General features: G+C 43.5%; 1 protein-coding gene across 4 annotated transcripts; it reads right to left on the bottom strand.

Annotated features, from left to right (window-relative positions):
- Window positions 1-17,647: 17,647 nt before the first annotated feature.
- On the bottom strand, window positions 17,648-61,556 carry LOC148533768 (cytochrome P450 2C5-like). Of its 4 annotated transcripts, none has more exons than XM_088467352.1 (10): window positions 61,365-61,544; window positions 49,737-49,899; window positions 38,675-38,824; window positions 30,140-30,300; window positions 29,235-29,411; window positions 27,447-27,461; window positions 26,882-27,008; window positions 26,544-26,728; window positions 25,007-25,148; window positions 17,648-17,826 (listed from the first exon to the last, which is right to left on the bottom strand). In XM_088467352.1, the coding sequence occupies exons 1-10, from the start codon at window positions 61,542-61,544 to the stop codon at window positions 17,648-17,650; spliced, it is 1,479 nt and encodes a 492-aa protein (XP_088323478.1). The 4 variants fall into 4 exon arrangements, with proteins under 4 accessions (XP_088323478.1, XP_088323476.1, XP_088323480.1 ...); XM_088467350.1 differs by lacking the exon at window positions 27,447-27,461 and adding an exon at window positions 40,579-40,593 and having other exon boundaries at window positions 26,882-27,023; window positions 38,675-38,878; window positions 49,725-49,899; XM_088467354.1 differs by lacking the exon at window positions 27,447-27,461 and having other exon boundaries at window positions 26,882-27,023; window positions 61,365-61,556.
- Between the last annotated feature and the right edge of the window lie 52,056 nt (window positions 61,557-113,612).

The raw sequence follows: 113,612 nt of genomic DNA on the forward strand, positions 1-113,612 counted from the left end.
CTGCTCTGGTGCTGTATTTTTAAACTCTAATTTTAATCGAGTATAGGTCCATTTTAAAAGATTTGAATCAGTTTAAAATCAATGAAAATTGACAGAAATCGAACAACATTGTTTTTTAGATTTTAAGTATTAGTGAAGTGTGAAAATGATATTTTGCCTTGTTTTGATAACAAAACTTGTATCCCCTAAGTTCAGGTGTGTTTGGTTTTCTCTGAACCAAACACGAATATCTCTAATTTAAATGCACAAAATATAAAATGTATGTGTTGGATGGTTGTATATTTCTTTGTGCATTTCATTTGCAAATACTACTGCTTTGCAATATACTTTTATGTATAAATCATAAAATTGATACTTCTGAGATTGCTTATAGAAACTATAATACAATAGTGACTTTAAATAACACCAGCTGGACTTTCTGTACTTATAGTAAGGACTTACCTTAGATTCTGCAGAGGACACAGTTGGTACCTTTTAGTAACAGAAATCTCACCAACTGTATGTTGAACACTCAGCAAATCAGTTACAGCTGTATCACGTTTATAGGGAAGCTCTATCTTATGATATCAAAGGTATTAGGGCAAGGTTCTCTAACACAGTGTAAACAGTTTTGCAATAAAGTTTTGGTAAACTGGCCAAGAAAAACTCAAAGGTACACTCCACTCAAAAGAACAATGGAGATAATGATTAAGTGTAACTGTAGGTTACAGCCATGACCCACATAGCAACTGCATGGCTTCTCGTCAGTAGTTGTGCTATGGTCTATTATAAAAGCCCTATCAGCAAATGACAAATACATCAATACCCAATGCAGCTTTAAAGCTTAACATTGACTTACTGAAATAAATATATGGACACAGATGTGGCATTAAAAACTAGTCGGTCTGACTTCCGGTTCAGGCTCTGTGGAGTGAGGCAGCCCTAGCTGGAGCTCCGTGACAAGCAAGCCGGGACGAACCTTTTACAGACTCATATCAGCCTCCAGACAGCTCCCACTCACCTCTGCAGCCCGTGTCCAACATGATGGACCGTTTCATTACCTCTACCCCTCAGCCCGGTGCTCAGGCGGCGAGGCAGGAGAAACGCTGAGCGGCAGGTAATATGGCGGTGGAAGAGAGACCAGACCCCGTGTCCCCGGCATCCAAAAAAGTAGCTGCTGTTGTGGACACTGCACACTCAAGTCAGGTATGCCATTCTCAGATGCTCCTGTTACATATGGGGAGGTAGTAGAGACCATTAAAGCCACCATGACCCCTCTCCTCTCCCAGGCAGTCACTGACATCACTCTACAGATACAGAAACTCAGACAGTAACACAGGCTGAGAATCAGATAGGAGCTGCCACACATGATATAGATGGGCTGAAACAGTCTGCTAAGGATTTGACTACATACAACTATTATATCTGGGACAAATTGGACGACCTCGAGAATAGATCTCGAAGGAATAACATCAGATTAGTGGATCTTCCTGAATCAGTTAAAGGCATGTCACTCGCTCATTTTGCGCATAACACTCTCCCTTCCTTGCTGGGGATTGAGCAAGAGTGCCGAGATAATGTAAGGAGGCATAGGGTGGGCCCTTCAGCCTCCCCAAACAAACCTCGTCTTCGTGTAACCCTATTTCAATGCTTGAACTATCTGCACAAAGTTGTGTTTTGGTCAGCAGAAGAATTTATCCTGGGAAGGTCACAAGCTCTTTATTTTCCAGGACTACTCTGCGGGACTGACTAGGGCTCGTAAAGCCTTCTCACATATCTGTTCCCAGGTACAGTAGTTACAGAGGGCCGTATGTTTGGCTTTTTATATCCAGCATGTTTACGCATTTTTGATGGATCTTCCCACAAGGATTTTACATCTCCCGCAAATGCCACTGCATATTTGAAGGACCTTTCCCAGGTTGTGTCAGCTGATATCAGTGACCCATCACCTGCAGGTGTATTATTTTCCGTTGATCATTTTCAGGTCATATTAAAATTTCCAATGTGTTGGAAATTTTTCTGATCAGTCAGAGCCTGGTTACTATTCTAAGCTACAGTTAACACTCCAAGTATAGTAAATGCCTTCACTGCTCTTTTATTTGTTTGTTATGCCTGTCTGTATGTCGGGTAATAGGTTTAACATACTCCTCATCTGATTCTTTAACCGAAATTCTATAGGAATTCTATTATTTGTTCTAAGGTACTACTACTGATTCTTGTTATTATTATAGTATATTGTCCTTAGGGACTGGTCAAGAATGTATATTAGGTCCTATGTCCTGATTGCTCAAATGGTGCTCATCCCCATAGTTACCGGTTGGCTTTTCTTTGTCAGTATAGTTAATAATATATCTCTCACAATGTCACCTGGAAGTGTGGCATTCTTACCGTTTATATTTGTACCTCTTATATCATATATTCGTATATCAGAAATGCCCAATTTTACCTACTGCTTTTGTCTTGTCTGTTCCCCCCTCTCTGTACCTACTCTTTCCCCCACTTCCCAGTTCCATTTTTTCTTTTTGGTTTGTAAGCCTTTTGGCTATGATTTATATGCATTGGTATTATCAATTATTGTTAACTCTTTTCTTGAAATATGCCTGATCTGAGAATAGGTTTGTGGAAAGTGGGAGGTTTCAACTTTCCAGCAAAGAGAAAGAATGTTCTTCATTATCTTAAAAAGCAAAAATTGGACTTAGCTTTTCCACAGGAAACCCATCTGGTTCCAGAGGAGGTATCAAAGCTTAATATTTTCAATTGCTTAGATGTGGGTTATAGTTCTTTTAACTCCAAAGCTCAGGGGTGGTTATTTTAATCAAACGTCATATACCTTTAGAGATGATTTCTACTCATACTGACTCCGAGGGCCGTTATGTGCAGATATCTGCTTAAGATTAAAGGCAAATTATATCTCTTATGCAATATTTATCCTCCTAATGTTTACTCAAAATCTTTTTTTCAAAATTCATTACGACTCTCAGCCCTTTACTTGCATACCCCCTCATTTTATGCGGTGATTTCAACCTGATTTCTTCAGGACTTCTGGATATGTCACAATAGACCTCTCACAACCTCTCCCTCCCCAAGTTGTGAATTCCCATTATAGCTAAGCAATTCCAATTTGTCAATTTCTGGAGAGCCTTGCAATCCATTGATAGGGAATATACATGATTATCAGCAGCACATCATACCCTCTCTAGAATTGATTATATCCTGGTTTCACAGGCATTATTTCCTCATGAAGCCCAGATTGAAGCCCAGTTTAAGTCAATATCCACATCCCTTCACATCCCTGAGGACTCTGGGGTCCTTAAATTGTGGAAATTTCCTTATCCAAGTCCATTAAATTCAGAAATAGGTTGGAAGCTGCTTGGGAAGAATATAAGAATAATAATCTTTCTTATCTAGGGTCTGTTCCACTCTTATAGTGGATGGTGGCAAAATCGGTATTTAGAGGAGATATTACTTCATTTGTTTCAGCCTCCAATAAAAAATATGCCGCTCATTATTTAGATTTCCAGTCATCCTTGACAGCAGCCTTTCAACTATACAAATTAAACCCCACTGCTCAAACCAAACAGCTTTATCTTACTGCTAGAACTCACTTTGATTAATCAATACAAAGTAAGGGTGACCGTTATCTATTTTCTGTTCATTTTCGATTCCATCGGTTTGGTAATAAAACAGGAAAACTTCTCACAAACCTCCTAAATGGATCTCGTCCACCTATGGTGACTTATTTATTGAAAACACCTCATGGCACCTTTTCTATGGCTAATGAGGAAATAGCTGAAGTGATGAGATCCTTCTATGCTGATCTCTAGTCCACTTCCTCTCCTTTCCCTTCCTCTTTTTCTTTCTCTCACTCTGCTTTTCCTTCTTCAATAACCCCTGACTCCCCAAACTCCTCACTCCCCTCTGACTTGGGACACCTTGACATGCCAGAAAATGACCTCTGAGATGGCCCAGTCCATTATTGCTCCGATAACTTTGGAGGAGGTTCAACACGCTGTGATATCAAGAAAGATAAAGCCCCAGGTTTGGATGGATTTACTGGAGATTTTTTTAAGATTCTATTACCTAGATTGGGTGATACCCTAGCCTTGATTTTCAACTCCTTACTCTCATCGACATCTTTACCTCTGCATTTCAATTCGCTATATTGAAGGTGCTGCCAAAACCTGGGAGAGACATATCCTTTCCTGGATCTTATCGACCTACAGTGCCTTGCAAAAGTATTCACCCCCTTTGCAGTTTTCATGTTTTGTTGCCTCACAACCTGGAATTAAAATGGATTGTTTGAAGGTGTGCATCATTTCATTCACAGAACATGCCTACAACTGTGAAGTTGTGGTTTTTTATATATTGTGAATCAAACAACATTTAGTACTACATAACAGAAAACTTCAGCGTGCATAACTATTCACCCCCCTAAAGTCAGTACTTTCTCGAGCCACCTTTTGCGGCAATTACAGCTGCAAGTCGCTTTGGATAAGTCTCTATGAGCTTGCCACATCTTGCCCCTGGGATTTTTGCATATTTCTCAAGGCAAAACTGCTCCAGCTCCTTCATGTTGGATGGTTTCCGCTTGTGAACAGCAATCTTCAAGTCTGACCACAGATTCTCAATTGGATTGAGATCTAGGCTTTGATTAGGCCATTCCAACACATTTAAATGTTTCCTCTTAAACCACTCGAGTGTTGCTTTACCAGTATGCTTCGGGTCATTGTCCTGCTGGAAGGTGAACCTCCGTCCCAGTCTCTAATTCCAGGCAGACTGAACCAGGCTTTGCTCAAGAATATCCCTGCATTTAGCACCATCCATCTTTCCCTCGACTCAAATTAATTTCCCAGTCCATGCTGCTGAAAAACATCCCCACAGCATGATGCTGCCACCACCATGTTTCACTGTGGGGATGGTGTTCTTGGGGTGATGGGATGTGTTGGGTTTGCATCAAACATAGCGTTTTCCTTGGTGGTTGAAAAGTTAAACTTTAGTCTCATATGACCAGAGCTCCTTCCTCCATACATTTGGGGGGTTTCCCACAAGCCTTTTGGCAAACTCAAATCGTGTCTTCTTATTTTTATCACCAAGTAATGGCTTTTTTCTGGCCACTCTTCCATAAGCCCAGCTCTATGGAGTGTACGGCTTATTGTGGTCACATGCACAGATACACCAGTCTCTGCCGTGGAACTCTGCAGCTCCTTCAGGGAGACCTTTGGTCTCTGTGCTGCCTTTCTGATTAATGCCCTCCTTGCCTGGTCTGTGAGTTTTGGTGGGCAGCCCTCTCTTGGCAGGTTTGTTGTGGTACCATGTTCTTTCCATTTGTTGATGATGGATTTGATGGTGCTCCGGGGAATCATCAAAGATTTGGATATTTCTTTATAACCTAACCCAGAATTGTACTTCTCAACAACTTTATCCCTGGCTTGTTTGGAGAGCTCCTTGGTCTTCATGGTGTGATGTCTCTTGCTTAGTGGTGTTGCAGCCTCTGGGGCCTTTCAGAAAAGGTGTGTTTATACTGACAGATCATGTGACACTTAGATTTCATACAGGTGAACTTCATTTCACTAATTATGTGACTTCTGAAGGTAATTTGTTACACCAGAACTTTTGAGGGGCTTCATAGCAAAGGGAGTGATTACATATGCACATGCCAATTTTCAGAATTTTATTTATAAAGATTCTTTTTTATATATATTTTTCTCATTTCACTTCACCAAATTAGACTATTTTGTGCAGATCCATCACATAAAATTCAGATTAAAAAAATAAATAAATTACAGGTTGTAATGTAACAAAAAAGGTAAAAAGCCAAGGGGGATGAATACTTTTGCAAGGCACTGTATATCTTTGCTAAATTTAGATTATAAATTATTTACAAAGATAGTAGCTGACTGTATGAAAGTCCCCCCCCCCCATATATAACCTATCTGGACCAAAAGGGATTTATTTGGGGTCATCATTCGGAAGTTAATGTGCGACGGGTTATCTCAGCGGTACATACTTCTTCCTCTTCTTCCTCATCTTCACCGAATGTGATTATCCCACTCGATGCCAAAAAGGCCTTCACTTTAGTCGAATAGGATCACTTATTCTCCTACTCTTTGGATTTCCAGAATCTTTTGTTAATCTTTCAAAGCTACTATATACCTCTCCTCAGACTCAAGTTTCCTGTAATGGTCTCCTATTCTCCCCAATAACCATATGCAAAGGGACTAGGCAGGGTTGTTCCGTATCTCCTCCCTATTTGCAGTGGCTCTGGAACCTTTAGCAATCGTGTTACAAGCCTTTCCAGGCTTTAAAAGTGTCAGGTTTGGTAATGTTGTATTGATTCAAGCCCTCTTTGTGGATGATATGTTGTTATTCATATCGGACCCAAATGAGTCTATTCCTGATATTCTATGTCTAATCACTGCCTTTGGAGCATGAGCGGGTTACGGGATCAACATCACCAAATCTGAATTGCTGTATCTTCATAATCCTCAGTCATCTCATTTCACAATTCTTTCTCCCTCTTACTCTGCCCATGTCAAAATTCCTTATTTAGGTATTCAAATCATGGCAGATCATTCCAGACTGTATGAGGAAAATTTTACCCCTGCAATTGCTAAAGCAGCTTTAATGCTAGATAACTGGAGGTTTCTTCCACTGTCTATTTTGGGAATGGGTTGCAATCCTCATATGTATAGTTTTTCCAAAGATTTACTATCTCATGAAATGTTACCAATCGCCATGACCAAACCTGATATTATTTATTTCCTTAAAATTATGACCAGGTTTATATGGTGAGGTAGAAAACCTTCCATTGCTTTCACAAAACATGACCCCTAGACTGTCTGGAGGGATTGGAGTTCCTGATTTTGCCTCATATTCACTTTTAGTAGCTTTCCGATGTGTAGTGATTGGCTGTTGGATAGGTATGTCTATACTGTTGCTAGGATGGACAAGGCTCTATTACACCTGTTCTCCCCAGGTGTACTTCTTCATTCAAAATCCTCAGATTTCCCATCCCATATACTTCAACGCCCTTTGTTCCATGATATCTACTACTCATGGATTTCCCTAAATAGAAAACTCAGTAGAAGTTCATTTAAATCTACTTGAATACCTCTATGGGGAAATCCCTCTTTCCCCCCATCCTTCTCCAACTAAAATTTTCTTCAGTGGCGTGAAAAAGGGCTCTCTGACATTTCCAAATTATTTGACCCTGGGGGTATTTTATATCAATTCCCAGAACAACAAAAGAAGTTTCATCTCCCACATTCCCACTTTTACATGTTTTTGCAAGCGAGACATTATATCACTTCACCACCAGGGGCGGATTGGGCCACCAGGACTGAGGGGAAGTTCCCGCTGGGCTGGTCCGCTCTCCCCCCTGCTGGCCATCTTTACACAGCCGGTGGCTTTAATGCCCGCTACCGCGTTCGGAGCTCTGCTCCGTACAGGCAGCCGTTATGAATGAGCTTTTGCGCATGCGCAGAAGCTCATTCACAAGTGAAATGGCAGAGGGAGGGCTGCTGTGCATGCCAAGCCACAGCAGCTCCTCCCAGGGGCATTGCGGAGCATGTGAGTGACACCTCACAGCTCCGCCTCTAGCAGCCACCAGTCCAGCGCAGGATCCGGGAACTGGAAGGGGAGATATCGCAGGGCTGTTTCAGGACTGGAGCGAGTGGCCGCTACTGGCATTGAGTGAGTGAGTCACAACTTATCCACATGATGTGACATATGACTCTATATATATAATCACATCCTACAAGTTGTGCAAGTTTTGTCGTGATAGTTAGGTGATGCCTAGGATGTGATGTGATGTGATTATAATATTATGATCACATCTCATCTCAGGCATCACCTAAATAACTATCACAACTTGTGGGATGGCATGTAAAAAAAAAATATATATATACATATATATATATATATATATATATATACATATTTCGTAGATCGGCACTCCATTTATGACGTCCAATAACTGGGGTGCACTGATCCAATCAGCCCAAGCATAAGCAGAGACCGCATAGACAAATTCAAAAAAAACAGGCAGCACTCCACAGATTTCAAAAAATGAGACTGAGAAAAGTTAAATACCTTACAAGTTATTTAACTTTCCTCAGTCTCATTTTTTGAAATCCGTGGAGTGCTGCCTGTTTCTTTTGAATATATATATATATATATATATATATATATATGTATATATGTATATATATATATATATATGTAATACTCCAACTAAAATTTTCTTCAGTCATGCATGCACACATACACTCTTTCAGCTCCACAGTCTGTTGTATTCTTATGAAGCCTTGACAAAGATTCCGGAGTGGAACCGAAACGTTGGCAACTATGGATTAAGTGCATGCTAATAAAGCCTAAAGTATGTTTTGACTTCAAAAGTCTGGCTAGTGCCTTTATCTCTACGTATAGTAGATGTGATATCCTTTATCGTTGGGTTACCCACAGTTCAGTGGAAACTCTAAAGAAGCACCCCAGCAAATTACAAGATATAAGGTGTGAGTCCTGTACCACAGATACCATATATATATTCCATAGACAAAAAACCTTACGGTTTCACATGTCCCATTAAGGCTGCTTAGACATGATCTGAAAATTCATAAAACCTATTGATTTTCTGCCACTCAAACTTCAAAAATGGACATGTTCCTTGCACAATACAGATATGGTATGTCATCACACCCTGTGGTTAACTGCAGATTCTGCACTCTCACAGAATGAGATTGCTGTCACTTACAAAATAGTGGAGCTACTAATTCACAGAATTGTGTGCTCATTGGAATACACACATGCAGTCTATGCAACTGAGGTTTAAGCAGATATGTGGCTCCCAAATCCCACTCAGTGCCCACAATCCTCCCATTTGATCACCAAAACAATCTCACTGGCTTCCCACATCCTTCTCACTGCATACATTTATCTCATTTAGAATACACCTTCAGCTGCCTTATTTTTAAAAATATCATACTCAGTCTATGCATGTACACTTTCTTCCCCTATATGCCTCCATGCTGTTTTTCCCCAGCCGCACCGCCCTGCATCCGTGCCTTCTCCACAGCCACGTTGCTGTCTTTCTCTCATCTGTGGCACTCTTTCTTCCTCCATCTCCACTACTCTGGTCCCCCAACCATGCAACTCTGTCTCCCCCCACCACCCGCACCACTCTATCTTCCTCCCCATCCACACTAATCTGTCTTCCCCAATCCCTAATGCTGTGTGGTCTCCGAACTATGGTAGTCTGTGTTCTCTCATCTGCACCAATCTGTCTTCTCCATCTGCACCGCCCTGCATCCATGCCACTCTGTTTCCTTCTGCACCACTACCTTCCCCTAAGCCACGCCGCTGTCTTCCTTTCCTCTGTGGCACTCTTTCTTCCTTCATCTGCACCACTCGGTCCCCCCCAACTGTGAAACTCTGTCTCCTCCCCCCACTCACACTACTCTGTCTTCCTACCCATCCACATTAATCTGTCTTCCCTAATCCCTACTGTTGTGTGTTCTCCTATTTGTGCTAGTCTGTATTCCCTTATCCGCACCAATCTGTCTTTACCCATCTGCACTGCTCTGTCTTCCCATGTCCATGCCACTCTCTAACCCCATCCACGTCGCTGTCCCCCCAAACCGTGCCACTCTGTTTCCCCCATCTGCACCACTGTTTTCCACCCATCTGCATTACTTTGGCTACCCCCACCTCTGTACTGCTTAACCTTCCCTCCTCTACACGCCTTTGTGTCTCACCTATACATGCTGCTGTGTCTCCTCCCCCCATCAATGGTGAGAACCGCTCATTGGCTGATAGGCAGAAGGTTCGCCTCTCTCAGCCAATGAGCGCTCCGCACTAGGATTTCTGGACTGAAATCCCGCAACGGAGCTGTCATTCGGGTAGTAGTGTCCTTAGAGGACACTACTAATGTCCCTGGGCTCGGGTAATTCGTGTTTTTTTTTCTCCAAGATCCAGGATTTGCCAACTTTGGAATGAAGAGGACAGATCTATGCATAGGAGGAGGTGAGTATGACATTTTTTATTACAGGTACACCATTGGATTACCTACTGGAGAAGAGGACAGATTGGCTTCAGAGATACATAGGTGAGTATGTGAGATAGCGTGTATGCATGTGTGAGTACATGTGTGTGTGCATGTATGTTTTAATAAAATTATACTTTTCTATGGTGTGTGTTGTGTGTTTTCTTAATATTGCTTTTGTTGTGGAACTACAGCTACCAGCACGCTTATAATGCCCCACATGCTGATACTTGTGGTTCTACAAGTACCAGCATGTGGGGGAGGCTTGCTGGGAACTGTAGTTCCACAGCAAAAGAAAATATTTTAAATTTAATTGCACCACACTTTACATAATCAACCCGGCACCCACCGCCCAGGGGTGCCGGGGATAGCCCCGGGCTATTAGTCTGGGCCTGTGGTGCCCTGGAGAGGGGGACCCCTTTATTGGGGGGGTTCCCAACTCCCAAGGGATCCCTGGCCTGGGCTGACTAGCGGTCAGGGGTGATGCTGCGGCTGGGGGGCCCGGTGAAATGGCTCCCCTGGCTGTGGCATCACTCCGCTAGAAAGAGTCCAGTGCTGGTTCTGGGAAACACAGGGGGGCCGTATGCATTTTTTGTCCCTGTATTTCCAGAACCAGGACCGGCTTTTTACACGTTGTCGTTATGGTATTGTGTGTAGAATTTTGAGGACAAAAATTAATTTATTCCATTTTGGAATAAGGTTGTAACATAACAAAATGTGGAAAAAGTGAAGCGCTGTGAATACTTTCCGGATGCACTGTATGTATCTATCTATCTATCACTGCTCCAAACATGACTTGACATTGTGACGTTGCAGTGATGACCCTATGACGTGTTTGCCCAGAGAAGCCTGATGTATTGCTGGTGGTATCTCTGATTGCCTATCCCTGACCCCTAACACTCCCACTAACCCACCTTTTCCAAAGCCTAAACCTAACCCCTTCCCCCGCAGCCTAACCCTAACCTTCTCCCCCGCAGTCTAAAGCTGGGTACACATTTGGCAATGTGTACCCAGCACAATCTCGTGAGCAATGGGACCTGGCAGCGGTTCCGGCATCGGTGAGTGCATACACACTTGCCAATGCCGGCAGCGACAGAGCAACGACGGGGGGTAGCGGAGGAAAGGCTGCATTCAGCAGCATCCTCAGATCTTTCTGCATGTACAAAAGATTTGAGGATGCGATGGACAACTGGCATCGTGCGTGCACACTGGACAATATGAATGATTTGTTGTTTCGATGCGTCTGAATCTGCCAAATCTCTCAAGATATCGTTGTCACAGTGCGCCGGACACCGGCTACCACTTACCAGATCCGGCAGCACTGGAATTTGCGGTGGGCAGCAGGCGGGGAGTCCCCGGCGCCTGCTGCCGTGACTTCCGCTCCAAGTCCCCCTCATGCCGGCTGGAAATGCAGGCGGCAGCGGCTCTCCTAGGAGCACATGCGCCATCCTGCAAAGAAATTTAAAGAGACAGCTGCGCCAAACGTGAAGTCATGTTTGGCGCAAGATTTAAACCTCCTCTATAAGAGGAAGTCTCTGGCACCAGACAGGTGCCAGAGTATAGGCTCCATTCCATACTCCAGCGTTCATTGCACTTACCTGTTATCCTGATCCTGACCTTGGCTTGTTGTGACTCCAAATTCGTCTGACCCCTTGTACTGCTCCTGATATCTGGTTCTGACCTCGGCTGATTTCTGTGACCCGTTTACGTCTGCTCCCTGGTACCGTCTCGTCTGTTTGGTTTTGACCCAGCCTGTCAACTACATTTATTCTTCTGCACCTCATCCAGTGTCCACCAGTACCTGTATAGGGGAACCTAACCTGAGGGCCGCGACCTGTTTGTCAGGCGCAGACAAGTCCATACCTTCTTGCGAGGGTCCCTGGTGAATACCGCCGGCACATTAGACTCCGCGCCTCAGACATAGGTCTAGCCAATTCCCTAAATACGGGCCGCATCCACAATGCATGCGTGAGTTGTGACAATCATCTAGTGTGTACCCAGCTTAACCCCAACCTCCCCCTCACAGCCTAACTCGAATCCTCCCCCTAGTGCCTAACCCCTAACCTTAAATCTAACCCCTAAACCTAATACTTACTGTCTGGATTGTGGCGCTGGTATTATGAGCGACGGCATCCTGACCCCTGGGATGATGACTACATCTGTATGAATCTAGTATACTAGTTGGTAAGCATGCCGTTTTTCAGTGTTTTATGCCATTTTTCAGTGTTTTATGCCGTTTTTCAGTGTTTTATGCCATTTTTCAGTGATTTATGATTGCAATAAATTATTTTACTATTTGATGCACAATGTGGCGCCCCCTTCCTGTGGTTTGATTTTAGAATATATAATAGTTGCGTCCAACTCAGAATCAGGCCCTATGTGGAGGAATCCCGCCCCCCTTGATAGTACCCACCCCCTCATAAGACCACACCCCAATCAGGACTGCAGAATTTTCCCGGGCTGGTTTTCCATCCCAATCTACCCCTGCATTTCACTATCATCATCGAGACCTTTTACCCTCCAGTATAATTCGAAACCTGACCCTCTGCTTTCAGTCTTGAATTTATGTGGTTGAACCAATTTCCGCATTCGATATATTTATTCATTGCTCACTGATACCTTCTCTAAAGCTAACTGGAACAAGTTACTGTTACAATGGCAGAAGGACATTCCTTCTCTTTCCACCCCATCTCAACTGTGTCACTATTTTGATTCCACAATGAAATACCTTAGTTCCTCTTACCTTCAGGAGGTTTATTACGCACCTTACATAGGGCATATATTTCCCCTGCACTCCATGCACGTTTAGATTCTAACACATCTGGGGAATGCCCTAAATGTCATTAATGTCCCGCCAATTTTATCACTGTATCTGGGAATGTGCTCACATCAATGGCATATTTTCTACTAGATTTTGACCTGATCCATTGGCGTGTCTCTGTGCAGATTTTCAGGATGGAATTTGAGGCCTTCCCAGAAATTGGTGGTTCCTATCCTCACTATATCACGATATATTTAGTCACGATATCCAAGAAATGAATCGTGATACACTAGATTTTGAAAACAACCCATTTGCTTTCAGAGGTTAAAAGGAGAATGCTCCAACTTTTATATTTTGATAGGAAATCTGCACAACCAGATATACAGGAATTGGGCATTATACATAGGGAAACTGCACATTAATTTAAAGATTCCTCAAAATTACATTGACATGGTCATTACGCTTAGTTTGTTTATTTGTCCACTCTTTCCACACCCTCCCCACTCTTTCCTCATGTGTATTCCTTCCTCCCCCCCCACACACACTTTATTTGTTTGTTATCTTCTTTCTTTCTTTTTAAGATTGTACCTGTTCAGATTCTGAACTATATATGGTGGCGAACAAATGAGACAAGCAGCCATCAGGGCCAAGATCTCCGATAAGATAACAAAAATAGCTGCTGGTGTGGCACCTCCTGACCCCGGCACGCGTACACAAGGCCACGCCAGCTGAGTAGTCCATCGCATACACCCGGTATCCTCCATCGTAATAAATGCCCTATCGGAAGGGCAATGTTCTCTAACACAATGTAGTCAGTTTTACAATAAAGTTTTGATAAACTGGGCAGAATAACTCCACTCAAAAGAAAAATGGAGATGATTAAGTATAACTGTAGTGTACGGCCATGACCCACATAGCAACTGCATGGCTTCTTGTCAGTAGTTGTGCTATGGTCTATTATAAACACCCTATCAGCAAATGACAAATACATCAATACCCAATGCAGCTTTAAAGCTTAACATTGACTTATCTGAAATAAATATATGGACACAGATGTGGCATTAAAACTGGTCATCTTTTTCATTTAAAATATCAATAATAAACTCTCTCTCTCTCTCTCTCTCTCTATATATATATATATATATATATACACAATAATGTGCAAAAGTTTTAGGCAGGTGTGGAAAAAAACTCCTGTATAGTAAGAATGCTTCCAAAAAGTAGAAGTGTGAATAGTTTATATTTTATTAATTAACAAAATGCAAAGTGAATGAACAGAAGATCAGGGCTCTGTGGGAGCCATATCATCACTTCCAAGACTCCTTGTTCTTACGCTGAAGATAGTTCTTAATGACATTGGCTGTATGTTTGTGGTTGTTAGTATTGCGAATTCAGGCATTATCACAGGGATCTATTAAAAATCCCTTGCAGGGATAAAGCTCGCGATAAAGCTCTGTTCCTGCGAATCCCCTCCACAGCCTTATCACTGTATTTTTCCGAAAAAATACAGTGACAAGGTTCTGCGCATGCGTCGACTAGCTGCTGCTACCCGCCACCGCAACCATCCCCCCCTTCCTGTGAGCCCCGTGACCCCCCCTCCGGTCAGGTCATCGGTGCTGTGCAGCAGCTGACCAGGTCACAGTGCAGGATGGGAAACCAGCTGACCGGAGCCACGGAGGACATCACTGGAGCACCGATTTCCTGTCCCTGGATGCAGCAGAGCAGGAGTAATTATCACAGGGTTTCCCCCTGTATTTTTTCACAATTTATTTTTAGTAAATCCCAGGCAGATCGCATTTCCCATCACAATTATGGTAAATGTGATCTGCTTATAGAAATATGTGATAATTAGGCCTTGGAGTAGAATCTTACAAATTCTATTCCAATTTCCCTTTAGTAAATTTAGGTGAAACTAAAATAATGTGAAAACTGTGTGAAAACACCTTTTTTCACTTTATTTTAATAAAAATAATGTTAATAAATAGAGCCCTAAAAGAGATACATTTGATATATTTATCAATGTTCGTTTTTACTTTCAATTTGATGTTCGATATAGCTCACCTCAAATCGAATCAAATTGAATGTACAAATCCCTCTTCTAATCCCACATTTACTAAAATTCGATTTTAGAAGCCTTTTCTAAATCGAATTCGATTTAGTTCGATTTTGAGCAGTGATTTGATGTTCAATTTTGCATGTTCATGTAAAAATCGAACACCAAATCCCACTTCAAAATGAACTTCAAAGCCCCAAATGAATAGAACTGCTTCATGCTTTCAGTTTCAGCATGAGCAGTTCGTTTTGACACAGATACATGCACACATCAGTGAGATGCATGCATGTTTCTTACTGTAACAAGCTTAAGTGTTAATTTAATTTAATAAAATGACGTGGGGTCCCCCCTAAATACACAACCAACCCTGGACTTTTCATAGCCAGTCCTGGTTGTGTAAGTACAGAGAAAAAATTGCGTAGGGTTCCGAATTACTTAGCACAACCAGCACCAGGCTCAGATCCAGGTCTGGTTTTGGAGTTAAATGGGAAAAAATTTGTAGGGTTCCCTATTAATATCCAGTGAAATTCGGTTTTATGTTCGATTTGACATTCGATTTTGCCTCTCCAAATGCAAATTCGAATGAAAATCGAATGTGAAATCACACTAAAATCAAAATCGAACCTTTGTAAATATACCCCATAGTTTCAGAGACTCATATTGTGCTTTAGGCAATACATTTTAGCAGTTATGTTTAATGGTGATCCGGTGCTATGTCTTCAGACACAGCACACAGATTAGCAATGCTGTCAGGAAGTGTATTTTCATCTCAGGTGCTCCTGCTGCATCAGTATATTTTCACACTGCTTCTGTGTCCAAAGATGCAGGAGCAATGTGAACTATGTACATCTCTAAAGAGTGTTGAGTACAGTTAGGAACCTTCAGAGCAAACGGCTTAGGAAACTACTTCCACAATATGTAGAAAAACTGATGTTTATCAAAATGAGCTACAAATTTTATGAGGAAGACCTTTTCTGCCAATCACAGACACTCCTGTAATTGTGGATTCTAGTGGAGATGAGCTAATATTGTGTGATGATTTCATTAACAGTGATGGGGGTGATGATGAGAATGATCATGTCATCTTCCAACTGTGAGGATGATTTCCAATACAGTTAGCCAACTTAAGTCCATTGGTAGCTTGGCTTAACAAAACTACCAAGATGTTTTATTTTTTGGGTATGCAAACAAACTAAGCACTTCAGCCACAAAAGTGGCAGTTCCGGTCACTGGAGTGCTTGGTTTGTTAACCTGTGCATATCCTTTTTAATATACAATATAAGGGTTGATGGAAGAGCCTAAGGCAATTCCATTGTTCACCACTTTCCATTAGGGGGCTTTACTAAGATTGTATGCGTTTGACAGGAAGAGTATATATTTTTGTACTTTATAGGGCAATGAATTTCTTCTGTATCTTGCAATGCCATCCATTACCAGCTTCTCATCATTAAATTATATTGTCTTCATATAATCTTTAAATCATATAATTATGGACTGTGATTTGGCTGTGACTGTGCCTCGAATCGCCTGTATTGGCCTGGGTCCTTTGGTTTCATGTTTGGAATGGATTCAGTTTCCTTCCAATTTCAAAAACTCATTGGGACTTTAAAAGCTTGTTTCCTAATAATTTCTACCTTGTCTCTGATTTACTTTTCCTGACAGTTATTACTGTTAGTAATCAATCATTGATTTACCTGGCTTCCTCTACATAAATACTCCACCTCATTTACTTGTACTGGACACAGGCATCTGAGCTAGTTCTTGATTAATGAAAAGATTCTATAGCAGTGATTCCCAACCTCGGTCCTCAAGGCACACTAACAGTCCTGGTTTTAGTGATATCCATGATTGCGCACAGATGGTTAAATCAATATAACTGAGGTACTAATTAAGTCACTTGTGCTCAAGTATGGCTATCCCTAAAATCTGGACTGTTAGTGTGCCTTGAGGACCATGGTTGGGAACCTCTGTTCTATAGGATCACATCATTTATTAAACTGCATTCCTGTCTGGCCTTTTAGTGCCACTGTGTTTCATAGATACTGTATATTCTTTTGAACTGCCATGTGTTTCTGCCGCAGCTCTGTCACTTAATTTAGCCAGTCAGCTCGCTGCAGCCTTTGGCCAATATTGGTGAAAACAATATTGTGAGCTTTGAAGTGGTCATAATTGACTATAAATGACTATAAATGAATGTTACTTATGTTAATTATACAATAGAAACAAAACAAGCCCAAGTGACATCATTTTACCTGTAGTGCTATATTGGAAGTTCCTGGGGTGCTTCCAGGTGAGTTAGCTCTCAGTTTAGAAATATATAAATGTATGTTTTATTATCATGTAACATAAGACAATGCTTAAATATATGACCAAAAGTGGGTGCTCATAATTAGCTCAATGGCCTGTATACAACTATTGTGCTAACAATGAAATCAGATTCTTTAAAACAATAGTCTCTTATACCTTATGACAGGCACCTGTTCCTTGGAAAAGATAATTGATTGTAGAATAATCACCTCTTCCCTCCCTTACTAGGTCACATTTTGCTTATTTACTGTCAAATGTTGCTGATTTATTATTACAAGTTATGGAATTGAGAGTTGGGGCAGTTTTGTCATACGATCATGTTCTAAGGGTTTTAATTGGATGAACGCAGCGTTACACGGGGCTGTGGTCCATTGAATCAGTGGAGATTGAAAGGGGATAATAATTCCATCTCCCAGCACAGACATAGAAAGTGACTTTCATCATAAATAGAAGGTATATTCTTTATTTTGTCTCCATAAAACCAGCTATGGCATTTTGCAATCCTACTTTATGTACGAGGGAAGGCACAAATCATATGTTTCATAGGAATACAGGTGAAAGCAACTGCAGGGGTCAGGTCCAGTGTGGCCCCCGGCGGAGCCTGGAAAGTGAATTTTTGCAGCATCTTGGTGAAGAACATGAAGAGCTCCATTTTGGCCAAGTTCTCACCGGCACAACTTCTCTTACCTAGAACAAAGGAACATGTGTCAGAGCGTATATAATATTACTAAATAACAGAGAAGAGCTGATCTCATATTGAAGAGAAAAATCCTTTATTTTTCGATCTTCCTTTACACAATATGAAAACGATTCACCCAATGTAAACAGAAAACTAATAGAGATCTAGTGCAGACAATTCTTAAATATGTCACACAATATGCATAAACATAAAACACCTTCTAGGATTCAATATTCCAGTTTTTTTTTCCTTAGGAAAGAAAAACTTACAGCAGATGCTTGTAAGTGAGTCAATTCATGTTCCAAATAAAAATAGTACAAAGCAATATTGTATTCAAGTTGCATTCAATGCAGAACACAGACAGTATCCACAACAGTTGAAGAAGGCTTCATACCAGATTTAGGAAACACCTGAGGTACTAAACTTCAATATTTCTCCATCTGTAACGGACACGTTTCGACCCGATTGGTCTTCAGCAAGGCAGTGGGTGTACTGGGGAACTAAAGCTATTTTATACCATATAGATAATGACCTCCCAGGAGGGAGGAGCCATCTCCAAAACAGACATTAAAATACATATAAACTAGGGGTGTGCACCGGACACTTTTCGTGTTTTGTGTTTTGGTTTTGGATCTGGATCTTTCTTCGTGTTTTGGATCTGGATTGGTTTTGCCAAAACCACCCTTCCGTGTTTTGGGTTCTGGGTTTTGTGTTTTGGATCTGGATTTTTTCTTAAAAAATAAAAAAAACCCGCTAAAATCACATAAATGGGCCTTTTTTTGTTCCTACGCTATTAATAACCCCAATAACATTAATTTCCACTCATTTCCACTCTATTCTGAACACCTCACACCTCACAATATTGTTTTTAGGCCAAAAGGTTGTACCGAGGAAGCTGGATGACTATGCTAAGCGACACAAGGGGGCGGCACAAACACGTGGCCCATCTAGGAGTGGCACTGCAGTGGCAGACAGGAAGCCAATCAGCGTTATGGTGCCCATTTGCATGTAGCACGAACCCGGGAGATCCGTGCTACATGCATCTGTGTGATTGGCACAGAGCAATGACAGGTCCGTGAGACCCGTCTGTGCTGCTGTGGTAAAAAAAAAAAAAAAAACCTGTGTAAAAAAAGAAAAAAATGGCGTGCACCCCCCCAAAAAAGAGCAACCAGCCCCGGGCATTAGTAACCCAGTGCTGGGTGTGCTTAAATACAGGGGACAAACGACGTAGGGGTCCCCTGTACTTAAGCACAACCAGCACCGGGCTAGTCAGAACCAGCGCTGGTTGCCAAAATACGGGGGACAAACGACGTAGGGGTCCCCTGTATTCTGCGCAACCAGCTCTGGGCTCTGATCCGGTCCTGGTTCTGGAAATATAGGGGACAAAAAATGAGTAGGGTTCCCCTGTATGTTCCAGAACCAGCACTGGACTTTTTCTAGCGGGGGGCTGATGCCACAGCCAGGGGAGCCCTTTCACCGGGCCCCCCAGCCGCAGCATCAACCCTGACCGCTAGTCAGCCCAGGCCGGGGATCCCTGGAGAGCTGGGGACCCCCCCAATAAAGGGGTCACCCTCTCCAGGGCACCCCAGGCCCAGGCTGATAGCCCGGGGCTATCCCCGCCACCCCTGGTGGCGGTGGGTGGCGGGTTGATTGTGTGGTGTGGTGTAAATAAAGAATATCAAACATTGTCTTTACAAGTAGAACTGCAAGTCCCAGCTAGCCTGCCCCGCATGCTGGTACTTGGAGAACCACAAGTACCAGCATGCAGGGCATTAAGGGCCCACTAGTACCTGTAGTTCACCTGTAAAAAAAATGTTTAAAAAAACACAGGACACACACACCGTGACAGTATAAGTTTATTAAACATACACACACACACACACATGTACACATACTCACCTATGTAACCTGTAGCATCGGTCCACTTGTCCGGTAAAGTATCCCTAGGGGACCTGTGAAAAAAAACATACTCACCATCTCCTATGCGAGGTTCTGTCCTCTTCGTTCCAAAGTAGGCATCCCCGGACTTGGCAAAAAAAAAAAACGAAAACGCGATCCACGAACTTAGTACCGTTCTATAGAACGGTACTTCCCGAATGAGAGCTTAGCGGCGGGGTATCACCATGGAAACCCCGCTGCTAAGCGTTCATTGGCTGAGAGAGGTCATCTCCCGTCTCTCAGCCAATGAACGGCTCCCTCCATTGTAGTCAATGGTGGGAACCGCAGGGTAAACTTTAATAACCTTGCGGCTCCCAGCATTGACTACAATGGAGGGAGCCGTTCATTGGCTGAGAGAGACGGGAGATGGCCTCTCTCAGCCAATGAACGCTTAGCAGCGGGGTTTCCATGGTGATACCCCGCCGCTAAGCTCTCATTCGGGAAGTACCGTTCTATAGAACGGTACTAAGTTCGTGGATCGCGTTTTCGTTTTTTTTTTTTGCCAAGTCCGGGGATGCCTACTTTGGAACGAAGAGGACAGAACCTCGCATAGGAGATGGTGAGTATGTTTTTTTTCACAGGTCCCCTAGGGATACTTTACCGGACAAGTGGACCGATGCTACAGGTTACATAGGTGAGTATGTGTACATGTGTGTGTGTGTATGTATGTTTAATAAACTTATACTGTCACGGTGTGTGTGTCCTGTGTTTTTTTTAAACATTTTTTTACAGGTGAACTACAGGTACTAGTGGGCCCTTAATGCCCTGCATGCTGGTACTTGTGGTTCTCCAAGTACCAGCATGCGGGGCAAGCTTGCTGGGACTTGCAGTTCTACTTGTAAAGACAATGTTTGATATTCTTTATTTACACCACACCACACAATCAACCCGCCACCCACCGCCACCAGGGGTGGCGGGGATAGCCCCGGGCTATCAGCCTGGGCCTGGGGTGCCCTGGAGAGGGTGACCCCTTTATTGGGGGGGTCCCCAGCTCTCCAGGGATCCCCGGCCTGGGCTGACTAGCGGTCAGGGCTGATGCTGCGGCTGGGGGGCCCGGTGAAAGGGCTCCCCTGGCTGTGGCATCAGCCCCCCGCTAGAAAAAGTCCAGTGCTGGTTCTGGAACATACAGGGGAACCCTACTCATTTTTTTCCCCTGTATTTCCAGAACCAGGACCGGATCAGAGCCCAGAGCTGGTTGCGCAGAATACGGGGGACCCCTACGTCGTTTGTCCCCCGTATTTTGGCAACCAGCTCTGGTTCTGACTAGCCCGGTGCTGGTTGTGTTTAAGTACAGGGGACCCCTATGTCGTTTGTCCCCTGTATTTAAGCACACCCAGCACTGGGTCACTAATGCCCGGGGCTGGTTGCTCTTTTTTTGGGGGGGGGGGCACGCCATTTTTTTCTCTTTTTACACAGGTTTTTTTTATTTTATTTACCACAGCAGCACAGACGGGTCTCACGGACCCGTTAGTGCTCTGTGTCAATGACACAGATGCAAGTAGCACGGATCTCCTGGTACGTGCGTGCATCTGTGTCATTGAAATACACAGCAGCACAGACGGGTCTCACTGACCCATCTGTGCTCTGTGTCACTGTCAATCACACAGATGCATGTAGCACGGATCTCACGAGTCCGTGCTACATGCAAATGAGCACCATAATGCTGATTGGCTGAGAGCCGTGACAGACGGCTCTGTCAGCCAATCAGCACTTTGCCCATTAAAGGCAAAGGCATTTTTTTTTAAATGGCCGCTCGAGGCAAAACCTCGAGATCCGACAGCAGATCTCGAGGTTTTGCCTCGGGAGAGGGATCCGGGGCAGACAGGGAGATCCGAGCTTGGGCTCGGATCGCCCCGGATCCCCGAAGTTCGGGTGGGTTCGGTTCTCAGGGAACCGAACCCGCTCATCCCTAATATAAACCATCATATACACTCTATGTACTGTACCTAATACATCTCATATCCACTCTATAAAAATTATAAAGAAAATTAATTGGAAACATCCATAACAAATTTGTAAGATTTATATATTTAATTTTTTTTCTATTAACTGAAGCTGAAAGTGGAAGCAACTTCCGGTTTCACGGGTGGACTTCCTGTTGTTAAGCCTGCTTTTTCAAAACATGCAATTATTTGTATTTCTGCAAATAAAGTTATAAACTTTTGAACTGAATAGCTTCAAATGCATGGGCGTAACTAACATAGGTGCTAGGGGTGCAGCTGCTAGGGGGATTTTTCATCATAGGGGCAGTTACAAAGTTTTGAACCGGTTTGGTAAGCAATGTGCCGTCTCTGTGCTTAATGTCAGTGCGCTACGAGCTCAATCTGTCAGAAGCCAGTACATCTTCCTGCCACAGAATGTTAGAAAGCCAGCGGGGAACAGACTCGCTGTTAGCCCACAGCGGTGAATCGTCTTGTGGTCACAGTGTCTTTGAAGTACCCGGGGTGCTAGGATCAACACAACGGTCACCAATCGGGGTGTTCTGATGTGTTTCGCCTCTACTACCAGAGCGTTTCTCAAAGAGTGAAGATACACCTGATCAGATTGTATTTAAATCCTCCAGATCTAAAAATCCCATTGGATAATCCTTTCCTTTGTCATTAGTGATGTCAAGTGTGCTGGTCGCAAACCTGGGATCCATTTTCAGCTGCTGAAATTGTCTCATACCAGGATTTATTTGTGTTTTACAATTCAAGCTTTGATAACCTTGAATTAGTCACTATAATTTTAAAGGTATTGCAAGAACACAGATAATGATACAATAAAGAAATACACATTTATAGTTCCGGTCAGATACTTAAAAATATATAGATGAATGTATCCACCATATTATGAATTCTTAAGACCAATATATATAGCAAAAAAAGTTTTTATTTTATATAATATAGGTTTTCCCCATCGGGGACTGAACTCTAGACACTATGGCCCTCATTCAGAGCCGTACGCTCTGAGCAGAGCGCACGCTCTGAATGAGGGCCGGCCTCCATGAAAATGGAGCGTCCTCCTGGACGCTTGTATAGCTGTGGGTCACCACCCACAGGCTATACGAGCGTGCTGTTTGATGGCCGCGATGGTCTTGACCATCGCGACCATCGAAACTGCGAGCCGGAGCCTGCGGTTGAGGTTTTCAACCGCAAGCTCTGGAGTGATTTTGGCTCTATCAGAGCCAAAATCACTCCCACTGACATCACTAGTGATGTCAGTGGGTCGGCTTCTGACGGGAGGCGTTCCCGTGGGAACGCCCCCGTCAGGGAGGCACGCCCCCGGCACGCCTACCAAAGGGGGCGTGCTGTCAATCAACATCGACAGCACGCCCCCTTTGATCAGACACAACGAGCGAAGGACTTTCCTTCGCTCGTCGCGTCTGGCGCATGCGCACGACGGAGCTCCCTCCGTCGTGCGCATGCTCAGTCCAGAACATCGACCCACTTGCGAGTGGACAGCCGCTCGCGAGTGGGTCTGAATCAGGCCCAATGTTCACTAGTCCTTAGGGTATATTTACTAAAGTGAGACTTTTTAGAAGTGGAGATGTTGCACATAGCAACCAATCAGATTCTTGTTATTATCTTCTAGAAGGTGCCAGTAAAATGTTAAGTAGACTCTGACTGGTTGCTATTGGCAACATCTCCGTTTCTAAAAACTCTCACTTTAGTAAATATACCACTTCCGCTATAACCACTACTCTATCCATATCTTTCTGTTTCTCAGAGCTTTCAGAAGATATAGTAAACCATTAAGCCTTAGTAACTCCATATATGTATATTTTGGACATAAATAAATTATTACCTGATATACAAAATAATTCCGGGCATCATGTATCCAACTGAAGGTAATCCCAAACTTATATACAGCATTCCATTGAAGGTGGTTGGATCAACTATCACTGGAAACAGAGTTCCCGGCCGGAAGTCCGCCACTGCCCTCATCCGGAAGTGCTGCTGCCGCCATCTTTGTTATTGGATGTCTGGCAGTTTCAACATTCAGCACATCCGGTTTGACTGTTAAGAGGCACTTGCAGTACAGATCCTGCTCATGTGCAGATCGAAAACCACTGGAGATGTACGCAAACCATTGTGGTTGCTTTTGGCATATATTTCTCGCCAATGCTTTATACATCTCCCCTTCAGTCTTCTCAGGGCTATAGATCCTGGACTAATAACGGCCAGGAGATATACTGTATGATCCCTCAAGATCTTAAAATGATGACAAAACTTGTGAGCACCCTGAGTGTGTTAGATGAATATTGGTTTTGATGTTATAGTGCCAAACATCAGTCCAGGCTGAGATACTGCTGGGTTATTTGCCTGACTGGATGGTGCTTTGTAAGGGAATGTAGATTTCTGATTACAAAGGGTCAGAATTTTTGATGCTGAGATGACTTATTAATTGTGCTTTATCTCTACCTGTGCCGTACATGTTTTAGTCTGGTCTAGCAGAGAATACTAGATCATGGCCATAATATACTGTAGTCATTTTGAATAGTGTAGGAAAATGTAGCTGGGATTGTGGCAGAATTTAAAAGAGAAAGTCCCCTCTGAGCTTCTATTCCACTGTATGGGACTGATACCCCTAACTACTTTAATTGCTAGAAGAGCACTCGAAAAACTTTTTCACTCTGTAGTATATGCCCACCATCAGGCAATTCAGAACTTTTTTGGGTATTCAGAAATCTTTTTTCAGGGATTTAATCTGGCAGTACCCCAGTACTACATGGGGAAAAATCTTTCAACTCTGAGTGGAGGTCATATACAAGGTCTGCATTCTGCTCTGACAGTAGGACATGCATTCTTAATGTAAAGTAACACATATATTTTATGTAATGTCTGTCTCTCTCTTTATCACCGCCCCCTAACTTTCCACTGTGCATCTCTGACAAAAGTGGGAGGGATCACAGTACAGAGCAACTGTCATTACATTCCAACCTGATTACATAATTATTTTTATCAGCAGTCAATTTTATTATATACATATGTTCCTATTTATCTCAAATAGAATGTGGGAGTTCCCTCCTCTGGAGTGATCCCCATCCTTGAGGCCAATGAGACAATTTGGCTATGAATCAATTTCAGCTCAGACAATATCTCTTATACAGTACATTGATCTCCCTAATTTTATTGCTCTGGTAATCTCAAATCTGAAGACAACCCTGACCATCCAAATGATACTGATTTTGCTACTTATATTTGTCATTTTGTTTTTTTCTGATTAATATACATAAGGATCTAAGGTAGAATATCGGAACTAACTCACCAGCTGAGAAAGGCATGAATGCGTCATTCTTCACAAACTTGCCGCTGGCATCCAGAAAATGTTCCGGGTAAAACTCTTTTGGTTTTTTAAAGTGATCCTTGTCATACAGCACTGATGTCAGCAATGGGATTATTTGTGTCCCCTGAAGAAGTAATAACATATGTATATGGAACACTTATGTACAGAATAATTAAAGTGTGTGGCATTGAGTGTTAATATTGTTAACAACATTGTATGTATTTCCCCATAGCTCATGGTACAAACATTTCAAAATTTCACATAGAAACAGGTTTTAATGGCTGATCCTATGGTATCTGCATAATATCCCGACAATTGAGATGTCAGCTGTCAATAGACTGACAGCAGCATCAGGATGCCTACAATCCCAACAGGGGAACAGTAAGTATTGTTCCCCTGCTCTATTCACCCCCTAACCCTCCTAACACTAACCCTCTTTACCCCGCACCCTAACCCTTCTGGTTAGTGCCTAATCCTAACTTCCCCCCATAAGTGCCTAACCCTAACGCTCCCCCCCCTTAGTGCCAAACCCTAACCTCCCCCCGGGGGTGCTTAACCCTAACCCACCCTGTCCGGATCCTCGTATATCTGAGTTTGACGGAGTCTGTATATGATGCACAACGCAACTTGGAATTAAAAACGCTGCTACCGCTATATTTTAGCACATCGTATACAGACTCAGAGACTGAGTCGCACACAGATATACAAGTGTCACATATCGCATTAATCAGCACAGTCTGTTGGCGCATCCTAGTTGCATTACATTCCGACTAAAATATGTTTTCAGCAAAAAAGACACCCGGCGCTAGTAGAGTAGACAAATACAAATGTCACACATCAATTTAATGGGAAGCAGCCGGGAAGCCGACGGACGTAATCCCGACCGCCGGTTTCCTGACTGTGTAATCCCGGCAAGGTACTAATGACAGGCATCCAAATCCCAACACGCCGGGAGCCCAACACCCGGCATACCAAATGAAGGTAAGCCAGGCGTGGACAGCCACAGGGGGGGTTAGGTTTTAGGGCTCCCGGAGGGACGTAGGGATAGGCACTCCCCCCCGAGAGGGTTAGGTTTAGGCTAGGGGAAGGGGGGGTTATGGTTCTGCACCCCCGGGGGGAGGTTAGGGTTAGGCACCCCCCCCAAGGGTTAGGTTTAGGCAGCGGGGAAGAGGGGGTTAGGTTAAGGCACTTAGAGGGGAGGTTGGGTTAGGCACTGGGGGGGAGGTTAGGTTTAGGCACCCCTAAGGGAGGGTTAGGGGGGGGATTAGGGTTACTCACCTTTTTACCCAGTCAGGATCTTCACCCCTGCCGGGCTAGCATTGTCAGTATTTGATCCGCGAACCATGCGTCCGGCAGTATTACATACCGATTCCCAATTTAACCAGTGCACACTAGCCATGTAGATTTGTTGCTCCCAGTTGTTGCATTTACAGTAGTATGAGAATAAGACTCACATTTTCAGAGAGACTGAGGACACCTCTGTACAATAATGGGAAACACAATAAAATTAGCTTCTTACCTTTGGGATAAAATACCCTCTGAATGTGACATCCCGAGTAGTAGCATGAGGGAGATTAGTTGGAACTATATTTCCAAATCTTTGAACCTCGTGAATAACAGCGTCAGTGTAGGGCATGTCCTTACGATGACCTGTCTGAGGCTCCGATGAACCAATAACTTTATCAATCTCATCTTGGACTTTTCCTGTTTCCAAAATGACAATTGAAGCACATTAAACACAAAAACACCTGTGGTGTCCTCACACTTTCAGATAACTTATAATGCTGACACTTAATTTACCACCAAAATGTATCAAATAACTGTTATATTAACAATATATACAAAACATTCTCTTACTTTGTATTTTGGGGTATTTCATCATCAACAGAAGACTCCATCTCAGAGTGGTGGAGGTCGTCTCCATGCCAGCGGCAAACAGGTCGTTCACAAGCATTGTTAGATTTTTATTGGTGAAAAATAATTCCTGACATTGTTTTTCCTAAAAAGCATAAATTTAATTACCATACAAGTAACATTCAGTATTTGCAGATGATGTACTATTGTTTATTACAAACACCGAGACCCAGATTGAGTCACTGGTTAAAATACTTAATACCTTGATGAGCCTCATTCCTCCATTTTAAAGCTATTCTTTTTCTGTACCATGATTTGTATTCAACTCGTAGTGTAATAAACCAGAATAACCAAAGGAATATGGTCACTCACAGAGAGGTGGTTTGCTCTATTCTTCTTTCCGAACAATAGACAGGAAGGTGATCTCTTCAACCCAACCAATATCTTTGGACAATGGATCGCCTCTGCGCGCTGGATCTTTGTGGGTGGTTTGGGTAGTGCTGCAGTAAGCTACAGGTCACCCTGACCTGGGGGTATAGTATAGGTAATAAGTAACCATAAGGTTTACTGACTGCTCTCTTCCCTTGGTGGATTGGTTTTCTAGAACACCAGTGGGTCCTATGCGATGAGCTTAAGTCTTATACAGTGTAAGCAAATGGTCAATGTTACAGTCACTGAAATGCTGATTGTGTTGTGAAACGTAGCCTAGTGTCTTAGCGTATAATCGGTGTCGTGGGTGGGAGGGGGTTTGCTTCAACACCTGTGAGGTGTCAATGTCTCTTCCTGCATGCAGTAAATTAAAGACAGCACTTTAAGTTCTGGTTGGAGAGTGGCGTCCCATCTCTCTTGGAGTTGTAGGTGTGTAGGTGTAGTGTCTTAGCGTATAATCGGTGTCGTGGGTGGGGGGGGTTTGCTTCAACACCTGTGAGGTGTCAATGTCTCTTCCTGCATGCAGTAAATTAAAGACAGCACTTTAAGTTCTGGTTGGAGAGTGGCGTCCCATCTCTCTTGGAGTTGTAGGTGCACTTCTTTGTCCTGGTGCTGGGGACCTTTGGGTTGATCGGGTTGCTGTGGCTTAAATGGCTGTCTTTGGGACACCTCCTCCGGTGTGCCGCCTTCTGGTTTTCCGTGGAGTTTTCCACCTGGAGAGGTGCCTGGCTCTGGAAGTCGTAGCTCCCTTTGAACCGTTTGGTGGGTTTGCTGTGAGTCTTCTTCCTCCGGCCTGAGTGCTGCTGCCACCCGTCCTCCTTTTGTTCACTTCCGGGTCTCATTCACATGACTGCGGCTGCTGGGAGGTCATGTTCACGTGACCGCGGCTAATCGCTATCCGTGCTTGATTTGCTGGATGTATTGGTTGGGGGATAGGGGTGCGTGGGTCGTGTCCCAACGCGTTTTGGCTGTTCAGCCTTCCTCTGGGGATGTAATATTATATATTGTTTTAGGAAAAGACACCTCAGCAAGAGGTTGATGCGGCCCATGTACCAATGGATCAATTGCTGTACTTCGTATGATACTCCAATGCAGGTAAGTACAGTATTTATGGGAAGTAGTTACAGTGTATATTACTACATTCAATATAAATATAAATTTTGGTAGTTAGCATAAATCTAACTCTAATGACTACAGGATGGGAAAGTATTATTTTAATCTCTATAAACTAATGTCATGCAGCTGCAAAATTAGAACACTACTACTGGGGGGCATAACTACTGGGGGCATTGCATAGGGGGCACTGCATAAGGGGCAGCACTCCTGGGGGCACTGCATAAAGGGCACCACTACTGTGGGCTCTGCATACGGGGTACTGCCACAGTGGGCACTGACACTACTGGGGTCCCCATTGTGCATACCCCCAGTTCGTCACATTTAATAGGGGCCCCCACATGTTTGTTGCCTAGGGGCCCCCACAGACCTTAAACCGGCCCTAATTGAAATGCCCACCAGCTGTGTCATGTTTCCACCAATGTGCTTACAAAGGTGCACTATCGGCGCACCATCAGTCGTCCATCTGACTTTGCACCTGCCTATGCCAGACACGGAATGTCCGTCTGACCCTGATTGACGGTGTCAGTGCAACTGCGTCTGCAGACTCCGACTGACACCGACACAGCAGCGACCGGTAGCCACCTCCCAGTTACCACCCACCAGAAATTCCAATCGAAAATTGCATGGATCTCCCCGCAATTTCCATCGGCATCTCTGTGCCGTAACCATCGCAGCACATGCACAGTGCAGTTAAGCTGCAGGCACAGAGGAAAGCCATCAGACACCTGCATCCGAAGGTTTCCCTGCGTCCACCACCCCCTGCGAGTCCTATTTTTAAAAATTCATCACAAAACAGTGAGTGCCGCATTACCTCCTGTTGTTTCACCAGGAACGTGTCGATAAGGTTCCTTTGGTCATTAGCATCCAATTCTTTCTTCTGGGCGGTGAAAGTCTCTGTAACAAATTTGTGCATCTCATCTCTATTTTTCAGCAGATTTTTTTGAATTCCAGGAAACCAGTTCATCACAGAGGGAAATGCGTTGTACAGCTTACAGAGAAAGAAGATATATATATATTATTTATATACAGTAGGTATACAGATACATGGCAGCTAGTATGGTTTCAAAAAGCACTTTATTTAGTTGTTTTTTAATTTAAAAAAAAAAAACTTTGTATAAAATCAAAAATTTAAAGCATCTACAAAACAAGGCCACATGCCACACCAAGATATCACCAGCGACTTTGTTGGCAGTAACGTTTCACACTGTGAGTCTGTCGGGGAAGGTGGCCCCCTAAGAGTGGGGAGCCTGGGGGTACTAGCCCCCTGTGCCCCCCACTTAATCTGGCTCAGTCTGCAGGGTGACATTTAATGCTGGGAGATCAACTGCTGGGACTGCAGGTCTAGGAAAATCAACACTTTTAAATAATGAGTTTGTTATTGGGGGACCAATATGAAATGGAAACTTGGTGGAACTATAGGTACCTGGACTTGATAAATTAATTATATTACGGAAATGATGTGAGGGAGTGGGGACAACAGTACTACGCAGAGCTGGAGCCAGCACTGCAAATGGGGCAATACTGCATTATGCAAAGTACATGTCATTTATAACAATCATTTCTATGGTGCTGATATTTACCAGTTGTTATGCTGTATACAGCACAAAGAAGTAGCACCAGTATTCCGATTTTTGGTGACACTATCTGAATATAGGCTGTCTATACTGTAATGGAGCTGGGCTTCATTATAGCTCAATATGAAGTGTAATTGCTTACCATGGCCATCGGGGTACCAAATAATCGGGTGTTTTCATTGATTACTTTCAAAAGATTCAGGAGTGTTGGATCCTCATAATCAAATCGATGGCTCAGTAATATGGAAACAATTATATTGGCAGCAGCAGCATTTATAAGCAAGGTATTATCAAAGGGTTTGCCTGGAATTACAAAGAAAAGGACATTTATATAGAATAAATGACAACAATCTTAATGTTAATTAATATTGGATGCTCAAGAAGAGCGGAGAGATATTAGCTTGATGGAAATGGCAGATAGCCATCAATATCCTGAAGAGAAGTTTAAGTATCAGTGGAATAAACATTCAAGCATGTTATGTGGGCAAGAGAATGGCAGTGAGCGGTAGTACCAGTACATCTTCTGACATAAAGCCAAGGATGGAAGATTATGATGCTGGTGGCACTCAGGATATGAATTACTCTGTGAAAGAAGTGGAGTTGCCAGCGAAGTATGCCAATAGCCAATACAGTACAGAAATGATGTGACAAGCAGAAGTCGGCTAACGGGTGTGCCTTTAAGAAGTGGCAGCTAGAGAAAAAAGAGCAACAGCCATTCTTTGAACCAGAAGATTCTGAGGAAAATTTTTTTTGGGATTTTGATGAAGTTGACGAAGTAGGGCACTTTGGGAAAAAGTACATGAAATCCTTAAAGCCTGACATATTCTAGAATGAATCTCAATTGCTTCATATAGAAAGCAAGAAGTACTATTGGTACCACAAATTGAGGAAAACAGGAGGAAAATAAACTCAGGAACTTGGAGGATGAGACCCCCAGGGATTAAAAGAATCTGGATGAATTTGGATGCAGTGGATGGCCCTCATGAGAAGAGTGAAAAGGGACATCACCATAAGAATGCCTCGTCCCATGTCGCTCAGCCCAGGTGTTTTGAGCTGGGGAGGGGGGATGTGTGGCAGTTTCACCAGAGATGACGCTGGTGAGCAGCTGAGTCAGTGTGGGGCTGGAGGGATCCACCCACACACAGAACAAAAAGGGTGTGTGATCGAGACTAATGGCTGCACTATACCCATATCCCAGGTGAGGCAGCTTGTGGACACAGTTAGACAGTCCAGGTGGGGCTGCAGTCAGAGTGAAGCAGGCTAGGTGGTCAGGATTCATACCTGCAAGGAAACAGGCCGATCGTTATACCTCTGACACTATCCTTGTGAAACTGCGGTAGCCAAGAAGCTGACAAAGTTATACCAGGAAAATTAAAGAAAAAGAACTCTGTTTGGTGAGCACTCATTAAATATAGATAAATAGTTCAAAATATAACTTTTATTATAACATTAATAAAAAAAATAAATCATAATGATCTCTCATGTGTAGAAAGCAATGTAAAATATTTATTAAGTATTCAAACAAAATATATTACAAGCATCAATTCCTAAATGTAAGAAAATATATAAAGAGTAGTGTCTAGTAACATACAGTATTCACACATACGAATGCCTCCTAATGCGTAAATCTAGGCGAAATATAATTTAAAAATAATACTACTGAAATATCAGCTACAAATAGCTTCATTGATATGCATCAGTAAGTACCTGCTGTACGAGCACCTGTGTGTTATGAAAAAAGGAAGGTCAAGGTAAAGACACTGCTATTCCAAATTCTGCTGCTTCTCACTTAGCCTAGGCCATCTGTGAGAAGTGAGAGATTTGCAGGAAAACAGGTTGCCCTTAGAAACAACAGTGTGAAGGAGATGTTGCTCAAATTTTCATTTCTGCTGTTAAGGGTCTTACTCTAGGCATTGGACCCCTAATGAGAGACTTACTCTGTTTGAGATAATCTTCAATCAATAGAGCAATAGAAAAAATGTAAATCACAAGATAAGTCACTAAGGATTGCTAATGTTATGTTAGCACTCAGTAATTGAACATAGGACCTCATTCAGAGCCGCTCGCAAAAAGCAAGCACTCGCTCTGAATGAGGTCGGACGCTTTTTTTTTTTTAAGCTGGCCTCCTGGCCTGCTCGCTAAGCTATGGGTGACCACCCACAGCTTTTGCAAGCGGCCAGGTGATGGTCACGATGGTCGCGACCATCGGGCTTGCGACGAGACCCTTGTGGTAGGGTCTCGTCTGCCGCAAGCCCCAGTGAGCTGGAAGCTCACTACTGACATCACTCGTGATGTCAATAGGGCCGCCCACAAACGGCAGGCGTTCCTTCAGGAATGCCTCTGTTTGTCCAGCCACCCCCCCCCACCCCGCCTACAAAAAGGGGTGAGCAGTCAATCAACATCGACAGCCGCCCCGTTTGTAGCGAGCCCCGGAGCGAGTGAATTTCTCACTCGCTACGGAGCTTGCACACGTGCATTGCGCATGCCGCGCGTGTGCAATGCACAACCATCGACCTTGCGAGCGGGTCTGAATGAGGTCCATAGTGCTAAATATACTGCATTGTTTGACAAAAATAGCAGTATTCAAACCTGTGTCATCATCAGAAAAGCATTTCTTCAAAAACAAGTATACCATGCAAAACTTGGGTTGTAAGTAATCATTAAATAATCCCAACAAAAAAGGGAGAGAATTCATAAGTTATGAATAAGTTGCGAAAGGATCGTACATTCATTATCCTTTTCGTACACTTAAAACTGTTAAGTAGATTGTCATATATTTAATTTGAGCTCACAGAAGCAAGCTCAGTGACTAAATATATGTCTCTGAAGAACAGGTATTGCGAGAGTCTGAAAAAGAGACTGCCCAATTGCACAATCCCGTTCAAACTATGAAATGTCAAGCATACATATGCAAAGTATAGGTACTGCTGTAAAGTGGTAACATTTGAACAGAGTATTTAGCACTTGTAATCAAATATGTCAATCTAATAATTCAATGAAGTGCAAATTACTAACCGTGGGTGGACATATATTGAAGTAACAACAAAAATTCATGAGCCTTATAAGTTGCAAATGCTAAGTTTAGACACCATATAATAATAAATATAATGTAAAAAATGAGTTTCATACGATAAACATAAATTGGAAAGGCTATAGAAACTTTGTGGACAAAAAAGCGAACAACAATCAGTCCAGTGTCACCTAGCTGCTCCCTTTTATCTGGATCCAAGCTCCTGCAATCTCCACCACCAACACCTGCATCATCATCAACATCCTCATTCATGATCGGAAGTAGTCCTGCATCCAATATCATAAGGACTGAGGACCTCATTCAGAGTCGGTCGTTGTGGCCGCACGGTCGTGCGCCACCGATGTTCGCTAAACTGCGCATGCGTAAAGTTCGCAATGCGCGTGAGCAAACTAGCCGCTAGGATCAGAAATTTCTCTCTCCTTGAACACAGCCAGGTCGGTAGTTTGAGTGACAGGATGAAGCGTTTGTGGGTGGTAACAGGGGAAGGTGCTTGAAAACGGGGGTGTGGAGATCCGAATGCAGGCGTGCCTAATTATGCGAACAGCGTTTTATGGGAGTGCATAATTAACAAAGTAGTGTCATGGCACACGTGACATGGGAGGTTTTACACTGACATGATCGTAGAGCTTAAGAGAGGGTATGGTCAACCTTTAGCTCTACGACCAGTTCCGATGGTTTCCGATGCTCGCGATTAATCCTTATATGGCCGGAGATGACGTGTAATGCGTACGAGAAGGGGGCGTTTTTTTAGCGATCTGACCGCATCCTCCCCTTGGTCGGCCAGCTAACGATCCGACCTTAGGGACGCAACATGCGTGTGCATCATTTGCATATCCGGACCCTTTTCCAGTACGACCGTGCGGCCGCAACAACCGACTCTGAATGAGGTCCTGACTCCTCTCCTATCCATTGTTCCTCAGAAGGATCTGTGAGTGTTACGCCTGCTGCTGCTGTTGCTATAAGTGGCTCTTCATCCCAGAAGGGGAACCAGGAAGAAGACTACTTTTAGTAGTTCAAGTTCAACCAAACAATTGACTGTAACACAGTCCTTTGCTTTGGCGAACAAGTATGAATTGGTAAAATGTACAACAACAATTTTACCAATTTAAATAATCCAAAACATTTTTATAATTTTATATATATAATTTCAAATTTTATTTTAACATAATTTTATATCTTTTTTTTTATATATTCTTATTTTCTTTTATAATTGTATTTATTTAATTTTTCTTATTGTACATCTTTAACCTTCCTTAACTCATCTTTAACCTTCCTTAACTCTCCCTTTCTCAAGCACAAATACAGTATTATAAAGGAACATGTGATTCCCACCAAATGAAGGACACTTCCTGCCTTGGAAGTTCCATTTTTAACTAAAACAATAAAGTTTATTGAAGGAAAAAAAGTACACTTCCTGCCTTGAAAGTTCTGTTTTTAACAAAAACAATAAAGTTGTTCATAAACTGCTTGTTTTTTATTGAAGAAAATAATATTTAATATATAATAAATAAATATATAAATCCATCCACAATATAAATGGCTCCCGGGAGTACATGTGATAGTACATTACATTATTATTATTATTATTATTATTATTATTATTATTATTATTATTATTATTATTATTATCATCATCACTGTTGTTATTATTATAACTATAACATCCATTTCTATTTTTATCTTTATTTAATTTTTAATTTTTATTTTTATATTGATTTTATATATCGGTATATATATATATATATATATGTGTGTGTATACGTGTATATATATCTATACACATGTATACTTTTAGTATGGTTTGAATTTATAGTTAAACATCTGCACAAAGTTTTTATGGATACAGTTTTTTATATCATTGCTGTATGTGATGATTGTGTTTTAAAATTCTTATAAGTTTGTCATCACTGAATTTCTTTTTATGCAATGAGCACTATAGAACAGCCTTTTCAATGAAGAATGGTAATCATATAAATGCCAAACATCTGTCGAATAAATAGCGAATAAATAGAGATCATTAGCCCTATATCTGGATGCACCTGCTTCTTGAGAAAGCCGTGCTATATGGAGAAACGCGTTGAAGGTACAGGTTCTGTTTCTGCTGCACTGTGCTATACTTCCCCCCACTGCCCTCTGGATCATAGTTTCTGGATGACACGCCTAAGCTTGGCCCAATTCATTTACTCTGCTGCCACATGTCAGCCGGAACACTTTGATTCTGTGCAGGTCTACCAGCTACTGCACGATCGACCAACCCATGAGCGAGGCTCCCTTTCACAGTGACATAGACAAGTTTTGGAGCGGCACGCTACCTGTCCAACAACTGAGTGTGAGTTTCCACTTTCCCAGCAAGACCTTTTCGGCAGTTCAAGTCACCTGGAGCAGCTCCCGCTTGCCGTCGGTTTGTACACTGCACATTTTCATCCAAGGACAGTAATCAAGAGGGGATATTGGATATTTATATCCTACATCTGTGAGTATACTATCTCAGCATCTAATTCAAGCCAACAAGAGTCCAGAGACTTATTAGAGTGTACTAACACAAGCAATATTGTGTCCTTTAGGTGTGTTCAGCATCTATGGAACAGAAAAGGCTGACCTTTTAGATTTGTGTTTCTGGACTGATACTAGTAACTCTGCTACTTTGTTTATCTTGAGCTCCCTTACATAGTATCATTATAACCATTGCTAAACAGTGCAACTCTAGTATCTGTAAAGGATCTGATTGCTCTCTATATCTATGTTTTTGGTTGTATTTTTATTTGTATTTTGAAATGCGCATTGTTTATTTTTACTTTCATCTATCACATGTACTCCTGGGAGCCATTTATATTGTGGATGAATTTATAAATATATTATATATTAAATATATTTTCTTCTGGAATATGTACTTCTTGTATTTTTGAGCGCCACTAAGTACTACACATTTTCTGGTTCAATTTTCTTGTGTGTGGAGATTGGCATTTTCCACGTGTTTTGTGCTGGTGGCTGCTAGAGATCCAGGTGCCTCCTATAGCGCAAGGTATTTTGTTATATTCTTATAGTTGTTTTTCTAGAGCTGCTTTTAAGCGCACAAATTTAGCGCAGATAACCTCCTCTATCTGATCCAGATCCATGTGTACCTTCATGTTTTATTACATGTATAATTTATGTGTGTGTGACTCTATGACATCATTAGGAGCAGAGATAGGAATGGCGCATTTGCACAGATCATGGCTCTCAGCGATGCCAATGTAGTATTTGTGCTGCAGAACTTCAACCTAGAGTACGCAATTAAGGCCCGTATTCAATTTGAAGCAGCATTTTCGCCTCTGCCGGCGAAATCCCGTTTTCACCTACATTGCCAGTTTCACAACTTTTCGCGCACGTGCCTGCTATATCCCCGTATTCAATTTGAAAGTAGGTGAAATCGGGAAAAGGCGAAACTTGTGATCGGCAAAAAAAAACAGGATTTTTCTGGAAATAATTGTAGGACCCTCCCAAAGATGTCCAGACCAGGGGGATCACTATGGGTACCCCCATTTTTGCCTGCAAAAGAAAGTCAGGTTTTTAAATAGCCGCGGCAGGTTTTTTTTCCCGACTTTGAAGAAGTGATGCAGAAGAGCACTTAGCTTTTTTTTTTTAATTTAAAGTGGTTCCATCAAATTTGGGGTACATGAAAATGGGTACTAGCATATTTTTAAGTCCCTAAACGCATTTTTTTAAAATTCTGCAAAAATGCACCTGCTGCCGGTATGTTGCCACACATACAGATCAGATCCCACCCGAATGCCAGCTGACGGGACTGCACGGTGCTTGCATGTCCAAACAGCCAATCAGCAGCCGCGCTGACTGTAAAGCGGCTGCTGATTGGCTCCGGCTACTGACAGTTCCCACGTGGGAACTGTCAGTAGTTGGAGCCAATCAGCGGCCGCTCTACAGTCAGCGCAGCTGCTGATTGGCTGTCGGGACGTGCAAGCCCCGTGCAGTCCCGTCAGCTGGCATTCGGGAGGGATCTGTATGTGTGGCAAGCAACACACATACAGATCCTGGGTACGTGGATCGTGAACTTGTTTTTTTGATTTGCCAAGTTCATGGATTACTGCGGAGACCAGCGCCAGGATATAGGTGAGTATGTTTTGTTTTTTTTGCAGGGCCAGTCATTAAGAATTTTCTACTGGACAAGGGGACAGAAACATCTGGTATAGGTAAGTATGTGTGAATGGGTAGGTGTGTGTAATAAAGTTATACTAATCACGGTGTGTGTGTGTTTTGTCTTTATTTAACTATTTATTTTACAATGAAGTTACTAGTGCTGCATGTCTGCTGGCACTTGTAGTTCCACAAGTTCAAAATGGCAGACATGCTGGCTCTTGTAGTTCCACTGTAAAATAGAATAGTTTTACATTATTTGGCCCCCCATTACCCCCATACCCACCGCTCCAGGGGTATGGGGAAGAGCCCCAGGCTTCAGCGTAAGCCTGTGATGCTTGGGAGGGGGGGACCCCTCTATGGGGGGTCCCCGACTCCCCCGAGCTCACCGGCTTGCGCTGACCGACTTGGGGTGTTAATGTTTTGGACCTGGAGCCCCGGTGATTGGGTCTCTGGGCTGTGGCATTACACCCCAGTCAGTTGGGTATGGTGCTGGTCTTAAATATAGGGGGATCCCCACGTCTTTTTTCCCCCTATGTTTAAAACCAGGACTGGTCCCTGCAGCCTGGTGTTGGTTTCTAAATTACGGTGGAACCCTACACATTTTGTTCCCCGTATTTTTAGAAACCAGGACTGGCTGGCAAGCCTGCGGCTGGTTTGGCTTTTGGGGGGGGACCCTATGTCATTTTTAAAAAAAACTTTTAACCTATTTTTTTACAGGTTAAACACAACGGGAATTTTCGGGAACTATTCCAGGGACCCCCCTAAAGATGTGTAGCCATAGGGGATGACAAAGGGTACCCCCATTTTTATCTCCTGAAGGAAGTCGGGGTTTCAAATAACCACGGCAGGTGCATAAATGCGGCTTTGAATAAGGTGATGCAGAAGAGCATTTAGAAGTTTTTTTAGGGAAAAATAACTATGCCCAGCAAATTTGGGGTACTTGAAAATGGGGTTCAGCATATTTTAAAGTTGCTAAAGTGAGTTGAAAGAATCGTGAAAAACCCACCTTCCGCAAGCAGCTGTAATGAAAAAAACGCCTGGGGCATACTTGGGGACCCCCGAAGAGTCAAGTTTGCTAGTTTTTAACAAATTTTTTTTTTTGCCCCCAAATACAAAGTGATATTTTCGGGTTGTCCCTAAGTGTTTTTTTTATTTTTTTGTACACAGTTTACCTTTTGGGGACTGCCTGAAGGCTGCACAGGGGTTCCCGCAACGTTGCACCCCAAAACCCCAATTCTGCACTTTTTTCCGCTTTCTATTCATAGGCGATACTTTTTCGCCTATTACATTGCATTGACTTCCCGCCTAGGTGGAAAGTCTTCCAAATTGAATACGGAATAAAAGCCAAACAGGCGAAAATGACGTGTTCGCTAAAAACAGGCGAAAACGACTTTTCGCCGCAAATTGAATACGGGCCTAAACCTTATACATTAGATTGCTCTAGAACAATCAAGTTTTAGGTGCATTCAAGAACTGAATAGGGTGGAAAAGTAAAATAAAGCAGTCACTCACCTTTGTAAGAGTTTATCTTTTCCACTAAATAAGCACCTTCTTCTGCAATCCTGTTTTCTATTGCTCCCTTCCCCATCCCAAAATCTCGTAACGTTGTAAGAGTGAACCGTCTCATCACTTTCCAGTTTTCATCATGAGCAAATATAATTCCTGGGTGGAAGGAACAAATATTTTTCAATATTCAATGTTCATAGCAAGAAAACACTGATACACGGCGTTACAAGCGGATTATTCAGAGAGACATTGCCCCTCCCTCCCCAGAGAAAAACCAGAAACGATGTTATGCAAACACCATTAACAACACTTGGACAAATGAACAGATCAGATATCCCAGAGAGGTCAGATATTTATGATCTGGAACTTTGGGCCTGATTAAGCAAAGAACGCACGCTAGCAGGCGCACGCACCCAGCTGCTGCGAAAATATGCTAATCAATGCATACGCATGGTACCCGCAGCACAAGATTCAAACATCCAGCAATACATAATTCTGCCCCCTTACCCTCCGCTAATGTGCGTACCGTACGCAAGTCTGAGTAAACATCAGGAACATCGAGTGCCATCAAGCCGCACGCAGGATAAAGGTAAACCAGACCCTGCCACAGGAATTGAGAGATTCCTGCATGCAGAGAGATGCCCAGCTGCGTGCGGCACCACAGTGGCTAATTTATGCACGCCTTAACGGCGTGCGATCGCTGGCGTCCGGCCCGACCACTCCCAGTCACCACACACAAATGGCGTCTTCGTACTCACTGCTCTCGCAGTCGCCACCGCAGTGAATGGTTCGCACACACACACTGCGACTTTGATGCATACACGGATTGCAAACATCAGTGTTCCTTGCTGAATCAGGCCCTTTGTGAGTAACTTCTCAAAAAACTTGCATAGTGCACAGCTTATCTGGAAAGTGATTATTTATTTTAATGATGAGGTTGTTGTTCATAGCAGTTGCTTATACTGTACCATGATATACCATCCCGTGAATTAAAAAAAAAAGATATATACCAAACTTATGCATATTTTTTAATTCACTTACTGTGACAATTTTACTGAGAATCAATGGAGCGCACAATATTTTATTTATCTCTTTACATATCTAAGAGGGTTTTTAAGGGCTGTCAGAATTCCAATGCTGGCATCCCGACAAGGTGACAATATCGATAGAAGGAGGTAAGTGTACTCTCCTTCCCTACCCCTAACTCTTCCTCCCGGCAGCCTAAACCTCCTCCCCTAGGGGTAAATTTACTAAAGTGAGAGTTTTTTTAAGTGAGTTTTAGAAGAGATGTTACCCATAGCAACCAATCAGATTCTACCTAACATTTAACTAGCACCTTATAGAAGATAAAAGCTAGCATCTGATTGGTTGCTATGGGCAACCTCTCTTCTAAAACTCACTTCTAAAACCTCTCACTTTAGTAAATTTACCCCTAGCGGAGGAGGTGGCACTGTGTTTGAAATACTGGCCAGGGGGGTGCGCTTGGCAGGGACCTCCCCACAACACTCTGGTCTCCGGTGAGACCGCCCAGGACCGAGATCGCCCTTTAAGAGGGTGCTGGTGTATAGTGCGGCACTGGATGGCTCCCACAATTAGTCCACGATTAGTCGCCTCCCGCGATTAGTCCACACCCCCTGTCACCTGGGCCCAGCGCGGATCTTGGTGGCCCTTCTCATATGCAACAGGAGGAGCACGCACGCGACAGGCTGCCTGTGTCGGTCGGGCTGGACCAGAGTTTTCCCTCACAATGGGAAGTCTGTGTCAGGAACAGTGGAGAATGGAGGAGTCGGAGCTTCCAGGGCTGCACTCCCCCTCTAGCAGTGGTACAGTCTCCGGACACAGATGCTACATTACCCTGCACTGCACATAACTACATGCCTCCTCTCCCCTGCAGCTTCGGTTTTGATGACAGTTGGTCTCCTGGACTTTTCTTATTGTATTAGCTGTCTATGTAACCTATATAAGCTGCCTATATAAAACTGTTTTTGTTGTCTTTGCTACATATGTACAACTGTCTTAATTCTGCCAGTAAATGGGGGTTCAGTGCAGCCTGGTGTTATGAAACACGATGAACCAGGTAGAGATTTGGCTGTATTATGCAACCTTTAGCATTTAGGGCATTGTCACATGTGCACAGGGTACCCTACTGTTGCCCTTGGAGAGCGGTTGTGTATGGAGAGACGCATAGGCATTAGTAGGTTGTGTCACCCCTGGTTAAACCTGTGGGAGCTCAGAATCTTTGCTGGTCGGTGTTCATCCTGGTATAGCTGTTTGTGACTCATGAGGAGATCAAGATCAAGCTTGGAAGGTTCCCTTCTAGCTGGAGCAGGCATCTTTCACCTCTATAGAGCGAGGTTTTCAGCCACAGCATGTTCTACCCTGATTTCGTACCTGGCACTGTGCGGCAGTAGGGTTTGCAACAGTTCTGTCTCATTAGACATGCATTATCAGTTGCGCAGACAGCGGGGGGCCTTGTAGGGTCTCCATTAGCAGTTTTGAAAGCACTGGACTTACGTAGATGGGCATCGTCCCGAAGGGTGTTTGCTTTGGCAGCACATATACTAAAATAGGGAATGATATAGAGGTAATCTCCGTGTTCCGTTCGCAAGGATGGTGTGCAGGTTTGTGAGGGTTCCATACACTATGTGGAAGCCCTCATTGGTGAGGTCCGCCACTCTCTAGGCAGTTTCGACTGGGATTACCAAGCTGTGGGTCCGTTCAAGTGTTGGCACCGGAAAGTTATTACTTTCCTTTCTTCGGTTCTCTCTGGTCTCATCAGGAAGGAATAGGAGACATCGAATAACGAGGTGTCGGTTTCCTGCAAATTTTGCTTGCAATGGCTTTTGTGTCCATGTGGAACTACCTGGTCACTGTCCTTCAAGGCTCCACCAGTTAACATCTGACTGGTTGTTTGTTTTCATAGGCTTTGGGGTTTTTTACTGACCGTTTTGAGTCTCGTCAGGGTAACTTCAGCTGTGGAAGCTTCAGCCGACAAATTCGTCATGGGGCTTCTGAGTCTTGCACCCAGGGATTCCCTTTTGGAATCGGAGAGACAGTTTTGCAAGCTGAACCTGTGTGGGAGGCCATGTGAGACAGTGCTCAGGTGGCTTTTCAACTTTTGGCTATGGCCGTGTTGGCTTTATGGGCCCTTTGACATTCAAAGCCCAGTCGTTCTTTCAATTTCTGTTTTGTGAGGACGTTCTTTTTTGACCAGTCCTGGATCGGGGGCCAAGGCTCTAAACACACCTACAGTAGTACCTACCAGAGTATCTCCTTTTCTACCCAGTTCACGGGCAAGTTTTAGGGCTGTTACTACAGTTTTGAGACCATTGAGTGAAGTCTTCAGACACCAGGGTGCTGGGCATCATTCGCAATGGTTCCATTTTGAACCTCAGAGGTCTGCCACAGAGGCATTGTTTTTTGTTTCAATATCACTCTTCCCCGGGAGGTAGTGAATATGGTGGTATTGGCCCAGGCTGTCATTCCGCTGCTCTCAGCCGGCATTTTTTGCTCCAGTTCCAGGACGGACACTGGGTTTTATCTCTTTACTTGTTCGAAGGCTGAGTGGCTCCTTCTGGTCGGTCTTGAATCTTTGTGCCTTGAACACCAGGGGGTGAGTAGTTCAGTTTGAATAAACTCTCTATGGTCAGGATGCCACTCGGAGCCAACAAACCCTCGCTAAGTGCCTGGGAAGCCTCACAGGCTTCATCAGGATTGCAGAGTAATTGATCCTCCACTCCTTTCCATCATTTTATAGCAGCTGTGGATCTATGTAGTGTAATTTCCACCCTTTTGATGCTGATAAGGTGTTACTATACACCCTTCCTTCTCATAAAGTAGGCATGATTACTGGCGGTGTTTTGTAGGTGGCATTTAGCACTACATCTGAGGATATACTGGGTGGCAACCAACAAAAACATATTTAAAAGGCAAAGGACTAAGCAAAGGAATACTTAAATTGATGTATGAAAACTATCTTAATACAATATATATGTAAAATAAAATATAGTGGATTTTATTTTTTATAAAAATTTATATATATAGTATATACACATATATACACATACACATATTTATATATATATATATATATATATATATATATAGGAATTCACCGGGGTGCTGCACTCATGGGCAAAAAAACAGATACTGCAGGCGGTGATCGTTATATTAACGTTTCAGGCCCTCATTCAGAGCCGCTCGCAATTAGCGCTCGCTCGTTCAGAAAAAGGGGGTGGCTATTCAAATGAACCGTACGCTCTTTGCGGTCTGTTGCCGCCTCCATGTCTGAACGAGCGAGCAAAACATACGCACGTTTATTTGATAAAAACGCCCCCTGGCCACTCGCATCATACGTAATGTCCGCTATATATTAGATTAATCGAGTACATCGAACAGCGTATGAACTGTTCGCTATTCTTGTGGTTGGTTTTTTCAACCGCTATTTTGCGAGCAGTTCTGAGTTCAAAAAAACCAAGTGACGTGGTCAATGACGCTCCAGGTTTAAATATGCACACCCATAAAACGCCCGTTTTGACCTTTAAGCACGCCTGCGTTCTGAATTCCACTCCCCGTTTTCAAGCACCTTCCCCTGTTTCCACCCACATACGCCTCCTCCTGTCACTCAAATTAGCAGGCACTCGCTATTTAGCGAGCACACGATTTTCGGCCGCACTGACTGGTTCGCGCATGCGTATTGCAATCCGTACGCATGCGCAGATGTGCGAACATCGGTCACAATGAACGAGCGGCCGCTTACGAGCGGCTCTGAATGAGGGCCTCAGTTTTATAACTGTCTACAGAATATAAAGCATGTTACAAGAAATCGTACCTTATATACCCCATCACCAAACACCATGTGTGCAATCAGCGGCATAACGAAATTGAGCAAATATCAGCTATATAAAAATATATGTAATAATAAAGGATACTTCATATGCTTTATTATTACATATATTTTTATATAGCTGATATTTGTCCAATTGATTGCGCTCTAAGGCCCTGATTCAGACCCGGACACTCTTTCAGAGCGCTCGCTCAGAATCAGGGCTTTTTTTTTTTCTTGTTGTGGCCTCCCGGCCGCTCGCTAAGCTGTGGGTGACTACCCACAGCTTTTGCGAGCGGCCAGGTGATGGTCGCGATGGTCATGACCATCGCGACCATCGGGGCTTGCGATGAGACCCTTGTGGTAGGGTTTCGTCTGTCGCAAGCCCCAGAGAGTTTCCTGCTCTAACAGAGCAGGAAGCTCTCCACTGACATCACTGGTGATGTCAGTGGTGCCTCCCACAAATGGCAGGGAACGCCTCCGTTTGTGTAGCCACTCCCCTCCCATCCTACAAAACGGGGCGAGCTGTCAATCAACATCGACAGTCGCCTCTTTTGTAGTGAGTCCCGGAGCGAGAGAATTTCTCTCTCGCTCCGGGGCTTACACATGCGCGCGGCGCATGCTGTACGTGCGCAGTACCCCACCATCGACCCGCTTGCGAGCACTATGCGCTCGTGAGTGGGTCTGAATCAGGCCCTAAGTCCACAATGTGAACATGCTGTTTGATTGAATATTATCAGTGATTTATTGATATTTGTATTGCTATTAATGTGAGTATGCTATGCATTTATTAATGCATTTTTTTCTCAATTTCGTTATGATCTTGTTAGTATCCGTATAGTCGTACTGAGATTGTGTATTGTTGCTTAGTAACGGGTTTGGATGTTCACGTGGTGTGCGCCGTCTGGAGGAACTGGATGATGTCATCAATACCAGTCGAGTATGGATGACATGATTGACAAGCGTCCCACTGGAACATTCCGCTGATTGCACACATGGTGTTCGGTGATGGGGTATATAAGGGACGATTTCTTGTAACATGCTTTATATTCTGAAGACAGTTATAAAACTGAAACGTTAATATAACGATCACCGCCTGCAGTATCTGTTTTTTTGTCCATGAGTGCCGCACACCTGCAAAGTCTGTTTATGATAATCTGTGGAGGAACTCGGTAAAGCTGTTTGTTTTGCATTTGAGTGCCGGCCCTATGCATTACTATATATATAGGAGTATACAATGTATGAAATTATATCTAAAAATATTTATAGGAAAAATTTGCAACGAGAATTTCACAAGGAAAAATGTATAGATAGGATTTATAAAATGTATGGATAAAGGGATCTGTGGTTGTGGGAGATATAGTAGTATTGACACCTGTGTATAGCGATTTCTAGGACCGTTTTCACTGTTATACATCCCATGTTTGTGATATACATGTATATACATACCTGAACGTAATAAGTTCTATAAAACTTGGTCTCGATGGTACTGTTGGTGCCCCGACCACCACTCTTGTAGAAGATGAGGTTGTTTGGCATGATGATCTCTACCTTAGAGACAGGTTTTGTAAGCCAGGTTCCACTCAGGGGAGTTCCACTGGGTATTTCTTCGAATTTGGAAGGGTGGCTCGGCATCCCTCTCATCTCAGTTTCTCATTCGGTCCGACAGCACTCGTCACTCTCCATTGGTGGTTGGTTTATGTTCTTTCCCTCCAAGTCCGATCCTTGGTCCCTCCGGATTTGCTTCTTGTGACCAGGGACTTGAGTCTCCTAGACTGAAGAGCCATGAATTTGCTTTTTCGACTCCGGGGCTTTTGGTCTCCATCCACAACGACACGGCTGATCGATGGGCTTGAACTATAACACACCTTTCTAGCTCTCTTGGGGCCATGTCCATCCTCACCGGCCGGCCGATTTGCAGTCAGTTGGACAAATGCACTACGACAGCATATGTACATCATCCAGGAGGCTCAAGTATGTGGCAATGATGGCGGAGGCAGTCCAAAATCTTTTCCGGGGCGGAGACCTTCATTCCAGCTCTCTAGGCAGTGGTGATACTGGTAATGGGAAATTGGACTGTGGGCTTCCACAGTAGAACCACTTTTCTTATGGGGCTGCAGTCTCTCCATCCAGTGGTCTTCCTACAGTTCATTCAGACGTGTGCCCTTCTGCGGGTGGATCTCATGGCCTTTCGACCCAATTCGAGGTTCCACAATTTTGTGTGAGATCCAAGTATCCGCTGGCTTTCACAGTGGATGCCCAGATGGTTACGTAGGATTTTCATCTAGCGCATCTGTTACTGCTGACTCCAAGGTTTCCTCAAGTCCCCAGATGCATCATGGCTTACCAAGTGAGGGTAATCCTTGTTGTTCCAGGCTGGCTATGCTGGTCAGGGTATGCAGACATTCTCTACAGGTCAGTAAGTCTCGTGTGGTGTTTTTCACTTTGACCAGACCTGCTGCAACAAGGTTTGTTTCCTACACGAGGACCTTCCTTGGTGGGGTTTTCACTACCTGGGTTTTTTTGTGACCAAGCGGGAGAGAGTTGAAGGTTTTTCTTTCTCTTTGGTCTATACTATCCTGTGAGCCTGGACACCGTTTCCATCTCGCCCTTACCACCAGGGTTGTTAGCTTTACCTCTGCTGATGGGCACATTACAGGGTTCGTGCCTCCACATTTTCACCTCTCCTATTCTTAGCCTTCCTTCTGGAGGGTATGGAGGCCAGTTGGCGACTTCATTTTGTGATTATACTGGCTTCAGCCCTGACACTTTATTCCCAGCGGCGTTTGGCTTTTCTTTCAAAGGTCCAAACCCTTTTGACTCGGTGTGCAATGTATTCAGCCACTGAAGGAGCCATGGAATCTTAATATAGTCCTCTCAGTTCTCACACAGGCTTCATTGGAGTCACTGCATTGTGTGGACCTTCAGTTTGTTGATTGGAAGTGGGTCTTCCTTGTGGCAGTTGCCATCCCTCAGCATAGTTCCATGTTTAAGGTTTGCAAGCCACCTTTTGTTGCCTTCCATGAAGATTGTGCGGTTCTCCATACAGGTTTTACATTCCAACTGACACTTGTTTCGGCCTTGTTCTTACGCCAGGTTCTGGTCCTTCTGGTTTTTCCTCCTTTGGTGAATTAAAGCTACAGTTTACAATAAGTACCAGCTCCAGCCCCAACCTATGGTCCAGTGTTCCCCAGCCTGCTTATGAGAAAATAATTCAATGGTAGTTTGACCAAAAATCCTATCCTAGGGTGCCCTGAAGAGGGGCAGCCCCTTTATTGGGGGGTGCCCACCTCCCCAGGGATCTGCCTAGGCTGACTAACATGGTGTGATGAATGCTTTGGCTGGGGTACCACGTTAAGAACATCCCACGGCTGTGACATTACACCTCCGCTAGAAAGAGTCAGATGCTGTTTGTGGTAAAATGAGGTCCCCTACCCATTTTATCCCCAATATTTCCACAACAAGGACTGGCTCACTGAGTGATCGTTATATTAACGTTTCAGTTTTATAACTGTCTTCAGAATATAAAGCATGTTACAAGAAATCGTCCCTTATATACCCCATCACCGAACACCATGTGTGCAATCAGCGGAATGTTCCAGTGGGACGCTCGTCAATCATGTCATCCATACTCGACTGGTATTGATGACATCACCCAGTTCCTCCAGACGGCGCACACCACGTGAACATCCAAACCCGTTACTAAGCAACAATACACAATCTCAGTACGACTATACGGATACTAACAAGATCATAACGAAATTGAGAAAAAAATGCATTAATAAATGCATAGCATACTCACATTAATAGCAATACAAATATCAATAAATCACTGATAATATTCAATCAAACAGCATGTTCACATTGTGGACTTAGGGCCTGATTCAGCCTTGAAAATACAGGTGACCCCTATGTTTTTTTTTCCTGTATTTTTACAACCAGGACTGGTTGAGTTTCTAGGGGGAGACCCCACGTCATTTTTGTAGTATTTAAGAATAATTTTACTATTTTATTATTATGAGATTTTAATAAAAAGTTATATAGTGAAACTGATGCTCATTGTGTAATGGTTATCCTCATATATTATGAGTCCTGGATACAAATCTCTGTGCTACTCTTGTGTTTTGTACTACTTAAAATGTAAAAAAAAAAATGACTGGAGCAGTAGCCTGACAAGCATAGCACGTGGACAAACTTCGTGGAAGCTCTTGGAGCTTGACCACTGACCAGCCAGCATCAGGGATTCCCCAAGCAACCTATCACAGCTGCATTAGTAATCTGGTATTCAGCCTGGTCATTTTGAGTTCTTTATTTTCAGGCTGGTTCCACACTGGAACTTGCTGGCAACAAAAATGAAATGCCAGAACTGGACTTGGCAGGCCCCTCGTCTATGTAACTGCTGAATGACTGGTAATAATCTTGCAGTCACCCGGAGAGAGAAGTCATTGGAGTCAATGCTTTCCCCCAATACCTTTCTCATCTTTAAATCCTGATCTTTACCATCTGAAATTGGGAATCCAGCTAATGCCCTATGAGTAGCAGCAGAAGCTACCTTCACAGCTCTGAAGATTTTGGTCACCCTCTAGTGGCCATTTATGACATAGCTCTGTACTCATAAGTAATCTTAAATGTAAAAAAAAAACATGACAAGACCACTTTGGCTGGTGCTCCACAGCTGGCTCTTGTACTCAGAGCATGAACTCTACCTGCTCCGCACACACTATGCCCCTGCAGACCATTGAGTACTTTCTTCATTAACTGACAGTGCTGCAACATACATTGTGAAAAGAGACTTCCAGGTTTATATGTAATCTATCAAGATATGGTAGCCAGGTCACAACGTGCATAAAATCCCTCTTGTAACCTTGGTTACCTACAACTTTCTAGGTTTGTATAGAATTATAAGTGGACGCTATTCACCGCAATAAGAAATTAAGGGGTTGATGTACTGAGCCTGAGCGAGATAAAGTGGTGAGGGATAGAGTACCAACCAATCAGCTCCTAACTGCCATTTTACAGACAAGTACTGCCAGGGCATTAGTGTCCACTTTACTTTCATTTTCCGGGGGCATTCACACTACTCCACATGTGTGAGTGGCGAGTGCCGGGGAGGAATCCTACAAATCCCTCTCCCTGGGTTTTTTTTGTGTGATTTGCTCCCATTGGGAGGTGGAGCTAACTAGCGACAGTATCCCATTAGCTCTGATAATTTTTCTCATGAAAAAAGATGCTATTATCGCGATTTGTGCCCAATGGTCATTATCGGGGAATCCAATTAAGAAGAATTGACCTGTGTTCATGAGAATACACACAGGGCCGTAAAACGTATGTGTTTTCGCGATCGCGAACATGAAAACAGGGCTATTTTCGGGGATTTTGTTTCACCTGCCTGAGGCATGTGAAACTCAATCCACCAATAAGTTCCGGCTTTTGGGGCTAATTGGATAGCCCCAATGGGATCCATTAGCACCCAAATAATGTTTATGGCTAATTGCATACTGGCCCAGGAGGGCGGTATGGTGTTTTGGTATAAAAGATCTACAAGAAAAAGATAGACAATGTCTAGATAGACAACAGATGTTAGATAGACAATATGTAGGAACAACCGGCCAATACACAAAAAGTCGACATGGTCAAAATGTTGACACCCAAATGGTTGACACAAATATGGTAAACACTTTTATTTGTATAATCCTAATCTTCTAACCCTCCCTTCTGGTGCTTAACCCTAACTGCCCCTCCTAGTGCCTAAACCTAACCCTCTGGTAAGTGCCTAACTCTAACCATCCCTGAAAGAGCCTAATCCTAACAATCCAGTAAGTACCTAACTATAACCCTAAAAAAAATTATTCATTTTTGTGCTGACCATTTTTGTGTCGACTTTTTCGCTCTGTCAACCTTCATCCATGTCGGCATTTTGTATGTCGCCATTTTGTCCCTGTCGACATTGTGCCCATGTCAACCTATTGCCTGTCTAACATCTGTTGTCTATCCAGACAGAGTCGTCCTTTTTCATGTAAAGTTATTAACGGGAACTCCGTAGAAGTTGCTAATTAAAGATAATAATAATAATAATATTAAAATAATAATATAAAATATATCTATGGATTGATCTATCTATCTATCTATCTATCTATCTATCTATCTATCTATCTATATATCTATCTATCCAAATATACAGTATGAAAAAGCAAACCAAAACTACACTTATAATAACAGTACCAACAATACAATAGAGATTACCATGTCCTTCAAAAGTCTTCTCGAAAAGTGCCACTTTTGCTCTTGCAGAAAACTCATCTGCGCGGGTCACAAGAGCATCTTTTACTGTTTCATATCCGGCCAGGACGACTATTTTCTCCTCTCCTAACTGTAGAGAGTACACTGGGCCATACTTCTCAGAAAGCTGCAAATCAACATAACAGCGTTTATTGTTATATGTTCCATCTGGTGACTAAGCATTGCTTATGTATATCATGATCACATTATTATTATTATTATTATTTATTTATATGGCGCCACAAGTGTTCCGCAGCGCCTTACAAAGTACAAAAACAAATTGTATACAAGTGACTTACAGAACAATACAATACAGGACATGGATAATATATATTGCTACATTAGCGACCATATCACCCAGATAAGCAACAGAGCATAAGCAACCAAGTGTTAGGTGCCCTAGTGGTGAGTAAGAAGTAAATGACACTATAGTAAGGAGAAGCACAAGAGGGTAGATGGCCCTGCTCATGAGAGCTTACATTCTAAAAAGGTGGGGGAAGACAAACTGGGTTGACACAGATGGGGTAGATGGGGACGAAGGAGCATGTAGCAAGGAGTTAGAATGATAGCTGGATGGCTTTGATGAAGTAGTGGGTCTTGAGAACCCGTTTGAAGGATTGCAAACAGGTGGAGAGTCTGATGGGGAGTGGGAGACAGTTCCAGAGGTGGGGAGCAGTGCAGGCAAAATCTTGGAGGCGGGAGTGGGAGGAAGTAATCAGCTGGCATGAAAGGCGGCGTGCATTAGTTGAGCGAAGAGGGCGGAGAGGAGCGTGAAGGGAGATGAGATCAGAGATGTATATGGGAGAAGATTGGGTGAGGGCTTTGTGAGTGAGCGTGAGAACCTTAAATTGGGTTCTAAAAGGGAAGGGGAGCCAGTGGAGAGCTTGTAGGAGAGGGGAGGCAGATGTAGAGTGCTTGGAGAGGAAGATAAGCCATGCAGCAGCATTAAGGATAGACTGGAGAGGAGAGAGATGGGATTTGGGGAGGCCAGATAGGAGGAGGTTACAATAGTCCAATCTGGAGATGACCATTGAGTGTATGAGGGTTTTAGTAGCATCCTGGGTGAGATAGGGTCTGATTTTAGAAATATTTTTGAGATGGAAACGACAGGACTGTGAAAGGTTCTGGATATGTGGTTTGAAGGAGAGGGATGAGTCCAGGATAACTCCAAGACAGCGCACCTTGGGACTAGATGAGATAGTTATTCCATCAATTGATAAAGAAATAGTGGGAAGTGAGGTGATGTGGGAGGGTGGGAAGATGATCAGCTCTGTCTTAGACATATTAAGTTTAAGAAATCGCTGGGACATCCAGGAAGAGACAGCAGAGAGACAGTTGGAGATACGAGTCAGAAGAGAGGGGGAGAGATCAGGGGAGGAAAGGTAGATTTGAGTATCATCAGCATAGAGATGATAATGGAGGTCAAAAGAGCTGATGAGTTCACCTAGAGAGGAAGTATAGAGGGAGAATAGGAGAGGACCAAGAACAGAACCTTGGGGAACACCTACTGTAAGAGGCTGTGGGGGGGAAGAGGAGTCATGAGAGGAAACTGAGAAAGATCGGTCAGAGAGGTAGGACGACAGCCAAGAGAGGGCAGTTTCATGTAGACCAAGGGAGTGAAGGATATTCAGCAGGAGAGGGTGGTCCACAGTGTCAAAAGCAGCAGAGAGATCAAGGAGAATGAGAAGAGAGTAGTGGCCTTGGGATTTGGCAGCAAGGAGGTCATTGCTGACTTTTGTGAGGGCAGTTTCAGTGCAGTGGAGAGAACGGAAGCCAGACTGAAAAGGGTCAAGGAGGGAGTGGGAGGAAAGAAAAGTGGTAAGGCAGTTGTAGACAATCCGCTCAAGCCCCCATCATGGCCGAGCACGCCCCCCGCTGTTAGCCGACAATCAATGTTTGTTTTATCTCCACCAACTTCCTGGCTACAACCAATCCCCTGCCACCTGATGGTATAAACAGTAAGGCTGGAAAACCACAGCACTAGGCTGTGATGATTGTGCCTGCACTGCAGTCTTTCTCTTCCTGGTCTTCTGGCTCTGCTGTGTTGACTGTCTGGACTTTGACCCTTGGCTTCATCTGACTTCCATTCTGGCTTTGATTTTCCTGTCTCTTTTCATTAACTTGGATGACCCCTTGATACCCAGCAACATATTCCTGAGCTCCCACCTGTATACTAAAGTTCTGAATTTGGCTCTGATTCTGGCTCTCTTTAATCCCATGGCAACCAGCAACCGGGACCCAATCCTGAATTTCTACAATAGCCTGTAAGCTGTGCTTTCTGTGACATTATACCTCTTTAGGCCATACTTGCCGACAATCAGTTCCCTCCTTCCGGGAGGGAGCTGATTGTCGGCTAACAGCGGGGGGCATGCCCGGCCATGATGTTACATTTGTGGGTGGAGCTGCATGATCGCATCATCGTAGCCCCGCCCCCTCTTCACAATGCCATTATTTTTGGCATTGTGAAGCAGGGGGTGGGGCCACAATGACGCGATTCAGTGCAAATCGCCTCACCCCCCCCCGCTGCGGGGGTTTTTAGTGTATTCTGGGGGGTGGTCGGGAGGGTTGCCGGCTGCCGGGAGGCTTGCCTGCCTTTCCCGGGGGCCGGGAGCGGCACCCGAAAATCGGGAGGCTCCCGGCCAAATCGGGAGGGTAGGCAAGCCTGCTTTAGGCTTCAGCAAAAACATAAAATATATCAAACAGATTCCCTTCCTAATACCATGAAAGCAGAAGTGGTTATATACTGCATACAAACCATTTTTGCTCCAATATGTCCATACCTCCCAACTGTCCCGCTTCTTGAATATCAGATTCAGGTACTGTGCCGCTGTCCCTCCCACGGGCCACAGTGTCCCACGGTGGGGGGAAGTTGGGGGAAAGCAGAGCAGTGGGTAAATAGATGTCGCGCACAAACAGCATCTCCTTAATGGTCAGGGAGAGTCCTGAGGGCAGCCCAGCATCTCCGTGGTTGCTGGTCTTGCCCCCGATGTGAAGAAAGGAGCGCGGCAGTCCCGATTCTAAACCATACAAAGTTGGGAGGTATGTATGTCTCCCAGGATTGCAAATTTATTCCTTATTGTAAAGTTTGTGCACATGTATAGTATGGATGCAGTCACATACTTGTATAGTGCATCATGATAGCAGCTCTCACACATAAGTAGAGATGTGCGTGGACCCCCATGTTTTAGTTTTGGGTTTGGTTCTAATTCATCATCGTGTTTTGTTTTGGATTCGGTTCTAGTTCAGTTTTGGATTCCTTGAATTAAAGAATTACTGTAGTTACAAACAGCTAAATTCATGTAATTTTAGACCTGTTTCTGTGCAAACCAAATCCCGAGTTTGGTTTTTAAATCTGAGTTCCGAACTGACAGCAAACCCCAAATTGATTTCAAAATGGGGCTCGACTCGACTCGGATCACCTAAGTATGTGTGTGTTCGTATTTTAGGAAAACTGAACTGCACATCTCTATATGTAAGTACTAGAGATGTGCGCCGACCCCCGTGTTTTGGTTTTGGATTCGGATAAATTTTAGTGCTTTGGTTTTGAAAAACCACCCTCAGGTGTTTTGGTTTTGGATCTGTTTTAAAAAAAAAAATACACAGCTAAAATCATGAAGTAGTCCATTGCTTTATCATAATTAACCCTTGTAACACAACCTTAAGCTAACTTATATACTAATAATAAACACACAGACACCAGTGCATTGGATTAAGGTCACAGCTTTATTAATTGGATGACCAGATTTTAATTCCTAAAGGGTGGCAAAGAAGGTGCTACCAAACTCAGCCCTAGCCAATTAAAACCATTAAAATGGGGGGGGCGACTAACACAGTCCCCCCTGTATATAGGTGTAACCCGCGCTGCAAAGGTCTCACCACCCTTTAATATGGCACAGTCCGGACGCTCCCGCAAGGAAGCGCCCATTGTCCCGCCCGCATGGGTGGGACATACCTGCCGTGAAGCAGTCGAGAAGCCGACGGACAAAATCCCGACCGCCGTATTCCTGACTGTCTAATCCCTGCAAGGCAATAATGACAGGCGTCGAAATCCCGATGCCTGTCATTAGACCTACGCTGGGAGCCCGACACTCGGCTTACCGATCGAAGGTAAGCCGGGTGCCGGGCATAGACAGCCACGGGGGGAAGGGTTAGGTACCCCCCGGGAGGGTTTGGGTTAGGTTAGGGGAAGGGAGGGTTAGGGATAGGCACCCCCGAAGGGAGGTTAGGGTTAGGCACCCCCCCAGGGGATTTAGGATTAGGCTGCGGGGAAGGTGGGGTTACAGTTAGGCACTTAGAGCAGGGTTAGGGTTAGGCACTTGGGGGGAGGTTAGGGTTAGGCACCCCTAAGGGAGGGTTAGGGTTAGGGGGTAGAATAGGGTTAGTTAATACTTACCTTTTTACATTCGGGATCTTCACCCCTGCCAGGCATCCGCTGTTGGGATTTGAACCACCGGCAAATCATACCGATTCCATACCCGCCATCCTTCAAAATGGCAAGTGCCCCACAATGACCACTTACACCATATGTGGCCACTGGTTAGCAGCGCCTTCCCGCCTACCTGTGCCTATTGTTATTAATAATTAATAAAAGACAAACAAAACATATATAGTGAGGCTTTGGGTAGGGGGGTGGGTCTTGCAACTGAAAAGAGGCTGGACTAAATTCAAACTGGCCCTTAAATACCCCTGCAAAGTATACGCCCCCTGACTATCCTCTAATTGGCTACTCAGAACCCATGCAAAACTACTAACTCTGCCTAGCAACAGGTTACTGACACATCAATTACCAAAAATGAGTACTCTTAAATAGCCTCGTGCCTAAATAGCAATCAGCTAGTCATAATTTGGACTGAAAAACCTGAGTCCAGTTTTTAAATCCAAGTTCAGAACTGACTGCAGAACCAAACAGAGACTCAGTTTGACTCGGAATTCTAAAGTGATTCCGAACTTGGGCTCAATTCGACTCATAAACCCTAAATTCAGTTGTTGTCGGTTCTTCGGGAAACCGGATCTGCACATCTCTAATAAGTACAGTGTTTACTGTATGTTTCATTTATTATAATTATTGAAGAAATGTACTTATATCCTTAACATTGGCAAATAGGCAGCTTTCCATTGACTCCATCACGTAATGAGCACAACAAAGTGTGGTGCCCAACTTGGGCTGGATGGAGCATTTTCTTCTAGAGAATCCTGATTCAGAGTCTAACTCTGCTTTAATCTCTTTAGCCTCTTTTGCTGTAGTTGTTAATTCTAGTATCAACCCTCCCCTTGGTGGACGAGCAAGCTTCGGAATGTGCAGGGACTGATGCGCCCACTTTGGGTGTCTTTAGGCGCTACCGTCGGACACACCATAGGAACTTGCACCTGTCCCATGCAACAATAGGTGCAGATTCTCCATCATGGCCTCCAATGTGAATGCTGAAGCATCTGAGTATGCAAATACTTCTGCGACATGACCACAACACCCCCATAACATGCCCATACGATGGTCAATCTCCATGCGACCGCCTAATCTCCTCCCAGTCACCGTCCAAGAACGCCCAATACATTTCTGAGAACGTGCATCTGAGTCAGTACCACGGTCTGTACGTAATGTACAGACCGTGGGACGTATGCCCCATGAAACTTTTTTTAGTCATTTAGATTAGGGGTGAGCGGGTTCGGATTTCTGAAATCCGAACCCCCCCGAGCCTCCCCTATCCGAGGCGGATCCAAGTCAGCCTCGACTTTTCCTGCCTGACTCGGATCTGAAATGGAGCAAAACGTCATCATCACGCTGTCGGATCTAGCGGGTTTTGGATTCTATATAAGGTACCCGCGTCGGCGCCATTTTCTCACTCAGTTGTGGACAGTGAAGAGAAAGGGTGGGAGTTAGGGCTGGCTGGGCTGTGTAAAGTAGTGTAGTGTAGTGTTGTGCTGTGCTGTGCTGTGCTGCGCTGTGCTGCTGTTGTCCATAGGGGCAGTGTCCACTCCTCCAAAGTCCATAGGGGCTGGCTGTGTTGTGCTGTGCAGCTGTTGTCCATAGGGGCTGTGTCCACTCCTCCAAAGTCCATAGGGGCTGGCTGGGCTGTGTTGTGCAGTCAGTTGTCCATAGGGGCTGTGTCCACTCCAAAGTCCTGTGCAGTGTCCCAGTCCTAAAGTGGTGCTGTAGTGTTGTCCAGAGGGTGCTCTGTCCATCAGGGGTGCTCCCCCCAAGTGCAAAAAATATATATTTTTTTCTGTGTTTGTGAATTGTGTACGCACGTGCATCAACAAAGTAGCGCCGAGCGTGCGCCTGTGTCATAAGTAAAGGGCCGGCTGGCTTGTCCGTTAGCCTGTAACCCCCAAAGTGCACTCCCCCCCCAAAAAAAAATTTTTTCTGTGTTTGTGAATTGTGTGCGCAGTAGCCGCACGTGCATCAACAAAGTAGCGCCAAGCGTGCGCCTGTGTCATAAGTAAAGGGCCGGCTGGCTCATCCGTTAAAGGGTGCTGTAACCCCCAAAGTGCACTCCAAATAATATTTTTTTTTTCTGTGTTTGTGAATTGTGTGCACTGTACGTGCATCATCAAAGCAGCAGCGCCAAGCTTGCGTCTGTCTGTTAAAGGGTGGTGTAACCCCCAAAGTGCACTCCAACAAAAATAAAACATTTCTTCTGTGTTTGCGAATTGTGTGCACTGTACGTGCATCTTCAAAGCAGCAGCATCAAGCGTGCATCTGTCTGTTAAAGGGTGGTGTAACCCCCAAAGTGCGCTCCAACAAAAATAAAATTATCTTTTTTTCTGTGTTTGTGTGTGAAATGTATGCGCAGTAGCCGCACGTGCATCAACAAAGGAGTAGCGCCAAGCGTGCGCCTGTGTCCCATAAGTCTGTTAAAGGGTGGTGTAACCCCTAAAGTGCGCTCCACAAAAAATAAACAATTCTTTTTTTTCTGTGTTTGTGTGCGAAATGTATGCACAGTAGCCGCACGTGCATCAACAAAGGAGCAGCGCCAAGGGTGCGCCTGTGTCCCATAAGTCTGTTAAAGGGTGGTGTAACCTCCAAAGTGTGCTCCACAAAAAATAAACAATTCTTCTTTTTTTTCTGTTTGTGTGCGAAATGTATGCGCAGTAGCCGCACGTGCATCAATACAGTAGCAGCGCCAAGCGTGCGCCTGTGTCATAAGTCAAGGGCCATGTGGAGAATGTGGAGAAGATGATGTTCATAAAAATTAATTATCAACTCTTCCAGGGAGACCAGCCTCCAGAACGTACAGAGGGACCTGTGGTGGTGGATTCCAGCGGGGACGAATTAATACTCTGTGAGGATGAGGATGTACACAACACTGAAGAGGGTGAAGAATCGGTGGATGAGGAGGATGAGGATGACATCTTGCCTCCGTAGAGCCAGTTTGTGCAGGGACAGATTAATTGCCAGCTTGTTTTGTTGGGGCCCAAACGAACCAATCATTTCAGCCACAGTTGTGTGGCAGACCCTGGTGCTGAAATGATTGGTTTGTTAAAGTGTGCATGTCCTGTTTATACAACATAAGGGTGGGTGGGAGGGCCCAAGGACAATTCCATCTTGCACCTCTTTTTTTTCTTTGCATTATGTACTGTTTGGGGCCTAGTTTTTCAAACTGCCATCCTGTCTGCCACTGCAGTGCCACTCCTAGATGGGCCACGTGTTTGTGCCGCCCACTTGTGTCGCTTAGCATAGTCATCCAGCTACCTTGGTGCAACCTTTTGGACTAAAAACAATATTGTGAGGTGTGAGGTGTTCAGAATAGACTGGAAATTAGTGGAAATTAAGGTTATTGAGGTTAATAATAGCATAGGAGCAGAAAAACCCACAAATTCTGTGATTTTAGCTGTTTTTATACTTTTTTTAAAAAAACTACAGATCCAAAACCCAGAACCCAAAACACAGAAGGGTGGTTTTGGCAAAACCAATCCAGATCCAAAACATGAAGAAAGATCCTGATCCAAAACCAAAACACAAAACACGAAAAGTGGCAGGTGCACACCCCTAATTTAGATGCACAAGTAGTTGAAAGACCATTTGCAGGAATATCGGCATTGCATGTGACACAGAATCAGCCCCTTGATTTAAAGGGGATATGACAAACCTGGATTATGTTCCCACATTGAAGAGTATTGGATAAAGCCACCTGAAGATTATCTATTAGATGCTTGATAATAGAACAAGAATTACACTCCCCATAGCAGGCTATAGGGACACTTTAACAAATTAAAATAGAGGGAGCACAAAAAAAATCAGTGATTTGTATGTGGTATCCCTTTTTGTGGCAACAATGACAGAGAAGTGGGTAAATAGACCCCTAAATGTTTATGTGAAACTTGCTGATAGTCGTAGATTAGGAATTATCCAATTACCTCTCACTTGTGTAGTGTTCCCTATTTCATTCTAACTTCCCACCAGGCCAGAGCAGGCAGACCACTGCTTCCCCTCACAGCTATTAGACTGCACCTCATATCAGTCATACTGTCCCAAAATCAGTTGCATACTGGAGGGGCTAGCAAAAACATGGTCAAACACTGAGATACATAGTGTGATCAGATTTCTGCATCTAAAGGACAGCTGAAATTCATTGCCAACTTGGCGAGGTGTATGGTGATAACGGCATGTCACGGAAACAGGTTAGATACACTGCCTTGGTAATGGCAGGACAGACCTTCAAGATGAGCGGCTATCTGACCAGCATAGCACATCCACCACAGCTGACAATATGTGCTGTATTGAAGGTCTGATGTAGGAGGACAGATGCATTTGAGTTAGTAGTAGTGTTGCTGACGAGCTGAACATCTCAGTGGGTACTATGCCCAAGATCGTTCATGAGCAACAACTCAATGTTTGACCATGTTTCTGCCAGCCCCGCCATCTAACTAATGTTGGGTCAGTATGAATGGTATGGGGCGCAGTCTAATGGCTGTGAGGGGAAGAAGTGGTCTATCTGCTCTGGCCTGGTGGGAAATTAGAATGAGAAAGAGAACATTACAAATACAACATGTGATTTTTTTTTTCTGTTACTACTCTCTTTGCAGCACTGAACACACCTTCAGACAATACAGTAGATTAAGGGCAGAAAAGCATTTTCATAATTCTTACACTCACACATATTGTACTTTCTCCCACCTATTTGATTTGTTTGAATACTTTAACTGTAGCGTTTGGCAATACACAAGCATTGTCAACCATCCAGGTGCTGCTAACAATGTTCTACTTGTAGCATTTAAAAACATACTGTATGCCAGTTTATATTACTATAAATTGACTGTGTATTCACACAAAAAAAAACTAAAACATCTTTAAAGGTGGTAAATTTTACTATAAAATGTATTATAGAGCAATTATTTTAGTGAAGTTATGCAAACAATACTGTACATACAGTAAGAATTGGTTTGTTAAAAGAGTAAAACCTGAACATTTTACTAATATACTTTACTGTACATAAAAATACAGTAACTCACAACTGGTTTGACATATTTTTGGTTGTAATATAGGCGACATAAAGTTATTTTGTATTTTTTGGAGTTGTGGGAATTTCCACATTTTATCCTATCTCCACTATAGAATTTACAAAATTTGCAGTGGTTGTATGAATAGAAACCTTTTATTTTGAGATGCAATTTATAGCGGATTTAGATATGGGAAGAAGCCTGAGAGCTGTTTTTAAAGATCTAGCCTTTTAAAAATAACTAATGGTTCTGTAGGTAATACTTTGCCTAGCACAGGGTCTAAAATTAGTATATCTCAATTTTTTTCAAACTGGTTTTAATTTGTTTTTCTTTACTATTACTGTATTAAGGTGGTAGTGAACGGGACAAAAAAATTTATATTTTTTTAAACGGCAGCAGCTGCTGTCTTGGAATCAATTTAGCCCTTTCTCATTTTGTTTTTCAGGATAACTTTTTTCCAGAAAACATGCCTGTTTCTCAAAGTTATTTTCATTAAAGCAATTATACAGTATCTCAGTTTAATGAACTGAGAACAGAGAATGTTTGACTTCTTCCTTTGAAGATGGCAGCTATTGTAAGGTATGTAGCTGTTACTATCAACCTGTTCAATGTAGCTGTAAGTCTTCATTTTCTCACCTATTTTCCAACCAGAAGTATCCAGAAACAAATCCAGAAATTACATTTTCCTATTTTGAAAATTATGAGTAAACTTTAAATTATACTTGTTTATTTCAAATATGACATGAATTCCAAAAAGTCTTATGGATGCCTTCCCATACAGTAAGGACATTATCAATACTATATAATACTTAAACAATTTAATGTGGGCAAAAAACAGGGTTTTAGAACTGTAATCTTGGATTGACTTACTTTTCCATTTTCCGAGATATAAATTTGCAAAGCTGGGTGCAAATGTAGTATCCATTGCAGTCCCATACAGCTGTATTAAAATAAAGTCTCCTCAAATTAAAAAAAAAAATAGTAATACATAATACTGTATATACAATTTAAAATAAACTTCCTTTTAATTTCTGGAATTTCAATATCCCTTTTTAAATATTCATTCACTGCATCTATCTATTTACAGTGTGGTATATTTGTATACAGTGCCTCTATATCAATTGTGCACCATTTATAATTGTCAGACCAGAGAAATTTATCAATAATTTGCAATACCTTGGTTGAGTCCGTAATATAAGAACTTAATCTGGTGATATATTTTTTGATGCACAGATCAATTCTCAAAGATGGGATGTGGCTGAAATTATACCTTATATGATTGGATGACCAGTAGAGTCAGTCAATATTTTATGAATTTTTGGAAGATAGTAGAATATGGATATTCATAGATGTTGAACCATAAGGTACCCTTCCTTCAATCAGGCATTTATATATTTTTTTATCCTTTTGGCATGTATGCTTCCCCTCCAAAGGGTAAGTACAACTCTCATTTGAGTGGAACCACAAGTCTCAGCCAGTCTGCTTGTTGCAGTCTCTCCCTCTCAGCTGCTTTTCTCATCTCTCCACAGCACCAACGTTCACCCCTCCTACTGCTCTTTGTTTTTTTTCATTTGTAAATGAACTTTGTTTAAAATGCCTCTGTCCTCTTTGCACTTTTCCAAAATGACCTAATTTGAGTTGGATCTCACTGGCCACGAAATGTCGGTCATCATAGTCGCCTGTAAAGTAAAGGCCCCCATACATGGTGCGATTCAAAGTTGGTAAGATGTGTTGTACATTTGCCCTTGAAATTCTTCCCTTGAAATTCTTCATACGATGTGGTCAAATGGTGTACGATTGATCGTTACGATCATAGGATAAGATGCATAGAAGTGTATCACATTGTACTCAAAAGATCATAGATCTCTCTGCAAAACCATCTGATCTGCGATCCAACTAGAGGATGGCGGGGATGCGCATCGGGGTCGCAGAACACACAAATAACACCTGTTTTCATACGATTGGTCTGTACAACCCATCGAAACTATCCACATCGGGTAAAAAATCATACCGTGTATTGGCACCATAATAGTTTGTGATGGCAACATATTATCTGTGGGTGGGACAGGTCTTTAAGTGATACCTCACAATTGCATGGTATCACAATTTAACCCCTTCATCACAGTAGGTTTATTATAGTAAATGTATTATTACCTGGTGAAATGATTCATAAGGTTTCTTCAAATCCAGGAGGTGCAGGTTTCCGATGATTGGTAAAGGTTTAGGACCAGGAGGAAGATTGTGATAAACGTTTCTTTTGCGTCCATAGAAAAGTATTGCCACAAAAATACATAGAATAATGGACAGTATTGTGACTGGATCAGTGATAGTCATGGTGTCAACAAAGCTTTCTCCTATCAAATGAGAAAATACACGTCAGCGATATAAGTATATATAAGACACTAGGGTAAATGTATACATAGGAACAATAACCTGAATGTCAGTTTGAGGTCTGATGCCATAATGACAGCTTCATGGGGATAATACCTAAACAGAGAGCTAAAAAGTGTATTATCATTAAATAAGACCCTTTAACAATATACAGGATTGCAATATGGTCCATTGTACGTCTGTCCTCTGAAGTTCTATTTCTTTTTACTTTTATTTTAAAATGTTCCGTCATATTACATTTTCATGGATTTTGCAGCAATGTTTTTTCCCTGTACCGATAAAATAGTTATCTCATTGTTTTATATTTTATTTGTATTCTTATTTTTTTTCCTTATTATATTTGTAAACATTTTAATTTCATCAAAGTATTATAACTCCTCTCTACAGTATCTGGCGCATGAATAGTTAATCAAGCCTGTGCAATTGCTAGACGGCTAACTATCTCAGAGCTGTCTATTTGTTTCTGGAATAATATGATTAAACGGCTGCTAATAAACTTTAGCTACCAGTTGCAATATATAACATAAGACTGACATATGTAATAGCTACACCAGTTTACAATGCATTGACGATATTTGAGGATATTTGAGGAAAAGATACATTTGTGAGACAAGATACGTTTTCTTGCTATTCACCACTTGGTGACCACCCACCGGTGTACAATGGGAGAGCACTGAGCTCCTGACTCTGCATTACCCATGTATAACAGCAGACAGACATTGCCTGATGCAGAGAGATACACAAGCTGGCCGCATGTGTGGCTGCATTGCGTGCTCAGATATAAATGCAGATCACTGCCTGTATTCAGAGTGGGCTGCATCCATCCATCTGCCTGTTACAGGAGGCATCATCACTATCAGCACACATTGGTGTCAGTCATCAGAGATTCTGCAGAAATCAGATGGATCTCTGCGTACGTTCACCTCTAATTAGCCTGCAATTCCGTCTACACGCCTATGACACGCCCTCAGAGCACTTATCCTGTGTTTGAATGCTCACTCGGAAGCTAGTAGAGATGCGGCTGAGCTATGTGTGACTCTGAGCCTCCTGTAGCTGCTCAAATATGAGTATTCCTGGCAGTGGGGTAAGCACAGTGCTACAAATTGCAAGATCAGTCCTCAAAATGGACTTGCGTGCAATAAAATTAGGTCTGTGCTCTTCTGAGAATGGCGATCTATTATATTAATTTTACTTTATATACTACATCCTAATGCATCCAATGGTAGAGAAGGAGCAGGAATCTGGACATGGTCAAACCAGCAGACAATCAGAAAGGTGATGGACAGCACTATCCCAGGAACTAGAGACTAATCACCTAGCAAAGAGCACCAGGTGCAGATCCCATTTATAGCATCAGAGAGTGAAACTCTGAGTTGGGAACACTACTGTACCAGGACAATAAATACACTGTGATTAAAACCTTAGCAGTTATTATCTTTAAACACATAGGGGTATATTTACTAAAGTTAGGGATTTTAGAAGTGGAGATGTTGCCCATAGCAACCAGTCAGATTCTAGCTACTATCTTCTAGAAGGTGCTAGATAAATGATAAGCAGAATCTGATTGGTTGCTATGGGCAAAACCTCCACACTTTACAAACCCACAATTTAGTAACTATACCCTATAGAACCAGTTAGGACACAAGGTCAAGTCCAATATGTGCATTAATAATCAGCCCCAACATTCATGATACATTATACCATGGTATTTCAAACCACATTAGGAATTCTATATACATACAGTATATGCATTACCATTCCATAACAAATCAAATAATCTATGATCCACCCATACATGAGCCCACTCACGCATCAGGAGTCCGGTGCTGGTTGTTGAAAATACGGGGAACCCCACAATGTTTTCCCCAAAAATTTTCACAGCCAGAACCGGCTAACACAGCCCAGTGCTTGCTGTGCTTTTGGGAAGGGGGTTACGTTGTTTTTTTGTTTTTTTTAAATAACAATTTCAATACACTTTTAACAAAAAAGCCTGCATGGATCTCATTGATTGACTCACATCAACACATTTTTTTTTTGTGGCTCTATTCATTTCGTGCATTGATTAGTGATTTGGGTGTGAGTTTGTACACATGAATCTTAAAAAAATAAAGTACAGTGAGAGAGTGAGTATAAGTAGACGCACTCAAAGTGCGCTTACTTATACTCTCTCTGTACTTTATTTTTTTTGGATATTGATCAGTGAGTCTAGGCTGCACTCACCTATTTCTTCTGATTATAATTGTAATAGCAATATATCATAATTCCAAAAACAAAGAAGATAAATACCACTATGTAGGGAAGAGGTATAGCCTTTTGATTACTAACAGAAGAAAGTCTGTAACAACAAATCCTTCTTGCAGGATTACCACTGTCCTTTTGTATAAACACGTTTCTTACTAAATTCGGGATCTGTGGTGATTTCAGTGTTATTCCAAGGATGTTTGGTCCGATGGTGACATTCAGTGATTTGGTTTGTGAATTAGGGTTTGACATGCGATATCTATGCGAATTGGCCCTTAGTAAATCTCCAACTTGCTAAAACAGAGGTTTATCACTGAAAAACCACAAATCAACTAAACGCAACACTTAGTGAATCTCCATCTTACTGTCTTCTGGTGGATATAGTAGAAAGAAGCAAACCATTATATGCTGTTAAATCAATCAGCCTGAATATCACTTCTATAAGAAAGGCTATTTATGCAGAAGAGTATCTAAATAATTATATGCACGAGATTTGCATCTGAGCTTTAGGAGCTCATTCAGAACTGGACGCTAAGCTGCGCTCTCACGCAGCTAAAAGGGGCCGGGTATGCAAATGCCGCGATCGCACTGTCTGGTGGAAGGACGCCCTCTATGCCTTAGAAAGCGACAGCAGAGCGAATACACACCGGAGTTTATAGACGCCCACCTTTCTTAATTAGCACATGTCATCTCCAGGAAGTGTGTGATTAATCGGTAACATCGCGACCCATCGGAGCTGCACGCAGCGCTTGAGGTAGACCCTACCCCACCGCAAGCACTGCGATCACTGCAGGCTGAAATACAACCAAGTGACGTGTACAACGATGCTTTTTTGCTAATTATGCACACCCCTAAGACGCCATTTAGACGCCCAGACACGCCTGCGTCCGCACATCCACTCCCCCGTTCACAACACCTTCCCCTGTTACCACCCACAAACGGCGCTGTCAAATTAGCGTCCAGTCTGTGTATTGCGAGCGCACAATTCCCGGACGCAGTGACTGGTTCACACATGCGTACTTTGACACATACGCATGCGCAAATGTGCGATAATCGCCCCTAGCATGCGTCCGCAGCTTAGCGAACGGGTCTGAATCAGGCCCTTAGTGTTTTTCATACTACTGCTGTGGTGTCTGATTCAGATTTGGGAATAGAGTAAGAGAGCAAGTAACTGAGTACCTGGACAAAATATGTTACAAGGACTACAAATACATAATGTACATTGTTTTTGCATGTGGTGTAAATACTGGCTGCTTCTGCATGTAGCCCACAAATGCTGGTCAGCTTTATTTTTACACTGCAAGTTAGATTTGAGTTTCTACACACCCCTCCCAAAGCTAAAGGGCCCCATACATTGGGCGGCAGTTTCACCGATCCCCCAAACGGATTGGAAATGTCGACCATCGGCCATAGATAATCGCCGATCCATCAGGGAACCCCCCCCCCCATTTTGCTAATCATGATCAGTTGGGGATTGGTGAATTGGCCCAATGCATCGCTGATGTACGGGGGGGGGGGCTTTAAATCTCTCTGCACATTTTAAATCTGCCCCACCTGCAGTGCAGCATGGTTTCATCAACATATCTTTTAATGCATGATAGTAAGAGTTACATTTTAGTATATCCTGCGAGTGTCCCCACAGAGTACTTTGCTGTCTCTTGGACCTTTTTTTGCAATGTCAATTTTTATTTTACACACCAGGAACAGAACAGGTCTCCTTTGCATGGATTGTTTTGGGGTGCAGATAAGGGGGGGATGCCACCGCACACAGTATCTGCCACCGAAAAATACACTAAGCATCTTTACATTTGTTTATAAAAGACTAGCATTTTTTTTTACACCCCAGTCACTCTTCCCAACCATTCTATGTGCCTGCTACAACTGTTTGTGCCCTAATAGCACTCTAATGGCACCCTGATGGCGTCCTAATGCCATTGTTTATACACAGCCCACAGTCATACACCCTCTCCCTCCACTCTCCTGTGTGGAATGGTGCCTGATTCTGAGGGAGGAACTCTATTATGCAATCCAAGACACCCGAGATTTCCGGGAAAATTACGTTTTGCCTCGTTTTGAGATAAGAAGTTGCCGGGAAAACCCAAGTCGGGACTAACTTCCACTCGCATGCCATAACCTTGGGTGTGTTTGGTTTTCTCCAACCAAACGCGAACATCTCTTATTAAAATGCACACAATATAAAATGTATGCGTTTGAAGGTTGATAGTTCTATCTGCATTTCATTTGCATTTGCAGTTACTATTGCTTTGCAATATACTTTAATGTCTAAATCATAAAATTCATATTTCTGTCATTGTTTAGAAATATCTGACTAGATTACATTAGTGACTTTAAATAACACCAACTAGACTTTTAGTACGTATACTGAGGACTTACCTTAGATTGCGCAGAGGACACAGTTGGGACCTCAGAAAACTCTCCAACAATGAAGACTCAGCCAATAATTTTGAGCTGTATCGCATTTATAGGAAATCTCTCGCTCATAATAACAAAGGTATTAAAGGACAAGTTCTCTCACACAGTGTAAATAGTTTTGCAATAAAGAAATTGGCCAGGTAAATCCTTAAAGGTACACTAGGCACAAGAGCAATCGGAGATAATGATTTAGTATAACTGTAGTCTACATCCACTATCTACAGTACATAGCAAGTTACATGGCTTCTTGTCAGTAGTTGTGCTATGGTCTAGTATTATATACAATTGGGTATTTCTGTATGTGGTTCTTCTCCAAAATTCCATAGTCTGCAATACATTATACTTTACAATATGTAAAAAAAAAGTATTCATATAGTATATTTATGTATTCTATTTATTTTTCCACACAATACAACACGGATCAGAGCAAGATTAGTGAAAGCTGGCTTGTGTGTGTGATTTGGCATTCATTAAAGTATGCACAGTAACTTTAATATCTTCTCTTTGTAAGGTGCCACAGTGTCTGCAGCACTGTTCACAGGGCCATATTAAGGTCTGTGGGGGCCCCTGGGCAACAGTCGTGTGGGGGCATCTATCAATAAAAGGTGTGTGTGTGTGTATATATATAATATATATATATATATATATATACAGTGTCGTAACTAGGGGGGTCAAATGGGGCACATGCCCTTGGTGCCATGGCATGCCCAGCACTTTAAAGAGCAGATAAGTGTGCCTGCTGGCGTCGGCTGGGCTACCTGTAGGGGGAGCTGCAGCAGAAGTGCACAGCCCCTCTAAGGCAGTCTTCCCATATTGCATCCAAACAGCTGCCGGGTGACAGATTCTTCTTCACCGGCTCTCCGGAGTACATATGTATTAGTTTCTATTGCCCCCGCGGGAGGAGGGGGAACGGATGCCGCAGAGGGGGGGGAGCTGGTCTCTGTGTAGGCTTTGTCAGTATGTGTGTGTGTATCTGTGTCAGTGTGTATGTGCCAGTGTGTGTATGTGTATGTGTCTGGCATAGAGAAGAACAAGGGGGAGATGATGGTGTAGCTGCGAGATGACAAAGAGGGGTGGTGATGGTGTGCTCAGAGGCGATGCTGGGAGGGGAGATAACACAGTGGGGGAGGTGATGGTGTGCTGAGAGATGATGCAGAGGGAAATAATGGTGTGGCTGAGAGACAACATGGTGGGGGAGGTGATGGTGTGCTGAGAAATGATGCAGTAGGGAGGTGATGGTGGGTCTGAGAGACAACACAGGGGGGGAGGTGATGGTGTTGCAGTGAGATGATGCAGGGGGGAGGTGATGGTGTGCTGAGAGACGATGTTGTGGGGATGTGATAGTGTGCTGACAGATGACACAGGGAAGGAGTTGATGATGTGCTGAGAGTTGATGTGGGGGGAGGTGATGGTGTGCTGAGAGACGATGCGGTGGGGAGGTAAGAGAGTGCTGAGAGATGACATAGGGGGAGGTGATGGTCTGGCTGAGAGACAATGTGGTGGGGAGGTGATGGTGTGGCTGAGAGATGACATGGTGGAGAGGCGATGGTGTGGCTAAGAGACAACGCAGGAGGATGTGATGGTGTTACTGGGAGATGACGCAGGGGGGAGGTGATGATTTGCTGAGAGATGATGCAGGGGGGAAAGTGATGGTGTGGCTGAGAGAACACAGCAAGGGAGGTGATGGTGTGCTGAGAGATGATGTGGTAAGGAGGTGATGGTGTGGCTGAGAAACGATGCGGGGGGGAGGAGATAGTGTGCTGAGAGATGATGCAGAGGGGAGGCGATGTTGTCCTGAGAGATGATGAAGGGGGGAAGTGATGGTGAGGATGAGAGACAACACAGGGGAGGTGATGGTGTTGCTGAGAAATGATGCGGGGGGGAGGAGATAGTGTGCTGAGAGATGATGCAGAGGGGAGGCGATGTTGTGCTGATAGATGATGCAGGGGGGAAGTGATGGTGAGGCTGAGAGACAACACAGCGGGGGAGGTGATGGTGTGCTGAGAGATGATGCAGGGGGGAGGTGATGGTGTGCTGAGAGACAATGTGGGGAGGTGATAGTGTGCTGAGAGATAACACAGGGGGGGCTGTGATGGTGTGGCTGAGAGATGATGCAGTGGGGAGGAGATAGTGTACTGAGAGATGATGCGGAGGGGAGGTGATGTTGTGCTGAGAGATGATGCAGGGGGGAAGGTGATGATGTTGCTGAGAGACAACGCAGTGTGGAGGTGATGGTGTGGCTGAGAGACAACACATCAGGGGAGGTGATGGTGGGACTGAGAGATGATGCGGTCGGGAGGTGATGCTGTCGCTGTGAGACAACACAGGGGGGAGGCAATGGTGTTGCTGGGAGACGACACAGGGGGGAGGTGATGGTGTGCTGAGAGACAACACAGAGGAAGATTGTGTGGCTGGAAGAAGCAGGGGGAAGGAAGTTACACAGGGGGAACGAGTCTGGTTGAACCGCTGTTGTATGATGATGACCTTGTTAATATTCCTATTCAAACAGGCATCTTCCGGATGATGTGACCTACATGAATAGTGAATACCGACTGACGACGCCATCTTCCCATGGAGGATACATTTCTTCAGAGGCTCCACATTGTGAGAAACCACCGTAAAGGTAAGGTGCATATAGAATGGAAAGTAATGTTACCAGAGTGACGAGAAATGGGTGGCATGTCATGTTGGCCCGTTCCATTTTGTATGTGACCACGCCCATACTTTGGCTGCGCATCATATATTTTGCTTTATTATTGATGTCTCTGTGTGTATATATATATATATATATATATATATACAGAGTATGTTCGTGGTGTGGCACTCCAAGCTTTTTGAAAGAAAGTCACTCAAATGGCAGTGGTGATGGTCAACGTTTCAATGCCTTTAATAACACGGCATTTTCATCAGGAGTGCCGGACACTGTATCTATTTATATATATATATATATATATATATATATATATATATTGTAACAGGACTTGATTAGGGGTCCCTCTCCAGCAGCCGGAAAATAGTACACCAGCCTAGGTCTCGTACTAACTGGTCGGCGCCAGTCTTTATTGTGCACAGTAAAAGGAAAAACAAAACATAAAAGTAAACGCTAGCCTGTCTGGGTGCTAACTAAACAAGAAGTTCCCTCTCTAATGAAATAGTGGGGCCTACTGACTCCACCATCAACACAAGCGCATGCACAGATCTTACAGGTAGTTTCACCAAGTGTCTCTGAGGGAGAGACACTCCCTTACAATTAGACACAGCCTATATCAGCCAGTTCCAGGTGCAGAGCTTAATGAGCCTACTAACAGGCCAAAAACCAAAACCTGGAGTGGGTTGTGGATGGAGCCCACCCTCTTCTCACATCCACACGCCCAGGTCCCAAGCCGGCTTTTCCAAAAGCCGAAACTGAAATCTACTCTAGTGCAGACTTTCTCCTGGGGGCTTTTTAGAAGACATAGGTCAATAACCTAGGGCAAATGTATCTACCACTGAGCACTTTACCAGTGATCCTATCACAATATTTATATACACATATATACACACATATACATCGGGCTATTTATATATATATGTGCCAGCATACAGCAGCATTCCATGCAAGAAAGAATAGATCAGGCTTAATATGCTGGTTTAGGATACTATTTTATATATATATATATATATATATATATATATATATTGTATTAAGTTTGAAGAAAGATTTAAATAAATCTGAAACATTGCAAAAATTCTTGAATACTTGTTAAGTTGATAAAAATCTGTGGAGTACTTATTAGGAAACAGCCTGCCTCTGCCTGCTGCTTGTGGCTTTAGCACCCCGGTGCTTGTGATCACTACAGAGAGTGCCGGCCCTGACATCTATTTTATATATATATATATATATATATATATATATATATACATACACACACAGTATATATATATATACAGTCAGGTGCATAAATATTGGGACATTGACAGAATTTTCATATTTTGGCCTCTATTCACCACAACAATGTCTTTGAAATTAAACAAACAATATGTGCTTTAAATGCAGACTTTCAGATTTAATTTGAGGGTAATTACATCCAAATCAGGTGAACGGTGTAGGAATTACAACGGTTTCTATATGTGCCTCCCACTTTTCAAGGGGCCAAAAGTAATGGGACTATCAACTCAAAAGCTATTTAATGGACAGGTGTGGGCTATTCCCTCATTATTTCATTATCAATTAAGCAGGTAAAAGGTCTGTAGTTGATTCTAGGTGTGACATTTGCATTTGGAATCAGTTGCTGTCGACTCTCAATATGAGATCCAAAGAGCTGTCACTATCAGTGAAGCAAGCCATCATTAGGCTGAAAAATCAAAACAAACCCATGAGAGAGATAGCAAAAACATTAGGTGTGGCCAAACCAACTGTTTGGAACATTCTTAAAAAGAAAGAACGCATCGGAGAGCTCTGCAACACCCGGAAGACCAAGGAAAACAACTGTGGTGGATGACAGAAGAATTATTTCCCTGGTGAAGAAAAACCCCTTCACAACAGTTGGCCAAATCAAGAACACTCTCCAGGAGGTAGGTGTATATGTGTCAAAGTCAACAATCAAGAGAATACTTCACAAGAGTGAATATAGAGGGTTCACCACAAGATGTAAACCATTGGTGAGCCTCAAAAACAGGGAGACCAGATTAGAGTTTGCCAAACAACATCTAAAAAAGCCATTACAGTTCTGGAACAACAGCCTATGGACAGATGAGACAAAGATCAACTTGTATCAGAGTGATGGGAAGAGAAGAGTATGGAGAAGGAAAGGAACTGCTCATGATCCAAAACATACAAACTCAACAGTGAAGCATGGTGGTGGTAGTGTCATGGCGTGGGCATGTATGGCTGCCAATGGAACTGGTTCCCTTGTATTTATTGATGATGTGACTGCTGACAAAAGCAGCAGAATGAATTCTGAAGTGTTTTGGGCAATATTATATGCTCATATTCAGTCAAATGCTTCAGAACTCATTGGACGGCGCTTCACAGTGCAGATGGACAATGACCCGAAGCATACTGCAAAAGCAACCAAAGAGTTTTATAAGGCTAAAAAGTGGAATGTTATGCAATGGCCAAGTCAATCCCCTGACCTGAATCCGATTGAGCATGCATTTCACTTGATGAAGTCAAAACTGAAGGGAAAATGCCATAAGAACAAGCAGGAACTGAAGACATTTGCAGTAGAGGACTGGCAGAGCATCACCAGGGATGAAACCCAGCGTCTGGTGATGTCTATGCGTTCCAGACTTCAGGCTGTAATTGCCTGCAAAGGATTTGCAACAAAGTATTAAAAAGTGAAAGTTAGATTTAGGATTGTTTAGTTTGTCCCATTACTTTTAGCCCCTTAAAAAGTGGGAGGCACATATAGAAACCGTTGTAATTCCTAAACCGTTCACCTGATTTGGATGTAATTACCCTCAAATTAAATCTGAAAGTCTGCAGTTAAAGCACATCTTGTTTGTTTCATTTCAAAGCCATTGAGGTGGTGAATAGAGGCCAAAATATGAAAATTCTGTCAATGTCCCAATATTTATGCACCTGACTGTATGTATATATATATATATATATATATAGACACACACATACAGGGCTGCCATCAGAAATTATGAGGCCTGGTACAGATAAATAAAAAGGCAGGGCCTCTTCCATATCCCTCTACACACTCGAGCGTGATAACCGAGCACGGGATAGCCGGAGACCTGGGAGAAAGAAAGGTAGCTGTGGGGATAAGCCGAGTCCACAAGTGTACATCTGAGGAGGTCATGGAAACGAGTAAGACTCTGCACCACACAGCATTTTTTGCCTTCGGAGGTCCGGTGAGCTCCCTGGTTATTTCATTCATTCCCTGTTCTGCTCTCTATACTTAGATTACCTGACGTGGTTTTATAGTGTGAACTTTGTTTTTTTGGATACAATAAAAAGTGTTTTGGACACAAGTATCTTTTTCTTGGGCTATAGGGTATTTGAGAGAAATCCCTAATAGAAACAAATTGTTTTGGAAGGTGGTGATAATTATTTTTATATAAAGGACTAACTAGGATATACAGGATGGACATTATTTTTTTGTTTTAATTTTTTTTTTCTATTTTCGGAAAAAGAAAGTTTCCCCTTCTGTATGAGTAACCTCTTTTTGGAATTAAGGAATAGATTATATCAATAGAAGAGGAGTAACATAGAAGAATTATCTTTTCTTCATATGTATTGTGCCATTTTGGATTGGACAATAACTTTCTATAAGGAACTGAAACATATATCAACAGCGCACCAATTTTGCATTAATATTTATTTTACAGTATTGTTTGGAGCATTTGGGGTATATGCTTTTTAATGCAGAGGGGCTGCAGTTGAGAAGCGCATATATATAGAACTTGTTAAATTGTGGTATCAGAGGAAAGCAGCCTGTAGCTCTCCTGCTGAACTATAACTCGAAGTATCCATGCAGTTTGCTGGGCCTACTAGAAATTGTTGTCAACAACGTGTGGTGTGCCTCAGGTTACCTAACCTGCTTTACACACTGTATATACCATGTAAATATGTATGTAATGTGACCAATATACACAACTAATGTTTGTATTAAACATATTTTCACTTTATTGCACACATCCTGGCAGGAAGATGCTCTGTGCTGCTGCTCATATTTCTGGTCTCTTACATGACACCCACCATCTACATTATCCAGTTATTCTGCTTAGAGTCACCTACATACAGAAGGGGCAGGCGCTTATTGAGCTGAACCGTTATTTATAACAGCCTATCAATTCATCAGGGTCCTGGGGCAACAGGCTGGGGTTGGGAGCAATGAAAAACACTGGGTTAATTGGAAAATCTACCATATTTTGCCCATTCAATCAACTTGGTGGTTCAGAATTTCTTTTAAAAATGAATGGGGCATACATACAAATCTCTGGACATTTCTGGCTTTCAGCAAACGCATGTAGAAGATTGCAGCTGCTGTGGCAGTTGAATTACCAACATGGCACATCTAGGAAGGAGAATGGCACTGCAGTGGCAGACAGGATGGCAGTTTAATAAACTATAACAATAATGTTTGTCATTTACACAAAAGACAGTTAGCAATGTACCAAACAGCGCATAATGCAAAGAAAAGAGGTGCAAGATGGAATTGTTTTTGGGCCCTCCCACCAACGGGAGTAATGCCAGTGTTGCACCTGCCTATTTCGATTCTTGAATGGGTGGAAGAACTATTAATGTGGCAGTATACAAAACGGAAGCTCTGAACAGGAAGGGGGCAGAGGAATTGTAAAGTCTGGTACTAAACATCTCTTATCATTGTGCTCCTGGGATTATGTATGGGAAGGCTGGTAGGGGAGGAGGGAGAACATCTCCAGGTACCATCACAAAATAGCCTCTCTATTTGGTGTTTGAGCTGCATCTGACCAAACGTGGCTGTTATGATCAAGGAAAGCCAAGGTTGGCATCTACAAATCAAGGTTGAAAAATGGCATAAGAGTATTTTCCAAGTATGCCTACAGTAGTTGTGATTTTAGTTGAAATAAATACAGTATGAAACAAAAAAAAAAAGCACCAGAGCAGCGGCACAAAAGCACGCCAGTTTAAAAAAATGTAGTACATCTATGAAACATTTGCCACACTGCAGTGGAGACAGGATGGCATTTTAATAAACTATAAAATAAAAAAGATCAGGCAGCAATGCCCCAAACAGCTTATAATGCAAAGAAAAGAGGTGCAAGATGGAAATGTCCTTGGACCCTTCCACCCACCCATATGTTGTATATATTAAACAGGACATGCACAATTTAACAAACCAACTTCAGTGACAGGGACTGCCAATTGTGGCTGAAGCGGTTTGTTTGGGCCCCCACAAAACAAGCTAGCAATGGGCAGCTGACATTGCTGGCAATGATCTCTTCGTGCACAAACTGGCTTTACAGAGGCAAGATGTTGTGACCATCGTCATTCGATTCCTCACCCTTATCAGTGTGTACATCATCTTCACATAATATTAATTTGTCCCTGCCGGAATCCACCATTACAGCCTCATGTGCCTCTGTAATTTTTGGATGTAATTGGCGGTAATGGTCTTCCTACTGGAATTTGTAGTTCATTTTCATGAACATCATCTTTTCCACATTTTGAGGAAGTAGCCTCCTACGTTGATGTATTGGGATAGCAAAATAAAGTAGTTTGAAGTAGGTTTATGCCCATATTAGTAAGAGTTAGATGGGTTTGCAAGTAGGATACTATATAAATGAAGAACAAAGAAGCTTCCAGTGGCCTGCCCTATGCCTGGACTAGACTGCAGTTAGTGGCCAGGAAATTGTTAGTTCCAGCTCTCCATTCTGAGAGACGAGGCTCCTGGATCGTGTAAACATTCTATATTCCGAAGCTAATTAACTATTATTCTTTTATATCTTGTCATTTGTTGTAATAAATTATATCTTTTTTCAAGATACTAGTTTGCGTGGCTTAATTAACCTTCTGTATCCAAGGACCTTATCTCGTTCCACCGGGAACAGCCGATCACTGACAAGGTTCCTGACTGTGCTGAATACTCTTTCTGAGTACACACTGGAGGGAGGGCAGCTGAAGTAAAGCAAAGCCAGTTTGTGCAAGGGCCTCCAAATTGAATTTTTTCCTGCCAGCAGTGAAATGGGCTGTCTGACATGCCTATCTGGATGCTATAATTGAAATAGTCCTCAACCATTCTTTGAATGGTGACCGTATCAGATGGAGTCACGGTAGAGGTCTCATAAATTGTAGACAAATCTTTTAGACGCAACCAGATGTCAAAACTTGGTTGTGTTGACTCATCTGCATCACCAGTGGATCTTTTTTGGGAAAGTGTAGTTTTTTCTTGGCAGCCGCACTTGCTGGAGAAACTTCCACTTGAGCTGACAATTTGATTACAAAGAGCTCTTTACATCTCTTCAGATCTGTGTCCATTGGGAAGAAAGACACAACGTATGACTTAAACATGGGATCGAGCATGGTCGCCAAAATGTATTGATCCAATATGAAGACCCTGACAACCCTTGGATCCTGGCAAAGTAAATAAGTCCAACATACTTAGCGGAATCGCTTTATTTCAGCTTCTCCTTCAGTTTCTCAAGCTGCTATTCAGGATCTGAGAACCAGACCCACTCATCACTAATCTTAATTAACATGAATGTAAGTTGATGTTAAGATTGCCACCCATCCTGTGTTATACAGTATCATTCCCATAATTGAATGAGACATGCTGTGTCTATGGGACGCAGTCTGTCTCATTTTTAGGTCTGGTGTATCAGTCTGTGTCTGTCCTCTCTGGTGCAGTGCTGCACTGCTGCAGGCACCCAGTGGTGACTGTGTGAGCTCCAGAGTGACAGGCATCATCAGCCTCTGCCAAATGCTGTGAGCAGCATCTGCGTGACAGAATCTTGAGTCATGCTGCATGGCCACACAACAGAGTGCAGGTACAGGCTGAGCAGCGCATGCCTTTCCCTACCCTCATGGGACCCTGCCCTGCACCATTGTCTCTTTTGACCTTGTTCATCTGAGTTAAATCAGTCCTTCTTTGGTATACTTTCCTGGTCTTGCAGTCTGCAGCAGGTAAGACCCCTTAATGTCAGAGTGTGAGACAGAACAGAAGTGGAGGCATGGGGCTGAAGTGATATGAGCAGGAGGCTGCAGCAACAGGGGCAGGAGGCTGGAGTGACAGGGGGAAGGGGCTGGAGTGACAGGGCAGGAGGCTAGAAAGACAGTAGGGTGGAGTGACAGGGGGCAGGAGGCTGAAAAGACAGGAGGCTGGAGTGACAGGGGGCAGGAGGCTGGAAAGACAGGAGGCTGGAGTGACAGGGGGCAGGAGGCTGGAAAGACAGGAGGCTGGAGTGACAGGGGCAAGAGGCTGGAAAGACAGGGGGCAGTGGGCTGGAGTGATATGAGCAGGAGACTGGAGTGATGGGCAGGAGGCTGGAGTGATAGGAGGGTGGAGTGACAGGGGCAGGAGGCTGGAAAGACAGGAGCCTGAAGTGACCAGTGGCAGGGGTCCAGGTCAGTTGTTAAAGGGGATATTGTCCCCTTTGCAGCTCTGCACATAGTATTTTTTTCTATTGTTTTGGAGGATCAGTGGCTCCTGGATTTCGCCACACCTTCCTGTCCTGTATTTTGCCAGAACAAAGGTGACAACCTTAGTTGACCTATTTTAGGAACAACACAGAGCAATAAACAACATGAAAAGTAAGATAAGAACGAGTCCACAAGTCCACACTCTTACGCTACAATCCCTCTGTCAGCATGACAGACAGTTTTCTGCATCATTTATTTCAAATGAAACTTAGTATTGGCTTTATCAAACCATTTTATTTCTGGGATTTGTCTGGACAGCTTGTTAGGGCCGAAACTAGGAATTTTTTTTGTCCCCGTGTCTCTGTAGCAGTCTGTCCCCTTGTATACTTTACTGTATAGTGTCTTATGGTGTGTGACAGGAGTGTATAGGAAAGATTCCTGGACTGCACACCCTGAATATATACAGTATAAAGGGAGGTGCTACCTGTTGAAACTTATTGCAGGCACAGAAACAGACACATCACAAGTGCACAACTCCAAATTACTAATTATATATAAATGCAATAAAATTTTGCAGTGAATAGAGGTTTTTAGCATAATCATGGCCAAGGTTATGGGCCTACCCACCATATTCAGGTAACCTCTGTAGGGTAGGTCCCTAACATACTAGGGTTCAAATCCAGAGCACAGGACACCCTTAAATCGTGGGTCCCCTGGATTGCTTTGGTTGGTCTACTTCAGGGCATCGCATTATAACACATTTTTTTCTTTTCTGCACAATTTTAACACTTCATTGTTTGTTTTTATTATAGTTGTATTATCACATTTCTATGCAGCCATAACTGTCTTACTTTTCTTACTTCATACTTCACTTTTCTCACTATGGCGATGCCTTGGGGTGGCCCGGCTCACGCCGATTTAGGGGTGTCCTGTGCTCAGGATTTGAACCTTAGTAAGCTAGGGACCTACCCTACAGAGGTTACCTGGATATGGTGGGTAGGCCCATAACCTTGGCCATGATTATGCTAAAAAATCTCTATTGATTGCAAAATTGTATTGCATTTATATATAATTAGTAATTTGGAGTTGTACACTTGTGATTTGTCTGTTTCGGTGTGTGAAAGGACCCAGGTGCTTTAGTCTCCATCTAGCAGGAGGCATATGTCACTCCCAGGCATCCTTGTCTACTCTCTCGGGATGGTAGGGAACCCCCCAAAAATCGGGTTTGGCAAGATTGGTAAAGTCTCACCGGCCGGCCCGCACCCACCCCCCTCCCCACCAGCATCAGCTTCCCCCTTGTAAGAGGGCAGTCCGAGGGAGCTGATGACACAATTCGTGCTAAATCACATAATCATGGCCCCACCCTCGTCTGCACAATGCCGGTATTCTCTGCATTGTGTGGTGGGGGCGTAGCCACGGTGATGCTATTGCGCAGTGTCACCCCTGATCCGCCCCCAAATTAGTGTCACACCTTCTCTGCTATGCCGGTCTTGGCTGCCTCCAGTCACATTTTCATGAAGTATGCTCCCAGGCTGACAAGAGGAGCAGCTCTCTCCCTGGGCCGCTGCACATAACAAGAGCTGCTCTGGAATCCAGGGTCTCTGCCCTCATCACCCGGGTACTCTTCCCTCTCTTTGTCTGCTCACCTGGGGGCTTTGCCGTCGCTCTGACCCCTCACCTGGGGGCACTGCGATTAGGGACTTGTTGCTTCTGCAGGCCTGACGCTCTCCCTACATACAGCACACAGATCACACGCATAACATGTCACAGCTCCTCACACACATCCAGTCTCCCAGCTGGAGAAATAGCAACACAGGCCTCAGTGACCTGAGAGAGCAGCATGTCCTCTCCACAGATGCTGCTGAGCAGCCTATAATCTGCCAGGTGGGAACGAATCAGACCTGTATACAGGCTGCATGCCCAGGCTAGTGCCCCCAGTGTGCCCCCTCTCTCCTTACAGGACGTGCATGGTCTCAGCAGGAGTCACAGACTCCTGTGGCGGCTGCAGCTCTGCAGGGGGAGGGGGGGTCAGGGGACACCATCAGTGGGGTTGGCTGAGGATGAGCAGGGAGGTGCGTCGGAGCAAGCAGGGGAGGGGGCGGGTGTGTATGGGGAGGCTGGACTCATCCGGCTTCTCCCCTGCTGAATTACTGTTTCTTCGCAGCCTGTTTTCAAGCTATCCCCCTTTTTCCAAAAAGCTATCTCCTCAAAAGGAGCAGCTTTTTGGAAGTGATAATTACGTATAGGAGGCACAATGAGTGCCTCCAATACAAGGATTGTTCTATATCTTTAAGTCACTAATATATTGTGTGTGTTCTATTTATAGAATGGAAGGAGCAGTTTGTACACCATCCGAAACATGAAAGAGCTGAGATACTCAGGAAAATTACGCCTTGTCTTGTTTTGAGACCTAATTCTGGTGCGCACAACCGAGCTATGACTTTGTTTGGCAGTATCCCAAAATTAGGTTCTGTCAGATTTCTCCAAGGCTGAACTGCTCATCTCTAATTTTATCACCAATTCCTCCAGTGAGCAGAACATCCCCCCTGATGAAGTCTGCCAGACGAAACGCTTAGGGACATGTATTTTAATTTTGATTTTCTGTCTTGTGTATGGAAAAAAAAGAGCTAAAACATGCACAAAATGGCACAATATATACCCAAGTAATAAAGAAAGCACCTACCAGCATCAGTGGTGCTTTAGTACACGGCCAATCACAAACTGATCACTAGAGCTGGTGACCATCATAATCTGCAATACATTTGAAGCCTCCATGAAGGAGCCAATATGGAGTATATGCAGTAGCGCTCTCCGGCTTCAACAGGAACCGCCAGTCCAGACTGTGATTAGCAGGAAGCTCTTCCAATAGGAAGCCACACACCTACCTATCTGTCACTCTTAATGCATACATACCTGTCTCGCTTTTGGAGGGAAAACTTGAGGGGAGCAGCAGGTGAAGAGGTGTCTTGCGCATGCGTACAGCAACTACATAATGCAGGGGAGAGTCTGGAGGCAGCCCAGCATCTCTGGGTGTGCTTGACATGCCCCCATAGTGAAGAAGAATTATGGCGTTCTTTGAGGCCATGCCCATTCCCCCCACAAGACCATGCCCCTTTTAAAGACATGTACCTTAGGCACTTGCAAGGAGTCCCTCATTTTAAATCCCATATGTTGGAAGGTATGCTAAATGTGCTTATAGGGGAAGCAGACAATGCAGACCCGCAATTTCCCCATTAAATCCCCCCATCCTGCCCACTTTACTAGGAAGTGGGCAGGAGGCGGGAGATCTGCCTACACTTCCGAGGGGTGCAGGGGGCTACCCGAAAAATTGGGAGCCTCCCGCGACCTTACGGGAGTGTAGGCAAGTAATGATGCACAAGCCCACAATGGGTGAAATGCACGTCCAAGGACTTCTATGATGGTGGTCTGGCTGGTGCACAGGCCGACCACTTCTGCTCATCCGGATATCTACTAAAGGGTAAACTGTATCACACCACTTAGACCTCCGTGTCTGCTCTCTATATTTAATACAGTACACTGCTCTTTCCTATGACTTGGAGACAGTTAGTTATTGTACTTATATATCAGTAACCAGGTACCTGTGTGTGTACACATGTTTGTGGAAACACACATACCCATATATTGGCTGTGGTAATGATATGGTGGGTGCACTCATGGATACTATGTCCTGTTGCAAAAGCAAACACAACATTAGACACTTATAGATACCATGTGTGAGTAGTACTACATAGCTCTAACTAATTAGTGAATATTCACGACCAGCATTGGATATATCTGTTAATCACTTTGACATCTGTCCTGAGATGATTGGGGTTCTTTGTGAGATGACCATTTATACCAAGTAAAAAGACTTTTATGGGAAGTGATATACAGCATTCGTGTCAGTTTGGGACACTATTATATATATTTTTTGGAATTATCTTTTTGTTGTTTCCCATAGGAGATCAGTCTAATGCTTAAATACTATCATATATACAGATAAATGAATGTGTGGGATATATACCATATTACTGGATTATTATGAATGTAATATCATCAGAATATGCCCCACTGAGAAATATCATTGTGAGACTTACAATTGTGGAGCTAAATATTTACCCAATGTACCCAATATAGGGTTGTATATCTGAGCTTTACGAACACTGTGTGTTCTATATCATCATTTATTATATTTTCGCCCTTTTTCCTATACTGTGTTACAAGTATGCTCATATGGAATTAAACTGTACTGATTAAAGAGATAAGGACTCAGGGTTCTAGATCTATTAGATCCCTGTAGAGCGTATCAGACACCATACCTTTGGATATGCTTTAGAATCTGATTCAGTTTCCAGAACACGCATATGGAAATATTGTAACACTTCAATATTGACTTGATATATGTTGTTTATGTTGTTTGTTTGGTATATGTATTTTGGGAATTATTTTAAAGGACTATAATAAAAGTTTAATTTTAATCAGTTAATTAAATATAAGAGTGCCCCACAAAAGAGCCTACTTTTTCTTCTTTTTCCTGGATACAGTTGTGCTTTGGCTCTGGGGAGCACCACCACTATGAGTTATTTGTAGATCCAAGTTCCTTTGGATGTTATCTTTGAATATTGGTAACTAACATATGGTTATATAAGAGTATCATCTTTCTGTGCAGAGATCACCCCTTCCCTTTTCTGTCTTACTGGGAGTGTAGGCAAGTATGGTTTGAATGTGCTTGTTTATTTTTTCACTACTGGACTCAAGTCACTGGATGAGAATGACACAGGAGACCACTGTGTGTGTGCTAGCCTCATTGAACAAACATACAGTATGTACAAAATGTATTATATATTTTGTTGCAAGTGTCTTTCTTTCTTTGTGCTATTATATCAGGATTGTAACTCGGTGTTCTCATGCATCTTCCTTGGTGATGAATGCAGTTAGGTTGCCTGGGATTAATTCTAAGACACCCACACCCACAGTTCATAGTTATTTGCAAACTGACTTCTTCTCACAGCATTGAAGCAAACTTATACATACAGTACAGTATATGGGGGATTCTGAGTTGGGAGCAAGGCAAAAAAAAAAAAAGCCAGTACCCTTTCACCTGGGTAAAACCATTTTGCACAGCAGGTGGGTCAGATGTAAAACATACAGAGAGATTTAGATTGGGGGCATGTCCAGATGTAAACTGCAGTGTAAAAATAAAGCTGTCAATTGTTTGCTGGCTACTATGCAAGACAGCATTTACCCTGCATGGAAAAAATAATAAAGGTCTGTGCACCCCTGGCATTGCAAAATGGTTTGTTCCAGATACAAAGTTATTTGCTGTTTTTGTTCTGCTCCCTACCTAGAATCTTGTTGATAATGGGGCTGGTTCAGATGTGGATGAAAAGTGGATTTCGGATGCAGCAGGGGAGTGATTTATTGCTACTCTACTGTAAGTCACACTGTGCATACATCCCCATTGTGTCTGTGCAGAAACGCAATTGTGATTTTGGATGCACGCACGGAAGTGCATAATACAAACACGGAGATGGTCCATCTTATGTTGGTGAGAGAGGTTGCATACAGACATGCTCAACCCCTCACACAGTGGGAGTCTCAGTCCTTGCACATTCGTATGTATGGATTTACACCAGGGAAGGACTTTGTAGTGTCATTTGCATAATGTTACAGACAGGCGTCCACCTCTAAATCAGCCCCAATGTGTACATGTGTGTGTAGTTCTTTACACAGGCGTCACACCTCTTGACCCCTGGCACGTGAAAGGAGGCATGGCTTCAAGTCTGCAAAACCACTCCGCCTGAGTAGTCAAATTTCGTGGACGTGACCACATTTCACACCCCCATTGATGTCACACTGGGGGTTTGACCAATGCGTTGGGACACAGAGGGGTGTTGACTGAATGATGCACACATGCGCGTGTCATTCATCACTGCTGCTCATCACTTGGTGTCTCCCCCTCGGATGGTATCACCCTGTAAGGCCCGCAACACCCAAGTGACGCCGGTGGATCTATGTGGATCAATTTACTGCATTTTAGTCAATATTGTCAATATTTTGCTTTATCAATGTGTGTGTGTGTATGTGTTTGTGTGTGTGTGTGAGTGTTTTTGGCATGTTTATATATCATTATGAAGTCACTATTGTTTAATGGGGAAACGTTATTCTCATCTATCTGTATGCTTCTTTTCTTTTGTATTTAAATGTTTCATTATACTTAATTGGTTGTAAATGCTGTATAAACAGGGGACAGGGAGGTGGCTTAGTGCACAAACTGGAGACTTAAGTGTTTAATACACTTGGAGCATCTTTAATGGGTGCAGCGCATACGGTGCAAATGGGCAGGGCCATCTCTTCCATTGGGCTTGTTGGGCAGTTGCCCAAGGGCCCGAAGCTTGTAGGGGCCCGCCAACCCACCCCCTGCAGCCGCGGCCAGCTGGTAAATTTGTGATATTTTTATAAGCCGGCCGCCGGTGCACTGAATTCTGATCTAACCTCCTCCACCTCATCCCCTCCCCCGGTGACGAGTACTCACCTCAGTCCCAGTTTCAATTCATCCGCCGGTTTCAGACCAGTCAGATAGAGTCTCTCTGCATGTGTGGGAGGTCTGATGGGCATGCAGGAGGGTTTCATTTTATTGACAATTTATATTTTTTTCCCGTGAATGGATGGGTAGGGGACCCAGTGTATTGCTTTGCCCAGGGCCCACACTGCTGTTAAGACAACCCTACAAATGGGGACTGAGGCTAAGGGGGGCTGTGCTCTGTACACCCAGTACTCAGAATGATAATCCTGCAGCCGGCTTCCCCCCTTCCTTTTGCTGGTGATGCCATCTTTGGTGTGCCATATTCAGAAAGATAGCGCTGGCGTAGGTGATAGTAAAAACTCTGGCACTGTGCAACTACCTGCATAAAGAAAACCTCGTTACATAATAAACTCCTACACTTACACATTTTGTTTACACTCTGGGAAGCATGAAATCACATCTCGGTAACACACCCTCTTTTACTTTGCTGTTTGCATAACCAACGTCTAACTAAGCCAAAAGATAAACTGTGTCCCAATGTACAAATATGTGTGTAGGTCCTGAGAGATCGATGTAACACATCAGTATTTTAATAATATTACTATACCTCAAATTAATATTTTCATGTTTTTTTATATTTTTTATTTTATGAAACTATTTTTTATGTGTGTGTATACTGAATGCATGCACAGTATATAATCTATCTTGCGGTGTATACAGAACATTGGCCCTCATTCAGAGCCGTACGCTCTGAGCAGAGCGCACGCTCTGAATGAGGGCCGGGCTCCATTTTCATGGAGCGTCCTCCTGGACGCTCGTATAGCTGTGGGTCACCACCCACAGGCTATACGAGCGTGCATTGTGATGGCCGCGATGGTCGAGACCATCGCGACCATCGAAATTGCGAGCCGGAGCCTGCGGTTGAGGTTTTCAACCGCAAGCTCCGGAGTGATTTTGGCTCTATCAGAGCCAAAATCACTCCCACTGACATCACTAGTGATGTCAGTGGGCCGGCTTCTGACGGGAGGCGTTCCCGTGGGAACGCCCCCGTCAGGGAGGCACGCCCACCAAAGGGGGCGTGCTGTCAATCAACATTGACAGCACGCCCCCTTTGATCGGACACAACGAGCGAAGGACTTTCCCTCGCTCGTCGCGTCTGGCGCATGCGCACGACGGAGCTCCCTCCGTCGTGCGCATGCTCAGTCCATAACATCGACCCACTTGCGAGCGGACAGCCGCTCGCGAGTGGGTCTGAATCAGGCCCATTGACCGAATTGCCTAAGCATTTAATCCCCATACTGTACATACTGTAATATTTTGCAGAGCCACCTTTTGAGTGATTTTGGAATTGTTATTCCAGGCAGATGTGCTCCTAAATAGTGTAGGGAAAAGAAGGTTTAATAAAGGGCACTTGAAATCTAAACAGTATTTCACAACCTTAAAGAAAACATCACCTTCCGAAAAATGTAAAATTGACAACATACTATTGTTATGATGCTACAGTGTGATGCAAGATAAACCCACAGTCACTAAGTGAGATCTTCTATACACCATAACACCAACCCGTTGTTCCCTTAGTGACTGGTTACACACACCGGTACTTAGGCTGGCGCCAGGACTTACACTCGGCACAGTGTGGGCTTATCTTACTGACACCTGAAGGTCAAAGATGGTATGCAGTTGGGATGTACCTGAGCTGGCAATCTCGATCTGGGTGGAGGTTGAATCTGAATACCCAGTAATGGACTTGGCAAGGACTGATATACCAGCAGGTGGACAACAGGTAAGGCAGTTCCCTGTTGCCAGTGGAGATGGTAGTTCCACATATATGATCGCACACTGGAGAGTGAGTGGACCACAGGTAGTGATGGAGATATGCTGCGGTAGGGCTGCACTTGATGTTAAGAGTCACAGGTATGAGTGGAAACAGCTGACTTGTACACAACTGGACCGCAGGAAGGAACAGCGGCTGGCTACAGGTGGTGAAGCTGTACTGTAGATTGATGAGGATGATAGATAATGTGGCAGGCTGGTAACATCGATGGACCACAGGCTGCTAATGTGGCTAGGCTGCAGGATGGAATCACGATCACAGCAGACTGGGAGATACTTGACCAAGAACACAGATGAATAAGCACAGGTAAATGGCTCTGACAAGACAGAAGACCAGGAGCAGTACAAAACCAAAACATACTGGATACTAGGAACAGACTATCACCAGCAGGGAATGCTGGGACTGACTGCAATTTAACAGGAGGAACAACCAATGCAAACCAGCTTCCTTGATTACAGATTAATTTGCAGCTGAGCTGCACACACAGTGAGAGCTTTATTACAGGCTGGCTGCAGCTGAAAACTTACACATACTGACAGCTTCCCTGCTGCCTACCAACAGTCAGGACTGGAAACTGCAAGATAGACAGAAATCCCGGCAGCGGATCGTAACAACTATACACCAGATGCAGTGAGAAGGCTCAGGCCATGGCCTTCTTTTATGAGTGGTGGTCCTGCTACTGCTGTTTCATGCCCTAGAATGCCTATTGCAGAAGCCAGGGTCAAACACAGTAAGGCATCTTCTGCAACACCTTCTCACATCTAGAGGTGTCATATTTAAAACAGGCAAATCAGAGCACAAAAAGAACACTAAGGCTTAAGAACAAACTGTGTGTTCATAAACTCCACAGATCACCAAGGAGAGTCTAAAGGTGTCCAGGAGTGCTATGGGCGAGTCCGACATTTCTAACACTGTAATTGTAGAGAAGCCTCTTTCCACAAGTTCTGCACCCTGTGCAAATGTGAGGATGATTAGAGGTAAAAGTAATGATGGTGATAGCAATTGAGGATGCTACTGTGGAAGTGCAGCAGATTGAGGGGAATACTTGTGTATCTGACGCTACTGAGGTTGTTGATGATGAATATGTTGGGCAAGACTTCGTTGATAAAATTAAGGAGTAGGATTTTGTTTGTGTCAAAGTAAGTCAGTCTTATGAAACACCCCTGTATATGTATAAAACCCCTAAAGCCTCCTACTGAGATATTTTACCTATAACAACCTGTTGTTCCTATAGAGAAGAAACACTCACTGGTACTTAGACGGCCACCAGGACTTAAGCTTAGGCAGTAGGGGCTTATACAATACAAGGATGATCACAATTGTAGAATCAGAACCAGCATCCATAGGGTTAATTGCAGGGTAGTTGGTCTGGATAGCAAACAGTTGAATTACAAGATAGCCACATTAATCCACACAGCAAGACTTGTAGCAACAGCACAGAATCCAACACAGCATATAAATATATATATATATATATATATATATATATATACACAGGTTGAGTCTCCCATATCCAAATATTCCGAATTACGGAATATATTGAGCATGACTGAAATAGTAAAAACTTTGTTTTTTGATGGCTCAATCAATGTGCACAAACTTTGTATTTGCAGAAACAAAACAGCAGAGATGATATTCTCTGTATAGGTTTGGTAATACTTGCAGTTGGTAGAAACTATAATTAAAGTTCCACAAGAATATAGTAACTGGGAATAGACATGGCTGGGCATATGCAGAGCAGGAGACCAGAGCAATGAATGGACCAGGCAGTAACACAATATATAAGCTATCACCGGCAATGAATGCTTGGAGTGACTACAATATAACAGGAAGCGGAGCCAATAACCCATCCTCCCTAATGAAATGCAGCTGAACTGACACACACTGAGAGCTAGATTGCAGACTGGCAGCAGCTGAATGCTCCCACAGTACTGACAGTTTCCCTGCTGCCTAGCAACAGACAGGACTAAAAACTGTCAGAGATCCTAGCAGCAAATCATAACAGTCAGCCACCACTGGCAACAGTTCCTGTCAGTGATAAGAAGAAGGCTATTGTCATGCCTGGGCATAAGACCTAAAAAGCCACCTCTTTCATGTGGAATTATTTTTTTTTCAAAATCCTCACATTTTTCAAGTAATCTGTACCATATGTGAGGTCAAAGTAAGCAGAGGTCGGAATGTTAACCATCTAAGCACCTCCTCCCTGTTACATCATTAGCAGTTAGTTCATGCAAGTTATTTAGCAAAATCTCCAAAATCCTCTAAAATAATAACAAGCAGTCCAGCATCAGCTACCAGCAGCAAGGATCGACCCTAGCACATGCAATCTACACCACCAATACCTTCATCATCAATCTCCTCATTAATGATCTCAGGGAGTCCTCATGCATCCGATTTGCAAATGAAACCTGACTCCTCCCCTGTCCAGAATTCCCAAGACGAATCATTGCATGCTAGGGCTGCTGCTGCTGGGGGTGAATCTTCATCACAGAAAAGGACCAAAAGCACTAGTAGTTTTATTTGCAAGAGGAAGCAAGTATGAAAACTGCGTACCAGGTGCACATCGGAGCACTAAAGCCATTACAGCTATACTATCATTAGATCTGCATCCAATATCCACCATCAATGCATCTGGTTTAAGACAGTAAGTTGAAGTCCTGTGTCCCTGCTACCAAATTCCTTTTTATTTCAATTTTACCAGAACAACAATTCCATGTCTGTACCGGAACGTTAAAAAAAACCCTTCACAAATAAACACAATTACAATGTTCGAATCCACAACAGGATGTTCTTTAAGGCTCCAAATGTTCCTCCTTATGTGGCTTATATTCCTTTTATTATCTTTCTTGATAGTCTGACCATCTGTTCATCGATCCACTCACCCGATAATCCTAGCAGGTGTTCACAAAAAGGTTTCTTTTTGTACTTCTATCATAAGCTTCACAGGGTTCATCAACTTCACATACCCATCCTCGTCATAAGGAACAGAACTCACCTCTGTGCCCCTTGTGACATTCACATAAAGGTTTCTTTAGAAACATAGTATGGGTAACCTGGACTTTCCTTGACAATTCACCAATCCAAATCTTGTTAGTCAAAATATAATTTATTCCACAAAAAAGTCATAAAAACATCAGCAAAAGTAAAAACACTGAAGGTGCATGGATAGTTCTGTAGACCCAAAGCTGGACCACCCAATCAAACCCGGGATGATCAGGTGATCAAACTTGGATGGAGGGGGGTCAATAACAAAAAAGAAAAAACAAGAAATAATCCCACCATTAGCGTGTACCAGTCCCTCACCATCAACGCGTTTCAGAGATAATGTCCTTCCTCAGGATGTGATGTAGACTGGACAGGAAGCTTTATTTATACCCCCTTTCATTATTCCAATTAAAATGCCTATATATCAATATCGAACTCCAGATGCTCCAGATGTAAATCTTCAAGGTTCAGTATACATATAGAAACGGTACATATTCTCACCACACATATTAATACATATTATATAAATAAATAAAATACATAAAAAACGACTACCAGATATAACTACTATCAAGGAAATATATAAAATCCGGAACAAACCTATCATCCACCCATATGTAATGTCCATACTGTACATTAAATCACGCCCTCTGACGATCTGGTCCGGTTTATACAGGCCACTCAATGTATATTGGGATAATAGGAATTGGATCCCTGCGTCCATCATTAATTCTTCCTACGGACCTGCCAGGACAATCAGTTCCCCTCAATGGTAACGCCTGGTGTTAGCGCTATCCCCAGGACACTGTTTGTCACCAGTCGGAAGTTACAGCGGTTCTGGCGGAAGCCGTCATCAGGTGGAATGCATAGGTTTGAAGTCGTGAACCGCAAGCCTCTAGTGGATGTCGAGAGGGACATATCTTCTGGTGTCAATACTGCAATAGAACATATATATGCAGTACAGCATCCACTGGTAAAACCAGGAATTTCTGTAAACTCACAGACTGCATTTCCTTTATAAACTCCAATAGTAACCATCATGAAAACTGGCTGAGGAGTGTTCCCCTCAGTCAGTTCCAGAGGATTAGAAGGAATTGCACGGATGTGTAGACATTTGAGTCCCAGGCAATTAATCTCAAACAACAGTTTATCTTGAAAGGGTATAGGGCCTGATTCAGAGCCGATCGTAAGCGGCCGCTCGTTCGCTCTGAGCGGTGTTCGCACAACTGCGCATGCGTATGGTTCTCAATGCACATGCGCAAACCAGTCATTGCGGTCTGAAATCGAGCGCTCGTAAAACAACGAGGGCCTGCTAATTTGATTGACAGAATGTACCGTTTGTGGGTGGTAACTGGGGAAGGTGCTTGAAAACGGGGATGTGAAGATCCGAACGCAGGCGTGCCTAACGGTCAAAATGGCATTTAATGGGAGTGCATATTTAGTAAAGGAGCGTCATCGACCACGTCACTTGGTTGTCTTTTAGCCTGAACTGCTTGCAGTGATAGTGGGAAGTAAATCCTACCACAAGCACTGCGAGCAGTTCAGATGCCTTTCGATGTTCCCGATTAATCTAATAAATAATGGAGATGACGTGTGATGCGAACGGCAAAGGGGCGTCTTTACAAAATAGCGAGCACATTTTTCGGACGCTCGCTCTGACATAGAGGCGTCAATATACCTCAAAGAGCGCTCAATTTAAATATCCGGCCCCTTTTTAAGAATGAGCATCCGCAAATAGCGTCCGGGTCTGAATCAGGCCCTCAGTGCGAACTTAATTGACACAGCGATGCAACAAGGACATGTATTAGATAAAAGTATTGCCCTGGAAGAGAATAACCCCAACAAAAAGAAAAGAGACAACCAGAAAGTCGATTTTAATACAAAATATAATAGAAGAACATAGAGAATTGGAAAGTATTGTGAAAAAACATGGGGTATTCTAACAAAGGATCCCATTTTAAAAAAATATATTGGGAAATATCCCTTTTTTTGAATATCGTAAATCTGATAATTTGAAGTATAGTGTTGTCAGAAGAAGTGCGTCCTTTCCTAGGCTTAACCCTCTGATAAAATCGAAAGGTTTCTTTACGTGTGAAACTTGCATTATGTGTAATTTGTGTACAAGTAAGGAAGCCAAAATCACCCACTATAAGTCCACACAAACCAATGTAACTTATGAGATCAGAGATTTCTTAACATGCCACAGTAAGTGCTGGGTGTATTTATTGGAATGTGGCTGTGGATCCCAATATATTGGGAGAACGTCACGTATGTTAAAAGAGAGACTAGGGGAACATGCCTGTAACATCAAGAGGGGTCTGCTATCACATAATGTGTCCTTACACTTTAAAGAAAAGCATTCCTGTAATATTGCTGGCTTATCATTTTTGTGTATCACCTATACACCCAAATTGGAGAGTTGATAATAGGGATATAAGATTGGCTAGAGCTGAAATGGAGAAAATTTACACATTAGAAACATTAGACCCAATGGGACTCAGGACCTCATTCAGAGTCGGTCGTTGCGGCCGCTCGGTCGTAAGGCAAAAGGGTCCGGATATGCAAATGAAGCGCTCGCAAGTTGTGTGTTTAAGATGGGATCGTTAGCTGGACGAGCGAGGGGAGGATGCGGCCGTGAGACTAAAAATACGCCCCCTTCTCGTTCGCATTACATGTCATCTCCGGGCATATAAGGATTAATCGAGACCATCAGGAACCATCGGAGCTGGTCGTAGAACTTAAGGTTGACCATACCCTCTCTTAAGCACTACGATCAGGTCAGTGTAAAAACCTCCCATGTCACGTGTGCTATGACACTACTTTGTTAATTATGCAGTCCCATAAAACACCATTTGCATAGTCAGGCACGCCTGAATTCGGATCTCCACTCCCCCATTTTCAAGCACCTTCCCCTGTTACCACCCACAAACGCCTCATCCTGTCACTCAAACTAACGACCTGGCTGTGTTCAAGGAGAGAGAAATTTCTGATCGTAATAGTTAGTTTGCGCAAGCGCATTGCGAATTTTACGCATGCGCAGTTTAGCGAACATCAGTGGCGTACGACCGTGCGGCCGCAACGACCGACTCTGAATGAGGTCCTCAATGCGGAGTTCGAACTTAAATGGTTCTTATAATGTGTTAAATTTTACCCATAAGATCTGTTTAAGGTGTATGTTAATGGACCTCTTTTTCTTTTTTATACCCCTATGGAGTTCTTGCTGAATGAGTCTTCATAATGGGAATGTGGATTCTGTACTGCATATATATGTTCTATTGAAGTATTGATGCAGGAAACATATGTCCCTCTCGACATCTACTAGAGGCTTGCGGTTCACGACTTCAAACCTCTGCGTTTCACTTGATGATGGCTTCCACCAGGATCGTTGTAACTTCCAGCTGTTGACGAACAGCGGCCTGGGGAAAGCGCTAACACCAGAAACTTCCGTTGAGGGGAACTGATTGTCCCATCAGGTCCGTAGGAATGATTAATGATGGACGCAGGGATCCGGTTCCTACCGTATTATCCCAATATACATTGAGTGGCCTGTATAAACCGGACCAGATTGTCAGAGGGCGTGATTTAATGCATGGACATTACATATGGGTGGTTGATAGGTTTGTTCCGGATTTTATATATTTCCTTGATGGTAGTTATATCAAGTAGTAATTTGTTATGTATTTTATTTATTTATATAATATGTATTAATATGTGTGGTGAGAATATGTACTGTTTGGATATGTATACTGAACCCTGAAGGTTATATGTAGCATCTGGAGTTCGATATTGATATATAGGCATTTTAATTGGAATAATGAAAGGGGGTATAAATAAAGCTTCCTCTCCAGTCCACATCACATCCTGAGGAAGGACATTATGTCTGAAACGTGTTGATTTTGAGGGACTGGTACACACTGATGGTGGGATTATTTCTTGTTTTTTCTTTTTTGTTATTGACCCACCTCCATTTAAGTTTGATCACCTGATCATCCCAGGTTTGATTGGGTGGTCAAGCTTTGGGTCTACAGAACTATCCATGCACCTTCAGTGTTTTTACTTTTGCTGATGTTTTTATGACTTTTTTGTGGAATAAATTATATTTTGACTAACAAGATTTGGATTGGTGAATTGACAAGGAAAGTCCAGGTTATCCATACTTCTAAAGAAACCTTTATGTGAATGTCACAAGGGGCACAGAGGTGAGTTCTGTTAATTATGACGAGGATGGGTATGTGAATTTGATGAATCCAGTGAGGCTTATAATTGAAGTACATAAAGAAACCTTTTCGTGAACGCGTGCTAGGATTATCGTGTGAGTGTGATCCATGCTAGATGATAGATGAACATCAGATGGTCAGACTATCGAGAAAGATAATAAAAGGAATAGAAGCCACATAAGGAGGAACATTTGGAGCCTTACAGAACATCCTGTTGTGGATTCAGACATTGAAATTGTGTTTATTTGTGTGGGATTAGTGTCTGCACTTCAGAGAATACAATGTTTTTTATTGAGTGTCATTTTAGAATTGGTGACCCTGGAAGTGGGACCTAGCTCCAGAAAAGGGCGCCATTTATTACCTTTTTAACATGTTAAAAAACCTTATTCTTGGCCTAGAAAATGCCATCATACCAATTATGCAATTAACCTCAGATTTGTTGACAAGTGGTACCAGTCATACTAAAGATTACATGACTGTGACAGCCCAGAAGCAGCAGAATCTAACACACAATGTCAGCTCATACACACAGGTGGACTATTATCTGCATCACCAACTTCACTAAAAATCATACCAGTGTCAAACTGTTGGAAAAACTCAGGGATGTAATAGCAAAACGGCGTACTCTGCTAAGACTCTCCTCAGGATTTATCATTTTCAATAATGCAAGTAAAATTGTATGAGCATTACAAGTGGGTGAATTTGAACACATGCCATGTTTTGCACACAATAAACTTGGTGGTACAAAGTTACTTTAAAAATTACAGTTGCATGCGGAAGATGCTATCTGTGGGCCAAAACATTTCTGGACATTTTTGGCATTCAGTAACTGCCTGTAGACAATTACAGCAGCTGAAACAACAGTTTCATTTGCCATGCCACCAACTGAAGCAAGAGAAAGTAACCAGGTGTAATTCTACCCTTTATATGCTTCAGCGATGGCAGGAATAGCAACAAACCAACCACGCACACAACACATACTGTAGGGACTGAACTGGTAGAGGGGAGCATTGTACCTTAGTTTAGCACAGTGGAGAATACTCTCCATTTTATGTAAGCTACTGAAACCATTTGAAATTATAACAAATGAAGTTAGACACTGCCAGCCGGAGTCAGGTTATTCCCTTAACAAAACTACTGGAAAAGCAGCTAAAGAAGCTAAAGTAGGCAATGAAACATAGCGATTCCACTAAGTATGTTCGACTTATAGATCAAGTGCTTAATAGCTTCACCAGAACCAAAGGGTTTGCAACATCTTAAAATTGGATGACTACATTTTGGCAACCATGCTTGATCCTAGGTTTAAGTCATACATAATATCATTCTTCAAGAAGACAAAGGAAGAAAAGGAACTCTCATCTTTGCTGGGGGCACTTTGCCGCCAATTACAAAAAAGTACAGAGACCTCTGTAACGGTGTATTCCAGTGGGGATGAGCTAATATTGTATGATGATGATATTAACACTGATGAGGGTAAGACTAAGGTTGATAATGAAATATTCCAACTGTGTTTAACAACACAGTTAGCCACCTTAAGTCCATTGGTAGTTTGGTTTGTTGGGGCCAAAACATCCAAGCACTTCAGCAACAAAAGTGGCAGTCCCTTTCGCTGAAGTGCTTGGTTTTTTGAACTGTGCATATATTTTTTAGTATTTAATATACAACATAAGGGTGGGTGGGAGGTTCCAAGGACAATTCCATCGTGCATAATGTTTCATTATTGGCTTTGCCAAGATTGTGTGTGTTTGACAGGCAGTGTATATTACTGTACTTTACTGGGGCATTCATATTCTTTTGTATCTTTCAATACCATCCATCACCAGCTTCTCTTCCAGGTGGATAGTCCCCATTTCCAGCAGCTTCTCCTCAAATACACAGTAGTATCATCATGTCATATAATCATATAATTAAAAATTAATTTTCAACTTCGACTCGGCTGTTACTCTGCTTTAAATCTTGAGGCCTGTGATTTTCTGCTTGGATTCAGTTTCCACTTCTCATGTGGATTTTGGAAGCTTGTTATTTATTAGTTTTACATTTCTCCGATTTGTAATAGTTATATTAGTACTGTAATCAATCAATCAATCAATCCTTTACCTAGCTTTCACTAAATACTCCACCTCCATTTACCTCTGCTAGCCTTGGCCTTCTGATCTAGTTATTGTTTAATGAAAACATTCTATAGCATTGTATAGATTTATATTAAACTACCATCCTATTAGCCATTGTGCTATATTCTGTTTTAAACTGCCAAGTGTTTGTGCTGTTGCTCTGTTGCTTAATTTAGGCAGTCACCACGCTGCAGCCTTTGGCCAATATGGGTAAAAACAATATTGTGAGCTATGAGGTTGTAAAAATTGTCTGGAAATTAATGTGATTGATGTTAATAATACTGTAGAAACAAAAAGAGGCCTAAACTGAATTATTTTAGCTGTTTTTATAAATTTTAAAGAAATCCAAAATCAAAATTGAACCAAAACACTTGTGGGTGGTTTTGCCAAAACTAAAACCTTTGAGGGTGGTTTTGCCAAAACTAAAACACGGGTCCACGCATACTGTATCTCTAGTTAATTTGTGATATATAATCACTTATCCAAATTCTGTGGCAGAACCTTGCTGTGGCTGTAAAGAACAACAGGTCACTAGTTTGGGTGCAATTATTTATTTGAGGTGTGCTCCCTTCATTGACTCGTAGTTGGCTGTACCACCCTAGGGGCAGGTTCATTACCCAAACGGGTGGCTAGTCAAGTTAGAAGGTGAGTTGTTACATATGTTGTTTATATGGGCTTTATAGTTGTGTTTGTGCACCGTGGGTGGTATCTGCCTGCAATGCATGTTGTTGCTTGTGAATGGGCATTGTAGATTGGCTGATTTTTGGTCATCCTTTCTTTATCACCATACTTCCTTAAATAAATATATATTTTGTTTAATAAATAGCTAACAGTTTTTTTTCTGCCAAATCCAAGTCTCAGTGCCTTTATTTATTGATATATTTTAGTTGTTAAGTGATTTGTACACGACACCCTACATCCGATAGAAGGTTTAGATGTGGAGCAGTAGACATCTCAATATCAACACATCTTGCAGCTAAGTCTGCAACAACCCCTATATGTGCATATTTGTAGACCATTTGCTATTGCATCTAAAATAACCAACTTATTTTCTACTGACACAATTTTAGACTTGAGTGCTAATTATTGATCCGTGATCATAATAACTTTGACCAGATGAAAAAGTATTATCATTAGGTGTGCCTATGGGTAAGGTGGTTGTATTAGGATGGCCAATCTATCCGTTATATCTTCTACGCAGCGCCTCCACCCTAGTCAGAACCATGTGGCATCTTTATTGGGTAATGTCTGGGAAACTGACAACACAGGAGGTTGATTAAGGGAACCCTCTGCCCACTTACTATTAATGGCCTCAGACACATAAATAAAATAGTGGTGTTTCAGACTTGTCTTCAGAAGCCACAAAGGGTGGGGACCACTAAAGCTAACTATTATCTGACATGCTGCAGGCATTTGGGGTTGGTTAAGGGGCAGTAATGGCACATGTTCTCGAAAACGCTTAACCAGGTCTTTTGTTTATTAACCAGGTGAAGCAGGAACAGATCCAACCTGGAACGTACAGGTGGTGTTTGGACAAACGTGTGCATACATGTCGGTGTATACATTCAGTGGTCATAATAGAGAACACATTGGCATATATATGTAGCAGTATAGCGGTAGTGATATAATGGAACATGCATGGTCATTGGCTTGGATGGGTACGGGATGTCGGCACTCGAGATGCCAGAATCCCAACGCCGTCATCCCGACCAGATTACAATACCGACGCCTTTCTAAGCTAACCCTACTCCTAACCCTCCCCGCAGCCTAAACCTAAGGTTCCCCCTAGTGCCTAACCCTAACCCCTATCCTTTCTCCTAGCCCCACTTCTTACCTTCAGGATCCCAGCAGTCGGGATGCCGGCGCCGGTATTCTGATATGTGTTGAGATTCCGGTGTCGGCATTCTGAACGCCGGAATCCCAGCGGTCGGACCGCATCCCCACTAGCTTAAGTAACACTCTCTCTCTATTATGGAGACTCTCAGGTGTATTTCCTTCCTCTATGGAGATGCAGCTGCACAGTAGCTCACATCGGTCGGATGTTGCTCTTCAAGCAGTCCGGGGTCCTCGTGTCTCCGTGTACGGATACAACGCCGGACGCTTTCCCTTGACCGTTTATTTCCGGGTGGTCTCCTGTCTCATTCTTATCCAGTGGCTCTGGACTTGAGTCCTGCAGCATACTGGAAAAAAAATCTAGTGCACACGAACAAAGGGTTCTCATGTGCACACACACCCCAGCGTGCAATAAGCAGATAGTGCTTCCATTGGGAGACCACTGCAGTCACTGTAGGCTCACTGGGGATGGCAGGGTTTTTCTTGGGGGGGGCTGCAGCCAAGTGGTATATAATATATGTATAGAACAATGACTAGAAACGTGCAGACATTCACTTATCTGAGTTGCTGAATTTCAACAATAATTGTGTGACAAGGTATTTATTTGTAAAATGGGTATTTCAGTGTCACATTCCTCTTAGTTATTATATCCAGCTGGCCCTTGTATTACTAAAATCTCACAGCTGGAGCTAGTCTAAGTCCCTGCATAATGTCCCTCTGTTTCTGGTCACAGTCTTTGTTTGTTGTATTCGGTTCCAGCATGGTACTCTGGAGCTCATTCAGACCCGGTCGCAAGCGGCCGCTCGCTCGTACGCGGCCGATGTTAAGCGACCGTGCATGCGTACTCTTCGTACTGCACGTGCGTGAACTACTCAGAGTGATCGGAATACGATCGCTTGCAAAACAAAGACAGCCCAGTGTAATGAGTGACAGGAGAGGCCGTTTGTGGGTGGTAACAGGGGCAGGACTCTAATAATGGGGTAGAGGAAGTGCGAACGCAGGCGTGCCTAAGTGTTGCAATGCCATTTCTCAGGCGTGCATAATTAACAGACAGCATCATAGTACACGTCACCAGCCTTTTTTTTACACAGAAATCCTCGCAGTGCTTGCGATAAGGTAAGGCAACCACAAGCGCTGCGTGCCCTTCCAATGGTCCTCGATGTACCAATGTTTAAATACACTTCCTGGAGATGACGTGCGCTAGTGGGCATCTCTACATACGCTAATGGGCGACTGCATACACAAAGTGATCGCTCCCCAGACAAAGTGGGCGTCCTTATGCCTTTCCGAGCGAGCGCCTGCCATGCCGTCACTTTGCCGAATTTGCATATGCTGGGTGCGAGCGTTCACATCTAGCGTGCGGCTCTGAATCAGGTCCTCTGTCACTAAGGTGTTCCTTAAAAATTATGGTGCCACCCCTCTAGTTTACCGTGTTGGGCAGCTATGTTTGCTCCCTCTTGGGCCTCCAGCTTCTGTGCTCATGATGTTGGGATGCCAATGGTCCACACATTATCCCAGTCTCTTTCTGGGTTTGTTTGTTGAATTCTGCATTGGCAATTTTCTGTATTAGCTTGGGAATGTTCCACCACCCGTCACTATTAGCGGTTGGGGCCTTGAGGGATTTTGACCTGAACCAAGGAGACATTAATGGCTGTGGTACTCCTGGCAGGTTTTTTCAGGTTTTTATTGTGGGTCACCCCTTCTCCTCTTTCCTACCTCCCTCCTTTCACTCTTTGAGTAGCCATTTTGTTTTCAAGTTTGTTGGGATGTTGTGGGAGGAACTTAGGATGTTAGTTATATTTAGTTTGTGGGTCTAAGGGGCTTGTCAATTCACTTGGTAGGCTGATTTTACCCTCCTGGGGTCAGCAGCAATGGCTGACTGGCCAGAGTTATTTGGTGTATTGATATGGGAGGTGGACACCCTATTTGCTTGCTGTTGAGAAGGGCAATTGGCCCTGACAGTATGGATGTGGAGAACCATTTGACTTGCCAATGAAAAGGGCAATTGGTCCTGCCAGTTTGGTGGTGGAGACCATATTTACTTGCTGTTGAGAAGGACACTTGCCCTGCAAGTGTGGAGTCCCTATTTACTTGCCATTGATGTACAATAGGGCAATTGGTCCATTGTGGAGATCCTAGTTACTTGCCAATGCGAAGGGCACTTGGCCCTGCAAGTGTACCCATTGACATTTGTTAGGGATGGGCTTTATGTGTTGGGAGTTGCTCATTTGCTTCTCCATTTGGTTGCAGGCCATATATTTAGGTTGTTGGTGGTCATCCTCCTGATGAGTATACCCTTCTGTGGTGTGTCATTGAGGGTGCTTCTAGGTTTAAGTGTGAGCTTGTTTTAGTTATGGTGTCGGGCTTGGTTCCTGATCAGTGCCTTCTGTGGCAGGAAAGAATGACAGCCTAGGGGGCAGTGATTTTGTGTAATAGGTTCACTCCGCTGTAATGCTATCATAGATATTGGCTCTGACAGCTGATTGTTTCTTTTCATCGCCACCATATATAAAAATCAGTTAAAAATAATCAATAAAAGTCCATAAAACAGCAAAATCATATAATTTGGATCTGTTTACATGGGTGTCTGCAACTGGACACATAATTGCACCATTTGTTGTATACCAATAAAGTGTTCTCTCAGGGCAAGGGACGTGAACCCCCTTCCGTGTGTTATACAAAGCGTTCTCTGTATTTTGCTAAAGTCACTGCTGTTTGGAGATGTTGAGTTACTGAGTAAGAATGTCCTTGAATACAATATATTTAGTAAATACTCCATAGTCTTGCATTAGCATAGCCTGTCCATCAGTTGGTAAAACTTTACTTTGAGTTTCTGGATTTTGTAGTGCAAAAATTAACATACAGTAAAGTTGTCCATGACCAAATATCAATGTATTAATTACAGATCCATGAAACAGGTCTTCTTTATTCCACGTGACATCCACAAATCTTGGCAAAATGAAAAAATCTCTTCCTCGAGGAGTCACAACTAAGAGATCAATCGTGGACACTATCATAAAAAATAAATAGAGCTGCTCTGATTGATCAGATCATGGCTGCCTCTCCCGCAATAATTTATTTTCCTTAGGGATTCAAGCCCTGGGTTGACTGGTCTAGGGTTGGTTGACATTAAGTCAGGGAACCCTACACAGAGTATCCCCACTGCTATAGTGTCACCAGCCCTGACTGGTTCAGCCTACTGTAGGGTTCGAGGCTTTGGGTTGGTTATCAATTTGCAAGGAATACCCTGTCAATTCAGGTCAGGAATGTGCTTTTTGCCAAAAGCAAAGGGACAAAAGGGGACTGATTCAGAAGTGGATGCAGGCGTGGTCGCAGGGTTTTGCCGCAGTCACGCCATTACAAAGCCTTTCCGTGTGTGGATCTGTGCATCCAAATGTGCAAGGACATATGCATTCATTCATTACTGCCTGGTGTGTCTGTAGAAGCACCATTAGTCACACCAATGAAACTTGCACCAGCCTTATAGCAGATGCCATTTTTCCATCTGAGTATGGCCTCCTGTGTGAGCGTCTGTGTGCCTGCGACACTCCTATGAGATGCTACCTTTATGTGCTCCAGATTTGCCACCCGTATTACCTCCAGTCACTGCCCAGGATCACCCAATACACTACCTATACACATTGTCATGAATACGCTGGAATCTATACTGTGTGTCTGTATGAACACCATCGGGACACATGCGCATCCGCGTGCAACATTCACACTGCGCCCACCTCTGAAGCGTGCCGCAGATGTTCAGCCATTGTTATCCCTCTGTTATTGCCATAACACAAGCCGGGGTCTGGGCACTGCCTGATAACCCGCCAGTCAGAGGCAGATCATTCATTTGGGTGGGATTGTGGCAGCCCCAACCGGACGCTTAGTAAATGTGGGTATTTTGTTCTTCTAATCGGGGAGAAAACAATTGATGGTCATTCAATGTTATTTTCTATTCTACAGTTTGGTTCCTCTGCAGTTTTCAAACCACTGTAGACTGTACATCTGAATGATTTAAAATTATTTAACTAAAATCTACATAATAGTTTGGTCTGACCTTGTCTACAACATGCCAGCGCAGTGAGAGCCGGGACGCATGCACCAATGGGTCTTACGGCCAGACCAGGCGCCACAGAAGAGGAGGACATGGATGACCACCAGGAATGGGGTAAGAATGGGAGTGGAGGGGGTCATGATGGAACGGGGAGCAGGATGGAGTGGGGAGGATGATGGGTGGTGGAAGGACATGCTTGCCGACTATCTGGCTGCCCCTTCCAGGAGGGAGCAGCCAGATCGGCTTGACTGGGGGGGCGTGGCCAACAAACGGGGGCGGGGGCGGCCAGACTACAAGAGTTTGCGGGCGGAGCAGGGGGCGGAGCCACGCGATCGCATCATTATGGCCCCACCCCCGCTACACACTGCCTATATCACAAGCAGCGTGAAGCAGGGGGCGGGGCCAAAATTACGTGATTCGATGTGAATCGCGTCGCAGGCCCCCCGCTGCCGAGGATTTTCCTGTAATTGCGGTGGGGGGCAGGAGGGGTCGGCAGCTGCCGGGAGACTTGCCTGCCTTCCCGGGAGGTCGGGAGCGGCACCCGATTTTCGGGAGGCTCCCAACCAAATCGGGAGGGTAGGCAAGTATGTGGAAGGGACGTGGGTGATCAGGATGGAGTGGAGCAATGTTGGGGGTAGACGGACCGAGCTGCAGTCAGTGCTGGGAGGGGAGAGGGCTTAGCAGCTATGCTTGGGTGGGAGGGGGAGACTGAAGTGACCCGGCATATATCCCTTTTCTAGTTCTAAATTTAAATGTAAACACACAGATGATTTGTTATGATCAATAAATCCATATTACAGTAGATGTATTGAATTACGGTACATATTTTCTTGTTAGGAACAATGGCCCTCATTCAGAGCCGTTCGCTATTTGCGGTCGTTCGTTCAAAATCAAGGGGTGGCTATGCAAATGATCCGTTCGCACATTGCAGTCTGTTCACACCTCTAAGTCTGAACGAGCGAGCAAAACATACGCTCTTTTATTTCTTAAAAACGCCCCCTGGCCGCTTGCACCATACGTCATGTCCGCTATTTATTAGATTAATCGAGTACATCGAACAGGATATGAACTGCTCGCTATTCTTGTGGTTGGTTTTTTCAACCGCTATTTTGCGAGCAGTTCTGAGTTAAAAAAAACCAAGTGACGTGGTCATTGACGCTGCTATATTAATTATGCACACCCATAAAACGCCCGTTTTGACCTTTAAGCACACCTGCGAACGGATCTCCACTCCCCGTTTTCAAGCACTTTCCCCTGTTACCACCCACATACGCCTCATTCTGTCACTCAAAATAGCAGGCACTCGCTATATTGCGTACAAATGATTTTCGGCCGCACTGACTGGTTCGCGCATGCGTACTAAAAACCGTACGCATGCGCAGATGTGCGAACATCGCTCGGAACGTGCGTACTGCCGATAGAGAGTGGCTCTGAATGAGGGCCAATGTTTTGTACCACACTAATGAACAGTATAACATATATGTAATGTTTCCTTTGCTATAATAAGATATGTTTACTATATATAGCTTTATTTTACAAACATTTTACAAAAAGAAAAAACCCAAAAACATTAACTTGCAGATTTTATTTATGAAAACCTAAGTGTAGAACCGGTCTTTTTGCTGTTTTGCAAAGGTGAATTAATGCCGAAGCAAGAACCACAACATTTTTGTTGGTGGTTGTTAGGGAAAAAAATACACACAATTTGCTTTTAGTTCATTTTCTTGCAAATTCAATTTGAAATAAAAAAAAAGCACTTTTTTGGCCAATTTCAGAAAATGTAGAGAGTTCCGAAAAAAGGTATCATTTGTGTGAGTACTGCATAAATAATTACTAATATTGATGTTGGAACGTGACCAGGCCATAAAGTTACAAAATAAGCTCAGTAGAGAGGTGCAGCACTGACCAAAGCATCCAGAGCATCCAGGCGGCGCTGCAGCAGCGATACTGGGCGCAGTGAGCTGTTCCAGGCACCCTGCTATCCTGAAACATGGGCCAGCAACAGTGCTGCCCTCTGTGCGATGGAACGGCTCGCACACCGCTGGTTATGGCACTTGTATCAGTTTGCATACAGCAACAAAAATGGGTTGGGTACAGGCAGAGGTGTAGCGCTCGGTGAAAGTGCATGTCGTAGCGCCCCCTCCCTGTACTCAACTGTGCCAGTGGGGTATGGCCAGCCTGTGGGGGAATACTGAAATGAAGAGAAAAACAGCAAACAGTGGCAGTATGACACTTGGCATTGAGGTCCCATTGGGGGAATAGAATGCTTTGCTGATGCAATATCTGACATTAAGCGGTAGCTCCATTGGCACCGTTTTATTTATGTATAGCACCTAGGATCTGACTTTTATCTCATTTGAATCATTGTTAGTAGTCAATAGAGCAGATTGTATTATATATTCTGATCATTTAACATAAAGTGACAGAGTACATGTGCTAGAGTGAGATTCCACAGGGTGCACAGCTTATTACTGTAATTACTGCCCCAAGCAGCTGTCACTGGAGTGGGAACACCTATAGGAAGCTCCCTTCTCAGCTATGCTCCTACTTCGCAAATATACATTGCACCTATATTAATGTGAGTATTATTAATCATGTTCTGTTTACCACCATTATTTCAGGTCTCCTAATACAGTATTTTTTAAAAGACCTTTCAAATAACACTGTGTGGTCATGCCTGGGAACACCTCATTACTTTACATAGCAAAGCAGTGACTTTTTTTTTAAAACTCATACCTGCCAATAAGAAAAGGAGAGGGGAGGGACAAAGAGTTGATTAGAGAGGGGTGGTGACAGAAGCCAATAAGAAAGGAGAGGGGAGGGACAAAGAGTTGATTAGAGAGGGGTGGTGACAGAAGCCCATAAGAAAGTAGTTGACAGGGGTAAAGAGCCAATCACAGGGTAGAGGGGAGGGAATTAAAGAGATGAGAAGTGAATGTAATCAATCTGACAGGAAAGGGGAGGTGACAGAAGTTGACAAAGGAGGGAGGGCCGGCAATATGGGCAGCTTGAGGGAGCATGAAATGTAGAAACGGATCTCAGAACCGTAACTTAATTAGGATATAGAGCAAACAAACCAAGATAAAACTAACTGGTGGTCGTCATACTGTGCATCGCCCCATGAATTCCGGAAACCTGAATGGCGCCCTCTGTCCATTTTGGTGCCCGGAGCTCATGCTCCACTGGAACCACCCTCGCTACTCCCCTGGGTACAGGATCCCGGCAGACAAAATCCTGAATGTCAAAATACCAGCACGTGTTGCTGAGTATTCTAACCCTTTCTCTAATCCTCCCCCTAACCTGTCCCTCCCACAGCCTAACCCTAACCGTCCCCTCCCTAATGCCTAAACCTAACCCTAAACCTTATCCTAATAGTCACTCACAGGAATCAATGGAGATTCCCCATGAAGCCATGGGCCATTCTTGGGTGCATTATGTCCCTTTGAAAAATGAGGGGGCGCCAATGCTCTTTCTGGCACAGGGGGCACCAAAAAGTCTAGTTACGGCTCTGCGTGGGCGCATCTGTACATCCCACTAAAACAGGATGTGTTTCTAAGAAGTGACTCCCAGAGTCTGAAAATGAAATGTTTGGTTCCATTTTGTAACAATAGTTTTTCATGATTCATGTAGCCGTAATGTGTATTGACTGTATAGAAGTTAAGGTATGTGGAATTAATAACATGATTAACTAGCAGCGTACATGAATACACAGATGTACAGAAGCAAACAGAGAACAAATATTAATGAAGAGTTCCCTCATTACTAGAGAATGTATGGATTTTTTCCATATACCACATACTGTATAGCTGGTGAGCAGGGCCCTCTTACCTCTTTGGCTGTCTGTTACCACACAGTCTTGTTTTACTAGTGTTTGTTCCCAATTGTAAAGCGCAACAGATTATGCTGGCACTAGATAAGTAACTGTTAAATTAAATATTAAACACTTTTGCAGGGTATACACTTGGCCGACGTACCATTGTTGGTGGTTCCTGCGGCCAGCATATGGGTCGGTGGGTCGATTGTCCCTACACATAGTCAGATGTGTACAATATATGTAAAAGGTATATTGCATCTGCTGTCCTGCACAGCCAACACGATATATCTGTGAACAATGTGGTTCACAGATATTTTGGGTGTACACATCAACCGGTGGCCAATACCTTACCTGTATACAGGCTGCCGAGAGCCACAGCGAGCCTGGGTAAAGGGGGCGTGACCTAATCGCTGGAGGTGTGGTCACGCCCCCTTCGAGGAAATAAAAAAAAAAATCAGGTTTTGCAGCGCGTGCTGGCGAGGGGGGCGCTCTGAGCCCCCTCAGTCTGGCGCATACCCAGTGGGGGGCGCGATCAGCTTGATCGCTCCCCCCACAGACATAGGAGACTGCTGTGGCTGCTTCATCGCAGCCGCGAGCAGTCCGCCAGTGCAGCCCAGCACACAGCAGCGTGTGCTGGGCTGCTGTGATGAAAGAGGGGGGGTAATTTGTACCCGCTCCACCCTCCCGTCTCGGCGCCCCTGCCTGTATATCATTTGCACACAGCATTAATAAAGTTTAAACCCTGTATATATTAATAACCATTATTTAAATACAAGATGGACACATATTGATGATAGTAGATTTCTCCTGTAAAAAATTGGCCATTAATGACTTAATAAGACTATATAAATAATGACTATAAAAATATTGATGCATTAAAGGGATTCTGAAAGATCTACACACACATATGTACACATTGGCACAACGTGTTTGCCTTGCTACTGTGAGAAAGTGTCAGTTTACACTACACATTGCTAAGTACATTGGGTGCAAGTCTTAGGGAGGGTACACACCTAAATGACCGGCAATCGTGCCAATGTTCAGGGCGATTTGCCTTCACCCTGGACATCGCATGATTGCCGGTACACGCTTAAAAGATTTAATGAAAGACGGAACAATCACTGTTCCGTCCTTCATTAACTTGTACAGGCTCACATACGATATCGTATGATTGACTGTGCAGCACAGCCAATCGCACGATATCGCATGCGACCGCGGGTACACGCAAATTGGGCATACACACTGCACGATATGCCCGATTTGTCGTTCCGTTTTGGCTAAATTGGCCAAATCGGGCCGATATCGTACAGGTGTGTATGCACCCTTAGAATGAATCTCCGGCAACCTAACTGCATTCACCAGGAAGATGTATCAAGTTACATATATTACAATCACGAAATACTAGCACAAAGAAAGGATGACAATTAGCACAAATATATAATGCATTATTTTTGATCAATGAGGTTAGCATGCAAAGAGAGATGACCAAATCTGTGTGAGAACCCCCCAGGTTACCAGGTGTCCTGTGATTTTAAATGCTTGTCACTTCCAAGGCAACCTTTAAATCGTGGAGACTGGGGCACAATTGGTGGAATTAAATTTGGCATGATGCCCATCTGTGTGCATATCGTCCAATTACAGCAGTGCCAACATCACAAGTTTTACGATGCCGACAGGACGCAATGTGCTGTTCCAGAACATCACATCGCATCAGTGTCATGAACTTAATTCCCCCCAAAGTGTTTTTGGCCTCCAGAGAGTTTCCTATTAACTCCTCGCTGAGCTGTCTTTGTATGACAATAAACAGTGGATGACAGAGATATTGTAATCTTAGATTATATAGATACATTCCTTACATATTTTAGCACAATAATGACATACAATATGCAGTCTAATTCCAAGTGGTCCCATATATGATACTTATCTGATATATGTATAGAACATTGTCTAGGAATGAGCAAAAATCCACTTCCCTCTCTGGGATCGGTATGAATGACCGCCGGACCTATAACGTTGACAAGATGAACACGTATTACCATTAGGCAGTGATCAGCATTGACCTTGCCGATATGACGGCACCCAAATCATGTTAGGAGAATGCACTCCCACAGCACTATGATAACTTCAGGCACTGCTGGAAACCAGCATTCCAGAGTGTAGAATTCTAAGATTGGCGTCATATATTTGTAGAGAAAACGCTAATTAGTGATTCATCTGTCCTCTTTGCAACACTGATCTCGCAGCCATGCATTGCCAGGTGTGATAGTCGGTTCATGCTCTCCTGGTCTGTGGAGTTCTCATTGAACCATGTTTACTAACACTGTCTGCTCAAACCTGAGGACCTGATTCATTATGGATCGCAACTGCGATTACGCACGCAATCGTTTGCGCATCCATATGCATTGCAGTGTGCGTGCGCAAACTAGCCACTGCGATCGGGACTGCGATCGCAGAGACTACGCAGACCCATCGCAGAGTGATTGACAGGAAGTGCCATTTGGGGGAGGTGACAGGGGGGTGGTCTGTGAAACGCAGGCGTGTTGTTGCAGGGGTGTGCATAAATTATACACTGCGATGCCATATGCAGCTCGAGTGCTCAGTGCTTGCGCCGAGGTTAGCAATTCCTGAGTAAGGTCAGATCTTGTGCCAGTGTGCGTGAGGCTCCGATGGTACTCGATTGTACTGATGGTTTCGCAGTCTTGCTAAACATTACGGATGTGTGTAAGGTAAGGTGGGCGTCCTTATGTAGTGCTGCGACGGCATAGCGATCGCAATGGATTAGCATATCTTCGCAGCCAGACGTCGTGCATAATCGCAGCCCTTTTTATCGGTTATTTCCCTACTGTGCATGCGTAAAACACCAGGAAAATGGCCGCCGCTCCCAGTTTCCAGGTGATCTGTACAGTGCTGATAGCGCCAACGTGGGACTCCACAGAGATAATTATTAAACATATGGGTGCAGGGTGTGCGGTGTGGGCCTCCCTGCACCCATTATAGATACTCCCCTGATATAAACATTTTAGAGTATGCACTTCTGCCCATGGCTGTTCTTTGTTGATGAAGTGTTTCCTTGAAGTTCTGTACCGACATCACCTTTGACATGTTTGCTCAAGAAGCAGTAACACATCTAGCTATCTTGGTCACTAAGGGGTCTATTTACTAAGCAGTGTTAGGAGACAGAGTGAAAAGCGAAAAGAAAGTGATAAGGTGCCAGCCAATCAGCTCCCAACTGTCATCTCACAGGCTGTGTTTGAAAAATGACAGTTGGGAGCTGATTGGCTGGCACCTTATCACTTTTCACTCTGTCTCCTAACACTGCTTAGTAAATAGACCCCTAAAGCTCCTGCATCCCAACAAAAACCTCTTATTCACAGTCACTCAGGTCTTTTCGTGAAGCCTTGCTAGCCATAATTACATGCAATGAAGGCAGCCTGGCATTTTTATATCTGCTAATTGTTTAATTATGTTTGTCTGGATTGTTGGAGAGAAATTTTGCAAAAAAAATAATTAATAAAAATAGGGGTTCCCACCATTACAGACTCCCCCCCCCCCCCCCCGAAAAGCTGCAGTCAGAAACATTGCCTTACCTGGGGAAGGCTAAGCAAGATAAATTGCTTTCATTCAAGCTCTCAGAGTCTCTGACGTCTGATCCCCTCTACTCATCGGCTGCAGACCAGCTGTCACTGATTCACAAGGGGGGAATTTACTAAGATGGGAGTTCTAGTAAGAAGTGATGTTGCCCATAGCAACCAATCAGATTCCAGGTATTATCTTCTAGAAGGTGTTAGATAAATGAGAAGTAGAATCTGATTGGTTGCTATGGGCAACATCGCTTCTTAATAGAACTCCCAACGTAGTAAATTTACCCCACAGTCTGACTCTAGTGTGGAGGCTGGTTGAGGCGTCCTCCTCGGGGTGTTGGTGCACATCTCCTCCTCTACTCTTCACAGCAACGCAGCAGAGCTAGCATGTGCGCGGTCCGACGTCACAACATGTGCGTGCGCGACTGCTTGATCCAATTGGTTGGATGGGAGGCGGAGCTGGGGATTATAAGGTCCTCCCGGTCAGGTGCGGGCGATGCAGTGCAGTTAACACATTCCTGACCGGGCAGCCAATTAATTGCATTAATAAATATGGTGAATTGGTGGCGGAATGGTGTACAAGGCTATTGGGTGATCCGATACACCCTCGGACCACCCCTTAGTTTCGCCTATGTTTGGGCCTACTTGATGTCCAGGCCTCCTGTTGAGGGCACCTGGTTGATGCATCTCAATGCATCCCCTTTCACAGTCTTCCAGTTTTGTTGGGTCTTTTAGAGCTGTATTCGGTCACTCGGGATATCCCCTTCTGTTTATGGTACACATTCCTTTCGTATAGGGCCTTCCACCACTGCCGCATCACTGGGACTTTCGGGATCATAGATTCAGACTCTCGGACATTGGAAGTCCAACGCTTACTGGCATATTTGTTGACTTTGTTATGGGGTTTCTTGCAGTTCTGTTTTGTTTTGGAAATACTATAGCCGTTCGTCACCATTCGCAGTGGGGAGTTCAAGGGATTTTGCCTGCTTTTGCCCTGATACCTCGGAGTCTTATTTGCACTTGTACTCCAGGCAGGTGTATCAGGTTTTTACCTTGGGCCAAGTCCTACAAATACCCCCCCCCCCTTCCTTCACAGCTGTTGTTATGTAATGGGGATTTAGTGTTAATGTGTTTGTTTTGTGCTGCAGGTAGCCCTTTGATTGACTGTTTGATATGGTTCATAGGGCATTTCTACATTTATTAGGCGGCTACATCCCTGTGGGTCCATTCAATCCTCCTTGTTTTTAGTGGGTCACATTGTTCATTTGATTAGGTCAGCAGGGTACAATTTGTGTTGGGAGTCTTTCTTGCCGCATCTGCATCAGGTAGCTGAGGAATTTCCCACTCCGGAAGTGTTGGTGATACACCTTGGTGGATACAATATGGGGACCCAGTCATCTCAGGACTTGCGGTTGCCAGTCGCCCATGATTTGGAGCTGGTTGCTTGGTGGAGTCTTGATGCATAGTGGTGTCATCGTCCATCATTCAACTCTGGTTTTGGCACGGTGGTCATAGTGGTGTGGTTATGGATAAGGTGTGGAGAAAGGTCAACTCCTTAGTTTCTCTGAAAGTAGTTGAGTTGGGCAGTTTGATGGTGACACTCATTCAATATGTCAATGCTCACCTTTTCTCTTCTGATGGTGTACATCTCATTGTGGTGGTTGTTCATTTCTTCAGAGTATATTTTGTGTCTTAGTTTAGTTTGAGTTTATAGTGGTGGGTTTGGCTCCTGGTCAGTGCCTAGTGTGGCAGACAAGAACTGCAGCCAAGTGGTCAGTTAGTTGCTTAATACAGTAGGTCACTCCCCTTTGATATACCCTTTGGCTGATTGTGCGGCCTTGGATGGCTAACAAGGCTTTGATGGTATGGGGGGGGGATTTGTGCCACCTATGTATTTGCTCTGAGTGGATAATTGGCCCTGCAAGTATTTGTTTCTGATTGGTAGACATTGACCTCTGTTGGTTGCTGTTTCTTTTGGTCACTACTATAGTACGGTTATTATTTATTGATATTTAAATAAAAAGGCTGACCAGTTTAAACGCCACTTTTGTGTCTGTGTTTTCTATAGATATGTTTATTGTTAAATGCGTAAGGTTGGGTTCATATGTGATTTGCCTCTAGGGCATTTATGAAAACTAGGGACACCCATATTTGTAGGATGAACATTAAACCCCTAGGCTAGAGGACAGGTGAACATACAGCTGCACGTTAGTTGAGGGCTAATATTTTTGGGTTGATAGCCAATGGAAAAAGTATGGGTGGGGTTAGGGGAGGAGTTTAGCTTACATAGGTCATTAGAGAACAAGAAGCTTCCTGTTTCAGGGTTCCTTTGGCTTGCAGACAGGAAAGAACTGCAGCAGAGAGGTCAGTGAGCTGCTCAATAGATCACTCCCTTTGTCTGTGTTTTTATTATAGATCAGGTTTTATTATAGATAAGGCGTTTAGTGGATTCATGTGCTCTTTCTGTGACAGTTGTAGTTTTGTAACCTTGTAGAAGTATACCTATTTATTTATATATGTATATATCCATGGATCTCATATCACACCGGAAGGTGTGAGCTCCTTTCACTACAGGTGTATCCATATTACATATGTGATGTCTCATTTCATTTTGTGACCTGGTTCAAACCGATCTCCCATTTGGATCTGTTGCAGGTCCGGAACTCTTATTTAAAAACCTAACTCATATTTTAGGTTCGAACATTTTAGCTGATTTTATTGATGTTGAATCAATTTTATCTATTTTTTTCCAGATCCAAAACCAAAACACTTGAGGGTGGTTTTGCAAAACCAAAACACGAAGATGAACCCAGATCCAAAACCAAAACACGGGGGGTAACTAAATAAAGGACCTTAAATATATTATGATCCCAGATTCAAATCCCTATAGTAGTTGTGAGTTGTCTTCTGTCTGGAATGTCATCTACGTCTCAGGAATAGGATAAGCCCTAGATATGGGCTGTGTTAGCAGCAAATAGTTGATATCCAAACATGTTCTTTGTCTTGGTATGTCACCACAGGATGTTTTATCAAAGTATCCCTGGATTATAATTCAATATTGTATTATAGTTGCCACTGTATGTGTGACACCCTGGTAAATCATGGTACCACGAAGAAGTCTCAGATAATATCGAGGATATGTTCTTGGGCCCTCATTCAGAGCCACTCGCTAGCGGCAGTACGCTCGTTCCGAGCGATGTTCGCACATCTGCGCATGCGTACGGTTTTTAGTACGCATGCGCGAACCAGTCAGTGCGGCCGAAAATCGTTGGTACGCAATATAGCGAGGGCCTGCTATTTTGAGTGACAGAATGAGGCGTATGTGGGTGGTAACAGGGGAAGGTGCTTGAAAACGGGGAGTGGAGATCCGAACGCAGGCGTGCTTAAAGGTCAAAACGGGCGTTTTAAGGGAGTGCATAATTAATCCAGCAGCGTCATTGACCACGTCACTTGGTTTTTTTTTAACTCAGAACTGCTCGCAAAATAGCGGTTGAAAACACCAACCACAAGAATAGCGAGCAGTTCATACGCTGTACGATGTACTCGATTAATCTAATAAATAGCGGACATGACGTATGGTGCGTGCGGCCAGGGGGCGTTTTTATCAAATAAACGAGCGTATGTTTTGCTCGCTCGTTCAGACTTAGAGGTGGGAACAGACTGCAATTTGCGAACGGATCATTTGAATAGCCACCCCTTGTTTTTGAACGAACGACCACAAATAGCGAACGGCTCTGAATCAGGCCCTTGGTTTTTATACAGGGAGGTAAGGGCTAACGTGAGACAAACAAGTAAATAAGAAAAGATCATGCAATGTCAATAGATAATAGTTTTACAATAAATTTATAAGTGATGCACACGGTGAACAAGATAACACTTCAATTACAATTACAAGTTCAATTACAATAACAGATACAGTTACAGTTCACATGAGAAAAACAACAGCAATTCAGGTTTTATTATTCAGGAACACAGGCCCTGATTCAGACCCGTACACAAGTGGCCGTTCGTACATTCGGCGTACGTCCGGCGTACGTGCCGAAATATGTTAATTTAAGCGCTCGCACGTAATTTCGAACGCAGCTAAACTTCCTCCCCAAAGTCTACCGACCCCTCCTCTAGCTAACGAGCGAGCCAAATAGCGAGCATACATCCCCAATGTGGCTTGCAGGGAACGCTCGCACAAGTACAAACCGGAAGTGGGCCTGTCAGATTCCGATTACCTGCTCGTTCATTCAGCCTACCTCCTTCAATCGTATCATGCCAATCAATATATCAATTAGCTTAATTGCTCTTCACATGTGTAATTTTTTTTTTTTTTTGTATTTCAATAAACTTTACTCTTGTCCGTGTTTGTGTTTACCCGCAGAATACGTACGGTTTAAACAATGGTTTTCTTTTGCCAAAATACATGTTTGAGCCAATTATCCATTTGTTTTCCGTGTTTTTACCCACGCATATTTTACTGGGTTCATTTCTTTATTTAAATTAGCTTACGCATGTCACTGCATCAAGCCTATCATAACTCACAATAGATTTTTGGGCCTGTCGAACACATGACTCATACACTAACCAATAGAATGGTTCCTGTTAATTTCCCAACTACATTAGCCAATCAAAATTATATTCTGGTCTTTATTAAAACTGTTTTATTAAAAATACACCATTGCCATCATGAGAGCCTCTGCATTCACAAAGCGAGAGCTTCTGGTTCTTACAGAGGTGATGGACAGGCGTATCACCAGCCAGCCTCCCCCCATCAGCAATCGGGAGAAGCGTGCCGCCTATGCAGAGGTTCGCGGCCGCCTTCCTTCGGCTCACACCGACAGATCGGCCAGCTGGAGCGCAGGTGGTCCGACCTTCAACGGCGGACACCCTGCTTGCTGGCATGCTTTCGCATGCGTATAGCGGAAAGTAAGTTATGTTTTTTTTGGTTTTCCTGTTTATCTTTGTGGCCCTATATGCATGTGCATGTTTTCTTGTTTGGCCTGTTTCTTGTTTTCACTCATATCTGCGTGTGCATGTTTTCTTGTTTAGCCTGCTTATTATTTGCACTCATATCTGCGTGTGCATGTTTTCTTGTTTGGCCTGTTTATTATTTGCACTCATATCTGCGTGTGCATGTTTTCTTGTTTGGCCTGTTTATTATTTGCACTCATATCTGCGTGTGCATGTTTTCTTGTTTGGCCTGTTTATTATTTGCACTCATATCTGCGTGTGCATGTTTTCTTGTTTGGCCTGTTTATTATTTGCACTCATATCTGCGTGTGGATGTTTTCTTGTTTGGCCTGTTTCTTGTTTTCACTCATATCTGCGTGTGCATGTTTTCCTTTTTTTGGGTTAAACAATTAGCGTTTAGCAAGGTGATGTTCTAAACTAACCTCAATTTGTTTCCCATCATTTAGGGGCCGAGCGAAGACTACGGCGTCATCGCCGGCAAAGACGGCGCTCTCGTCCCCTCTCCCCAACCCCCAGCCAAACCTCCTCTCCCCAAAATTCCCAAAATTCCCCCTCCACCCCAGCCTGCCCAGACCCTGTCGCCCATCCCTCTTGGCAATTTCTCCTCCATCCCAATTCCCCCGCCCCTCAACCCACCCCTCTCTTGACCACCCCATCTCCCGAATCAGTTATAACCCCTCCCACCTCCTTGGGAAATGTGACCACCTCCGAGGAGAATGGAGTGGTTTCGGGGCCAGCCGTCATTCAGAACGGTATGTTTCCCTTTTATCCTTTTTTGGTAAGGAAAATGTGTTGATGTAATCCTTTGTCTGTGCCTTTTCCTTTTTTTTTAATTTTTAAAGTTTGGTTATATATCTGTTTGTATTTACATTTCACAGCTGATTTCCCCATACACATATCCCACATATCAAAACAGTCAAACTTGTATCTCTGGTTTACGGTTGCTATTTTTTTAAGGTTTTTTGTTTTTACATTTTTTTATTGTTCAAGGTTTTTTTTTTAATGTGGTTTTTGCAACACTATTGTCACTTTTTGCTAAGTCTATTTTGCTTGAGTATTTTTTTAGATTCATAAATTATGGATTCATTTTAGTAAGCACCACAATTTTCTAACCCACAGAGGACCAGAGGCGTTTGGCGGACCTAGCCGGGTGCGTGCAACTGATGCGGGGGTACGTGATCGGCCTGCTGGTGGTCCTGGATAGGATGGCGGGGATCCTGCGGCCCTAATTTTTATGGTTTTCCACCAAATTATATTTCTACAATAAAAAGTTACATTTTGAATACAGTCTCATTCCTTGTCTGAAAATCTTAGATTGTTTACACTTACATAAGTAGACTCTCACAGAGACACAGGCGGATGAGTCTTCTCCAGA

The sequence above is a fragment of the Taudactylus pleione genome, unplaced genomic scaffold (assembly GCF_031769625.1).
Source record: "Taudactylus pleione unplaced genomic scaffold, aTauple2 ptg000070l, whole genome shotgun sequence".
NCBI classification, from domain to species: domain Eukaryota; kingdom Metazoa; phylum Chordata; class Amphibia; order Anura; family Myobatrachidae; genus Taudactylus; species Taudactylus pleione.

Bases quoted from the DNA above. Each gene is read 5' to 3' on its own strand.
- LOC148533768 (XM_088467354.1), bottom strand. From the start codon at position 61,544: ATGACTATCACTGATCCAGTCACAATACTGTCCATTATTCTATGTATT. The intron at 29,412-30,139 runs GTAAGCAATTAC...TTTCTCTGTAAG, and splicing joins TTGGTACCCCGATGGCCATG to CTGTACAACGCATTTCCCTC. The intron at 27,024-29,234 runs GTAATGCGGCAC...TATGCTTTTTAG, and splicing joins TCCTGGTGAAACAACAGGAG to GAAAAACAATGTCAGGAATT.